Here is a 134702-nt window from a genome sequence, read left to right as displayed (position 1 = left end):
GCGGAGCGGGGCGCGGGGGCCGGCGGCGGGGCGCCCCGCCGCGGCGCTGCCGCCCAGTCCCGGGCGCCGCCGCGCCGTGCCGGGGAGGAGAGGAGAGGAGAGGCGGGGAAGGGCGGCTCGGCGGGGCTGGCCGCGGAAGTTCTCCGAGCCGCCGCGCTGTCACGGCCCCTGACACGAGTGTCCAACCCACGCGCGGCTCCCCCCGCCCTTCGCCCCGCAGCGCGTTCGGTGCCGTCTCGGTGTCAGTGTTGGATGCGGGGCGGTCCCGGGGCTTGGCTGTGGAGCCCTTCCCGGGCGGTACCGCGTGGGGCGGCGAGCTCGTCTTGGAGGAATGGGAATTTCTCCTTTCCCGCGGGAGAGGAGCGCGCGGCGGGCTGGGCGCTGCCGGGGCGATCCGATTTTCTGGCCAGTCAACATGCGGGGTGGTAGCGAACAAGAACTCGTAGCCAGGTGTTTAAATACCGGAGAGGTGATTTGCAAGTGAAATTAATCGGCAGTTAGCCACTTAATAAATGGATAATGCCTACTCATCCTTCTGCTGACTTTACAGAGCGGTTTTCACGTGTGCCGGTCACCTAGCCAAGCTTGACTGGTCAAGATGTAAACTTAGCGGGATTAGTGCCTTCATCCAGTCAAATCTGACCTGCACTTACTGTCCCTGTGCATCAGTGCTGGTTGTCATTCAGATGGTTACAAGTGAAGTTCATACATTTTTGCAGATTAGTATGATAGCAAAATAGATATGATGACCCACAGCTTAATTATTTATGGAAAGTATTGCAAAGTGCTTAACTGCATGATTAATGTTCTAATGTTCTAATTACTGGGGAGGAATTTTTATGCTTTTGACAGCTACAGTTTTATTGTAGGTATGGGAAGAGGAGAGAGTTAACTTGGCAAGTTGGCCTGGCATGCTGGGCTGTTTGTTAGGGCCACCCTGCTGCCTTTACCCATCCTGCTTGGGGCTCTGGCCCACAGAGACCCTCACTAGGGTTACAGTGCCATGATGAAGCGATCAATTCTTATAATGTTGGCATTTGGATCGATTGTTTCTGCATGCAATATATGCAGCTGTTTGCTGTTGTCCCTTATCTTCTTGGTGGTCTTGGATGCTAAGTTGGATCGGAATGGAGCCATTGCCTTAATAAGACTCATGTATCTAGAAATGAGCCACTTCAGTTTGTTGCGCAGTGAAGTGACGGGGCGTGATGTGCCCTGGTGTGTTACGTCTTTTAATAAGGCTTGTCCGAGTCACACATGTAACAACAGAAGTGCTGCTCCATGAGTGTTCTATGCATATACATGAGGCACAGAAGTTCAGTTATACATCTTTGCTTAAAACAAAGATATTTGTGCAGATAAGTGAATTTTCATATGAAGAAAATGTGTTGTATGCATTTTTCTTCCATAACTGATACTCTTATATACTTTGGAAAAATTTAAGGCTTAAATATAGTCTACTCAAAAGTTTTGGTGCGAATAAATGCTCTTATGATCTGTTCTGCTACCATTGATAAGCAGCTTGTGTTTCTGAAGTTGGGCGACTCAGTGAGGAACTGAGCAGCACTGCGGTGTGGTAGTCAAACCCAGTGTATCTTGAAAAGCCAAAAAATCTCAAATGTAAGTAATGTGCTTCACTGTGAAAGTTGGCCTGAGTGAGGAGTGAAGAATTGTCTTCTTGGTGAAATGATAAGGCCAGAGCTTAATCATGCTGTTATCAATGTACATCTTGCTGTTGGCATCCCTCCCTGGAGGAGAGGGATGAGGCCTCGAGTAGCTAGGCAGGCATCCTGCCTCCAGTATTTATATCAATCCTGCATAGGCCAACATAAGCATAAATAAACCACAGCATGACTAACCTCTCTACCTAATATTGACTCGTGTTTGGATAGACTGAAAAAGTCTCCATGCCTTAGCCATTTCATTTTCTCAGTCTGTATGTTGCTAATGATGACCTGCCTAGTGAGAACACTTCATTATGCATTTAAGACCATTAAGCAAGTCCTTGTTTCAGATTTGTTTTGGTTTTGGGTAGTACTCAACTAGCCTAGATAGGAAAAAGGAATTCCTAGATTTTAACCTCAAAACTATATCGCTTCTCTTCTTCTGGCCTTTTTAATTCTTCCGGTGATATACTGAGACTTGCCATTATAAACTGAGCTTGTAACTTGGCACCTGGCAAGGAGTGTGAGAAGAGTATAGGACGAGCAGTCCTGTAATGTACTGTAGGTTCCCTAAAGCATTAAGATAATATTTTGCTGTGAGTATTTTCATCTTATTTTTTTGTTTGTTCTAATCAAATAGGGAATATGTCACCTAAAAACTTACTCAGCAAAGTGTTGGAGAGGGCTCTTCTCTCCCTTTACCGATACTGTAATGGGACAGTAGTAAAGTAAAGAAGAAGGGCCCTCGGTTGTACCTCTTTATTATGTGTCATAACAACTTGTGAGATAAGGCAGTTTCATTTCAGCTTCCTTAGAAATATGTGTTCTGGTTTTGTTGTTTTTTTTTTTTAAAAGCAAGCAATGTTTGACAGATACGAAATAATGGTTGATGTGGAAACAGTTTGTTTCCTCTCCTTGCATTTTTTGGGGGGCTGCATATCTGCACAGTTCCAATGAAAAATTATCAGAATTACAGTTTTTTCTGTCCCTAAAAAACAGATTCTTTTGGCTCCCCTCCACCTGTAAGAAGTAGGCAAAAGCATCCTTAAGCACATGTATGAATTCTGCCTGGAGTGGCTGCCACACCCTTGGCTATTTATGTAAGGTGAGGAGCACAAGTGGTGGTCGCACTGACTTCTATGACACTGCTTACAAGAGTTGAGTTACCCTGTGTGTATTCGTAGGACGGGGAGTGAGGGGGTTGCATTTGACACTAAGGGAGCTAATTCCATACGTTTTGCTGCATATGAAGTTATAAAAGCTCTTCTTAACTTGTCCATCTCTGAGAAACCTATTATTGTAATCAGTTGCAGAGCTGTGAGGGGAAATCAAGCCTTCTAAGATAAAGATAAAAATAGCACATTCAAATATATTTTAAGAAAGGCGACTCTTCCTTCAAAGGGTAGATCTGAGTGTGGTTCAAAGAACCGTAGCAACAATTTTATCAGGTTTTTTTGTTTTTTTAACTCTTTGCTTGAAACCAAACATTTAAGAGATCCATTGAAGTTACTTCTGAGCAGCATGCATGTATGTGCCAAGTTATTTTATGGACCTTGTGGTAGTATTTCCCTTTAGATCTGGAGATGCCGAGAAAGGGCTCTTGCACCATCATCTCCTTGCTGCTGCTACTGTATGTCCAGCCTGGCCAGGAGGATGAAGTAGGTTACACAGTTGGTCAGCAAGTCATATCAGCGCTGGTTCTTGTTGGATATTGGTTTCTGTGGGCAAAAGGAATATTATTTTTGATGGTGGTTTCTCTTATCTCTTTCTGGTTTGGCCGTGTCACTCCATGTTGTTAGGGGTGTGGGCTCACCTGGACCTGCTCAAAACAGCAGCAGAAAGAAAAAAAAATCCATTGATTTTTGTGGGGGGAAACTAGAAAATGTGCTCAGGTTACAACCTGCTGCCACAGAAACTAGAAGGCAAGTACTTAATTTACATTACTTTCTTCTCAAGAGGATAATAGTTTGGGGAGCCCAGGGCATGCTTTGAAATGTATGCCCTATTACCCTATAATAGGGCTTTTTGTTTTTTTTAAAGTTTAAACTCTTTGTATGAGAGTGGGGATGTTGCAGGGGCTTGGGGTAGTTGTGTAGCATTGGGTATATTTTGAGGTTCTGAGTGAAATGAGTCTTGTGGTTTCAGCTTACTCTGTAATAAATGTAGTGTGTCGCACACAAACAGCCCACCTAAGTTTTCATAACTGACTGATGATTTGCTCTGGAAAGACCCAAAATCCTGATATGATGCAGATTCAAAAGGTAGTTGATTTTTTAAAAAAAATTCTTTTCAGTTTGTCATTCTCCAATTTACAGTTCAAATTTTGTTTGAATTTCAGGCAAATAGCTAATCTTCAGCTTCCCATGCACCACTCAGCTGGGCTGCTGGAGGTCACTTCCCAGGCAAATGGCCACAAGTGCTGAGTTTCCATACCCCACCAGTGTCTAAAGCAGCCATCCTGGCTCATCACAAATTTTCTCCTGTCTGTTTAGTTCAGCGAGAAAATGGTTGCTGTCTTTCCCCTCCCTCCCCTCATCAACTGCTCATGGTAAGATTTTTGATAGAGCCCGCATTGTGATATGTCCTTGAAGTACAGAGCTGCAAGGTTTTGCCATTTTTTCTCTTCATGTTTAGACTTCAGTGCAACTATAGCAAAGCAAGATTTTCGTGAATGATCTTTTTCAAGTTTTTTTTTTTTCTATTTGTCAAAAATCTCATATTCAGTAAGGAAAAGCTTATACTCTGGTACTGAAACCTCCAACTCACCCTGGAGTGTAAAGACTGCAGAAATGTGGACTGGGGAAGGATTGCCCCAGAAAAAACAGGTAGGTGTAAGTTAAATGTTAAATTATTGGCACCTCTTTTTATATAAGGTCCGTGATGGTGAGATGTTTTTGTTCACACCATCTGGCTAGAACAAGGCTTACCAGGGCTCTTAAAGGACAGGGTCCATTTGAGGTGCAAAATTTGTGTGAGGTACTTTTTTTTTAAGTGAATGTCAAATCCTAAATAACTTCAGCATCAAACTGTGCAAAAAAGTACCCAACTCTGCTCAGCAAGTGGCTATGAAGTTTAAAATTTGATAATGGCTGAAGTTCTCTGTCTTAAAAAAGAAAAAAAGCAGGTAATTTTTGTCTTTGTCTTTGTTCTCCAATCCCCCCCCCCCATTTTCATTGATGGGGAAGTTTCATTTCCTTTATTTATATATTTTTAGTGTAAGTGTGTTTGGGGGGGCTATGGGGGTGCATAGGAAGGAAGTCTGTGTTCTACTTTTTATATGTAAGAGAAAAGAATAGTTAATGCTGGTGTGTTTAGAAATGACCTTATATATGTTCTCCCCTTTAAACCAGCAATTCTGCTGGTAAAATCGTGAATATTACTAGGGGATTGAGGGGTTTTGCAACGTTTCTGTGTGCGTGCGTCCTGTCTGAGTTCCAGTTGTACTAGCAGAAAAACGTTTTTCCCAGTACTGTCATGTTTCACATGCCAGATCAGAACTAGAAGTGCCTTTTCCTGGAAGGATCTCTATTTACACTTGGAGGGTTATGCCAGTTATGGCTACATTAGTAAGCCCTTTTTTAAAATTTTTAATTTTACACTTGACCTACATAGTAACTTCTTTCATTTTCTTAACAGAATGCACACAACAATCCTGGAATGTCAGTAGGGTAAACGCTGCTGTCCTGTGGCTCTAATGCATACGGGCATTGTTGCAAGACCATGATCTTAAGTGTGTCTTAGTGAAATGGAAGCTCTTAGCACTTTGCATAACTCGAGATGGACATCTGCTCTGCATACAGAATTAAATACAGTTTATTGGGGAGCAGGCAATATGTTACCAAGTATGTTATTCATATGTAATAATATTTTTCCTCAAAAGAGATCCAATTTCGAATACAATTTTTAAACACTGCAGATTAGGAAATACTGCATTGCAGACTTGTGGAAGTTTTGAGGCATAAGATAAGGTGCTATTAATTTTTTTTATCAGAGACTTAAAATTGTTTACTCCTTTGGACAGTGTAGTGGTGCATGAAGGAGGAGGAGGTAAATGGGGCTTCTTTGACAAGTGTCTGTGGGTGTTGGGTGTTGGAGCAGGACTGTGGCTGTCAATGCTACCTCCCAAACTTGTACCATCAGTGCTTTGCCTCTGCTGCTGCTCCGCTGTCTCTTTCTCCTAGTGAACCAACCTTGACTAGTAACTAGTGCCATTGCTATTTTGTGAGCAGATTTGCTAGCTATTTGCTCTTTTTCTGATGTTAAAACTTGCACTGTATTAATACAAAAAAAAAAAGGATGCTGACCAGTCTTTACATGGTTCACATCTTCCACAAGTGTGAATACTTAGAAGACTTACTGAGCTTTCTTTTCCCAAAAAGGTAGGCTGCCAAAGCCCTCAAATATTTAGGATATTGATCTGAAGTTCTGTAAATGTCTTCCCAGTTGCTTCTTTTTGGTCTGCCTCTTTTATATTTTGTTTAATCCTGAGTGTTGAAGCTGGGCTTACCTTGCAGAGAGGTGGTGGCATTTGAGTTAGCCCCTCACTACCTTCAGCAGAGAGAAGGCTGCATGTTGCACTCTTTTTGGAAGCTGAAAGCATCATCAATGTCTCCTAGGCCACAATGGGCCTTGAAATAGCCCTGAGCTCTGTGGCCATTACCAAAGCTGAGCGCAGGAGGCTGGAGTCACCTGAACCGTGAGTTCACGCCACGTGTAGGTCAATGTTGAGCGCAGCAGTTTTGTGGCTGCTTGTGCCCCTAATATATTTGGGGGGAAGTATGTGGAAGCAGTTCTTGTGCTAACTTGTTGGCATGATTTTTGGGTTTTTTTGGTTACTTTTGAAAAGCTTATATTCAGTGTTGCAAAGGAACCCCTATGTATCATGATAATAGCAATAGTTAATGTTAATCCACATGGAATAGTGCAGCTTTGCAGGAGCATTGATACCCCATCTGTCTCTTTAGCCTGCCATGCAGTTCAAATTCAAGTGAAGGTCTCCCACGTGGTTACTTTGCAAGTGTCCTCCTATCTCTGTTTTGTATCTGCGATTTCAGTATATGCTTCCAAAATGATTTTTATTCATTTCCAATCATTCTTCAAAGATAACTGGCAAAAGCCAACAAGTTGGTTGTGATTTTACAGCAGTAGAAGGTAGACAACTTTGATCTTGTTAAAATTAATTTTCTTCATGTGTGGGCTGGGTGTGTAGTATGTTGATTTAGTTTTTATTGATCAGTGTAAAAACATGAATTCGGCATCACAGCAATGATAATAAACAAGTACATGCAGTGATATTCTAATCAGTTCCTGGCAAAAATAAGGCAGAAAAACCATCTCTGAGATTGATGTGCTTTAGCGGTGAGATGCTGAACCAGGATACTTTATATAAAAGGGTTGAGTAAAGCTGTTTGAAGTTCTAGCTTTTCTCTGGCAACACAATTTCTGCGAGCAGTAGCATGCCAAACTGGGCAAGATACAGTCTTTTCTGTAAGCATTTGAGTGTCAGAAATGGCATTCTTGCCTCTGTCTGGTAGGTCTTTCACCCTTCTGATCATGCCAAGGGAAGACAGGTTGGAGGAACCAAGTATCTGCTTTGTTAGAAGGTGTCTCCAAATGCAAGCAGTGGAGCACTAATTACCTTTCCGTCCTCATGCACAGGAATGCCCTGCAAACCATCCCCATGTGCTTCAATAAGCCTGCATGGGAAAGCATCAGGTACAGGGTGGGGGAGTGGAGAGAGGTTTCTAAATTATCAGACAATTTATGGCTAGAAAAGTGAGATTCGTATTCATAACTAAGTTAAACATATTTCTGAATATGATAGGGGCATATCTCCATTGAAGATGGCAGTAGTTCCTGTAAGCCAAAATATTTGCAGTAGTTTGGGCAGGCAAATTCTCCCTCATTATTCCCTCGATGCTGTGTTTCCAGTACTGGGAGAGGCTTCTCAGTCATGGTGGTGAACAGTGATTTTCTGTATTTTTTTGTGAGATAAGCTTGTTTTATGCTGTCAGAGTTCAGTAAATTGGTATCTGAGCAGCATGGATCACGATGAAAAAGTATTGCTGCTGCCTGCATGTGTTTGATAAAATTAGAAAATGAGAGGCAAATTTTTTCTAAAGTGAGGAAAAGGGTTTTTTTTAGGACTATGAAATTTTGAAAGAGATGGTTCATAATGAACTTTAATACTTTTCCAAAGTTGCTGCTATTATAATGAAAGAGCATGAATAAGAGAATATGCCTTGCAGGTAGAATGAAAAAAGGCTTCACCATTTATATACTTAAAAACCAAAGATACATTGCAGAGGATGAATTTTACTCCTCATGTATTGCTTGTAGTAAAAAGCTAGTCTTTGAAGTTAAAAACAGCTTTAGATTTAAAGAAAGAATACACCTGAACAGGGAGGTGCACAGAAGAAAGACATTGGGTTAAGTACTGTTTAGTTAATGAAAAGAACGTAAGTTAAGCCAAATGCGGCTGCCTGCATAGTAAGGTACTGCTTAACATGAGTGGGAATGATAAAATAAGGTCCTAGCAGACTTTCATTTCAATGATTTTCAACTTTCAGAAGCAGATTTAATCTGGATATTGAATGCTCATATATAAACCATAGACTAATACCACAGAATTACTATAATTTATGAAAGGAGCAGTACTTTGATGCTGGAAGTCTGTCAGCATATGATCCCTAGGCTAACTACTTGATTGTTAGTTAAAGTAGGGGTTCATTAAAATAACATGGGCTCCTCTGTTTTTAAAGACTAGCGCTTAGCCAGTAGGTGAGGGTCCAAAACTAAAAAGGTTGTAGCACAGACATTATATGGCAGTGGCACATAGATGACTACGTAAAGCTGGCTGTTGGAAAAGCTTCCGTTGGATTGCGTGTTCAGTACTGGACTAAATCTTTCAGTTTTTAGTGATCTGTAGCAACACCTGCTCATGCTGTAGTTGGTTGAACTACCTGTGTGACTGAAAGAAGGTGCACGGTTCAGTCTGTATATGACTGCAGCTCCTTGGTGTAATTATTTTACTGTGTAATAATTGTGTTCTTCTATTTGAAGAATCGTAATTACAAAGTGGATGATGGGCTTCAATTATGTAAAGAAAATCCTTACATTTAAGCACCATGCTATCCTTAGCACAAACAGCTCTTTTTTTCAGGTAGAACTTTTACTTTCAGGTTATTTCTGGAAAATCCGTACTGTTACTTATGTAAATTGCAAGAAATGAAAAAAGAGAACAAAAGAGCAGGGCATCTTATTTTAAGCTTCAGCAAACGCAAAGTCATATGTGGCGGTTCCAGAATATGTACCTGAATTGTTCTGCTACTGCTTCTGTTACTGGTAAACCAGATCAATTAAACTGGGCATTTCTTGCAGGCTTTGCACAATCAGATTGTCAAATGTGGGAGCTGGGAAGTTTTTCCAGTAGGAGGGTCAGCTTATGCCCCATAGAGAGTTCCTCCCTGCAGGGCTCCTTCCTTGCGTACACAGAAGTTCCTTGCCGAAGGAAAATGTAGGACTTTCTGTTTTTTTGGTCTGTTTGTTTTTGTGCTGTTGTGTAGCCAAGTGCATGTTTTTTAGGGCGATCCTGTACAACAGCAGTAAGTTTTTGTACCTGATCTTTTACCTATTAAGGCAGTAAGAAACTCTCCTTGAATAAAGGAAAGGCAGTTTTCAGATCTGCCTGCTGATTAGAGAGAGAGGAGAATGGAAGAAGTGGTGTTCGAGTGAATGAACAAACTTTCAAGCTGACTCAGTGATACATGTACAGTGTACGCTCTAAGGATTAGTCACCACTTACGGTAACTCTTTCTTTATAGTGCCTGGTGGGTATGTGCCTCTATCAAGCTACTGTTAGCAAGCTTTGTGGGCTGGGAATACAGGTAAATGTTATTTCCACAGTATTTTCCCATTGAACAACAACAACAACAACAAAACCCAATGAAACCCAAAGACTTTTAAATTACTGAGCTAAAGGCAAAAGAAATCTTTCAGTTATCTCATGGTGCTGCTATCTTGATCTGTGAAACTAGTAGGAAAGTGAATAAATTATGCAACAACTTTTTTTTTTTTTACTGTTTAGAAACCTGTGCTTACATGCTATTAGTGCTTTTCTACTTTATTCTGTGCGGGTTGGTTGATTTGATGTTGTTTTTCTTTCAGTAGGTAGGTTTCAAGCTGCATTTCTGTAAAACACCGATTTACGTGATGGTAACAGAATAACAATTACAGGGAAGGATATTTTCATTTGCCAAGCAGAAACTTCAGGAAAATTACCCTTCAGGTTGAATTTTCTCATAAATGCTCTCAAGTTCTAAAATTATTTACTGGCATAATAAGTAAGCATAGCACTTAAGGCAGAGTTTCTATTAAGAAGTTACTTTTTTGGGCGGAAAAAGTGGGAGGGTTTATTAAAAAAACCTAGTTAATATTTTTAAAAAATGATAAAATTATTCTGCAGCATTTTCTGAGTTACCACAATTCAGTAAGTTTATTGTTTGGTTTCTTTTACTTTCACATTTTTCTTTCAGCAGTTTCTTCTCTGTTTGGTTGAAATTTTTTTTGTAAAGTTAACTGGGCATCATTCATAATTCTTAGATGCCCTTTTTCTCTGATCTTCTGACCTGTTTTGCTTGGCTTGTTTAATCTGTCCTTAGAGAATAGTTAATTTCAGCCATAATCATAGCAAAAATCCTTAAGAGCTGTTAGAGCAAGATTTTTTTTTTTGATAGTTTGTTTAAAATTACTTCCTCCAAAATAAAGAAAAACCCCAAACATCTTGTTGAGGAGTGAGAACCAGACTCTGCTGGCACTGCTGGGTGGGACGGTGCTGAGGTTGCGTGCCTGTACAAGTGGTTTGGCTTGCTGCTCTCCCAGCAATCTGATCCTGTCATAGGCTTCAAGTCTTCTGAAGAGCAGGAGCGAAGGCTGAAAGCATTATTAAGTTTTGGGGTTATCGCACACTGTTTATTTGAAACGGAGGCCAAACAATTTACATATCTCTGTATCTTGGATCTGAAAAAAATTTTTTTTTCATTAGCCTTTTGTGTGGAAATGACATCACAGCTTACATCAGCCATGCTAAATTCAGAGGGTTTTTTTCTCCTCCCTTTTGGGTTATTAACTGAGCATTAGTTCTGTGCAGTGAGTCTTCCCTCGCTGACTGTGGCACATCAATAACTTCATCGTAAATGCTCTGAATTTTGTATGATGAAGAGAAACGAAGATGTGGTCTAAAGCCTTTTGAATGTAACTCATTTCATTGATGTGCCTGCAACCAGACTGGGTGACCCCCAATGCTGCATTATTCCCAGGATCACTGATGCAGCGGAAGCAAACCAGGGACGGCATTTTGCCTTTTGGCAGATCTGGGGACCAGCTCTGGATTTTGCTGCAGCACATCGTTGCATAGGTACGTCTCCTCAGCCCTGCAGGTCAAAATCTGCCCTTGTGAGACTGAGTAGGTTCTGAACTAGAGATCTTAGATTGTGCCTGGATGTCCCATGTGCAAAGCTGAGCTCTGTAGCAGAAATAGGGAGTACATCATCTCTATCAGAAATACCACATTTTTGGGGCTGCCCTTCTGGGGTCAGTGCTAGGGCTGCAGCTGTGGCAAAGTGTGGAGGCATGGGGGTTTCCTGTGAGAGCCTGAGGAGCTAGGAGGAGGGAAACAGAAATCAAAGCTGATATTTTGAAAAGTTGATTGCTACCTTTTTTTAATCATAAAGCAATTTTTAAAGTAAGTCACTTCCCAGAGGAAAAATAAATACATTAAGAAGAGAAATAGGAGAAATGTGATGCTGAATTTATGCATTTGAATGTAGCAGACTTGGTTGTGTGCTGGTGGTGACACCAGTGTTCACAGAGACAAAGCAAAAGGACAACCGTCATTCTGACTCTCTTGCTAAATTTCCAGCCATGATGTCGTATATGCAGAATATTTTAATTTATCTTTACTTTTTTGTGGAGATCTGAGATAGTGGGCAAGGGACTGATCCCAGTTACTTAAAAAAACCCTGAAAACTATGGTGAAACAAACCCACATGACACTGCAAGGGTTGTGGAGAGATTTCCCTTCGTGTCATCGTAGGCTGCACTTTGCTCTGTGAGGAGGCCTCCAGGCACCCTCAACAGGAAGGCTTGCAGGAAGAGCTTTGAATTGGGCTCTGGGATTTCGAAAGTTATGGACTCACACACTTTGTATTTCTCTTATATCTCTTCTGGCTCAGCTATTCTGCAGCAGTCAAGGAAGGGGGTGGAGAGCAAAGTGCTGAGGGATGCCCTGGCACTTGTTGGTGTTACCCATCTGAGTGTGTGAGTGGTCGGTGCTCACACACTGTGGAGGTGGCCCGTTGGAAAACCGGTGGAATTACTTGTCTCTTTTAGAGCTTGCAAGGAGCACTTCATCACTGTACTTACTTGTATAGCCATATGCTATTCTTTTTTCTTACATATGTTCTCTGATAATTGTCAGTAGCAGGTGCCTGCGAGCCAAGGCGGAGTGATATTTAAAAATCAGATGCTTATTGGGGATAAAGAATAATGTGAGCAAAAAGGACAGGTTGAAAACATTGGCCTCGGAAGGTCACGTTCCTCGCAGACCAGCAGCATGGTTGATAGTAGTGCTGGTCCTTCAGCTCTACTATTTACCTGCAGAGATGTGACCTTCAAGAAGTAGTCAGGAAGTCTGGTTTTAGGTTTGTAAATCTGGTTGGGCTGAATCAAGAAAAATGCCAAGTCCCTTCTGATGTAGGTACCAGCTCACAGGAACAATAATGGGCGTGCATTGCACCCCTGCTTGGTGACTGAGGTGATATGGGCTGGTTGGAGATGTGACATGAAATCTCTAGTTTGGTAGACTCACTTTTTGAACCCACCTTTCCCTCTATGTTTGTTGGGCATCCTGAGCTGTTCAGGTTGTGTAACTGGTTGCTATAGCATTGTGTGTGCATTGGTGCCCATGGATTACTGATAGTAATTGTTGATGCTGTCTCCTTCCATCATCTGAAAAACAACCACTGAGAGGATGATGTGGGGAGACTTGCGGTTGCTCTGGACTTGGAATGATGCAACTGTGTCCACTGAAAATCATTTTGGGGCATCACATGGCCAGAATCCCCCAGTATACATGATATTGCTGTCACATCTTTTTCATATCTCCACAAATAGCTCTCTGAACTACCATTCCTTCTGTGTATCAGTTGGGGGGAACTTAGAGCCTGGTGTAACAGATGTCTAGGTGACCAACAAATCAGTAGTATCTTGCATTTCAAAGTGTCAGGGACATTTAATGTCCCTAACATTCTTTTGGGGGGGGAGTTGTTGGTTATTAGTTTGGTTTTTTTTGTTCTTCATTTCTGTTAAAGAACTAGTAAAATATAGAGCACATATGGAAATGGCAGACGTTGTTGAGTTTTTGATTTTTTTTTTTTTTTGTTGTCCTTGTTTCTAAAATTAAGCACACAGGAGTTTGCAAGATCTTGCAAAGAATTTAAATGATATTGCACAGTCATGTGTTCAAGGAATCTTTTTAATCTAGTCACATATATTGTGAACAGATCCAAATTTTAAAAAATACATTGCAGTAAGGAGAAACAAACCAAACAGGATAAAGACAAAAGGCTGCTAAATATTTTTGATGGTACTTAGTTTAGTTTGCTGGCAGCATTCTGTTGTGTTTCATTTTTGTTCGGTTGTCCTTCATGTTCCTCCTATGTGAGAAAGTAACCTGTGGTATGAGCTGTTCTGCTTATCCCTTGCATAATGTTGGCAACTGAAAATTGGATCACGCGACCAAAGTAGGTCCCTCTCTGTGTCAGAAGACTTAACGATTTCTTCTTCATGTGGGTGGGTATCCATGCACATGGGTAGTAAGTTTTCATTCTGCCACTATATGTTTCTGAGCTGGATTGTAGGAGGAGTAGTGATCTTGCAGCTTGACCATAAATGCACTTGGCAGTGCTCACATGGGCCCAGCTGGTTCCAGAATTTGGGTCAGCAGGACAGTATTCTGGTGAGCTGTCTGGCACAGGACCCTGTAAGACTGACTTAACTGTATTAACTTACCCTAATTCTTGTTATATATACCATAAAAAACTTTCCTGAATGTTTTTACTTCTGTGTTTCCAGAACCGAGACCTTGAACTACTATAAAACTTCTGAGATACTTTTGATGGCATGTCCTACACCACTTCAGATCACGTGCTACTCAGGTCAGACACACTAAAGGCAAGTTTAGGCTTTGTAACTGTAAAAGATGTACAGCACATCGTACAGCTGTAATGACATTCCTTTAATTGTTTCTGATGGTAAATTTAATAAAGAAGACTTGAGAGATAGACACACACACACACACATATATATACACACACACATATGCACAGAGGGCGGATCTGAAAGCAGTGAACACAGGCATATATGCATTGTGTTGCAGTTGTTTTCCCTTGCAGGTTTTGTTATTGTTGTCCCTTTCACAAACCATGAACCTGTAATTTTTTCATGTGCTGTTCTCTGGCCCTCTCTGCCAGAGAGGCTCAATCTATCATGTTAAAAAAAATCAATAAAAAGTCTAGAGGTTTATTTATAAAGTAGAGCATGGAGAGAGGGTGCAAAAATTCCATTAAAATGGCAGTTTAACACTACCTACATCTCTTTGGGACTAAACTCCAATATTCTAAACTATTAAAATTGTTACAAGAGTGCTTTTAAAGTGCCACAAATCACAGTAAAGCTTTCTAGTTGAAACTTGCCTTTATATAGTGTGCGAGAATTCAGCTTATATATGTTTTTGGAGTGTCTGATGCTGCCCTCAAACACCATTTTAGGATCTATTTTAGAGCTTTATTATAGTTAATAATCTTACAGGTTTATCCTCAAGGGAAAATACGTGGATGTAAGAAGTCAGAATTTATTTTCCTTGAGAAGTGTGACTGCGTGTATGTCTTTGTGCAGATGCAACTCTGAGCAAATTAATTACTTCTGAGAAGTTTGTAGCCTTCTAATGTAATTCTTCAGGATTGCCTGGCTTGGCACAGGCTACTTGGTTATAAGAACTTATAAATTCAGGCATCTGTATGCTATTTTATAAGATAGCAGTTTTCACCAGTGATGTAGTGGTCATCTACTCCGTGTTTCTTATCCAAAGAAATAAATTTGTCCCTCTGCTCATAAATGTGATGCTGGAGAGTTTATGGGATAGTATCTGTGTTAGACATCTCAAATACCAGAAGCAGTGTATCTGAAGTGTAAGCTTCGCCTCCACCTAGCATCTTTTTGACTTGTTTCAATAGCTGAAGAAGATTGATCTTGAAACCGTTGAGTTTTAATGCAAATGGCATTGTATCGTTCTGTGTTGTATCATCTTTTATCCTGGGATAGAATTGTTTCTAGTGGAAATGCCCTTTATTAACTTCCAAAAATACCCAGGAAAAAAAATGGGGAACTGTTATTTGGGTCAAAAGCAGGCTTCTGTAGGAGACAGTGCAGATTGTCGGAGACCATGGCGCTTGGTAGGATTTGTGGGAGCAGGCTACATAAATGAACATGACAGAAGGCAAATGAGAAGCTCCAACTCACCAGACACTTCTGTGTGTTATAAATATGCACCCTGTCACACAGTCATATGCGTACATACAAGTCAGTAACCCAATTCATCATTCCTGCATTGTTCATCCATCAATCTTTTCTTTTCTTACTAACCCACAGCCTAGTTCTAGCTTACTTGTTGCTGTTGCTTGCATACATTTTCCTCTTTCCTGGATGCATGGAGTAAAGTAATGATCCCAGTAAAGTTAAAAAAAGCAAAGCTATTAACATGGCCCTTTCACTGTTAATTAACATCTAAAGTTTCAGAAAAAGGGATCTAACTTGTGTAATTATTGTGTGGTTAAAAAAATCTTGAAAATTCATACTAGGGCTTGGGAAGTGGAGATGCTAAAGAGAAACCATCAAAACTTTTTGAACAAAAGACAACTAAAATCTGTTCTATAAGGTGCCTCTCGATGTAAAAATGAAAAGACTCTAGTTGTGTTACACAGCTCTGAGGAGAAGTGATAGTTAGCTTCTCTGCTTTTGAAAAAAATAAGCAAGGGATGTTAATGACGATAAAGCAGAAGAGCATCATTCAGGAAAATGGAGTTTCCTGTGAAGTCTGGAGTCAGCAACCCACCAAAACCTGGGTTGCAGGTGGGTTAATTGGGTTTTGCCAGATTGTCTTTGCTGCCAGCCAAGGTTGGCTTTCCAGCTCAGCTCTTTGGCTGAGGGGGGCTACTCCTTGTTCCTCTTCCTCCTCCTCCTGGGCTTGCCCTGGCAGCGAAGGGAGAGTATTGGCTCCCTCACCTCTTGATGCTACGCAGTGCTGCTGTGCCCAGACCCACAGAAAACAACACAATGTAAGGAGGGGAGACTAATGGGAGGTTTGGGAAGAGACAAGTGAGAGAAGGTAGCGTAGCCCAAAACATGAGGCTGCAGCCATTGGCAGGCATTCGTGAGGTCAGGGTGCTGCAGTAGTGTGGAGGCTGCCTGAGATCACGTGGGTAGCGTGATGCTCATCTCACCATGCTGTACCCCTCAGAGCTGTTGTGGCAGTTACTCCCTGACTACGTCCTTGTTGGCAGAGCATCCAGTCACCAAGATTTGAATGCTCTCTGGTTCAGGCCACTGGTTTCCATTTCTCCCCCTTCCTCCCAGTGGTGGGCATGTCCTCAGTCTAGCGGGGTGTTTGTCTCCTTGCCTGCAGCATTGACCTATTGTGGGTAGCGGTAAAAAAAATCTTGGTTGAATGTTGACAGTTGTTGGTCCTGTCCTTGAGAATGGGCTGGCAAGGCGTGCGCTGGGCCGGCGCTGTGGACACGCTTTGTGAAACGGGTGAAATCTGTGGGATTGGAGCGGAACAGTTCTGACTTAGCTCTGGATTGTGTCCAAAGTTAAGGTGCTCAGGTTTGTGTAAGGAGTAGTTACTAATTGCTTCAGCTTTTAAAATTTCTTTGGGAAGAACGCTGCATTTTGCCAGCTGCATGCAGGATGAGTCTGATCATACACTTGCACCTTGCTCTTAGTCTTTGTCCTGAGGTTGGGGCATGGGACAGCTCCTAAAGGAAGCACCGAGTCTGTCTAGTGAGTTCTTCCTATCAGGGTAGTTTGTGGCATGATGATGCCCTCCTTTCTTCATGTGGAAGGGTTTTTTTTTTTTCCTTTTGTGTGGGTTTGCCACAGCAAGGAGATGGTGTGTTTTAGGATGTTGTAATGACCTTACTGAGCTAAACAGGTATCGTGTAGCTGCTGGTGACTGGAAAGGACTATCCTTTTGCAGGTGTGATCCCTTATAGGTTTGTGGTCTTACTTTCGTAAGAACTGCTCTCTGAGACATTTAAAAAGTCTCTAACAGAACTGGCAAAACTTTTGGCTTCAAGGAGTTTCCCTACAGGATGTGGTGGTCTTACCACCACATCCGGTTGTGTTTGAACACCAGCATTGGCCCTCTCCTGGCCTTGGGGTTGAGCCCACAGTAAGGAGGGACTCTTGCAGCTTGTGACAGAAGGGAGGAAATGGTAGATACCAGTCATCCCCTCTCACACGTCCTTCCACATGCATCTTGCTAGTGACCACCCAAATTGTCCCCTAGAGATGCTACTCTACCATGAATAATTTCCTGGCTTTTAATTTGAAAATGCAGTTATCAAAGTTGTGCAGATCAGCTGGGGCAAGTTCCAGCTTTTGTTGTATATGAAGACCTAGAAAGCATACTTCTGGGAAGAGATGATGGAGATGGATTGGGTTTTGGGTATTTTGAGTGATTTGAAGACAGGAAGTGGATTAGTCAATGTTGAGGATTTGAATAATTGATGCACCTTGATTTGAAAATCAAGATTAAGTGAATTGGAAGTAGTAGATGCAAACTCTGTCAGGTATGAAGACTAACCAAGGCTGTGATCATTAAAACTTTTTGCTGTTACTTGTAATGCCATAAAAGCTCTCAGTCTGATTGATAGATAATCCACCTGTGTAATAAACAAGTTATCTTTCCTCTGTTGTTTATACAAATATTTTTGTTGGTAGTATTTTATGGACAGCAGTTCTTAATTGACTGTGAATGTTAGACATAACTTCTGGTTAAACTTTTGTGGAAAGTATTTTAACTAATAGATGTACAAGCATGTGAATTTAGTAATTTCTTTATGCATTGCTTTCCTAGCTATAAAAATGTTCAAGTTAAGGGAAATAACTTTCTTAGCAAATAAATATTACTCTAAGGAGAAGATTTTGTGTTTTCTTGTATTGTGTGTTTTTTCTTTGGGTTGTGTGTGTGTTTTAAAGAAGAGTACCAAGTGAATAAAAATACTTACTTGAAGTATTTTGAAGTATTGGTGATTTGGTAATGTAAAGTCGATACTTACATATTACCTATATGGTGTGCCACTTGTTTAAAACCAAATTCTAGCACACATTTCATGTATATATGCAACTGCAAATACTGCAAATTACAAAGCACAGAGTAGAACAAAAAAGTAAACTTTAATTGTAGTAGATGCATTGAATTAATTGAGATGCCCAGGGAAGCAAATTTAGGAAAACAGGTGTTGAGATGGATCCTTCCTATATATAAGCAGTTCAAATGTGAGAAATTGTCTAGAAGGAAGTTGTACAGTTTCAGTATCTGAAAACCATTTTTACCAGATTTTGCATTTATTGGTGGAGCTATAAATAAATGCAGAATAATTTTACTGAGCTTCATTGAGTTTCTGCAGATCAGTATCAGCCCAACAGCTCCCGATGTCAGGCCTCACTTCCTCCTTGGCTGGAAAAGCCAACCCAGTTCTTAAAAACTGTGGGGAAAGTGGCTGGGCATTAATCTTAGATAAATGGGTTCTCATTAGGTTTTTTTTGTTTTGCTTTTAATTAAAATATATCTTTTTCAGATGGACTGTTTCCTGGAAATGCTGGGAAAAGTGGTTAACTGAGCAGTTTCCTATTACCAATCTTAGTCCCGGCATTTGACTCTAAAAGAGCGAAATACAATATACACCCCCATCCCAGCCTCTTAGAAGCCTACCCCCAGCCCTGCAGACAGCCTTTGCTCTCCTGGGGCCACCCCAGCCTGAACACCCTGAGGGAAGTTTGGAGCACAGAAAACCTTGTAAATGAAGTAAAGAGGAAAGTAAAATTCTCACTGTTTCAGTGTGGGAAGCAAGAGAGAAGTTACAGGGTTGGTTATATGTTAGCCTAAAAACAGTGTTCAGAAGTTCCTTGGATAGTATGAACTCATATTTTTGCAGGGAACTGCTTTTAGATTGCCTGGCTCTTTAGGACTTGGTTGATAAAATTTAATCTTAGTGAAAAGTGAGTCAGTTTCCTAAAATAACATTTCTGTTAAAGCCTTGTCCCAGTGTAAAATATTTGAAGTTTAAAAAACCCAACACTTTTTCTTTATTTCTTCTGTCTTTAAAATTGTCTCTATGATCTGACAGCAAGCTGTGAAATGGTTGTGACACTTACTATCTTGACTTAAGCCTGTATCAAGACTCCACTTCAGGGAGTGCAATCATGCGATAAGCAAACTAGTCAAACACGTCTTAATTGCTGCATACTCCATGTAGTTGCTTTCTGGGACCTTCTCCTCGTGGGGTTTTGCAGGATCAGGACCATGAATTAGCTTCTCCGTACACCGTTGGTGACCCTTGGCTGAACAGGGTAAAGAAAAAAAAAGATAGCACATGTACTCATAGAGACATAGCAAATAAGGGGGCTGTTCACCTTTTATTTTAGCTCCTAGCAGTGCAGGTTTTATTGAATTGCCATTAAAGGAGGCTTGATGAGGGGTAAAACAGACTTGTCTTGACTTTCTCTAGTGATCCCAGCACTGAAGTGCTGTGGTGCCTGTCCTGTGTTTCTTGGGTTAAGAAAAGTGAAGCAAGGCAGCAGGAAGCAGGGATGTAAACTTCTCAGAAGCAGCAGGAAAATAATGACATCACTGTTTTTTCAAACTTTGAGCCATCTTAAAGTTCTAGAGCTGTTTTGATCATATCTGTTTCATGAGGAAAAATGTGTATTTTTTTGTAGTGCTAAATGTGGTTATATGCTTAACTTTGTACAGTGCTGGCATATGCAGACATGGCAACTGCTTTGAAATGGTGTTTCTTTTATTACAGACCTGATTAGTTGGGAGGGAATGGGAATTGGATATTCTAATAACAAGTACTGGCAATATCTCCCACCCCCCCCTTAAAATAGCTTCCACTTTTATTTCTTTTTATGTGAGGTGCGTGTTATCCAATGAAATAGAATAATGAAGAGACAGTTGGAATTCAGATTTTTGTGAGGTAATCTTGTTTCAGCAAAAAAAAAAAAGGCTGTGAAACTTTTAATAAAAAGTAAAGAAAAAAAGTTTTAAAAGTTCTGGCTCTGGAAACCCACTTTTTTCTTCTGAACTTTTTACTTATTGGTGTGATTCTTTTGAAGAGGTTCTGCTGCTTTCAGAAAAAAATGATGCTGAATGAATATCATGGGATAATACAGTAGCCTTTATAGGATGTGCACTGACCTACCTAAGAAACCCAAGAGAGATAATTACAACCTTTGGTAGTCTACATGTAAATGCACTTTGCAAACGATTTTCCATGCAAAAAATGCGAACCAGTTACATTTTGGAATCTATATCTATATGGAAAATGGACTGTAAAAGAGATGCCTATTTCAGGCAATTTTTGACGAGTTCCAGATTTAAAAAAATAAAATTATGGCATATTAAATTATTAGGCATCTTTATTAGGGTGTAAGGAAGATTTATGGTGCAATGAAATATTGCTGCAACCTAATTTAGAACTTGACAAATCTGGTTTTATAGGGTTGAATTATAAGGGATACCTCATTATTTGTGAGGAAAACTTTTCTTTATTGTTATTCTTGGCACCCTGGTCTCCTTTTTGGTTGGGCTGTGCTCTGTAGGAGCTGCTTTGGGCAAGATGTCTCAGCTGATTCTTTTTCAAGGGAGCTGTGCAGGATGAAGTCATAATTAAGGTTCACATCCTGGCAAGCCTTTCTTACCACGTGTGGTCGCTGATTTCAAGTTAAATACTTGCAGTCCTCGTTGCTCCTTTCAGTCAGAAGTGTAGGTCTTCTTAAAAGCATAGAATATTACTTTATTGTCAGATATTCCTTACTGATAGTGTATATTAGATACTGTATATACAGTATCGGTAGTTACAGAAAATTCTGCTGCACCAAAATTACATTTATGCTGCTTTTTTTTGAGGCCTCTATTCCTTTCTTCTGCATGCAGGCCTCTTGATTGCACAAGGGCATTCTTTCAAGCGAGTTTCAAGCAAGAGGCAATGTATGACCTGGCATTATGGCTTGCAGCAGTAACTAGAGAACATCACAAAAAAATCCCATCATTTGCTCAGTTTAGGAAGTAGGAAATTTGGGGTAGCAAATACTTCTTTGGCCCTCTTTTGAGACTTCTTATAGTATTCTTATGTTGCTGTTTACAGGTTCTCCACTTAGAAACAAAACTTGAAACTTAAGTTTGTGCATTTGACTAAGCTGAAGAGCAAATTTTAGCTGGAAATAGTATTTCTTTGTAGGGGAATACAGTTTTTCTTGTGCATTGTTTCCTGTGCTGCACTGACGTGCGAAGTGATTGATCTTAAGCAAATTGCATACACTCGTAACTACAGCCATCTATGCGCACATAAAGGAGCATGTGACAAAGGAAAACAAAAACACAGACTTTGAGCTCAGACAGTAAATCTTTTGGGGACCTTTTCTCCTCATTCTTGTGGAAGAGAAATCTCAGTTTCTCCTGATGCTGGCTGTGTTACCTGACCCCGTGGCTCCACAAGTGTGCGTTCTGATGTGTTGTGCCTACCACACTGGAGGAGTAAGGCGTTGCTGGGTGGCTTATGTGATCAGGTATAAGTAGAAGAGGAAGTGTTTACATTTAGAAGGCTCTCATAATGAATACTTAAATGACTTACTGGTAAGCACAGCTTCACTAGAATTCCAGTTCAGTGTATGTTGAATGTGCACTGTGTTATACACTTAGCTTCAACTATAAACCATTTGCTGAGTTTTAGTGACTCTGATGTTTAGTCTTTGCCCCCCCTGTTTAGACATTAGTAGCCAAGTGTTCTGCCTCTGTATTTAGCCTTAAGTTGCACTTTTTTCTGATGTAGTCATCAGATCAAATTATTTATAAAATGAGGACATCCTTTTGGACTTCATGTGTAAACAGTCTTAAATATGTGCACAGGCAGAGAGATTCTTTTCTGTTTATCCACAATTGAAGGCCAGACATTAATAAATGCTAACATTAAATAGGGTTGGTTTTTTTTTCCTGCTTGATCTTCACTTACATTTTCCCTGTAAGGCTCAGATTTCTTCTCTAGGTTACCCGAAGAACTTTCACCTTGATCAAGGTACTGGTTGCAGTATGTGTCTGCTACAGTGATTTATCATCAGTTAGGGTAAGCAAGTGAATTCTTTTAGAGTGATTCCTACTGGGCAGATATTAATTGTAATCAAAACCATGGTAGCAATACTGGCATGTATGTTTGAGAGTAGGATCAGCCATCATGAGGCAATATGGTGACTCCAGGACTGTTAATTCTGGAATTAATGGTGAGAGCTGGAAACATGCCACCAGCTCACCTAGGTGCCATTTAAAATTTTCTTGGAGCCAAGTTGGTCTTGGTCTTGGTTTATTTTTAAGACATCTCAACAGGCAACAAAGTGCACCCCTTGTAGTAGGGATTTGGGGGTAGTAGGAAGGGATTCTTAATCAAGATCGGAGGTGACTGATGATGTCTCAAGCTGCTGCAGCAGGGAGACTTTTTTGGCTCTCTCTGCTGTGTCTTTTTGCATACAATGTACTGGAGACCTGGGAGGTGCCCATACGAGTGAGTGGCTGCCTTCAGCAAAATGGGGAGATGGGAAAGCAAGAAGCAGGATACTGTAAAACAGGGTTTGACAAAGATGCATCTTTCATAGGTTTTAAAGGTACTGACTGCTACCAGGGTAACTTCATTTCTGTGTTTGTTTCAGCTTTCTGGCTTTTCTTTTTGCTTTTTTTAACAAAACTTCAAGCACCCTCTTAGCCAATGACAGCAAGGTTTGCAAATCAAAACCAAATCCGAGCACAGCACTACACTTGAGTGAATTGTGCTAATCTAAGACAAGCTTCTGTTTCCTGCTTGGAGCTTCTCTCCTGTGCTCTCATTTGGCACATGTATGGTACTGTGTGCTGACAGACACCTTTGAGGCACAGATCAGTTAAAGAAGTGTGTGTGGTGCTACTGCTCTGGGCTTGGTATTTCATGTGCTTATTGGCTACCTACTCGTGGTTAGGAAGTAGGTGTTTGGAGTCATGTAGGCTGGAGAGGACTCCTACATTTGTGAATTAACATCCATAATGGAGTGGTGTTAGGTCCTTTTTGTGTGCTCCTATGATTAGACAAAAAGCTTAATCTGCCAATGGAAGTATTCCCCATAAGAAGTCACAGAGTGCAAGCAGTGTGTGTGAGCAGAACATTTTAGGTAGCGAATACGTTGAACTGATAGAATCCTGCGTAGCCCAGCGCTGCGGTTTGCATAAAAGCAGACCCTTAAAGACCGTGTGGTCTCATCTTCCATCAGCAACTCAATGACTGACTTTCACTTTCCTTACGGTAAGAGAATTGATAGAGAATTTGCCATCAGTTTTCTCTCTCTGCATTTTTCCAGACAGTTTGGCCTCAACGAATTGTACAGCCTCCCTCTATGCTGCGTGGGAGAGTACAGACTGCTGCTGGTGGCAAGGAGGAGAGATTAACATTCATCTGTTCTCTCCTCGCTCTCTTTTCCATCCTGTGGGCATGGGAGACTTATGAATGTGACGCTCCTTCGGGGAGCATTTCTACTCATTGCCCTGATGACAAGACCACAGAGACACTGATATGGCTGTGCAAGTTTCACATTGCTGATTAAATAGACATACGAAAACGTCAAGTGCAGTAGCTCTCTGGAAGAGGTCAGAGAAGAAGATGGAAGGACTGGCATAAGCCTTAGGTCACTTGTTTGCTGAGAGGTCTCATTTTCCAGAGTCCATGCGCATTGAGGGCTTAATGCAAAGTCTGCCTCCTCACTTGGGTCTTCCATGAAAACCATGTTTTGCAAGAGCTCTGTGCCAAGCAGAGATATTTACTTCTTTGATTTTTACTCTGTGTTTTAATGTTGCATGTATAGCCAGGAAATCTGATGAAGAATGTATGGGAACAAATGTTCTGGGGTTTTGTGGGACTTTTTGTTTGTTTTTTGGTTTTGTTTTTGGTTTGGGTTTTTGGTTTTGTTTGGGGTTTTTTGTTTGTTTTTTTGTTTGTTTGTTTTGGGTTTTGGGGTTTTTGTTTGTTTGGTTGGTTTTTTGTTTTGGTTTGGTTTTTTCTTTGCTTTTTTAAGAAAAGTATTTTCCAGTGTGGAAGTTAAAGTTGATGCTGTGTATGTGTGTACAATCATAGCAGTGGTGATAACACTCAAACGCAGGATTAGGAGATTTACTTTCACTTTGCGGCATTGGCAGGGACAGGAAAAATTTTGCAAACAAATGTTTCTGAACCATCCTGCCGCAAGGGGAGCTCTCAGCTGGCATCATCCTCCGGTATCCATTTACCATCCATAGGAGTCAGGTACCGGGGTTGGGTACACACCGTGAGGGGGTGATCCCTCTGCTCACTTCCTGCTGCATGAACAGCAGGCTCAGTCTGTCTGGGCAGAAACAGCAATTGTTGTCCTCGGTGTCTCATGCTGATACCAAATTAAAGGGTCTCTCTCAAGTAAGAGCCAGGCATTCTTTCCCCCACTGTAGCCTATCCTACATGGGGAGGGGTTGATAGTTAGCATTTACTAATTTAGGACTGTGGAAGGTTTGTTCTCAATGAAATGCAGTCAGGAGATCTTGCTCCTCCTTCGGTTAGTAGTCCCTGCAGGACAGAGGGCAATAGGTCTCTTCCCGTCCTTTCCCACTGCCTAATGGGATGTGATGAGGCAAGTGTTGGGAAGTCTCACAAGTGTGCAACCAGCATCCTGCATGAGGTGGTGGAAGAGTACAAATGCAATTTATTTTGAAAAATATAGTGAGGATTTTACCTGGGATAGCATATGTATTGCATACATTGGCAGGGAATTTCTAAGAGCTTGTTTGAACTTTTAGAAGGATGTTGCTAACAGGAATCAAGTGTGATGAGGTCAGTACAAGAGGAACAAAACCTTCCATTCAGATAAGAGCAGGGGAAGGGAAACACTGCCACGTGTGGGACTGGTTCAGGCTAAACTGGTCCGCACAGTAATTTCTACAGCTCTTCAGAAACATACTATGGGCTTGAGCTTCCCAGCTCAGACAGGTCTACGTTCACGTTCCAGGCTTTGGGAAAGCAGGAACGTCACCATCTGTGTCCTACTTCATTTGAAAAAGAAAATTAAAAAAAATCCTGAATGCCAGCCATCTGCTGATATCACATCCAGATTTTATCCTTGTATCTGGGGGCAGAGGAGGAAGATGGTTTCTGTGGAGAGAGGCACTGTGCAGAGAGAAAGACCTGCCTGCACCTGGGGGTGCTGCTGGATGCAGAAACCAGGAGAGGAGCAGGTTGCCTTGGCGTCTCAGTCCAGCTACCTTCTGTAGTACTAAAACAGTCCAGCCTTGAGAGAGTGCAGCTGAGTCCAATCCTGCCAACAGAGTCCACAACACTTAGTTTATGGATTATTAAGAGGAGATCTGTGAAAGTGGACGCAGAGTGATGGGTAGTTAAGAGCCACATATTGATGTCTGACACAAAAAGATAAATCAAGGCTTTTTCCTTGTAGCCTGGTCATTGGGCGTAATGTTGTTTTGGAAATAGATTAGGAAGTGTTTTTCTACAGACTGGCTGTTAAAATAGGCCCACTATCTCGATGGGAACTAACGCAGGCCCTCGGCTGGACACAGGAAATGAGCAGACTTGCTTTTTTTAAATCCTTTTTATCCCAGATATCCCCCAGTAAATGCCTAGTGAGTTTTGATTTGCTTATGAAAGTGCTTTTTCTGAAGTAAATGTGTCATTTTTCTCTGCTTTATTTCTCTTTTCCTTTGTATTATAGAAGTTGAGATCTGTTTCTGTCTCGATAGGTCTGTGTGAATGTGAACACAAGTAAGGCAGTAGAGAGTTAAAAAAAAATCCATTAATTAAAATATTTGCATTGGGAGCTGCAAAACATTTACTCTTTGAGTAAAACAAACTGCCCTATTGTTGTTGTATGATTGCTACAGTTGCTCTGAAAATAGCCAGGAAGAGGTTGTGCTCTGAGGAATTTTACTGGGTTGGCAGGGGAATAGAAGGGTAGGGATACTAAAGGGGGCTATTGGTCAGTGGCTCTGTTTTGTTCAAATCTTTCTGTAATGTAGACAAAATTTTGATCTCTTCTTTATAGGAGAAAAACAAAAAACCTCACAATGGTGGAACTATGTTGTCATATTATTCTGATAATGCCAAAAATTAATGATCATCAGTAGAATCTGAGAAAATGGTATTTACAGGATGAAAGATTTATTTTTTTAGCACTTAAAGTGTATACTAACATGCACTTGAAGAAAGGGGGAAAAGGAAGCATCCCAGAGTAGGCAGTTTGGACCCTGGCCCACAGGCAACACTCCTGGCTGGGGACCCATGTGGTGCCATCCCCGTTTTGCTGATGGGAAATGGCAGCACAGCGTGGTGGAGGCTGTCACCTTTCTGTGGCAGTGAACACCTGTGGGTTCCCTCTGGGGTCTATTGGCATCACAGCTGCTCCGTGTTCAAGGAAAGCCAAGTGAGTGTGCATCCAGTTTTGTACTTTAGGCACAGAGATACTCTTCAGTAGCATCACTATAGGAAAAGTAAGCAGACATGAAAACTGTTTGGTTCAAGTCCTTTAATTCCTGCCATATGTCCCCCAGATGACTGGACTGAAAAATTCAGCATTAGTTGTTTGCTTTTTTTAATGGTGTTCTCTGGTATGGTGTGCCATTTCACTGTTGCACATTCCTGACCTTTTCCAGCCTGGCAGTAGACTAACAGGCCTTATGGGCAGGACACTGAAAAGGCTAAAAGGGTGTGTGAAGGGGTTGGTTTGGCTTTTTAGGTCCTTGTTTCACATTTCTCACTCTAGGCAGACTCTTAGCGCTTTTCAGGGTTGCCAGATGGGAGGTCTCTCTTCTGCTCTAGTGACTCACGGACTGGCTGGATTGCAGGTCATGTCATATTTTCTTAATGGTACCATGGATAAGTGTTTGTTCAAGCCCAAATCTGTCATGACTGCAAATTTTATTGACAGTTCTAAGGTTGCAAATTTGCTGGTTATATGTGCGGTAGTCTTTCCTCTGATCCCAAGTATGCCAGGCTGCGTTATGTTTACCTATATTATAAAAACACCTTGATTGCTTTGAAAGGTTGGTTTGTAAAGGTGTTAAGAAATTAAATGTACTTGTTCAGGGTGGGTGTCATTTAAACTTGAGCGTGAGAGTTTTGTTCCATCAGTTTCTTGCATGCTTTACTGTGTTTAAGAAGGGCTGCTGCTGACAGTTTCTTGGCCTGGAGATAAAAGGTGCTGCTTACCCAGGTTTGATACTCTGATGGAAAATGGTCTCCACGATGTATAACACTGCTGGGATTATTTCTAGCCATTACCATTGGTCTCATTTTACAACCATTCACATTATGTAATTTGATGCTCATTTAATTTCATGAGAGGATGCTGCAGACTTACTTACGACTCGGCAGGGCAACCTGTACACTTTGACCACCTCTGTTATCCCTGCCAAAGGAGGAAGAGCATGTTTCTTACAGAACATGTTATAACATCTTTAATACCTTTATATCCAGGTTTCCCAGATTGCTGCAGACAGGAGGGCAACTTGCCCGGAGTGTAGATTATACTGGAATGGCAGGAGAAATTTAGGGGTTTTTTTCTTGAACTGCTTATTAGACTTTTGTTGTAAGGTTATCGAGAGGTATTAATGGGCTTTTTCTTTTGTTGCAGATGGAATTTTATGACTCTCTGTATTTTGAATAGGACAAGGAGATGTGTCTGATAAGGTAAGAGAGAGGGTAAGATAAACATGTTCGTATACAAAATCGTCTCACTGGTTTGATTTTGGTTTGAAGACAACCATTTCTTTCCCTGGCAGAACCCTGCAAATAATTGAGATGTTTATTTTTCAGTTACATCTGTCTCTGACTCTCCAAGCAGAGACTGCCTCTGTTCTATACAGCTTCTGACCCAGTCCTTTCTCCTAGTGAACTGATGTACAGATTTAGAAGACAAAAACATACACCCTTTCAGGCATAGGGCTTAGCAAGATAGATTGTACTTATGCTACTGTTTTAGAGCTTTTTTTTAAAGTAACAGATGAGATAGAAAAGTTTTTGTTCAGTTTTGAGATATTGCCTCCCCCACCCCCTATCCCAGATATTTGAAAGGTAAAAAGATTTCAAGCTGTTTTAGCTTCAACACTTTAAACCTTGTTTTTCTTGTTGTAGTATTTTCAAATTTGGACTGTTTTTATTAAGACAGAGTCTATATGAGTAGAAAACCTCCAGATTTGAGTATTTGTCGTCACTAGTGTGGTGAAGGAAGCTGAAAGTTTGCTGATTCTTTTTAAATTTATTTGTTTATTTGTTTTTATTAATAGCATTTTTTAAAGGCAGTGTTTATATACTTTCTTTCCTTTCAGTTTCTGCTTCAGAGGCTTCCACCGGTAGAGAGTAGATGTCTTCAGAACTCTTAGATGTTGGGATAACCATATTCAAACAACAAACAGCCAAACAAAGAAGTAGTATTACACAGGGATTGTCACTGTCTTTCAGAATAGGATCCACACTGTAACTATCCAGCTCTATCACTTGTGTGTTCCATTTTTGTCTCCCCTTTCTTCCCGAGCTCTGTGCCATTTACAGGCCTCAAAAATCCCTATTGTTCTTTTTGGCTCTTGGTTGGAAAATGTAGTGGAAACAGCTAAATGCATCATTGTATGAGGACCAGGACTAAAAGACTTTTTCCTTGGATTCAGAGATTTAGCTGTTGTAGATGCTCTTGAGGTTTTTTGGTTTATGGGTTTTGGTTTTGTTTGGGTTTTTTTCCATTTATGTTTTGTTTGCTAAGTAGAGTTAGCCTTTGGAGGGTAGCTGCCCAAGCAAGAACTCAAAACTTTGAATGACTCTTGGCTTTGTGTGCTGTATGCAAGAATCAAAGGCTTGCTTGCTTCTTAGGTTTTTTTGCAAGTATTAGGCATTTTGTCCATTTAAACTACCCCTCTTTCATGCCATTGTTGGATCTTGTTATGAATATTTTATATAAAGGCTCTACACTAAGGTGGTCTTGTATGCATATAGTTGGTAAAATACAGCTCTCCAGGTGAGAGGCCTTGCAGTCTGCAGCTCTGTTACACAAAGCACCTTCAATGCATACCTCATTTGTTATGTAAACGAGCTGCTTCACTTGCACGTGTTCCAACCGGTCCTCCTATGCTCCAAGAATGGGTAATTAAAGTTGCTTTCAGGACTTAGAGTATTTTCAGCCACCTAGAGTATTTTCAGCCCAACCTGTGCTGGCACCCCTCCACAGGCATGCAGGCTGTTCAGCTGCCATCCCATTGCATGCCTCCCACCGGCACTGATGCAGCTGGAGGCTGAGGGATGCCCACTGTGCCTTTGCCACTGGGGTACTTTCGTCAAAAAAGCAGCATGGCCAGAATGGGATAGGTAGAAGTGCTTATGTTCTGGCTGGTTTGTTCAGATACAGTTGACCAAGAGGTGTGTTTGTCCAGTGTCAGTGCAATGTGGGGAACTTTGGTGTGCATGTGGGATAACAATTTACTTATTCAGCTGCTAGTATTTTCTGGAGATGTTATCCTCCTGTATTATACATATATTATATAGTGTATGTTGTTCAGTACTGTTCTCTTCTGTGGAATGGATATTGATAAATCTTCATTATACTGTTATACTGTCTTTTCCCAGGGCAAGCTCACTCTTCCTTTTCGTGTAAAACAGGCACTAAGGAGGCTCTGTTTCTAGCAAGTTCTGCAGCTTGAGGCAGTGAGGCCTCTCACCACTGCTTTATTGCCTGCCCCAGGCACGTGCAAATTGTAAGCCAGATCCCAGCAATTGCAGAACTGGCTTTAAAATGAGATACTGTGAGGAAGAAGTAGCACTTCCCACTGGCTCTCGTCTTTCACCTATAGAAGAAAATATTCTGTCTGCATTTTGTATAATGCCTTCTCAGGATAAAATATAATCCTGAGCTGGGAATGGGTGTCTTGTTCGCCTTTCTCTGAGAGGGCTTTGTTTATGCTTTCCCCAGCAGCCTGGGCTAGGGGAATGCAGCTGTCCCATGCTTGTCCTCCTGTGTTATAAGAAGTGGCTGTCCTGGTCATGTTCCTTCTCAAGGCCACAGTTGTCAGGTGTCCCTCTTTCTTTCAGCTATCCCTAGCTACTGTGGATGGCATCAGTGTTACTTATTTATTTCATATTTTTTTTAACCTTCTGCTTCCTTTCTGCGTTCTCTCACCGCATTTACATTTAGGTTTTCATTCTTCCAGGCAGGCATCTGAATCCTGCCCCAATTGTGCCCTTGAATCCTGTCAGTATCTCCTGCCCATGTTTTTTGTTGGTTGCTTACATTTTTCATGGGTATTTCCTGACCCATTCCCTGCTGTTTTTTTCTTCTGGAGGAGTCCTTCTGAAGCATTCCTGTGTTTCTTGCTGCCATTCCAGTTAAAGGGGTTGCTATGTTTTGGTCCCATTTAAAGCAATGATAGATGGTCCAGTCTGTACAAAGAATAATCTTGGTTTAATCCTAGCCATGATGACTTCCTTGTAATGGTTGGCTTTTGGCATCTGTCCTATTGATTATGTGATGAGGTAGAATTAAAAAAAATGAATAATAGCTCTTTTAGTGTGCCTGAAGCCTAGTGATGAAATTATGAGACTTGGCAAGCTTGCAGCAATGTTGATAGGTGCCAGACCTCTCACCCAATATTTTCTTTTCTTTCCCCCATATTTCCCTATGCCTTTATCTTACTTCCTTCCAAGGAACTTGGAGCCCTTGTGAACTGCAAGTCAGGTTTCACGTGAGGTCTGCCTGATAGCTCGGATCATAAATATAAAATTGTTCTGTTAAGGCCTAATCTATTTTCAGAGGTATGTTTATAAGGTAAAAATTACTTTGATCGCTGAAACAGCATTGTGTCATTTTTGAAAGGAAATGACAAGGAAGTAACTTATCAGACCTATTTTCACCCGCCGTTAGCTTAGACCTGACAAATTGCAGCTCCAAAGTCTTGTGCCTTAGCAGTTCCAAATTAGGTTGCCAATTAATATTGATTATCTGAAAAGCAGTAGGTTGATATATATTCTATTATTAATAGCTGTTAATGCACTTTATAATACCAATCTGTTTTGCAGACATTTTCTGGTTGTTCTTTTTTAATGAGTCTTGGCAGTGAAAACCCTGTTTTTACACATGCAGAACCACAGTAACTTGTTGAAGTGTTTGTGTGTGTAGGGTTTTGTAGGGTTTGGGTTTTTTTTTCATTTTGGGTGTGTTTGTGTTCTTGTTTACTGTAACACTTAATTTTGATGAGACCAAATAGAGGCAAAGTCCAGTAATTATTTCTGTCTGAACTGGTACATTGTGGTTTCTTCTTGTGTTAGTGTGTACCAGTGCAAAACTCTTGCATCACTGCTAGATGACTTTTAATAACTTCCTTTGACATTGCCTATGAGTATTTTTGTCTCCACAGAAGCCATCTTAGGAAAACTTTCAAAATAAGAAAGACAATTTGAATAAAACAGTAAGAGGTAATTTGAGTTCCTTTTCTTGTGTTATTTAGCTGTTATGTCGCAATATGTGGAAAGTACCTGGAAAGCACAGGGAGAAGAATGGGAAATATCTCATGCATAAGGAAAAGCCTCTAACAGTGTGTGTGGGTAGACTATATACATAAACGTAGACATCAAGGTAAATGCTTTTTCCTCTTTTTTACTTCCAGAAAATTTGAATATTTGCACAATCTGATGTTACAAGTTGTAAATGCTTAGCACTTCTAAAAGAATAAATTACTTCAGTGCCTGAATGTGTAGATAACTGTCAGCTTCAAAGGATCAAGTGAGTTGGAAGGAATGTCTGGAGAACTTGGTATAGGCAGGTATCAGGAAGAATATAGAAAGCAGGGGAATATATTCAATTAATATAACAGAGTCCTAGATGTAAGTTTATGTATAAATTAAGACTAATTATGTTACAAAAAGCGAATTTCTGTGGTTCTGCTTTTAGCGTAAAAGTGAAATGTTCACTTCCCTCTCCCCATCTCTGTCATACTATGTTTCCCAATCTGCTTGTTGTAAGAATTGTTCTGCTTCTGTAAAAATTGAGTTGGAAAATTAACCTATTTAATACTTTTCAAACTACCCTTAGAAAAAAAGGCTACCTTTTGGCTTTCGAATATCCTTGTTGTGAGGTGGCTGGTTCTGTAAGGTATAAGTAACTCTGAACTCTTGACTAAGCAATTAAGAAAAACTGAAATCAGTACTGTAAAATGTGCCTTAAATCTATGGGGCTGAGATTGAAAGAGCCGTTGTTCTTGAGAAGTGAACTGATCTGAAGTTTCCCTTGAGTACGTAAAGCACAAAGATAAGGTGTAGTTTAGGTTCGCAGTCTCTGGGTTGCCTGCCTCCTGTCTTGCACTGCACCCAGTGAGGCAATGCAGGGTACTAAACCTAGCCAGAATTACTTGCTTAGACTTCTCCTTAGGGTTGTTTTTCTGACCCAAGTGTTCTGGGCTTCAGCAGGTACACAAGCACAAGGGGATTGTCAGGGCAGACCATGGGGGTTGCAACTGCCCCTGTGGGGTGAGTGCCCACCAGAGCAGGTCTGTGGGGTGATGTGAGCATCACTACTGCTGCTCGTCACTGAGCCCACCACCACACTCCCTTCATCCTTCCCTGATGTTGGTGGTGTGACTGGAGCTCCTAGACATGCTGTGGAGAGCAGGTGACCCTCTCCCTCGTGAGCACACGGTACCAGCTCTGTGGCTGTGGACCGGCTGCCAATTTCAGTGCTTGAAAATAGCGCTGGCAGCCAAGAAACTTCCAACTGCAGCTCTGCTAATGACTGGTGTTGTGGTTTTGGGCAACTCCCTTGGTTGTCTTTGACTCAGCTCCCCTTTCAGTAAAAAGGGGATGATACTTACTGTTGAGATGATTAATTATTGTGCTTCAGATGTCAAGGTCCCGACATGTATTTTTACCACTGTTATGGAGAACCTTCTCTGCTTTTATTAAGAAACTCTGGCTCCAAGAACAGGACAGATTGCAGGGACTTTTTTCTTTTGAGGTTCCCTCCCCCCCCGGTAATTTATGAAACAGATCACATTGACTTTCAGTACCAAAGTGCCAACCACCACTACCAGTCTTTTGAATCTTGGCTCCTTCTCCTCCCCTTTTCCTTCCTCTTAGAATCTCCCCCTTGACTGTCCACCCTTCATATTAAACCTTTCCTAAATTAAAGACAGGATGCTGGATAAAGTTAAAAAGAAAATTTTAGTTGAGGCTGATGTTGAAATCCTAGCAATAAGGCTAAGGGTTTGCTAACGATGTAGTGAGATATAGAAATGTTCTGCTTTTTTCTCAGAAACCCATTCTGTGTGGAGGTTGTACAGTTTCCAGGCTCAGACTTGGCTGCCAACTTGAGATGTGTCAGTAACTTGCTGGTTTTTAAAAAATAAAATTAAAAAGTCTAAAAATAATATTGGGGGGAGCCCCATGAGTGAAAGATTGCAAAATTCACATATGAGATTAAATTTAACTTAAAACCCCCTAGATATTTAAATTAAAGGAAAATATTAGTTAAGGTACCCGGACAGAGCTCTGAAAACAGCAGAAATTTGTTTGCTGTTAAATCTCCCACAAAAAATGTGCTCTCTAGGTTTATGAGTGACCTCCAGCTGCAGGTGGTAATTTCCTGCTCCAGGTGAAAGAGAGAGAAGATGTGTTTAAGGAGCAGAGAGCTCTCTGTAGTCCACCCATATGGGTGGGGGGGCTTTAAGGGCGGGCAGCTGTTGGTGCTCCTATTGGATGCCTCTCTGCAGCCCAAGGAGCAAAGCCAAAGGTGTCTCTCGTTTAGTCTCTGGTGACCCTCTTGATGCTCAGCCAGTAGCCAGGGCTTCTTGTGACTTGTGGACTCCATAAACCCCAAGTTTTAGAAAACATATTCTTTGAAATATATTCATAGGCTTCTGTCCCCAGAATGAGCCTCTGGTGTCTATTCCTTCTGTCTTTCTAGAGCAGATCATGAACTCTCACTCGGTAATTTCTGTAGCGAGTGCATAACTTCTCTTGTTACTTTTCAGAGTCTGCTCCTGACTATACGTGATGGAAGGAGACATGTCCCCTTTTTGTTTATCCATGGAGGGATGTAATAAATAGTGCATGGATGTAGTACGGTGCGTAGTGTTTTTGTTGAATACAAGTTACTGTGAGTTGATAAGTAGAGAGAAGATATGGATATCATAAACTTTGGTGCTCAGATCTGCCATTTCCATGCTTGGAAATCACTTCACGTTCCTTGTTTATCCACATAAAATTTTGAATCTCTAGCACCAATTAACGTTAGGTAGAGTAGCAGAATGGTAGATTGCAGTCTGTCCTTGAGTTCTGGGAAAAGCCTTGAATACCCAGAACTGAGGCCATGAAGCACTTTGAAGACAAATGAATTTTGATTTTAATATTCTGATGGTGCCTAGGGAGCAGCCTGTGCTTCTGAAGAGTTGTGCTCCAAGAGCCATACTAGTTGGTGTTATCCAAATGCAGAGGTCTGTATTTCTGAATGGATAGCACTGCTGCAAAGTGAGGAAGATGTAAATGCCAGAGGAACTGCACAAGATTTTAGTCAGCTGGATAAGACTGAAAGTGGATCTTGGGGAAATCGTATTTAGCAAGCTTGCTGTTGATGAGTTTCTGAGCATACCACACATCCACTGTAATTATGTACAGTCAGGCAGAGGAGTTGAATTCCTAACTCCTCAAAACTTTTTCATCTGACCAGAAGCAGCTTTTGTGGTACTAGTTTTGGCTAATGTATTCTTTATCTTCTGAGTAAATTTTGGTAGAGACGTTTAGCCACTTTGTTGGTAAGTCACTGATAACTGTTATCCTCTTTGATAAGCCAAATATGCAGACCATTTAAACTCTCCATGTAAGATGTATTCTCTGAATCTTTTCTGAAGGGAATAGACCAGAAATGCAAGTTGCCCTTGTTGTTACTGTTTTTTAGATAATACTCTACCTCCCTGCCTTGCCTTATACGAAATAACATTCTTATCCATCCAGTGGTTACGTTTCCTTCTTTAGTTGCAGATTTGTGCAGGAAATTTAGTGTCTAGATGGTGCCTGCTCTGACCCCCAGTCTTTTTTACGGGATTGTTGCCTTCCCAAATGCAGTTCCTCAAGGGTATCTCTCAGGGTTCTTCTTTTTCGTTTTTTATCCCCAGTAGTTTGTAACTTTATATTACTGCTGTAGTAAAACCAGCTGCTGTTCAGAGAAACTATACCTAGCAAAATATACACTTTACTAGAAAGTTACCTGATTGTTTTTTTGCTTACCATTGTTACCAGGTTTCATATTCTGTGCAGACGATGAGAATTGATTCCATATTTTCTTTCTGGTAATGGCAACGAACAGCATCCCATCAGGCCCCCAAAACACCAGTGAAAAAATATGAGAAGAAGTGGGGTACATGATGTCATTACAAATAACACTTACAGAATTTTGTATCATTGAACTTCTTGTACTCTGCAGTTTAGGTTTGTGTGAACATAATTACAGCTTTGAATTCTTTCTTTTAAATATTGCATGTATGTGGGGGAGTAGTTGTTTTGTTTTTGCTAAGTAGCATTTTTCCAGACAATTGCATTCATACCACTTGTGTTCTTTTTTGAAGGTTAAATTTAATGTTGATAGGGGTTTTTTTGGTCTGGTTTTTATGAGATTAAATACTAGACAGTTGCACGTTTACCATCAACTGATAGTCAAAAGGTGCAGTCTCATGAAACTAAATGAATAGGTCTTGATTTCCTGTGGGTGTGGGGGTTTGTGTGTGTGCACTGCTTACCAATAAGGAATACAGCAACTTGCTTCTGAGATAGCTATGTTGCCAACTTTTATACTGTTGAAGTAATTTTGTTAAACAGGAGAAAGAAAAAAAGTTCATAAATCATCAAATGGAATTTGTCTGCGAAGTGTGCCAACAGGGTTGGGTCTGTTTTTCCTCCTCTGTTTTATCAGGAGGAAAGCTCATTGCTTTTGTACTGTATCGGCCTTTTGCTTTCACATGGTGAGCCTTAACAGTATACTGCTTTCATGATTTATTCTAACAGTTGCCTATGAGTGTAGTGTTTGAACACACCTCTCGGAGATTAAAAAGGTCAAGACTTTTACTTCCATAGGGATGTCGTACACAGCCTCGTTTTAGGCATGTCACTCTGAAGTCACTCAAGTAATTTCCCTAGGGTGGTGTGGGTAGGCTGTGGGGATTTGGGCAATGGTACCCTCCCAACAAAGCCATCTTCTGCTGGTCAGGGAGTACTCTCTTTGGTTTGTCTGTTACAGGCTCAGATGAATTTTACCTCTAATATATCCTAGTGGTGTCCCTTTGATCCTGTGCATTGCTAGTTTGAAAACTTGTTATTTTAACAATGCCATGCTTTTTCTTTTACAAGGAAAAAGTGTACACTCTCTGGCCTTTATCCTAGTCTGTGCTATTAAAAACAGGCAAATGATTAGACCTGACTGTGTCCACTTAAACTTCTTTTGGATTTCTTGAGTAGACAACTTGAAAGAACAAATTATATCTTGTCCTTTTTCTCTCTAGTTTCTTCTGATGTGGAGCTTATAACACCATCTCCTTTTGTAGCCTTAAGAGAGGGAGATAGAATCATAAAATAGAATCATAGAATCAACCAGGTTGGAAAAGACCTCTGAGATCATCAAGTCCAGCCCTTGATCCAACACCACCATGGTTACTAGACCATGACACTAAGTGCCACATTCAGTCTCATCTTAAAAACCTCCAGGGACAGTGAATCCACCACTTGCCTGGGCAGCCCATTCCAATGTCTGATTACTCTCTCCATAAAAAATTTCTTCCTAATATCTGACCTAAACTTCTCCTGGCAGAAATGATGAAGTCTTTACTAGAAATATCCTCTGAAGCTGAACTAGTTACACCATCAATCCCACTAACAAAACTCAGCTGAAGAAGCACTTTTTTGATACCATGCTGGGAAGATCTCCAACGAGCTTTTAAAAAAGCTTGTTGAAAAAGATGGAAAATGTGCTTGGGGTGTACCTGTGCAGCTTGCTCTGTAACTTTTTCCTTTTATGATATTTTGGATGGACCATACTGCCTTGAAAACTTAGCATTTCTACCAAGAGGGGTTGCTGTAGAGCCCTTAAGGGGTGCCTGCTTTATCTCTCTTGCAATTGCTAAATGTGTGCTTCCTGTGTCACCAACTCAGAGACCAGCTGTTGTTCCTCAGTTCTGATTTGAGAGTCAGAGCCAGATGAGGGTGTGTTCTTGCTTCTTCAGTTTCTAGACATGGTGCAAGGGAAAGCAAGCAATGTCCTGACATGCTCTGATGAAGAGTGGAGTCTTGAGATGATTTGTGGCTCTGACAAAAAGAGGTGCAAACTACTGTTTAATCTAGACTTTACCAGGTACTTAAGGGTCATCTGTAGAATGATCTGAAGTTCTGACATTGTTTTCTGCTGGGATGTGTTATTGCATGAGGTTTGAGTGAAAGTAGCAATGGCCAATGTTCAGTAAAACCGTAGCTGACAGTGGTTTAGACAAGGTATTCTCTTACAGTATTAAAGTACTTTTATTAAAGCAAGAAAAATGGCTGTGTGTCCAGATGTCACCTTGAAGGATCCCAATACAAGACTCAGAGCAAGTAATGCTGTTTAGACTCTGGTGAGTCACATACACTTAGGAGATCGTGTGCTGTCTATCATGCAAGACAAGTTCACATTTGCTTAGGCTACCTTCTTGTCATACATGGGTTTGGCTTTCACTACTGATTAAATTTTAAATTATTCCCCTGTGTTTTCAGATGTTGATGTAATATTAAAGTGTCAGTCCTTTTTTAGTTGCTTGTCCTCTTCCATATATGTGTATATTTATTTCTTATTAAAGAAATACACTTTTATGTAATTGTATAATACTATCTGAAGAATAGTTGAAGGGGAGGGACTGGTCTTCTATGTTCTTTTTCTCCTGTTTAAAACAGAGACTGATGTGATATTTACTAGCAGTCTCTTGCTGATCCAGGGGCATTGTTTTTAAAGAACAGGCCCTGAGAGTATTCTTTTCATTTGGAAGGGGTTGACATCAGCTTTTCATGTTCAGCCGGTGTAGATGGGACATATGAAATACAGCCATACAGGTTGCTGTTGATGAGAATGTGGTTTGTATAAGTAGTTTCCTTAGAAGGTGATGAACTTGTTCCTTAATAATTTAATTACTTAATTTTGGGAAATCAAGCAGGACATGAGGATTTCTGGTGGTTAGCCCAACAGCAAATCACTTTAGCCTGAGTGTGCCTCAGAGTTTTGACCTGTGTGAGACAATTTATAATATGTGCCTCAGAAGTACTGTGAAGGTACCAAATTAATGCTTTCAGTGGAATCATAGGATGCTTTGAATAAAGCTTTATAGAAGTGCACCGTGTTCTTATACACAAACTATTTGGTATTAATAGTATCTCTTAAATGACAAGAAAAATGAAATGTGCCAGATTTGTGAAGCTGGAGAAACGTTTACTCATTATTTTGAAAGAGCTGGAAAGTGCAGATGGAGAAGGGAGGATGGAAATCTAGATTTGGATGAAAAAATCCCATGGATGTGGTTTTAAAATCCTTCATTTTGTTACCTTGTGTCTGTAAATTGTATTTGTAGGTGGCTGGGCATTTCTGAGCAGGGTGAGAGGGAAGAGAGAGTTCACAGTTCACCAATGCAGAGCAGAGGAAGCTACTGTGCAAACTCTCTATTTGAAGATGTGACAAACCAGGAACTGTTGTAGTCCTTTTATTAAATAGGAAATACATGCAACCACAAAAGACAAGTGCCTGGCTGGAACATGTATTAGAAATCTGAAATTGCAAAGGACAGTCTTTCAACCTACTTTACTGTTTGGATAATACTTCAAAAGCTGAAAAAAAAAGACCAGTGTGCAATGTGCCTGCAGAATAACAATTAGCAGCATTTTAACCTGCTTGTCCACAGTAGGGTTTTTTCATAAAATCATAGAATGGTTTGGGTTGGAAGGAATCTTAAAGATCATCTTGTCCCAACACCCCTGCCATGGATAGGGACATCTCCCACTAGACCAGATTGATAAAAGCCCCATCCAACCTGGCCTTGAACACTGCCAAGGTTAGGGCATCCACAGATTCGCTGGGCAACCTATTCCAGTGGCTCACCACCCTCACAGTAAAGAATTTCTTCCTAAAGTAAGGAATTTCTTCCTAAAGGACAGTGATGCCTTTATCTGTGCCACTGTAACTGCGATGCAGGTGCTCTTCATAGTGTGTGGGGATCTTTGCCATCCTGTCCAAGCTTCGGAGCGTCTCTGTCTGTCCTTCCTTCCTAGGCTCCAGTTCTCCTCTGCCACAGTCTCTAATGTGGCCTTACGAAAATGGTTTAGTTTGCTTGAAGCCGGCTCACAGAGAATGAGGAAGAGTCACTCATCTCAGGTGGCTGGAGCTTCTTGCTGTATTTTAGTTATTTCAGTTGGTAACAGTGAGGTGTGAACTTTCTGTGAGAGGTTAGAAGTGAAAGTCCTGCCTCTCCATTGCTTGGGATACTAGCATGCTCAAAATGAGGAAATAGCTACCCTTTAACTTTGTGATGGAGGCCAAAACACTAAAAAAACCCCCCAGATTTATTCAGGGAATGAGCTTGATTATTTGGGAACAGCTACATGATGATCAGGGTGTTTTTCCAATGGGCAAGTTGGCCATCCTTCGTTAGGTTGGGCCGATTAAACATTTAATTTTTAAATGAGCTGTGGTAGGTATGTTCTTAGCTACTCCATTCAATATTCTAGGGAAGGCTTTGTGGCTAGTAATTAATTCTGGTAATTAATTCTACTTTTGAGCTAGGTTCAACAAATGGCTGCACAGGTTTTATTTAGGCAGTGCTAACCTGAGGAGATGCGTTGAAACTTCTTTGACCTCTGTTAAAAAGTTAAAGCTCTATTAAACTTTAGCCTAGGAAATGAACACCTTTAGATCTACATTATGGTGTTCCTGTTCTGCAAATAAATCCATGTGGGCAAAAAGCACTGAGCCCTTGGGTCTGGTATCTAGACCCTTGCTTTTAAAGGGAATCTTCTCATACAGGCTGTAACATCTTGTGTGACACCTTCACATGTGCTACTTTTCCAGCACGCCCTTGCAATGCTTGTGCCATTTGTCTGAAAGATAAAGTTTCTTACTCTAAAAAAGCAAAAGTACTACAACTAAATTGGTGCTTTTGCCTATAAATATTACTGTTATTTAATAATGATAGGAATTCTCCTTTTTGAGCTGAAAGCAGAAGCAGCACTATGTTCTGACAAGTTGTTCTGACTCAACTTCAACCATAACTTTTTAATAGTCACTAAATGCCTTATTGTATTTAAAAAACAAAACAAATATTTTTGTTTTGTAAGAACCAATATCTGATATGACAGCATAAAGCAAAAGTTTATTATGCATATACAGTTGAAATAAGTTAACTTATTTAAACTGTATTGTAGACACAATGCTTCTGCATTTGAAAAAGTTTCATGACTCCATATAACCATATCAACATATTTCCATAGTTAATTTCCAGCCTACAATTGTATTATCCCTTGTCTAATGGAACATCATAATATTAAGTAAACTAATAACGCTAATGTTAATGTTGCTGATGCTTTATTAGATACTACATAAAGAAAAAAAAAAGCAAAACACTGAAAAAACAACAACACAACAAATCCTACACTCACTTAGCCAGGATATGTTTTAATTCGTGAAGTTTTTCTGGGGGAGGAAGTGAAGGGCAGATCTAAAATTATTGTATCCAGTGCTCAAAATGGACCAGTATGCAACTGCATGCTGAACTGTTGTGTACTGTTGCTTATGAGGACATCAAATATGCACCGAGTGCTCTTCAGCACTTTTCTGCAGAAATGGTCACATTTTATGCTGGGACTCCTGTCATGTTTATGTATGTCTACATATATGCAGCAAATAGAGTATTAATGTAGTGAGCATAAATGGGTGATGAGACAATGTGATTATTCGGAAAGGGAAGGGAGAAGTAACTAAAAGCCTTTAGTTGGTAGAACTGAGATAGTTTTTTTCAAGATCACTGGTAATTATACTGAACAAAGCTATTGCTTACTAAATTTGAAAATGCCACCAAAAATCAGGGTATGGCAAAGACATCCTTTGTCACACAGGGTTAATTTCCTTTTGGTGTGGGCTTATTTGATTAGTATGAATGTTAGCACAGACCAGTTCAACTCTATGCAGGGAAGGGCTCTCTACATTCTGGAGAGCAGTTTACGTTGGAAGGGAGCTGGGGTGATGGTAAAAAGCTAACAAAATACAGAGGCCTTGCAGCACTAATAAAATAATGGATATGGCCTTGGAATGCAAAAGGCAAGCATGTCCTCTAGGAGTGTATAGTGTTTTACCAGTCTATGATGGCACAGGATTATTACTGGAATAGAGTCCAATTCTTATGTGCCTGGAGAAAACTGCGAGATTGATTACAGTTGGAAAACCTGTTTTGATGTTAGATTTTTAATTATTTTTTTTTAATAAAAAGTTTTGCATGCTTACTTCAAGTGAAGTGGCTGAGTTGTATTTTGCAAATATCTATAGAGGAAAGAAAGTACAAAGCTCTTCAGTTTAGTAGGAGGAGATATAATGAGACTGAATAGCTGAAAGTTGAGACCAGATGAATCTGGGCTGCTTGTAACACACAAATTATTAAACAGAATAAATTGCTCGCTAAAACAACTCCCTTTGGATGTGATGTATTCTTGATCACTTGCTTATGAATTGGACTGCATGGTTTTATTGCTGCTGTATATATGTATATAGCAAGAAATGTATCTGCACGTGGGTCTCTGGCATGCCTTGAATGGAAGGTCAGACAGGTGATCTCAATGGTCCATTCTGCTTTCCAGGTCTGTGGGAGGCAGGTAGAGATCACCCAACCCTGTGAAATGTTGTACCAGCCAAGTCTGGTGTTTGTGCTCATATTTATTCTCAATACCATCTCTAGGAGGCCAGTGAGGTTTTCTGGTTTGTTGTTTCTTTTCTCTCTTTGGCATATCTGGGTTTTGTTTCCTGACTCAGAAGGGAGAAAATAGAATTTAAGTCCTGCCTACCCATTCATGTGGAGAGTGGCTTCTGTAGCTAAAGCAGGGGGTGTCCTGAGGGGCTTTGGGTTTTTTATTCAATAGTTGGGAGGTGGGGTTTTTCATTTTGGTTTGGTTTGGTTTTTTTTGAGGAAGATGAAAGGAGTCAGATAAATCAGATTTTGCATCTGTAAAGATATCTTCCTGAAGAAAAGAACGGTACAAGTAGAATAGAGAGGAAAATGAACATATGATCATGGGTTTTATTCAATTTTTGCTTGATCTTTTGGGAAATAGGTGAATTTGCACAGGTCATGGAAAATGAAAAGCTAACTCACTAGGGACCCTCCACTGTTACTTCAGTTCTCCAGATTCATTCCATATCAGTAATAACTGGACTTATTTTTCTTTTCCTGGTGACTGTTTAACCCATATAAAATGAAGTTTATCTTAATCCAATTTCAAATAGAGACATATTTCCATCACCGTGTCAAACTTCTGGCACACTTTTTGCAATGTGTTACCCTGTGTTCTACAGAGAGATGGAGATCACACTAGTCGAGTTTCTTGCCTGCCTCTGGATTTGCCTTTTCAGGTTGGAGCAGAAGTCACAAGGTAGATCTGTGCAACACTGCTGCACCTGAGCAGTGGACCAACTTGGCAATTCTGTATTATTTACAGGGGTCAAAATAAAATTCATATATGCAATTTAGCGTCTTAAAAAAAACACCCAGAATTGCACTTCTTGTCCCTACAGTAGCAATGCTTGTGTAGAAATCTTTGTCTGGACACTGCTGGTCAGAAAGCCTTTTGTGGGGAATGAAGTTTTGTGTTTTAATGAAAATCCAGTGTTTTCGTTGCATTTACGATGTTATGGCAGAGCTCTGTTTCACTGAGTATGAGAAGCTCCATGAGAATGGCAGAGAAAATGACACTGCCTTCACTTCTGACACGTATTACATGTGAATAATTTATGGTACTTCATTGCAAATGGAGTGTTCTGTAGTATATTTGTAAATAATGAATTCTTTATGACAGGACATCTGTATCTGTGGATCCTGTCTCACAGAACTGATTTTCTAAATACACTTCATGATAAGATGTCTATCCCTTTTCCCAGGCTGCCCTGTAATAAAGTACTTTTGTATTTCTGATGTATCTGTTGTCCATTTTGACTCTGACTCATAAATGATCTGTAGAATTTTGTGTTGTTTGTGAGTTGATATGTTAATTTCATTTCATAATTAGGTATATGTAAGCATTCTGATTTTTGTACTGTGCAAAATCAGTTTAATGGAAGACTTAGATGCCACTTAAGTTTGCTTCTTCTAACTTTCCTGAAGAGAACATATTTTGTAAGACAGTACTTAACTTTTTTAATTCATGAGAAGTAGTTTCTGGTTATGCCAGTAGTTTGTGGGGTGCAGTGTGCTAAGTGCAGTGCAGTGTGCAGTTCACAGTGGTGATGCAAGAAATGGGGAACTAATGCCTTTTTGGCCCAGAATGTGACTTTGGGGCTAACATCTTCCCTTGCTGATCTGTGCAGTTTGATAATACTCACTTGAAGGCTTACTTTGTCTAGGTCACTCCTACAGTTCGTTCCCTAACAGGACTCTAGCAAAACTTCTCCAGCTGTTAAGAATAGTCACTGGCAGTGCTAGCTATAAACTGTATTCTCTGCAAAATGTTTAAGCATTCAGCCTAGTTACTTCTTGCCACAGGTTTGTGGAAGAGGCTGCTTTACACCCTCCTGCCTGAAATCTTCCATGTGAGCATGGGGTAGAATTTTGGTGGTGTGGGAGAAGCGGACACCTTGGAGGGCTTCAGATTCTTGGCCCACCAGTGGGTGGTTGAAGGGGTTGATGTTGCCTGTGTTGACCTTCTGACTTGAGCAGCTGTCTGATGAACCAAGCCACTAAAAAGATCCAAGGTGGAAAAACAATTTTCCACAAGGAAAGGGCTAGTTTGTCACTAAGCCCATTTTGGTAACTTATTTTTCCATGTGGTCCACAGCAGGATTCACCTATCTCAGTGAGGGGGCAGCTGATTGAGCTCAAGGCTGGGAGCTCTGCAGGCAGATTGGCGGCAGATCCCTGGACCGGGTGGGAGGATGGCTGTGCAAGTTACTGGACAGCAAGAAATGGAAGCATGTTTGGAGGGGTGTGGGTGAAACACTACCATTACCATCTTACCCGTATTTGCTAAGGCAATGGGATACCTTAGTTATGGTGCCACATGGATGAGAAATGTGCCAAGAGGGAAAAATGCTTTAGTTTAGGTATGCTAAAAAAAACCCCTACTGTATTTTCGATTTTTAAAAAGGATGGGGAGTCATCTGTGAAATTATCTCGTGCATACCCTCCCTCATCAGTCCATGGTGCCCAGGCAGCAGTGAGCCTGGTCCCCTGCCATCCTCTCCTCTTCCCCCCATCACTTGTCTTCCCTTTTTCCTCCCTGTCCCATAATTACTCTCAAGAACCTAGTACCAGTGACCAATTTCAAAGCTAATGTACTAGTAATCCTTTAGAATTCCCTCAGAAAGGAAGAGAAGTTAATGCTGGGTGCCCACTTGCCCCTGTGTGGCTGCCGCAGTTGCTTAGCAGCCAGCGGAGGCACTGGAGAGGAGCAGCTCTCCCCTCCCTGAATCATCTCTGGAGAGAAATGAGAAGACAGTTATTACTGGTCAGCTTCATTAGCATCTTGTTTTCTCTCCATCTCTCCTGCACGCATATACACACCCTTACCTCACTCTGCTCAGCACTTTCTCACGAGCTGTGGAATGGCGTCTCCCGCATTCAAGCAACCCTCACTGCTCACAGGCTCAGAGAAATAAGGCAGCAGCCATCCCAGGCAACTGTGAGGCCTTAGTCTGCAGGATCACGAATGCGCTGTGTAGATGTTTTACTGTCTCTTTCAAGAGTGGGGTCGTTAGGCGCTTCACCTGACAAGGTTGTGGTTTTGCACATAGACCTCTTACTTAAGTTTTCAGTTTTCAGTTGTAGGGTGCTCATCGCTTTTCACCACTTTTCCTTGCAGGCTCTGACAGAGTAGTTCTCCTTAGTCTTCCTGCAATATCTTGAAGACATCTCCAGCTTTTGGCCAAAAGCTGTGGCCTATTCTGTTACCACAAGTGGTAGTAAAGGATGCCAGCCCCTGCCTTGATTGCCCTGGTGCAGGGTGGTTGAGATCTTGGATGGAGGGTGGGCTGTGACCAGGGAGGCTGAGGGGTGTTGGATTACTCTGAGGCTGCCCCACAGAGCAAAAACACCCTGAAAACACAGCAGATGGCCTAGAATGATGATGTCTGTTCAGCTGCCAGAGCAGCTTTGTTACACATGAGGGCTGAAGAAAAAGGTCTTTGAAAAAGGATGGGTACCAAGATGTCATTTATAGAAGTTCAGCTTTGTTTCAGAGGGGTTTCTGTAAACCTGACCTGAGAAGAAGGAATTAAGAGTCCCTCTAACCCCTGGTATATTCAGTTAACTACATATAATTCAGATCACTACATATCTAGCTGTGGTTGTACATGACACTGTAATACACTGTTTCGGAGCAGAAACTGTCTCAAAGTGATACAGCTGCAAAGTGTCCAGTCCAGTGGGATCATTCCTTGCTTATTTGTTCTTTAAGAACACTCCTTCTGATAGGCACCTCTGATTTCAGTAGAAGTGAGTGATGTGAACAGAGAATCAGCCAATTTGATGTGTCATTATACTTTTCATTTTAATGCAGATTCCTAGATAGCCACAAATTTAGAGTTGGAGGAACGAGCACATGATTGATATGAAGAAATATAGCGGGAAGTGCTTGGATTTTCTTTTTATAAGGCTAATTGTGTTAATTTGCTTGAGATACAATTATCTCAATGGGATTGATTTGTTTAATTAACTCGGGATGCCTGCAGGTGAAATAGTGAGTATAAATAGAAGGACAGTGGGGAATGCATCACTAATGTTTGTATTGCAGAAGGATTGACTCATATGTAAATGAAGTGCTGCAAGCCTGCCAGGCTAACCTAGTTCTGTGGTGGTTTCTAGATATATAAAAAAAAAATATCTCATGCTGTCATGCATAACACAGGGCTCGTGCACTCAGGAATAAGTTAGGGAAGAGTGTACACCGTAGTACTAAGGACAAATATACCTTTCTCCTGCTGTAAATACCGTGCATATGAGCACTTCTTTGAGCACTGCAAAAGGATAGTGTCCAAAGGATACAGTTTGTGCGAGACCACTGTGGTAGCACTGCCCTGATGCAACACAGCACGTCAGTCCTCTGGTGAGAAATCACTGCAGTTTCTTGTTCCAAACATTGCAAAGGCCACTTCTAAACAGAGAGCACGAGTAACCTGTATCTGCATTCCTGGACGGAAGTCCTGTAGCATTACATGTTCTCGTTCCCAGCTCCCTCTGCTTTACTGTGTGGACGTACTACGCTGCAGAGGATTAGATGTCTTAATAGACCAGTTCTGCAACCTGTGTTTGTGTCCTTTGCCTGCTGTTTGCAAGCGCCGTATCCGATACTATAACGTGTCCTTTGTCCTAAGGTGGATGATTACGTTCAAGGCCCAGAGAGGAAATTCTGAGCCTCTTCTGTCAGTTTGGTCCTGTGCCATACAAAATCTTATATCCTACATATATGGAGGACAGGTGGATATTTCTGATCTTTCTCCTACCTAAAGTAAATTACTTATTTTTAAGTAAAATGAAACTGTAGTCTTTCTCTGAATCTTTCGGAGATCTTCTTCATAGCTTGTGGCAAAATATTGTGCAAATTGAGCACTGATTATAAACAAAATAAAACTAGATCAGCAGAGCAGTGCCACAGAACCAAACCAACTAAACAAACACACATTTCATTTTAGCAGCTTCAGGTGTATTGCTGTTTCAAAAATGCCCTTGCTTCTGCACGATGAGAGTGTATAGGAGCCCTGTCATCTTTTCCACAATTCTTTTTTTTTTATATCCTTGATAGTTTATCCATCCCGCGTTAGTGTGGGTGCTTCAAGCTTCTCCATCTCTTTCTGTACAGAAATCCATCTTTGTCCTGAATTATTCTTGTCCCCATATTCTGAGGCTTTTACTACATCTGCTATCTCAAGAAGAGATCAGACGATAAGAACCAAACACAGCAGTCTGATGGAGAACACGCTTCTGATTTATACCATGGCTCTTGTAGGTCTTATCCTTTAGATAATGATGTGAATGCTTTCGTCTTGAAAACGGAAAGAAAGAATATTTCTAAGTTCTATCTTTGCATATCTAGCAGTATGTTTCATTTATTTGTTGAACACTTGATTCAAATATTGAGTTACTCCAGAACTGTTAAACCCAGCAATCAGTTTTGAGTGCTTCGCATTTTTCATTTAAATGCACTTTACTTTTTATTGATCTGCAGTGGATTTAATTTGCCCCTTGGCCTGGCCTTATGTGGTTCATCTGGAATTCTTTCCAGTCTTCTCTGGCTTTGACAAACTGTAAATGGTTTTGTCATCTGTGGGATTTTAGCTGTTTGGGTTTTTAATGGGGAGGGGAGAGGAGGTGTTGCCTTCATATGTTTCAGTTCATTCAAGTATATATGATACACTGCTATCCCAGTGTAGAGATGAGGGTATTCCTCCCTTTCTTTTCCTCAGTGAAAGCTGTTTGTTTTGTTCTCATGTGTTTTTGATGTCTCTGCTGCTTTCTAATCTGCATGGATGCTCTCCCTAATAAACTTCAATTTTCTTAGTAGCATAAAAAGATTTTGTCAAATATTGTTTTTAAGTGCAATTCCCAGCCTTTTTTAATCCATACTGGTGTTAACAAGCCAAAAGTATTCATTAACAGTAAAGAGAAAAATATGGAAGTGTGTATCTGTTGGAGAAACCAGGCTTGGAAAAATGTATCTTGTCAGAAATATTTGGATTATGCTTACCAAATGTACAGGTCTTCCACCTTCAGGAAGGACACTGTTGCTCCAGCCTTTGCTTGCTTTGCTTTTTGTTATATCCTAAACCTTCATGTAGGCTCAGTTCGTTTTGAATAGAGAGGACTCTTTCTGTCCTGCTGTCACTAGAAATAGTTTGAAATTGTCCTGCCTTACTGTTTGTCTGCCTGAAGGAAAACTGTGGTTTGGGTTTATTGGGTAACGGTGGGGGGTGGGTGTGTTTGGTTTTTGTAGCAGGTCCCTCAGCTTTTCCTCCTCTGCTTTGTGCTGAAAAGAATCCCTTTCCATACGTGTCACTTGAAGCCAGGACATTCATGTATGTTTTAGATGTCTTATGAAAATACTGGAACCCTCAAGAAACTGTCACACTTCTTCCATCTTGCCAACAGCCCACTGAGCGATGTTAACTCTACTGTCAAGGTAAAGGCCTTGATCCTTCTGGTGTTTGCCCTGACTCACAAATGTGTTTTCTGTCCTGCCTGTAAAGTGGGGTTTACCAGGCTTTTGACTAGAACTGAGTTTACCCAGTAATGCCAGTTTATCTTTTTCAAGTAAATACTACAAAGGCAAGTGGTAGGCAGCCTTTGTAACTTGCATCACTGATCTCCCAGTGTCTGTGGTTGTGAGGAGGTGTTTGATTCCCTTTTGCTTGTTCTCTTTGGGTTAGGGTAAAATGGCAATATCTGAGGAGGATTTGTGGTCTGTTGAAGGAAACATTATAAAGAAACATACTTAAAGTTTCTTTGAAGCTCAGGAGTTAAGGAATAATAACTCTTCTCCCCAGGACACAGTTTCTGACCCAGTTATGTAGATTTCAATTAGAGGGCTTCATTGACATAAAGAAGTTTTGGTTCTGCCTTAAAACCACTGCAGGAAAAGGTCTTTATGTAAGTTTTAGTTTACGTTTGTTTTTTTTAATCTGTTACACTATTGAAGTATTAAATAACTTCATACTGCAGGAGCTTATTCTTTCCAGTCCATGGCTTTCCCTGAGGAAAAAGTGAATACGCCTTCTCAGAGACACTTTGAAAATGATGCTACACAGACATGCAGGGATATGCACACACGTGTGTACAGCCTGGGGTGGTAAGGGGGTAAGATTGTGAAGGAGGCATAGTAAGCTGCTCTGATGGGAAACTAAGACTGTGAATTTCATTTCAGAAATCATGAAGTATCATGCTTTTACTATGTACTTATGTGTTCAAATGCATACTCAGAGATATTAAAAAAATATTTTTCCAGTGTGTGTTATTTCTAAATTGCAAATTACTTGCATGTAAAAGATGCAGTGTGCTTTCTACAAAATTACAAGAAATTTTCTTCCACATTCTGCAGAATAGTTAACTAAAGCAGCTCTAGGCATTTTGTTCCTGTCTATAACTTGAATTAGGAAAACACATCGCTGTGATTGGTGCATTTAATGGCCTCTCACGTTTCATAAAGGTAGGTTCAGAAATTTGTACCATAGATTATGGTAGATCACTGTAGGCCAGGTAAAGAAAATCGATTGCAAAAGACACATCGACACTTCAGAGGAAGTTAGATTAAAGTGGAAATCATTATTTCTCTCAGAGTGGACCCTTACAGGAATACAAACTGAGTAATGCAGCTGGATGGAGAGGGAAGATTGCATCTACTGCAGGAACTGCTTGGGACAAGGTAGTACTGATATGACAAACAGCAAAAGGGCCTGGACATGGACTAAGGAGTATGTTGATTCATATTCTGGGTTTATTTTTAAAAAATCCTCAAGGATGGTGCTGTGAAACTGTGAAGAGCCAGCAGGAATATGAATGAAAAACTAGAAAAGACATCAGGTAGGAAAAAAAGTCAGAGAACAAGGATGATTTGGAAACGGTTTGAGGTTTTTGATATAACAAAGGCTATATATTGCTGCTCTTGAAGTATGCCATGCAAAGCCCCAACTCTCCCTTTACTGCAGGAAGGTTTTTTTTCTCTGTGGTATTTTAGAAAGCCACATCTTCAAGTAAAATTGAATTTGACTTGTTTTTTTCTTGATAATTCTTGACACCTGCTTATTGGATATATACTTGTCGTGCAGGCCATCTGAGATGCCACTAAGGGTTGGTATTCCTGAAGGACATTTTCCATGTGGTTTTAAAAATAATACATTCTGAAATGAAAAATGCCTTTCTCCATACTATTTCATAAGATTTAAATATTTTTCCCCTGTTGCCCTCACTGGAGTGGAGAAAATAGGTTGACTGAAAAGCTGACTATCAAATTAAATTTGTGCATGTTTTAAATAACTTTTCACATTGAATCTCTGAGATTTTTTTTCTCTGTATCTGCAGAAATGTCATCTGAAATTTTTCTTAGTCCAAGATTTTACCAGGGCAAAATCTCAAATACGTATACATTCATTTCCTTTGCCCTCTTTTTTTCCACTTCTACACCAAGTTGTGCCTCTTTTCCCTTCCCTTGTGTGTCCTTTCCTAGTGTTTGCTCACCCAGATGAGTTTAGGCTTGGGATACATAAGCATACCTGCTTCCATGAGGCAGCTGTTACACTCCACTGCATGTGTATGGATTTCTGTTTGCCATAAACCAACTTGTTTATACATACCATGCAAAACATGGCTGGTTTGTCGGGACTGGAGAAGCTTTTTAGCGCTACATAATATTCTGTGTGAGGGGAGGTGGTTAGAGTTAGGAATAACTAGTTCATAAAGTAGGACGGAGCTGTTTTTACAGGAAAACTTGCTCTATTTTGCATCTTTTGAGTGGCAAGTTGGGAAAAAATCATGATTTTTGCTTTTAATTCTGTGAATTCCTGTAATGTTTAGAAAAAATGTGAATAGAATTTACAAGATTATTGAAGATTATGCAATGGTCCCATATCTGTGAGCAGTTCAGGGAAAAAAAGTCACTGCTACTTGTACTGTCACTTAAATATGATATGAGAGAGACACTTCCCTCCCCTGCTTCCTGCCTCCTTTTATGTTCTTTGCAATGTGAATATACCAACATCTATTTGAAAGTTATTTTCGTCACCTAGGCCTTCTCTTTCACATCTACCTCAGAAGCAACGCGTGCATCCTGGCGGCATGTGTTTGTTTAATCTAAGGAAGAGCAAAACTTGTTCAGATGACCGCAAAAGCAGAAACAATTGTTTGCCTGAAGATGATGGTGTGCATGTGTTTACCTCACCTTTAGTTTTGTAATCACTTTTTCCCAGGTCCAAAAGATAATTTCCTAGGTGATAATAGCTAATAGAATGCAAATACTGTGTGAATTATACTTGCACCTACGTGCATCACTCACGTTGTACCACAACAAAGGAAGAGAAAGAAAACAGATAGTGGTCCTTGTTCTGCAGTGTGTTGAGGGCCCTTGACTTGTCCTGAGGCAAACAAAAAAATGGATAGATACAATAGAGTAGAAGTTATTTTTTTCCCCTCTCAGCTCTTCACCACTTCTGGTTCTGCGTAGATGTGATGGAACTGTTGTTCGAGTGTTAAATAATATACATACTTACATAAGAACAAGTTCTATCCCTTTTTTTGTGGGAGTGGTACTGCGTGTAAGGATTTTTTTTTTCAAATTCACGACAGCAGCGTTAAGGGCTGCTGAGATTCTCATAATATTTCTTCCTTACAGTGCTGTCCAGTGGGAAAGGCTGGCTGCTTGGTGGCTTGTATGTGGCGCACCTCGGGCATTTGCTACGTGCCATTCAGCTTTTGCGCCACAGTGGTCTAATGGCACACGCAGCACTTTGGTATGTCTCGTGGTCATTTTGATTTAGGTGGTTGTTCTTGTGGTGGTTTGTAGTGGGTGGGCAGCTGTACGTGTTTGGAGGTGGTTTCAGCTGGGCGGGGGAGGTTTTGGTGTGTTTTAGTGTTAAACACAATTCCAGAGGTGACTCTCTTGTGGTTCTCTAACATAACAGTGGGAAAGTATTGGATCTTTGATGTTTGCCTTGCAGAAAGTTTTCCCTCCTCTCTGTTCTGTACCATTTGCACCTGCCCTCATCACAGCCTGCTTTCCTGCAACCTTGTCTTCATTAATAACGCACTGTAGCCCATCTACAGACCAAGTGACATCTTGTCCCTAATAAGCTGATACTGGTTAGCTGTAAAAAAGGTTTAACTGAACTTACTGCTGTTGTGGTTTATGTAAAAAGACAGAAGTATCAATAGTATCAATAACAGGATGTTCTAAGTTGTCCTAAGCTTAAGCTTCTGACTGGATCAGCTAATTTCCTTAGGCGCCTGACTTCTCCTACTTGTCCTTGCAGTCAGTAGAGATAAAGGGTCTTTTCTTTAGGGCAGCTCAGCAGGAACTGAATTTCAGTGCTCTGATCACATTATCTTCTAGAAACTTTTTATTTTCTCTTTTTCCCCCCTCCTTTTTTTATATAGCCTATATAGGAAACCTGTAGACATGAACCAACGACGTTGGTCGTGGTATCAGCTGCACAATTGTGCCCACAGTTAACAGGTTGGACATCGTCGAAGGGTAATGAAGGCATTGGTCAGAATCCTGTTTAAATAGTTTGCCCAGTGCAGAGTCCTTTTTACAGACTTGGAGGAATGCTTACATCTTAATGAAATATATATCTGCATTTCTTGCTCTTCTGAATGCAGTAGGCCTTTATGAATGATAGATACAAGATCAGCTCCAGAATCTTCTCACTGTTAAGAGCACAATACAGATTGAAACTACCCAGACTCAAATGGGCTGCAGTAAGTAACACGCATCACTTAGTCTTTTCAGTGAAGTGCTCACTAGCATATGAGCATCTGTGTATAGGCAGGTCCCTCTTGAGCCACTAACAGCTGTTGATAGGCATTTTCTGTGATATTAGGAGCTGCTTCAAAGCATTCTGCTGAATGGAAGCTCAAAATGTAGTTGTTTCTTTCCTAAGTGAACTGACAAGCCAGAGGGGGGAATAGCATTGAGAGAGCATGCAAGTGTTTGATGCAACCTCGTGAATTTGAAAAGATGGAAAATTCTGTATCTAGCACAATCTGGAAAAGTGCTGTTAAACCAGACAAAATTTATTTTGTTTCCATTTTAAAAGTGAAATGAAAAGTAGCTGTAGGAGTTTTTCTCTATGATGTTACATTTTTGAATAAAAGCATAACAACTTAGACAAGGTTGGTGGCAGCTTGGTCCGTGTGAGGCCATCCTCCTAGGGAAACTGTTAGAGAAATAGTGTGGTCTGAGCCTCTGTGAGCCCTTTGAACAAGCAGGTCTGCTGTTCATTACTGGAGTTGGTTGTTTATGGCTGGAAACTGTAAACTGGGCAGAGGAGGATGCAGGTGGTGTAACTCCAACCTGGGCTGTTGTGAGGAGTCAGCAGTGCCATCTGCAAGGGGCTGTGCCTCAGCCCTGTCACCAAACTGAATATGGTGGCAAAGTTGAGGGCATGAACTTGCAAGGTCAGTCCGTAGTGAACCTCCCCTGGTTTCAGGGAGACATCTCAGACATTTTGGGGGGACTTAAATTGCATGTTGCCTGCTTATGTGCACAAAATGCGTATGTGGGAGAAACCACTTGGTTTCTCCATACCTCCTTTCACCTCCTCTGCTACTGTATCTACAAGTAGTGGAAAAGAGCCCCTGGGCAGACCCCAGTGTTGCCTCTTACGGATTCTCCTCACTCTGATCAAAATGACTAAATGTGGACTTTCTGAGCAGAAAAGTCAGATATCTGTGTCTGGTGGTCACTTCTTGGTGTTGAGGGTGGAGAGAATGGATTTAACTTCATATTTTGATGGAACATAGATTTAAATTATTATTAAAATGAGATCTTAGGAAAAGTGTTTATGGGAAAAAAGAGCTATTTTAGATAGTTCTTTGAGGTAAATGTACTTGTCAAAGAATTTGTTATTTGAGTCCTGTGGTCTTTCTGAATGCATTTGACATGGTCATTATTCATTTGTACCTTTTGTTTCCTGTCTCATATAAGTTAGCAAACCACTCTGGGGTTACCTTTACTTTTATTTGCATTAGAAACTGCACCATGAAAAACGTTCTCATTGGGTTGCCTGCTGCTGGGCCAAGAGCTGTAAATAAAGTGGTTTCTAATTGAAATTCAGAGGAACCACAGAACCATTATAATTGATGTACCCTTCAGTTTTTTATTTCTTTTTTTTAATTATTACCGTGTATCTTTTTTATAAAGTGAAGCAAGTTTCTCTTCATCCAAGTTTCTCTTCATCCTAGTTACCCTCAGCTTGAAATAGTCATTTCTTCCTGTTAATGTTTCCTTACACTTTTCTGGATAAGTGAACAGTGCTGGGAAGAATACCTGAGGCTGGGTTTTTTCTCTTTTTTTCCCTTTTTTTATTTTTATTTTTAATTTTTTTTTTAGTTACAGAATTTACTTATTGATAAGAATGCTTTTAGACAGGAGTAAGAAAAAGGTGTTTTCTGGGAAAGTTCTGTGTGAGCATCTTGTGATCTGCAGGCAGATGTTACTGAGGAGTGGTTTGCTTCTTTTCATTGGGAGGGTGTGCACTTGTTGCCACTCATGCCACTCACTACAATGGAATACTCCATCTGCTGTTGAGCGGGTCTCTTTCTGAACATGTAAGTTTTGTGCCAAATGTGACATTAATCCAGATAAAAGTGGTGGGATGTTTTCTTTAGTACTCTGTAAATGTTAAAAGCCAACATGTCTGAGAGGGTGGGCAAATCCAGATCATCTTGTGAATCTGGTTCTTTGTTTATTTTAAAACGGCACATACTTGTAATTCTAGTTGGTTAGTTTGAAATGCATAGGCAAGTATTCTTTTGATCTGTAAATGGCTGTGTTGTTGGGGTTTTTTTAGTTAACTAATTTGGTATTATCTGCTTTATTCATAGAGTTCTCATCACAGATTACTTAATGTGTTGGATTCTTGTCTCTTATGATGCATGTTATTTTTACCCTTTTTGCAAAGGCTGGTGCTATGCCACCAAATAGATTTTTTTTTTTCCTCCCGATGTTAGGATGGAGCAAGTATGCCATCCATTCTTATGGTTCAGAATTTATAATACTCAAGAGCTTTTCTCTAATCTGCAGTATAATTTTTAATTTTTTTTATTCTGTGTATTGACATGGTAATTTTTTGTTCAGATATGACAGCAGTGAATCATTTGGCAAATTATTTGATTCACGTGGATAATTCTTCTTTTATTTTTTTAAGCACCTGGTAGGAAGGGCAAGAACTCTTTTCTTAGTACTTCTCCAGATTTAGGAGCGGGAGCTATGACAATCTTTCTTTACCTGTGCTTATTAGCAACAAAGCAGAAGCTAACAGCCCTGTGAGGCTAGAACTGGTCATCTGTGATGGTCCTTAGGTATCAAAATGGAGTCAAAAGCCTGAATTGTGTCAGGACTTCTCATCTTAGCGAAAGTCTTTCAGTTTAGGACTTTCCAGAAGACATGAACTCACTGGAAACTGTGACATTCTCAAAGTCCAGGGCAACTTCCTTCTGATAATAACCGATACTCAGAAGGCAGTTTATCCATTTGAGGATATGGCTAAAATTAAAATGTGGAAATGAGCCTACTGTCTTACTGAAGATTTTTTTTTAATTGAGCATGATCTTGTTGTTAAGATCCTATAAGAATTTGAAAAATAGAAGTGAGATCTGGAGGAAATAGGTGATAGTGATTTAAAGTATCTGAAATTGTTCAGGTAATATGAACCAGAAAATCCTTGGTGATTGATTCAGTGTTCTATTATTGTGGGTATATAAAATACACCAGTCTTTCGCTTGTGGGAAATATCCATATCTGGGACAACAGACCAGTAAAGTAATGTTTAGAGAGTTATGCTACCATTTTCCTTCCAGGTTAAATGGACTTTGTAGCCCCCTAAAGAAGTAAAAATAGTGGTCAACCCCAGATTGTAGAGTGAAACTACATGTCTGTTACCACTGGAGAGGTTGTGCAGACTGCACTTGCTGTTTGTGCTTTGAAAAGTATGGAGACCTATGAGGATTCCCAGATCTCTTCTTACTCAACAGACTTACCAGAAGCCTCAAATTAGAGAGGTCCAAGTCTGTTCATCTCAGGATTTCATGTCTTAAGTAGTCCTCTGTCACCCAGAGAAATTTTATAGTCACGTATGTTTTACTGTAAGAAATATTTTTCAGTTCAGGACTTCATAGCTCAAGCTAGTGAATAAATCATCAGAATCTCATCTTCAGGTTTTCCTGAAAGGAACAGACGTATCTATTGGAAATAAGGACATAATCATTTATCAAATGGATCTCCAGGACTATGCTCTGTAGTTGTACCCTGTTTTGCTGGTGAATGTAGACAGGCATCACCAGCTGCCTCAGCACTGCCTGTGCTCAAAGACTACCAGAGAGATGTTTTTCCTCTTGCACAAACACAGAAAAATTGTCTCCATTCATTGTCAGTTCCTGTTGTCTTTGTGGCTTCCAACAAGTCTCGTCTGGAATGAGAGCACTCTTGGGTTGTGGCTTTTGCTGCTACACCAAGGACAAAAAGAGAAGGCTGGAGCTGTCTGCAAGTAAGGCACACCAGACCAGTACTCCTCTGTTTTCAGCAGTTGTTTATGTTGTGCAAAACCATTGCAGTAGTTTTTGAGAAGAAAACATTATCGGTGTGTCATAGGGTCTTTGAGGAATGATGGCTTGGACTTGCCGGGCTTCAGAGAGTGTAAAAAAATTTGATAATTCAAGGTCTCCCTGTGAAGGAAGATGACTTTATACCATCTCTCTTTCTGAAACAAGCAGGAGATCTCGAAGGAACGGGGCATTGCAGTTAGTCCATTCAGAGCATCTCAGCCTCACAGAACTCAGTGTCTGGAGGTAATGAGATTGCAGCTGAAACTTTCAGTGTGCAAAGGAATTTCAGTCCACTGTTGAATCTAGACCTGGTGTCATGGCTTAACCCCAGCCAGCAACTAAGTACTATGCAGCTGCTCATTCACTCCCCACCCTCCAGTGGGATGGGGAGGAGAATCAGAAAAGAGTAAAACCCATAGGTTGAGATATGAACATTTTAATAATGGGGAAAGATAAAATAGTAACTGTGATGAAAAGGGAGATAACAAAAAGAGAGAGAAAGACAAGTGTTGTACTACGCAGTTGCTCACCACCCACTCTCCTATGCCCAACAAGTCCCTGAGCAGCGATTCTACACTCCCCCACCCCTCATACTGGGCATGATGTTCTGTGGTATGGAATATCCCTTTGGCCAGTTCAGGTCAACTGTCCTTGCAGTGCCTCCCCCTCCAGCTTCTTGTGCACCTCTTCACCAGCAAAGCAGGTAAAGCTGAAAAGTCCTTGACTGAGAGTAAGCACTACTTAGCAACAACTGAAACATCATGGTGTTATCAACATTATTCTCAGCCTAAATCCAAAAGATGGCACTCAACCAGCCACTAGGAAGAAAATTAACTCTCTCCCAGCTGAAACCAGGTCCTTGGGTAAAACTCATGAGAGAGATGCAGGATTTGACATAGCTAGGTATTGCTGGAAAATATATCAGTTGGGCATGAGACTGCATAGCCTTATCTGAGTCCTGCATTACCAGAGACATTAATGCAGGGGGAGATGATGTAAAGAATGCCTTATGATTTTTATGTGAAATGGACTTCCTACAAGCCAATACCCTGTAGGAAAACTAAAATGAAAATGAAATCTATACCAGGGGTCTCAGTATTTAAAAAATAAAAGTAAAAAAATTTAGGCTTTCTGAAACTCTTCACTTTTTAAAGATTTAGACATTCATGCTGTTACCTGCTACAGCATCTGATACACAGACATATTTTGTAGCTTGAATTTGCAGTCCAGAAATGCTAAGAACATAGAAAAAAGAGTACTCTTGATTATCTTTTGTCTCATGCAGTTACTACTTTTCCAGAAGGCTTGTCTCTGAATCTTCCCTAAGGACAATTTGATTAAAAAAAAATAAAAAATTAGGTAGGACCATTACCTATTAAAAAAAAAGAAAGCATTGTTTTGTACTAGCAAAAATCACATTACTGCTGTTCTGCCCTGATTCTTGGCATCTGAAGGAAAACAAATCTTTGTGCATTAGGTATTTGGAGGCAACTTTAAATCATATATGCAGTGCCTTCATTATATATTATCCATTCTTCTAATTGTCTTTTAACTGAAGCATAGTAATAAGAATTTACCATTGCAAGATAAGGGAACAAATGTAAGGTTGTTCATACATTGGGGAAGATCTTTTCATAATCTTATAGCCCTCCTCCTGAGGTCTCTGCTGGAAATCTTCATCAGATGAGGCTGCTAATTGAACACCTACCTTATGTTCATGCAGGTTGGTACTTTCCTCTTCGGATGTAGTCTCAGGGGAAGGGTGTTTTGGAATGCCCCAGTGCTATGAAAGTTTTGCAGCCTGCACCCAAGTTTAAGACCATGAGGTTTGGCCAAGAGGAATAATGGTGTTTCCTTAACATGAGTGCTGGTGTTGTGCCTCTGGAGCTGAGTGCAGGCAAACAAGAACAAGGCTTAGCATCTCTTCAAACACTTCAGGCCACACAGGGGTAGCACCAACCTTCCCTCTAGCAGTATGCCACCATGCTTTCAGAGTGGGAACGTATTCACTGGGGGTTCTTGGAGATCTGTACCCCTGCTAATACCATCCCTTCTGTCTGGCTATGTTGAAGCTTTGGGGAGACCCCAAAGCTGGTTACTTTGGGTGAGAGAGGTTGAAGCACTGCCTGCTGAGGTCTGGCTGGTGTTGCACAAGCTAACTTTTACTTCTGGCTTGCTCAGCACACTTGCAATGTCTCTCACCTTTCATTTCTGCTGAAGTTGTTTTTACCTGCTGTTCTAGTTGGTTTTTAAATCAACTCATAGTCCTTCCTCACTCCCATTATACGGCTCCGAGTTATGTTTGCTGATGTTTGCAGTGATGAGGGTTGTTAGAAATGGCATTTTTGATTACATTTTTCAGTCCACAGTCAGAACTAAAAATACCTGAGATTCATGGCATTACTTTGCAATCCTCTGGTCATATTGCTTGTAACCACCTTTCCTTGGGCAGTTCCCAAGGATGGTTCAGTGGGGAGCATCTGTACTGTTCAGAGTTACAAATTACTTTACCAGTCAGATGTCTTGAGTAGATAATCTAAAGGTTTGAATCTTCAGTAAATGAAGAGTGAACAGAAGGAAACCACGAGTGTGTCAGCACCACTTTCTTTCCAGAATCCTATGATAAATCTGATAACAGTGTTCTGAGAATTGCTTGCCTACTAATTATTGGAAAAGCATTACCTGTTCTTTTTGTCTGTAATTAGGATTTCAGCTTGAGTCTAGGGCTTGATGATAAATGAACCTTGTATGCCATAGGTTCAGTAAATGATGAAAAACTGAAGTCTGTGTTTGCTTACTCTCTTCCTTCATAAAACAAACAAAACTGAGCTATCTCTAAGTAGAAATGGTGTCAGAAATTATGTGGTCTAAAGGAGGCAGGTGTTTTTCTTTCTTCATTTCCTCATTGGGTGGCTTACAGTGCATGTAAACAACACAATAAATAAATACTCTAAATCCAATCTTAGCTAAGATAACCATGAAAAATCTCTTTGTACGTTCCTAAATCAGAGGACACAAATGCATCTCCAACAAATTGACAGGAGAATTACAGAGTATGTTTTTAAAAGCATGATCTGGAGCAGCCAAGATTTCCAGATAGCACACTCTGAAACTTAATATCCATACAAGACAATTGATTAAAAATGTCGATGTAAAAATATTGTGTGTTCATTTGAGATAAGTCTTGTAGGGACAGAGAATGAGCTGAAAAGCTAAGGCAAGGTCTATGAAGTGCTACTGAGGTTCTGTCTGCTGTGCTGGCTCGTGGAGTTTGAGACTCAGAACTTGATACGTGGGCATCTGAACAACACCGTGTCTGAATGCAAGACTTCTCTTAACAGAATTTGTGCTAAGGATGTTAGCTAGTTTGTATAAAGATACGAGCTTGCTCTGAAGGTGTTGGAGGTCTTTTACAGACTGTTTGGAGAGATAATTCATAGAGGCTTCTCTAGATGACAGCAGATGGGAAATCACAGAATTTATCTGAAATCTGATGTCTCAAGGAATAAAAAAACAGTTAGCAGACTTTGGAAGGTTATTCTGGAGGGAAACCTCAATGGTTCAAGTAAACAGGATTTTAGAATATGTCCACTGCTACCTCCTAGCAACCAAAACTTTTATGAGGTTCAGTTGGCACAGATCCACTTGCTCGGAGGGTGATTATGCATAATTCATGCTAGATTCAGGTCACTGTGACCTCAGAAAAAATTGGGACTTGAAATGAGAGATGATCCTCTGTCTCCTGTTGTAGAGCCCCCGGTTCCTTCACCTTCACCTTCGTGCCAGGATGCCAGTTAGATCATGGGGAAATGTGGGCAGAGCCGTTTGGCTCTTGAATTATCTGAGGTAATAACTCAAGCTCTACCTGCAACATGGCTGAAAAGGGTATGAAATGGTCAGGCATATGTTGCTTTCAATTGGATGTGTGATGCTTGGTAACATTCTAGTAATTCTGAAGGATTACTTGGTTAACTGGTACATAAGATAAAGCCACAGATGACCAGCAAGTTTATCATAATCTTCAAAGTGTTTCCTACTTATAATTCATTCCCAAGAGAAGATGCTATGGTGGTGTAGTGTGCCTGCTACAGAGAAGGTTTCTTCCCCTGGTGTTTTTTAGGCCCACTCTGGAAACTCCTTCCTGCTGTTCTGCTAAGGAACAAGATGGTAGTTTTGTCAGAAATAAAGCTTTAAAAGGCTGTTTTCTTATGGTGCTGTTTTGTTCTTCTCCCCGCACAGTCCACAAACCTCCCCCCCCCCCCGAGCCAACCAAACAACCAAACCGAAACAAATAACCCCCCTTACTAGCCAAATAATTATCTTTAGCGTACCCAGGAAGGGAGACATTAATCTCTTGGAGTTTTTTTATATTTCTCTCAAATAAGTGCTAAGCAGGATGAGCTTGCTTCTTGCAGAATATGTTTTTTACTTTGTCACTTCTGTATCAATAAAGCAACTTTTAAAGATGTTCTGTATGCTTTGTTGTAAGTTGGCAAACTGGAGGGAGTGTTGTGCTGCTGGATCTGCATTTGGTGTGGGCAATACCTTAAAAGTGAAGTTTGAGGGGCTGGGAACATGCTTGCTCCAAAACTGTGGTGGTCTTCTAAGAGAAATCATAGAAGCCAGTACTTGAAGCTTCAGAGGCTGTTTATCTGTACCTGTAGGGTAAATGGGCAAAACGTTCATAGCTTAAGCTAGGACACTTTTGAGGAACATTGCTGTTATTTTTGCAAGTATTAAATGCAAACTCTGAATTTGTAACAAAAATGTCTCCATAGGCTGTGCCTAGCCCTTCTTCCATGATTGCAAGATGAAGGCATTGACCTTTCACCTTTTCTGAGCTAATTCTGGTTACACGAAATAGTAGGAAAAGAAACTGAGGGTTGGCAAATACTATCTACCCTATAGGAAAGTCTGTATAAGGGAAAAGATTTCTACTGAGATGGCTAAGAGCTTTTAATGAAATGAACAAAAAAATAGTCAGTGAAGCTAACACTTGTGGGGAATAAATTCTTCACAGAAAGTTGAGAAATGTTCTTCTGAAAATGGTAAAAGTAATTGTAAAAGCTGAATAGCATGGCATTTAATTATGTAAGGAACCAAAGAGGCTAAAAAAAAATAATAACCTGGTATATCAGAAAGCAATTTAAAATATAAGCTAGGGAAAATGGAATATTTCTGTCAGAATAAGATGAATTCCACCACTGGCTGCATTGATTTCATGTCTCAAGTTTTGTTCCAAACAGATCTGTAACTATGTAGGGGAGAAAACTATGTACGGGGTGGGGGGAGGAAAGGCATACTTTTGTTCCCTTGGCCTCCCAAGCCAACCCATTCCCCTTCTGAGTAAGAATGGTGAGAAAAATCTGGATAAATATACAAACAGAACTTAAGAACTTAATTAGTTCTGTTGGTCATCCAGTTTCCAGTTTTCTGGTGTAATTGTCCCTTTCAAAGGGATCATTTGAAGCAGAGCTACATCTGCTTTGTGAATGTCAGTAGACTAAGCTTGTTAGTGTACAGTGTGAAGGCCAAAGCTGAATTCTTGTGGGTATTCACAGCCTTTAATAAATAGCGCGGCAGTGCTGAGGAGGAATCATTCCTTACACCCACTCGCCCTTAAGATGTTTCCCTTCAGTTCAGAAATGAATATTCAGTTGAAAAGTTATACATTTTGTGTCTTTCAGAATATTCTTAGCACTGCATAGGAGTCAGTCTGCAGAAGGGTGGGATGGGTTGGTTTTTTTTTCCGCCTACCTTCTGCGGGGAAGATCTGGAGCCAAGAAGTAGCTGTTAGACTTTGAGGTTTGTCTGCTTATTTGTTTTAAGTTGGGGGTTTTTTTTGGTCTGGTAGTGTTGTTTCCTGAGCTGTGGAGCTCCTGCTCCATTTTCTCAGGGCAAGGTTGGCATGTTAGTGTGACACGAGAGGTCCAAACATTAATTCATCAGGCTGTTGACAGAAGGTTTTGCTGTGACGTGGTCCCTACTCTGCCAAACTGGAACAACTAGGGCTACAGCTCATTATGGGGAGTGCCCACTTAAAGAAGTTTTTTTGAGTGATTGGGGAATTTCTTTTAGGAGAGTGGTTGTTTTGCAGTAATTTTGCAAAGGGAAAGAATAGTTTGAGGGTTTTTCAATGTTTATTGATGTCATTTTTGGCAATGATTTTGTTTGAATGGTTTTAGTCACCTCATAGTTTGAAGTAAGTAACTGAAATTTTGCAAGAGTGTGGGCTTGGGGCATTAAGAATAATGAAAAGAAGGGCTAGCTGAATGTGTTGCAGAACTCCTAGTGCTGAATGATTGGATGATAAAATGCTGGAGGAAATTGCTTGTAGATAAACGAAAGCAGTGTGTGCAGGAGGAGGAGGGAGGTCACAATGTGGTGTATGCCCTGATGAGTGCTGCACCAGATATCAACTGCTCTGGAAGGAGACTTTGTGGTCATCCTGTAAAAATGACAGCATAATGATTGATAAAACAAGTCAGTACTTGTTAGTGAAGGAACAGAAAACAAAACAGAAAGCATGAATGTGCTACTGTGTAAATACATAGTGCTCCCCTGTCTTCAATAACATATGTAGCTTTGGTCCTCCCTGTCTTCCATCTTGCCTCCCCCAGCCCAGAGAATGTTGTAAAGAAGAAATAAAATCCAAAGTATAGGGTGACAAAGAGCCACCAGGAGTTCTCGGTCTGGAAAGAGGCACACAAAAATGACTGATGTCATGAAGGAGATGCAGAATGAGTGTCCGCTGTTCTTCCCAGGACATGAGCATGAAACAAGTACCTGAAAGCTGTGAAGAGAAAGATGATGGCTTTTCAGGCAGCTCTAGGACTGTCAAGCTTGCACTGCCAGCCAGGTTGCTTTCTGAATTCAATAAGGAGAGGACAAGACATGGCTATATAGTAGGAGGTATGGGAGTATTTTCTCCTGAATGGGATAAGCCAAGCCCTGCCCAAGGGAACTGGGTTACATTCTGGCCAGTGCCAGAGAGCAGTCACTTGATGCAGTCACTCAAGGCAGGCAGGCATCTCCTGGACTGTGCCTGTGGTGTGATAGGTGGTCTCTGCTAGTGTGAGCACCCATTTGCTTTGTGTGACTGGGATGCGTCTGACCAGTAGCTCAAGTCTAAAACCACTTTAAACATAATGTCATGTTATACAGTATGTGTTGTCTGAAACCTTGAACCCTACACATGAAAAACTAATAGATTTTGGAATTCGTAATCTGTCTGCGCATTAGCATCTGATCTGTAAAATGCACCATTTGTCTAAGACATTTCCTCTGGAAATAAATGTCATGCAATATTCCTGAAGCATTCAAAGATGTAGAAATGAACTCGTGAAAATAATTATGCATGCATGAAGAATCCTGTCCTTAGAAGAGAATTTGAAGTCCTAGAGTTTTTCTAGGAAAGCGCAAGCAGGAAGCTGAACATGGACCAGGGAAGGGCAACAAATTTGTGAGGTTGATTATTAAGAGTGGACTTCCAACATGTGAAGAGAGAGACTGTGCTCTGATATAGTTGTGTTAAGTGTACCAAAGTAATGGTATGTGATTGATGATGATAATTTCTGGTGTTGTTAACTATTTTGTTGCTGATTTTACCAGTTGATATTAGTCTTTGTTGGTATTGCTTAATATATGTACTCTGTTGTTCTTAATGTTTCTTATCTTAAGGTGGTTTACTTTCCCCTCTCCTGCTCCAAAAATAGTTAAATGCTGTTTAATCATGACCAACCAATTTAGATAACAAGATGCTCTTGGTCACTCTTGTAATAGAAAAAATGACAAATACAGTAAAGAAAACTTGTATTTCAGTGATTTGAAGTGGCTGAGGTTTATTCATTTCGTGGCAAGTTTATGAGCTAGTGTTTGTGAATGGTTAGACACATGACCATTAGGAAGGAGAGGAGAAATCCCAAATTACTTTTTTTTCTTTTTTTTCTGGTGTTTTCCCAGAATTCCATTTTGGGTGCTCTGATGATCTACAGGAAGTCTGAGTTCCCAATTTAACACTTCAGTTAAGTTCTTAATGTCAAATGATACAAAAGTTCATACTGTGAAAGTAAATCATAGAATCACAGAATCACAGAATGGTTTGGGTTGGAAGGGACCTTAAAATCATCTAGTTCCAACCCCTACCATGGGAAGGGACATCTTTCACGAGACCAGGTTGCTCAGAGCTCCATCCACCCTGGCTTTGAACACTTTCAGGGGTAAGGCATCCACAGCTTCTCTGGGCAACCCATTCCCATGCCTCACTACCCTCACAGTAAAGAATTTCTTCCTAGTATCTAATCTAAACCTTTTCTCTTTCAGTTTGAAACCATTCCCCGTTGCCATATCACGAAATTTGCTTTGTTAAGGCTCATACAGGACTAATTCAGCCTTAATCTAGAAATCTTCTTGTGTGTTGCAGTAACATGCAAGTAGGTGGAAACTTCGATTTTTCTGAAGTGTAACATGACTGAAGAAAATCCCTGTCTTTGGTGTGTTGCCTAGTTCTGCTGCCATCCTCCATTTTATCCCTGGGAAAATACCTGGTTTAACTTTCAGTGTGAAGCTCTGCTGATCAATATGTTACAAGCGTAGTAAAGTTCAAGAAATTGCCTCCATTACTATCTTGAGATGAGAAATTGATTTAGCTGCATTCTCTCTCTGTTAATTCATCTGTATTTTACCTTCCCATAAAAGGTATTATGTGCTCCTTATTTTCCAGCAGTGTCATCAATCCTAATGAAGAGAGAGGACTGAAAATTTATATTGTGCGTATGGGATAGCCGATCTCTGACTTAGGTCTTAATTTGTAAATGTTGCTGTAGGCTTCACTTCTCAGCTTTTCCTTACTGTGCTTTGCTTGTATGCAAAATCTAGGGGCTGGGATGGAAGCAAAACTGAAGAATATGGCAAAGGAATATAAAATTAGATTGCTTTTTAATCTAAACTTCAAAAAATGAGATGCTGATTAAAATTTAATGAAAAGAATTAAAACCTCATTTGTGAGTTTTATGTACTTTTGTAGTGTTTGGTCCTGAACTAATTATGTTGGGACTGTTTTCAGTATTTATCAGCCATCAGTTCACTACCTCTGCCTCCAAAATGCCCGAAGTTTTATTTTTAACTGTGATATTATGTATGAGAGCTTTGCACATATTTGATAATTTATGTACACCTGCATATGGGTGTTATTGTAGCTCTAGTAATGAAGGTAGTATAGTGGGAAAAGCAGCAAAAACAAATGAGAAAGGCAGAAAAGGATTTTTCTGGGCATTCCTGTTGTTTTTCCTGGCATCCATCGGCCTGGCCTCTTGCAGGAAGCTACCAGGGATGGTTTGTCTGCAGAATATTTTGGCATTTTTAGGCTTAATACGAGCATTTGTTGTTCAGAGCAGATGGATAATTGAAAAAGAAAGCAAACCTATATACTATGACTTTGGTCATGGCTCATGATCACACAGAATAACACAGAATATTCTGAATTGGAAGGGACCCACAGGGATGATGGAGTCCAGCTCCTGACCCTGTGCAGGACTATCCCCAAGGATCACACCATGTGCCCAAGGGTATCATCCAAATGCTTATTGAACTCTGGCAGGCTTGGTGCTGTGACCACTTCCTGGGGAGCCTGTTCCAGGGAATATCTAATATCCAGTCTAAATATCCAGTCTAAACCCCCTGACGCAACTTCAGGACGTTGCCTCGGGTTCTATCACTGGTCACCACAAAGAAGAGATCAGTGTCTGCCCCTCCTCTTCCCCTCACAAGGAAGTTGTAAGTGAGGTCTCCTCTCAGTCTCCTTCAGGCTGAACAGACCAAGTGACCTCAGCTGCTCCTTGTAGGGCTTCCCCTCAAGGCCCTTCACCATTTTCGTTGCCCTCCTTTGGACACTCTCTAACAGCTTTATATCCTTCTTATACTGCAGTGCCCAGACCTCCACACAGTATTCAAGGTGAGGCTACCCCAGTGCAGAGCAGAGCAGGACAATCCCCTGCCTCGACCGGCTGCTGATGCTTTGCCTGATGCACCCCAGGACACGGTTGGCCCTCCTGGCTGCTAGGGCACTGCTGACTCACATTCAACTTGCCATCCACCAGGACCCCCGGGTCCCTTTCTGTGGCACTGCTTTCCAGCATCTCATTCCCCAGTCTGTACATACATCCTGGGTTGCCCCATCCCAGGATATAGCAGTTACTTTTTTAAGATTAAATTTAAAGATACTGGCTAGTTCTAAACAGTTATGTTTAACTGGGACAAAAAACCCCCAACATTTTGTCACTTGGCTCCACTGGTGTTAACCTCGGGTTTTCTGTGTGTGTCTGAGTATTTCCTGTTACAAACAGAAATGGTACACGTTTGTCTGTTGTCTAGAACATTTAACATGCCTGTTACAGACCTGAAGGTGTTAATTACCAGTATAAAAACCAAGTCAGGTATGGCACTGTGTACATGTGGATTTATTAAAACTTGTCTTATTTTGACAAAGAGGTAAATTCATGGATTTGCTTAGAAAAGTTGTAAGCAGGTGGGATGCAAGCAAGTTTGTGTTTGGGGACGTTTGTAGCATTTCAGCTCATGTTTGCAGCAGGATGTGGACGTGCACAGATTTTAGTTACTGGGGCTCAATGTGGTAATGTTTTAAGCAAAAACTTGCTTAGATCCAAGAAACTCCATATATCCCTGGGCGATGCTACCAGCATTTGCCATCAGCTCAGGCTTTCTGTTGAAGAAGTATGTTTCAGGCAGGTCAGGCTTTGTAAGGGACTTTGCTGTCTCTCACGGTGCATGTTTTGATGGGTTGGTGTCTGGATTGTGCGGTGGACCTGTCTGTTTTCTGTGAGATTGGGCCAAGGTGAAGGGGAAAGCAGAGGCTGGCATTGGGAGGACAGGGGAGCTGCTTGGATTTGTGTTGCTGGTTGACTAAGGGAGGGCACTTGTTCTGTGCTGGACTTGGGGGGCAGCTTCTTTCTGTATGTAGTAGTGTCACAATGCTTTGGACTTACTATCAGAGATTTTAAAAGAATAATTTAAGCAAGTGAATCTAGCATGAAGGTGAGAGGAAGTAAATGCTGAGGGACCTCACTGAGGTTATCTGTGATCATTCCTACATTTTTCTTCTTAAGCCTGGAATGATTTTCCAAAACCATCGGGGCTCAGTGTGAATGAAGAGTTTTCCATTGATATCATGGAGCTGTGAATTGCACCCTAAGCTTCCAGGCTTGTTTTACAGAATCACAGAATACCAGGTTGGAAGGAACCTCAAGGATCATCTGGTACAATCCACAAGACCTTGCATGTTTTTGCAGTACTCTGTAAGGTTCTTGTTAGCCCACTCTTCCAGCCTACCCAGGTCTTCCTGCAGGGTGGCTCTCCCTTCCAACGCGTGTGCTTCTCTGCTTAGCTTGGTACCATCAGAAAACTTTATCAGGGTACACTTATGCCATCTTCCAGATCACTTATGAAGGTATTAAACAGTGATGGGCTCAGTGTTGGTCCCTGGGGGACCTCACTTTTACCAGGTTGCCATTTGGAAAAGGAGCTGTTTACCACCATTCTCTGGGGCCACCTGTGAGCCAGTTTCCTACTGACCACATGGACCACTTGTCCAGACTGTAACACAGCAGTTTCTCTAGAAGAAGGCTGTGGGAAACTATATAAAAGTGTTGGAGAAATCCAGGTAGACAGCGTCTACTGCTTGCCCTACATCAACAGCTTTGTTTGTCAAGCACAATTTGCCCTTGGTGAATCCACGCTGGCTTTTCCTAGTCATGTGTTTCATTTGTTTTGTGATAACCCCCTGCAGGATTTGTTCTGTAACTTTCCCAGGGACTGAAGTATGGCTGATGGGCCTGTAATTTCTCGGATCCTCCTTTTAGCCCTCCTTGTAGATGGGAATGACATTAGCCACCTTCCAGCCTTCTGGGATGTCCCCCAATCTCTATGACTTCTCTAAGGTTATGTAGAGTGGCCTCACAGTGATGTCAGCCAGCCTTCTAAATGCCCTCAGGTGCTGAGGGCCTTTCCTAAAAGTGATCTAGGCAGCAGCATTTAGAAAAACAAATGTGTTGTTTTCATTTAAATAATTTAAGATGCCTTGTCTAGATATCTCTTCTGTGCTGGGTGACAGCCTGATTGTTATCTCCCACATCTTTGACTGTCATTAATCCCTCCCTTCCTGATTTCTATACCTTCTCTTGTTTGTGTGATACTCATCATGTAGGTTGCAAGCTCTGGGCCAGCAAATCTCCTCTCCATGAGAGAAGCCACTGGGTTCTGTCAAAGCAGCCTGGGATGCTGTGAAATCTTTATGGTCTCTGCAGTAGAGGCAAGATGTTTTATTTATTGCATCAACAAAGCCCATTCCTCATTTTGCAGTAGGTGCCAAGCTGAGTAAAAAGTAAAGATTCATTTACTTGTATTTCAGTCTTTAATTTGAAGGACTGTGGATGTATCAATGCCAGAGATTTGACAATGAAGCAGTCTCTCACTGTCAGTATGGGAAAGGGATTCTTGGTGGTTCTTTAAAGGAATTGCATGCTGCTGGATGTTGTCTGCAATAGTGGCTTAGAGAGTAACCTGGAGATACTCTTTTGAATAGAAGTTAGTGTTTTGTTGTGTTACAATTGGAAGCTCATGGCTACAGGTCTGCTCATGCTTTGGGCCAAGCTGGTGATAGAAGATAGTCACCTGTGGGGAAAAACTAATTTGCATTCTTTTGCTTTGTTTAGATACATCACTCTGAGATCACAGAATGACAGCAGCATGAAATGTTATGGCAAAGAGAGCACAAGAAGATACAAGAATCTCACAAATGCTCAAAAATCAGGTAATGTCGCAGCATATGTCCAGTTTCTCTAAGGCTGGCTTGTTTAATAGACTCAGTGCTTTTTGACTGTTTTCCAGAATTTGGGCTTCTGAGTCTCTGACTTTATTGATGGGCTTCTCAAATATGATTAGTTGTGCATTGGCTGTGTATCTTGTAAAATATTATTTCACAGTATGTATGACACAGGAGATACACACGCATTTATACCTTTCTTAAAGGACTACTTTGGCTGTGTTGTCTCATACAAGCAAAAGGACATTACCTTAATTTGAAAAAAAATAAAAGCAGCAGCCAATGTGGTCAGTTCTGCATAACCATTTCACCTGGTTCCGTTGCTAGATACCAGCATGCTGTAGTTTAGAGGGATGGACTTTTCAGAGGGTCCTGCAGCTGCATTTCTGAAAACTCTTTTAGGGGATACACCAGGCTCAAAATAGCTGTTCCCTCCCCACTGAGAGCTTAGACATATGCTATTTTCCACATACTACTATTTCTGCTTGTTTTTTTTAATTATTTATCTGTCTCAGGATGTTTCCTCCTTGCCTGTTTTTGTAAATCCTAGCATATGTTCTTTGACTGTTTCAAAGCGTTTACAGTTCCAGAAAAAAGAAATCACATTACACCCTACAGAGCGTAAACACTGCAGAGGTCAGGAAGAAACTGCTTAAGTGTGTTACAAGGATGCTCACCTTGAACTAAAATTGTATGTGCTTATCCTGGCTGTGGTAACAGCAGTAGCTGGTGGATTGATGTTTGAGTAAAAAGGCTTAAAAATCGCTCTCCCTCCCACATATCAACAGCAGGGACCAGAGATTGTAATGTAGCACATACCATAAGTGAATAAGATCTAACCTCTCTGTCCTAAGATCTTCATACCCATGGCTTCTCATGTCTGCAGAACTAGGATCTTGCTGGGGAGTAACAAGTCACTCAGTTCAGTAATAGAAGGAAACTAAAATATGAAGTTGAGGGCAATTTTGCTAATAGGACATGTCTATTTTCCAAGAAGCATTTGAGAGTATTGCCCTGAGCAGAAGGGACTATGATTTATGTCATCTAAGCAGTCAGTAAACCCAGGCTGGCTGAAGAAATTTCAAATAAAGTTTCACAGACAGCTTCAGCCTTGATCAAATATGCAGTAATGTATTGGTGAATATTAAAAAAAGTAAACTACTGTGTTTATCACTTTAATTAGTGCTGTCTTCGGTACACTTTTAGTCAGTTAGTCATGGAATATGCAATTCAAGTCCCCTTCTGGCCTTAGCCAAGGCTTGTCTTTTATTTTTATTTTTAATCAGTATTATGAGGAGATCACATAATTTTACATTTGCCATTTTTTATGAAGTAATGTGATACCTGCTTCAGTTGCAGTTCTCCAAAGCCTTCCGAGTACCTTGAAACTGTAACATGAATTCACTGACAGCAAAGATAATCAGATTTGTTGAAACAACCTTCTTCGTTTCTTTGGGACTCATGAAATTGTATCTCCCTTAAACTAAATTCGGTTAATGGCTTTATTTAGAAATCAGCCTCCTCTTCTTGAATAACCAGAATTCTGTTAGTTTGGAGGAAAAAAAGGTTTTCATTAAATTACCACTGCCTCAGAATGCATTTTCTACTTACAACTTAGATCAGAAAGAGAGAAAAATGTTTCTTCTTGTTTGTCTTCCTTTCTCCTCCCCTTTTTCTAGAGACTTTCCTGAGATGATCAACTGTTGGTTTTGCTGTTGTTTTTTTGTTGTTGTTGTTGCCTTTTTTTAAACTTCATTGAAGTAGAGAAATTGCTCGGTTCCTCTCCCAATGCCATCGTTGTTCTCCCCTCCCCCAAGTCCAATGTGTTCTTTATTAAACTGAATTAGGACATTCTAGTCACTCTTAAGAGTGGAAATGGGAACAGCTTAAATGAGCAGCCACATGAGACTCAGCAGCCTTTCCAACTGCACTGCAGAAGAAGCTCAGCTGCAAAGGGAATGATAATTTTTGAAGGATTTGTGCAACTGTTGAAGAATTACCAGCATTAATATTAAAAAGCAGCTAATCTGTTTTTCCCTTCCATTTTAAGCATGTATAGCTTTCTTAGTATGCTTCCTATAAAAATCAGTCTGCTAAATATTTTACTTCTTTTCAATCGTGTTCACTTTTGTAATACCTTTATTTGCGTACTTTCTTGTATACTGAAGTGAGGTTTTTTTGTTGGTGCTGGTTTTGCCTAAAAGTGCTAACCTTGGGGTTTGTGGACAGATATGGACATGGGTTCGAGATCTCTGCCATCCAAAACCAGCTGAAATTGAAATGCAGTAGAAACCATAGAAGAGTTGTATCCAGGATTTGGATGAAAGGTTTTCATCCTTGTAAGCATTTGTCCTTGAGACAGCTGTAGAAAATTATTGGTCCTTGAAATCCATATTGCTACTAGTTTATTCTAACTAAAATAGCCATGGTCCTGATACCTTTTGACCCTTATTTTCAGTCTCTGCTTCTCTTTATTGCTATATCAGATGTCTTTGGGGTTTCTGTAGATACTTTAAAAAAAAAAAGTAGATCTTTGAGTTATCGTCTCACCTCTTCTTCCCTTTTCCTCTCTGCTGGTTCACGCAACCAACTTCCTTGGCATTCAGAATCATTCATTCTGTTTGAGCACTGTGCTGCTTTTTTTCACAGGCTTATTTTCTATGCCAGAAAAAAAAAAAAAGAAATAGAGCTGAGGCTTGAACTCTGGCTACGTGAAAAGTTATAAGGACAAACCTGGTAACTAAACAGCCTGCAAGAGCATGGAGGTCTTTGAAATATGCCACCCTTCCTCTCCCAGTTCTGTGCTTCTCAGCCTTCCAGCACTACTCTCGTCTGAAGATACAGGGGTAGTGCCAACCTCACAACTGAGAGTTGGTTTTAAGCAATGCAGGTGTGTCCGTTCTTAGGTGTTCTTAGATGGTGCTCTCTTGGTTTTTAAAGCTGCTCTTCAGTGTAGGTTCATAGTGGTGTAGTGCCCAGCTGAAAACCATGACTGACTGTGCTGTCCCTTAAAAGGCTGGGTTATGGTCAGTCTGTGTGACAGGGGCTGCTGGTAGCGCTGGCATTTAGCAGAATGGAGAGGAGAAGGAACTGCTTTTTATTCCTGCGTCTATCCTAAAGGAAATCGGAGAGCAAGATGATGTGAATGATGGCTGTCTTCATTTAGGAATAGCTTGGCAGGAGATCTGACAGTTCTGAATAACAAAACAGGTCAATAAAGACATTCTCATAAAAAAGGCTAAAAATTGAATAAGATAAACCTTGGTTTGTTTCTGTTGAAGCTAATGGGAGGGGAACATTGAAGCAAAAGAAGGGAAGGGACAACTTGATTTTGGATTTATCTTATCTGCAGTTAAGAATGAAGCATATATTCTGATAGCAGAAAGATAGCAACTTGAGAAAGCCCTGTCTCTGCTTATGTGACTGAGAGGTGGTAAGGCACGATTGAAATATGTCTGCAGTGTTGGGAGAACACACAGCAATGACACATTTCTGGAGCAAGCATGCCTTAAGTGTTACAAAACACAGTTTAGGCTGCTAAGGGTGGTGGTTAAGCTTGCTTTAGCTGAAGTGTTACCATCCCAGAGGGCAGGAGGGACGCAAGAGGGGATGGTACCCGAGCACATGAGCATCTGCTTGATGCTGTTGCTTGTCAGTATGTGCTGGTGCTCTGTCCTGAAGAAGCTAATTGAACATGGAGGGGTGTTTTCTTTTGGATTTTTTTTGCATCTGCCAGCTTATCCAGTCTTCTTTTTTTCAGGCTAACTGGTAATTAATCTGTAAAAGCATGTAGATGTTTTGCTTAAAGGAACAGCTGAAAAACTTGAAATAAGTTGGACAAACCATAGGATGCAATTCCTTTTTGAAACACAGCCATGCAGCCTACCGAGATTGGTTAGATCAGTGCAGTGCTATAATAACTTTACAGCCTTTTAATGAGTCTGCTTCCTTCAGCATCTGCTCTTGTACAGTCTTTTGTCATCCCTCACCATTAGCTCAGTTCTGAAACTGGCTCTGGCTGGTTTTGCAGCCCACACCCACCCCAACTTTCATGCAGCGACTTATTTGGAGTGGATGCCTTGTTCTGAAATTCATGTGAATTTAGGCACTTCGATTGCGTGACTGTGGTTTGATCTGTTATTTACTCAATTTGAAAAATTCTACAGGTTTTGGCTTCTGTGGTGTGTGATGGAGCTGGGAGTGTTTTCTTTTATAACTACCATCTTATTGATGTTTCGCTGCCTCTTCTCTAAGTTCATAGAATGGCCTGGGTTGGAAGGCACTTTAAGATCATCTAGTTCCAACTACTCTGCTGTGGATAAAACACCCTTCACTAAACCAGGTTGCTCAAAGCTCCATCCAACAGGGCCTTAAACGCTTCCGGGAATAGGGCATCCACAGCTTCTCTGGTCAGCCTGTTCCGGTGTCTCACCACCCTCACAGCAAAGAATTTTTTCTTAATATCTAATGTAAACCTGCTCTCCCTCAGTTTAAAACCATTCCCCCTTGTCCTTTCACTACAAGGTCTTGTAAATAGTCTCTCTCCATAGGCTCTCTTCAAGTACTGGAAGGCCATAATTATGTCACCCCAAAGCCTTCTCTTTTCTAGACTGAACAATCCTACTTCTCTTAGCCTTTCCTCACAGGAGAGGTGCTCCATCTCTCTGTCATCACCTTCTCTGGACTCACTCCAATAGTTAGTGTCCATCCTGTACTGGGAACTCCACAGCTTCTTCTGGCTCTCCAGTGAATAGTTTACAAAGGAGAAAAATAGAATCACCTTTATTGAAGACTGATAATGTTGGAATTTTCTTCCATTTCATGTTTACCAGAATGAAGTTATTACATACTTCCAGGAGTAATTGTATTGCCTTTTAGATGCTTGTGTTTGACGCTGGAGTGTGTAAAGACATTTCAGCCATCTTGGTGTATCCGTGGTTTTTAGTTTGGAGACTGGAGTTGTACAAGTTGCAGGGGACCTTGCTGAAATGATGAGAAAAGAGTTGGAGCAAAACCTTATCTCTGTTGAAATCAATTGAATTCCCATTAGCTTGAGTCCAGATTTCATCCATAAACTTAAGTAGGGTATTTCTCTTTCTGGGCAGTCTACAGAAATGTTTCTGTCAGTTTGCATTTGTTTTCGTGTTTCTTTGTAATGATTGCATAATTGGGATGTATCTGTAATGTCAGAAATGTAGTAGGTTAAGTAGCCTAAATGACTGTTAGGAAGAGAAGAAATATAGAACTGCAGAACCATTGTTTCTGTAAACTTCCTGCTGCTTGTAGTTGTTTGATTTAACTATTTAGTAGACAGACTTGTGATAAATGGCAGTGATGGGTGTTTAGGCACCAGTGCTAAACAAAAAGGAGAAAAAGCACCCTTTTCTTCCTGTCACTGAAAGAAATGGAAGTCACTCAGAGTGCTGCCATTGGCTTCTCAGTTGGCCAGAGACTTTGGTGGCCCTAAAGCCTTAAATATATTGTATGCAGCACTCATATACTCTCATGGGTATCCAAGAAGAAATGTATATTGTTACCATTCTGTTAAAACCGATAGCAAATTCTCACTGTATACAGCATCAAGCCTGTTTGAGAACTAAAAAAATATTTGGTATCTAAGGGACTGGTTTATTACTGATTATGCTTCTATTAACATGCTGTATGTTTTTTTTCCTGTTACCTGAATGTAGAATAACAATGCTTTTTAAACCTTTGCATTTTCTCCTTCTAGATCAGTGATGCATTTGAAAGGAATATTTTCATCTTTCTTTTTTCTTCTTTTTTTTTTCTTTTTTTTTTTTAGGAGGGGGAGAATGGGTGTTTGAAAACAATGCAAATTTTTTCAAATGTGGTTCTCATAGCGACTAAACTTCCCAGTCTTTTTGTGATTTGATTGGTATTTTAATATAATATTCCATATTATTTTTCAAATTTTTACAAATGTTTCTGTATAACTGTGATGTATAGTTGTAATCCACCTAACACACAGCACTATATCCCAACTCCCAAACCAGAGCTGAGTTGAGGATGCTAGAGCTGCTGGAGAGGAAATTTCTTTGAGCATTTTTTTTTTCTTTTTTGATTCTGAGAGAGGGGAAGAGAGGTGGTGTTTGTGCTAATGAATCGGTTATAAAACTTCTTGACTGCTTTCCAGTATCCTAAGAACTATGACAGGTAACCCCCAGGTGAAAGGGTGCAGTAAGTGGCATTTGGTGGGTGCCCAAGGGACAGCATTTTCTGTGGTGAATACAACACTGCCTATGGCTGCTGGTACAGTTGGTGGCATCTGCCATCATGATGCTCCTACCTGTGGGAAGAGAATGGGCCAGGGGTCTGGTTGGCCACTTGATTAATGTTTGTAACAAAATCTTGTTGTTTGCTCCCTTAAGAATAAGTCTCTTACTGTCCTTACTCTTGGAATTCTTGTGGTCTTTTAATTGTCTCCTAGAGACATTTATTCCCCCTCACTGGTTTGTATCACTGTTATTTCTTGTCCTTTGACTAATATTTGTAACTTCAAACTTCAAGAAGAAGGGTCAAAACCAAGGAACTTGGTGTAAATTACAGATCTGTTAAGAGGTAATATGGGACATAGCTCCTATACAAAAGGTCTACTACCTAGAGATCCAGTATTTATGAGAAGATGTGTTCAGACCATCTCAATTGAGCTTTCTTAACTTGGCAGGCATAAAACGAGTTGCATGTTCCCCCTCTTCCTCTAAACATTGATGGCCTTTCAGTATGAAATATTACACAGTGTTTATTTTTATGCCTTTTTAATGTTTTGTGGAAGGTTTGTTTAGTTGCCCTTCATAATTTTTAATAGGAAGTCTTTGAAGTTGTGTTGTGGATGAAAAATCCTGTTGGCAGCCTGACTATTCATTGTTGACTCCTATCTTCTTTAATTGTTCCTCTATAAAAATCTGGAAGGGAGTGTGTTCAGAGAAACTGTGAGGCAATGTATATTTCTGGAAAGGGGAAATAAATGTGCAGTTAATCTCAGCTATTATTTGTCTCATGAAAATGTTACATACTAATGGTTGTAGATGGTTTACACAAACTGTACACATTGCAAGCCCTCTTCATTGGAAGCTATGGTTTTCTGTCATACATTATGCTAGAACGGAAAAGGTTTTTCTCTGCCTACAGCTATGCATTACCCTTATTTGCTGTTGCTAGCACAGACTCTCCTTAATATGCATCTGGCAATGGTTAAAATTTTCTCCATCAGTGACTTCACATTTATCCATCTAAATCGTGGATTCTCCTAAGTTTAAAAAGGTAAGGACGTCAGTATGCAGGAGTCTTTGGTGGAGAGCATTACATTTAGAAAATCAGATGTGAGGGAGGCAGAGTTAAGGTTTTGGTCTAATATTTTTATGCTCTTGTTAAACTTCAGAATCAGCTTTTATGTTAAAATGTATTTATGAGTGCATAAGCATATTGTACTTCTGTGCATAAGTACAATTGTAGACACAGTGATTGCATCATATTGTGGAATAGTCAAACAACCCTATAATGTGCTTATGTATTTTTTATTTATTGAAAACAGACATCTGTTAAATGTTACTTTGAGTTACAGTTTATACAGTAAAAATTATAAAAGGTTGCATGTGAAAGGGTAAAATAAAAGCTGGGAGTTCAGCACTCTCAGTGTAAGAGGAGTGAAAAGATTTCCATTGACTGGTTTGGTCTTAGCATATATACTACAGGCCAGTCAGCCTCACCTCTATCTATCCCTGGACAGATGATGAAACAGCTTATCCTGGATGTCATTATTATTACTATTAATTTAAGATTTACTATTAAATTAAGATTTTCATTATTATTACTATTAATTATATTATTACTATTATTATTAATAGTCAACATGGATTCACCAAGGGGAAATACCACTTGACCAGTCTGATAGCCTCCTATGATGGAATGTCTGGCTGTGGATGGATGAGGGGAGAGCAGTGGATGTTGCCTACCCAGACTTCAGCAAGGCTTTTAACACTATCTCTCATAACATCCTCATAGGCAAGCTCAGGAAGTGTGCGTTAGATGAGTGGACAGTGAGGTAGAAAGAGGACTGGCTGAATGGCTGATCCCAGAGCTGTGGTCAGTGATGCAGTCTGGTTGGAGGCCTATTGCTAGTGCTGTTCCCTGGGGGTCAGTACCAGGTCCAGTCTTGTTCAGCTTGCTCATCAGTGACCTGGATGAAGGGACAGAATGTACATGATGATACAAAAATGGGAGGAGTGTCTGATATGCCAGAAGCCTGTGCTGCCATTCAGCAAGACTTGGACAGGCTAGAGAGTTGGGTGGAGAGGATCTTAATGAAGTTCAGTGAAGGCAAGTGTAGGGTCCTGCACCTGGGGAGGAATAACTCTACGTACTGGTACCAACTGGGGGCCAGCCTGATGGAAAGCAGCTCTGTAGAGAAGGACCTGGGGGTCCTGGTGGACAACAAGCTGTCCCTAAGGCAGCAGTGTGCCCCTGTGGACAAGAAGGCCAGTGGTATCCTGGGGGGTGTTAGGAAGAGCATTGACAGCAGATCAAGGAAGGTGATTCTGCCCCTCTACTCAGCCCTAGTGAGGTCTCAAATGAAGTGCTGTGTGCAGATCTGGGCTCTTCAGTTCAAAAAAGATGACTGCTGGAGAGGGTTCAGAGGACAATGAAGATGATTAGGGGATTGGAGCATCTCTTATGAGGAGAGACTGTTTAGCTCCAGTCTGTTTAGCCTGGAGAAGAGAAAACAGAGAGGGGATCTTATCAATGCATACAAATTTCTTAAGGGCAGGTGTCAAGAGGATGGAACCAGACTCTTTTCAGTGGTGGCCAGCAACAAGGGACAGCAGGCACAAACGGAAACATGGGAAATTCCATCTTAGTTATGATACGTCCATCTTTACTTGGACAGTGTCAGAGCACTGTAAAAGGCTGCACAGAGAGGTTGTGAAGTCTCCTCCTCTGGAGATACACACAGGTGAACCTGCTTTAGCAGGGCATTGAACCAGTGATCTACAGAGGTCCATTCCAACCCCAGCCATTCTGTGAGCCTGTGACTTGGCTTGATAGTCAACTGTCTAACTAAAATTAGTCATGAGGGTGCAGGATGTGGCAAGCTTACAATGCTTGAATGTTCATATAATTTAGGGGAAAAGACAGTTTTGAAGAATAAGCTTTTATTGGTTTGGCAGAATGATTTTATCGGAGCACTAGATAAGAGGCCGGATAACGGGATGAGATGAAGTAGTCTAACTGCTCTGAAATAGCCCAGCTGTTACAATTTTGCATCTGATTATGGATTTCAAACTAGAAGATTTTAGAGTTTCCTCTGAGGCAATAATAATAACAGTTTATGCAGAGAGTCAACATTTACCTTGTCTTTCACTTACTCCACAGGTGCTTGGCACACTGAACTTACTGATCTGTGCAGGATTTGTGCTGTGGTCCACTTATTGAAGATGTGAAGCAACGTCGAGTCTGAGGTTGGAATTACTGACAGACTGGAGGAGATTTTAGTCCTTGTGATGCACATGGACATGCTGAATTATAAGTAATTCTAGCTTCTTCTCCCCTCCCTCCCTTCCCCTCACTCAGCTATCTCAGGGTTCATAGAGATTTCAATGGTTTGCGTGCCTGTAAGTTTGGAACAGAAGTGACCAAAAATGGGGGACCAGCAATTGTATAAAACTAACCATACTGCCAACAACAATGAGAACTTGTACTACGAACAACACCAAATGAACTCCCTTCCATCTCTAAATCATAGCTATGGGACGTCTGTTATGGATGCTCCCCAGGCATCCCCCCTTTCCCCTCAGTTTCCCCAAGATTCACGGGACAGTATAGCTTTGCCTGTAGGTTCAAAAAGCCTTGGTTCAATGCATACGTCTAGACAAACCAGCTGGACACATTCTGGCTCAGGAAACCATGTCCCAACAAGGAACAATTTGAATAATCAAAGCGCAGTCTGGAGCCCCCTTGGGCAGGGGGACTCCCATGATGGATACCAATATTCTTACTCTCAACCCAGTGAAAATCGATCGCAAAAAATTACCAGTGGGGTCCTGCATAAATTGGACTCCTTTACGCAAGTATTTGCTAACCAAAATCTTAGAATTCAAGTCAACAACATGGCTCAGGTTTTGCACACCGAGTCTTCGATGGTGGATAATTCTGGTGACAGTGCACTCAGGCAGCTGCTGTCCCAGAAGCCAGCGGTTGAGCAGCAGCCTGTAACTTCCACTGTACAAAGATATCAACCAGTGCCACAGCAAACACAACAGAATTTTGCAAGCACACAGCAAAAGCAACAAATGCAAGTCATGCAGCACCAACAGTTGTACTACGACTACCAGCAGCACTTATCACAAATGCAGATGCATTCTGCATTTCAGCAGGGACAGACGCACATTCCACAAATGCAGTCCCAGCAGCTCTTACCACAGCAGATGCAGCACTTGCAGCAGCCTCAGTACTACGCTCAGCCACAGCAGGGACACCAGCGGCTCTCGATCCAGGAGATCCAGCAGCAGCAGCCAGCTCGGCAGCAGCGGCAGTGTCCAGTGCAAATCGCTCAGTATTACCAAACACAGCCTGTCATGCAGCAGTTACAGCAACAGCAGCAGCAGCTGCAATTGCCACTTCCGTATCACAGAGAACCTGATCCAAAGACTATGCATGAACCACACCAGTACTCTCAGGATCCCAGTCATCCTGTGCAGCTTATCCAGTTGGGAGCAGTGCCTCAGTATTGCTTCCAAGATCCCCATGAACAGTACAGGCACTTGTACCCTCAGAGTTTACTGCAGCAGCAGCAGCAGCAAGATCAGCAGAAGCAATTCCAGAGCAAGAGCAGAGTGCCACCTCTGAACTCCCATGTTGGCCTCACTCCACCAGAGACCACGGAGGATCCTGCACGGCAGGAGGTAAATTCTGTAGGTAATGCCATCCCTCATCGAACACTTTTGCCACCCTTGGGAGTTCATCTGAACAACAAAAGCTCTCAACAAGACTCTCCCAGCACCACATGGCCTCAGGTAAGTAGTTATTTCAGATCCATGCTCAGCCAAACGTGTTTGCAGAAGAGTAGCAAGGTGTGGAAACCATATGGCTTCAGGAGAGTTAGAAGGTTAGGATGTGAGTGGTGGGCATCTCTGGGATGTTTTGGGAAACTGCATTAACAGGCTTCTGTCTACACCTCTGGGCTGGCTCTGGGCCAGGCTGGCAGCAGCACAGAACTACTGCTGTGGCACTGCTGCTTTCCTTCTGAGAGGCTTTGGGAAGGTCTGCCTCGGTTTCTGGGGAGGAGGGACCCAGTGACAACAAAGTGTTCTTGCTGATTTTTTCAACACCTGCAGGCTCAGTTGTTCAGGAGCAGTTAGTAAACTCCCTGTTTCCAAAAGTAGTGCTTCTGGGTCAGAACAAAGGCTTCAAACAACAGGTGAATGGAAGAAAACTTGCAGTAGCTATGCTCACAGGGGCACTGATTTGATGTCAGCCTCTCAGAGGCTTTTAATATCTGTAAAATCATACACAAAATGCAAACTTAGTGCTGTAAGGATCTTCATTTACACATTAATATTTCCTGAAAAATTATTTTCTCCTTTTTCCCTTATTTTCCTTTCTCCTCCTTTGATAGCAGGTGCAACTGTCAGAAGGCAGACTGCAGCAGCTGTCCCCAGAACAAAGGTATTTTTAAAATTTTTTTTTTGGTCTTTTTAAATATGAGAAATGCAAAGTTCTGCAGTTTAGAGGGAAAAGAATGCAGTCTGGGTAGGTAATAATTGTTGCTCTCCTAGAAATGTCTTTAGTTTTGTGGTTTGTGATTTTAAGTTTGTGTGATTTCCAGCATCCCCCTTCCACAATAAAATCAAATAAATAAAAAAAAAAAAGGGGGAGGTATGGGAAGGAAACTAAAAAAACCCCAAAAGCAGGGGAGCAGTTTGCTCTGTGTTGCATTTATAAGTGAAGGAATGGTGTGTGGTTTGGATTTGTAACTTTGGCAGCAGAGATCTTCTATTTTTTTCTTAAGGTCTCACCTCTGAAGGTTGAGGTTGACAATGAACATGGTTGTCTACCATAAGTTAGAGGCATTGTGTCATGAGGGGGGAAAACGTAGGTCTGTCATGATAGATCTCATGGGTTCTCAGACTTTTCTATATTGAGACCCACATTTTGATGAGCACATCCTACTCAAAACTTCCCTTCTCCCCATCTTGGGAGCAGCTCATCTAGGTAATTGGCCATGTATTCCACAGCAGTCACCACATGCTTAACTATGACTTCTTAGCCATCTAGCTGTAAAATTTCATTTAGTTCCTTGACTAAAAAAGCTTCCTCTGCAACAAAGGAAACATGCCAAATTAATGTTTTTTCTTCTGCTCCATGCTTAAAAAAATGAAAACAAATGTAGTGGCCAGAACAGAGAAACACTTCCTGAGAGAGCTGATGTGAAGAACAAGCTAATGTGTTCAATATGCTTGAAGGAGTTTAAGAGTTTGCCTGCTCTAAATGGTCACATGAGGTCACACGGAGGAGTAAGAGCATCTCCTAACTTCAAACAGGTATCAGTCCATTTTACTTCAGTACTTGGCACTCTCCTTTTGTGTTTGCTTGCTTTGCCATGCTTTGCTTTGCTGTCAAAACTTGTTCTTCTCAGCACTGTTTTGTTATGTCATACCCTGTGTAAGTAGAAATGCACATAATTCTGTTAGGTTATAGGCCAGAAGTCTTGTTTTAAAGTCAGAGGCAGTGGTGGAGGATAAATCAGTGTTTGTCCTTCTCTTTTCTCTGCACATTACAGAAACACCCTACAAAGTCATGTCAGGAGTGTCTAATTTTTTTCCCCTGCATGTTTGTTTATTATATTAGAAATACCAGGAACATCAAGTCTTCCTTATTTTTATTTGAACTACTTGGATGACTAAGGGATATTTATTGGAAGCCTTCCCAGGCTTTAACTGAAAGAGCAGAATTTTTGAATCTTTGACAGCTTTCTTCCGAAGTGTTTTAGTTCTATAGGTATCAACAAATGCCAAACCAAAAACTTTGTGTTTGAGTTGTTCTGCATAACAGTCAGTTGGTCCTTCTCTATCCTGATATTTTAGAAATTCTGTCCTAACAAGGAACACCATAGGAAGGTAAAAAGCTACCAAAGTTACAGTTTGTGTCTTTGTTTTTAGGTGAGTAATGGAGAATTCTGTGTTTGTAGTGATATAAAGAGATATGTTTATCTGCCCTCCTGCAAGTTATCTTGTAAGGATGTTTCAGATGATTATTTGTCACCAAGGCTGAATCCTGTGCAGGAATCATAAGTAATCTGCCAACGTCATTGAAGGCAAATAAAGAGTCCCAGGAAGGAATACTGGTGTGTGTTTTGTAACCCTGGCCACTTCTTTCCAGCCACGGTGCATACATTGTGTAGTGTATCGATCCAGAAGCAGCGCTCCCTCACTCGGGCTGAAAGCCTTTAATTGTCTGTACAGGATGAAGGAGAGAAACCACCACAGCAGCCGCTGCCTAAAGAGGTGGATAGCCTCGCGCCCATCGTCATGCCAGTGTCTGTCCCTGTAAAGCTTCTGTCACCTGAGCCCAGCACGCAGCCCTCTGCCAGCGCTGCCACAGTCACAGACAAGCCTGCCAACTCTGTGTCAGATGACGAGATGCCCGTTCTCGTGAAGATGACTTACTCTCCACCATGCAGTCCAAAAGTGGCCAACCCCTGCTCATCCTCTGTGAGTGCTGTGTTTCTTGCCACTAACTGTCCTGTGCTTGTTAAATCCCTTTGCTTATAGTGCCGCTATTTTCTAAAACATCTGTGTTTTAAAATATTTTCTGGACTCTTTATGATTCCTAATAAACAAAAAAAAGTCTTGTAGCATCACAGCATGTCTTCCTCCATGATTTGGAAATACTTATTTTCCCTTTGCTGAGGAATCAAGATCTCAGTTGAAAATAAGTAATTTGAAATCAAAATGTGATATTATTTTATCCCACTAGAACAAAGGGATTTACTATCTTTTTACTGGTTTTGTTTTTTCCTTTTCAGGCTGCTTCATTGTCATGTTATTGCTTAAATTCAGCAGTTTTATTTCTTCCTGTTCTTTAAAGTCAGATATGTGTGCTGCTCATTTCAGCTGAAGATAGTGCAGTGCTTAGAGTGGGTGCTCCAAGCCAATATGAAGCTTGTCGACTTGGAGTTTTTCAGTGAAGTAATTTTTCCCTTTCCCTCTGCATGCATCAGCTCGAAGGGTTAATCACTGAGAGCTCTGTTACAGAAAAATAGCTATGCTTAGTGCTTTCATTTCGCTCGTAAAACTGAAATTGTCAGGCAGCACAAGGAATTGATGAGTACTTGAATGAGATGTGAAAATGCTCTTTATTGTTTTCCTGAAAGAGTCCTGGAGCAAGCAGTATTTATTTCATGTTCCAGTGTAGGAACAGATTCTGCTTGTTCCTTCAAATCCATGTTGGCAGACATGATAAGGGATTACTGGGGAGTATAAGTACTGTATGGTATTATCTGTACAATGCAGAGAAATACTCTTGTGATATTTTTTCTTTTCCTGCTCCATGCGAGGCTGATGGCCAAACAAGGGGACAGCATATACCATCATAGGTGACTCCTTAAAATATTCCATGTATTTATCAGCCCCCCAACCTTTCACTCAGACATTCACACTAATTTTAAATGTATATAAAATCTTTTCTCTCGTCCTTTCAAGCAGAGGTTTTACACACAAACTTCCACTTTACTGGGAAAGCCAGCATTTCACAATACTTAGTAACCCAGCAGTACAGTTTTTCATTTCTATTTCTAGTTCCTCTAAAGAATAGGGACAGTCTTTTCTGAATCCTCGAGCTCTGAGTGGGAGATCTTCTCTAGAGACATCAGAGTAGGTGGCTTGGGCTTGTGTATTTCTGCAGTGTATGTAAAGTGACTGATTAAATCTGCCAGTGTTTGGCTAAATGCGCATTCGTTCCCTCAAAATGATGCTTGTGGTCTTTGTTATTGCCCAAGCAAACGAAATTCATGCAGTTTCCTCTCTGGACCCTATCTTTTATTTAAGCAGTAGCATTGGAAACACTGAATGATCAAAAGATCTACAGTTTCCCTCTTCTTCTTTAAAAAGATTTTGTACCATTGGAGAGGGTTTTTTTCCTAATACCAAAGAACTGAAACTGTGTTGCATTTATTTATACCGTGCTTTGAGCTGTCCAGAAAAGCTCCCACAAAGCTGATGGAATCAAACAGCAGAAAGTACCTAAATATTCAGCAAGGCTGTAGGATGATGAGCTGAAGCTAGCAGTTAAAGGAGGTCCATGAGGATCTACCCAGAGTGGATCTGTCAAGGTGTGGCAGCAGGGCCCACAAGGATGCATTCTGTCTTGGATAATAGGAATCAGTTCCTCAAGCTTCAGAAAAGTATCAGGGTGATTCTTAATCAAGAGCCCATGGATGCCACTGTCTCCTTTACTATTAAGTGTGATCTTTTTTGAAAGCAGTGTTGGCGTAGCCCCACTGCAGTTAAGGTGTACTGTAGGTGAAGCCATGGAGGTGGTGGAGGTATTTAGGACTTCTAAGATGTTGTCTTGGTTGGCTGGTTTGCTTTACACTAGTGAGAAAGGAGTACCAAATGAGCCCTTAATCAAAGACTTGGATCTGTCCCTCTGGGTATCTTTTTTAGGTTTTGGGTTTTTTGGATTTTTTCTTCTTTCTCCTTTTTGAACACTAAATGTTCACCATCCTGATGGACTGTATCTATCCTTTCGGGTAATTTTCACTGTTCATTATCAAAAAAATCCTCTGTAAGGTTGCATTTTCTTCCATGCAAAAGCAAAACTCTTCCAAAAGTTAATTTTTTTTCACAGAGAAAAAATGTCAACAGCTGTTGGAGAGGATACAGCCATGATCTAACAGAGAGGACAGGACCTCTGTAATCAAAAACATTTCCTCAAGCTGGAACTTATTAACATTAGGGATAAAGGGTGACAGTGCTAATGCTTGTTTAACATGATTTTTATTGGGTGAATGTGATTCACAAGAACCACCCATGGTGTAAAGATGTATGTTGTTTAAACATACACTGCAGTAATTTGCTTCATGTAGTAGTAGAATTTACCAGATGATGCAGACATTACGGAGTAACCCCATCAGTCAAAAATTTTATTCTACTTCCCAGATTTATCCTAAAGATGACTTACAATCTAAACACCTAAGAGCAATACATTTAATTCTGTGTTCATATACCATGTTCTTAAAGCACAAGTTGAGAACCTCTTTCTTCCTACCTCATCCCCACCCCACAGAAATCCAGATTCCAGGTTTGCACAGATTCTGTGCCTTCTGCTTCTGTGTACTCTAAATGTTATTAAATGATTTTTAACATTCAAATTCTAGAAGTCCGTGCATGTTACAGTGTGTGAATTTCCCAAATGGTCATCTACTACCCCTTTTTTCTCCAAGGAAAAAAGGAGAGAGTTAAGTTCAAGATTTGTTGCAGCTGGACTGTAATCAAGCCGATGGGAATGTAGTGATAAGAGGCAAAGAATTTGAATTTATTACATTTTTCTTCCTTTCCTGCTGCTGAGTACTGCAGTAATTTCACTGAGCTCACATGTCCTTCCTGGTCAAACTAAATGCATGCATTGAAAAAGCTCTCATATAAAGTTTCTAATAAACAGTGACTCACATGAAGTATCTCCCAACAGCCTGTGTGTGTGCTCAGTGCAAATAGAAGTGCCCAGGGTGCTGGGTAGAGTTGAAGAAGGGCGTGGGTGACTCGTGGTCTGGGAGAGCTGTTCCCAGCACTTTCAAAAGCTGGCAGCAGCCTTTCTATGTCTGTCCCTGTGGCTCAGCCCTGCCTTGACCCAGAGGGCTGGCTGACAGAGGTGGAGGTTAATTTATCCTGGTTTTTCTCACTCCCTTGAGGTTTCTGTGTAGCACCAGATACTGTATTGGCCAGGGTTATTATGGTGATACCTGAATAACTGCATGCTGGTTACAGCTTTTCTGTGGCCATTGCCCAAATCTGTAGGGGATTGTGTGCAAACTACATTTAAGCATGCCTGAATACTAAGGTTTTACATGTTTTCATTTAGGAAACTAGCAAAAAACCTCATCCAAGTGCTGTAAAATTGGAAGAAAACTTCAAACCATTACAGGATAAGAAGAAGTATCGGCACAGACCGGAACCTCTCTTCATACCTCCTCCTTCTTTCAACCTCAGCATGTCCCACTCCGGTGCCACTCTGTACCAGAGTCAGCTTCGCTCTCCCCGTGTTCTGGGAGATCATCTGCTAGACCGGACACATGAGCTCCCCCCCTACACTCCGCCACCGATGCTTAGTCCAGTTCGGCAAGGGTCTGGTCTCTTCAGCAGTGTTATCACTTCAACTCATAGCACCTCACATACTCAGCTGCCACTTACTCCCCTGACACCTACTCCACGGGTGCTCCTGTGTCGGTCTAGTAAGTATTACTTTTGCAGAGCAGCAGTACAAGGGAAATGCCACTGTCCTGTCTTCCTGTGTTATCACATCGATGATTTTTATGTGTGCTCACATGCATGGCCACTTCTGCTAAATCACAGGAAAAGCCCAGTTTTGCCTTGGATTTTGCAGCGGAAGTGTTGAGGCATAAAATGTATAGAGGAACCTAATCAGCGAGTAAGGCTGTGATCTTTCCATGTGGTCTGCCTCGAGAAAGGACCATCATGCCTCTCATTACATCTGGGCCTTCTGAAGTGGAGGAAAAAGACTTGGTTTGAGACAGGGGGTTCACTTTAAGTATTTATTCAGTGCTTCACAAGAAAAGGTGTCTAATCACCCATGATCAGAGCAGTAGAAACCTCTGCAAGTTTGGACATTTCTGTTACCTATAAAAATTTAGACTGTTTCTGTCTAAATATCAATAAAGGGTCATTTTTCCATCATAGACTGGAGTAATGTTGATGTTAATAGGGAGGTGTCAGTGCAGCCCTGGAGGTGGTTCATCAACAGCAACACAGCAATACTCAAACTCCAATCTCTGTTTCAGATAGTATTGATGGAAGTGTCATTCCAGTGACGCCTGGGCCTGGAGAACAGACTGTTGAACCGTAAGAAAAACAATTTTTTTTGTCACTGCTTTTATAGACTACTTCCAGCCTAGAGCATGTGGCCTGAAGTGTTTTGAACTGGGCAGGTAGTGTTCAACTGCCTGAAATCATGTTGAGCTGGGTTCATTGAAGTTTTTTGTGGATGGCAGCTGAGGACGTTTGGAGCAAAGTGGCTACAGGAGGTTTAGGTGTCATGGCTCAAAAATGCTTGGAGAGGCTTGGTGGCAGCCACTGAAAGTGAAACACCAGTGATGGCTGGGAAGAGGGCCGTGAGGAAAATGTGCTGATTCAGTACTTTAGGTTTTTAACATATATTTTTATATCTACAGTGGAGCTTTAGAAAGGTATTACCTGGTAGGTTCCCCAGGCAAATGCAAACAGGATTGTCCCTCAGCAGTAATGGCTCTTTCTGCTCTCTGCTGAAGAGTACCATTCTCTATGGAACAGAAAGTTGCTGTTTCTGACATCTAGCCTCTTTGCTAGTCATGCATATAAGATAGCTTGGGTTGTCCCTAAGGTGTGATGTCTCAGTATAGTTTAAATTGCATATTGAAATTTTTGTTTTCCCCCAAGAGATCAGTTCTCTCTAGTATTCAAAATACTTACCCCACTGGGAGTAAAGCATTGCGTAAAGCAATCTGACACAATTTCCTGCCACTTGAGTGCAATAAAAGTTTTGTTGGAAATGAAGTGAACACTAAAGTGAATTCTGTTTTTTCTGCACCTCATGTAGTTGAATACTTACGTATTTATTCATCTTTACAGGCGAATCAATATCGGGTCCAGGTTCCAGGCTGATATTCCTGAGCTGCAGGACAGATTGCTTATGGAGAAAGACGTGCACAAGGCTACTTTGGTTTGGAAACCATGGCCAGAACTGGAGAACAAAGTCTTCCAACAAAGAGGTACGATGATTTGCTGTTTTAGAAATTCCTGTGTCAGCCTGTGCCTGTTGAAGAAATACACATTGATTTCTCATGTGTGTACTGTACAAAACATTCAGGAGAATATTAATTGCTGAGAATGCAGAGGAAGACCAGAACTACATGTTACAGGTTCAGAGTAATAGCATTATATAATGGCATTTAAAGTGAAGTCTGAATGAACTGCTTTTTGGCAGCCAAGGGGGAAGGATTGTTCTGGGAAGTTGGGTACTGAACTGCCTTGTATGGGCAGAGGTCACAGATCAGAGGCAGCTGATGGCCCCTGGGCCTGTCCTGTGACCATAGCTGAGAGGAAATGTGACAAGATTGGTGGATTCTACCTGTCCTGAACAGAGTTCTTTCCTGCTTCCAGCACAGTTCATTTCAGTTTCTCTACCCTGGCTGTTCTTGGCACAACAAGCCCGTTCTTGGCACGGGCATGTGCAAGTCACTGCCTCACAGGTAGATCTCTGGATCTGTAGTAGCTTGTCCTGTCCCAAGGATGCACTCTGCAAATCCCATTACATCCTCTCCTCAGTGAGTTATCCTAAAACAAGGAGATGAGATGCTGGGGAGAGAGAGTATGGAAGAAGCTGCTGCCCTGAACTATGTGGTCTTTGAGTAGCGTTACAGAATCTTTGGCTCTGGATGTTTGACTGACAGGCTACTGTATCAGCAGTAAAATGTTGACTTATTTCTGACAGTGGAAGACCTTTTAAATATGAGCTGTTCCAGTGTGTTACCTGGTGGAGGAACTAACTCAGAATACGCTTTGCACTCTCTCTTTGAAGCGAAAGGAGATATTATGGTAAGATAAGAAGCTGAAAGGGGAGATATGATCCTCTTCTGCAGATAAATTAGCATGCTTTATTAAATGGATTTAGATATGGTTGTATAAAGAAGATTTCTGATTGATTTGCAGTGATGCTTTAAACATCCTGTAACATTTTTGGGGAATGACTTTTCACTTTATTCTCTAATAAATTTAAATTTCAAAGCAGTGCCTCTCTGAAGGTTTACTGTATATTTCATATAGATAAGATTACTTAGTTTATAGCCTTGGAGCTTTGAATGTCTCCCAGTGCTTGCTCCAGCCCTGATATTTCACAGGCTTTATACTTGGTCACAGAGAGCTTAGTCCTCCTCTAGCCCTTAAAGAAACATTTTTTTGTAGCAGCAGTCACATCTACTTATTTGTTCAGAACTGTGAAGTAATTGCACACAGTTCTTATATAAATAATGCATTTCAAATATTTGCATTAGTTTAGCAATGGGAATGTTATTAACTAGGGCAAAACATCCATTTTGCCCAATGTTGAGAAAGACAAGGCCCTTGCACCAGTTCCTGGAAAACCAGTTTAAAACAAAATGCAACAGAACACAGGGCTGGAATGATCTCACAGTATTGTCTAATACAGTGGGGTTTAGCTTGTGTCCCAGTTTCCTTAGGCTCTGTTAGCTGTATCTGAGTGATCTGAGTCAGGTGACTGAACTTACTGTCAGGATGTGGAATTTGCTTTACAGGGAGTCTGAATTGTCAGGGGAAAAATTTTAGGGATCCACAAATCATCTATTTCTCTGCTCTGAAGGAGGATTAGCTATACTGGCTGTCATTCCTGACAGATGTTGACCTAAACGGGTATTCTAAAAGACTTCATGCTATATTAATGCTGTCGAACCAACCATTAAATGTTAGTGTCAATTAACACTATCAAGTCAAACACAATAAAATATTTGTATGTCGCAAGCAGAAGGGAGGGAAGAGCTGGAAGTTGCTAAGTAATAGCCAGTTTTCTGCTAATTAAGGCAAGGCAGGTGCACATTAGATGCTCTTTTGTGAGGTACAGTGTTAATGGGCTGTGAGTAATTTGATGTGATTTTGTATGACAGAAAAGAGAAAAGAGAGAAAATTAATTCGCATCCTTGTACAAAATAGTCTTCTAAATGCAGTTTTATGCAGCAGCCGATTGCATTTGCTAATTCTGTTTTTCCCTGCTTTTTCATTTAGGTTGCTCTTGAAAAGCTGCTGTTGCGAAAGCCAGTGAGATTGAAGTGTCATCCTTTGGCAAATTACCACTACGCCGGTAGGTTTCCTTGTGATCTCTCTGTCTGCTGGTGTACAGAGTCCAAGCCTGGCATGCCAGGCTGGAGCATGGGATCACACTGCACTCTCTGCTGTCTGCTGCAGGGATGGCAGCATGTAATGGAGAGGTGATGTGGACAGTGTCGAGGGGTATTTCCAGAGCCTTTTGTCACAAGTTTAGCAGTTTTTTACATGACTGAAAATATTTGGAAAATTTGCATCCATGTTGCTGTGTAAAATTCTATGGATTTAAAACTGCCTCAAGTGATTCTTTTTCTCTTAAACTGAAATGTGATCTCCTTTTAAAACTGCTGCTATTTGTAATTTATAATTTACTATCAGTAAGGTCTTAATTGTCTGGTATATAAACATCTTCCATCATCTGCCTGCCTTCTCTGAGGTGATGGTGCACAGTCAATGAATACGATGATCATGAGCATCCTTCCGAAGAAGCAGTGGTGTAACTCCTACTACTGTCTAAGTGCTGCTTACAGAACCTCTCTTTGTGTGGGTCTAACCAAAATAAGTCCGGGTTGGTGACTTCTTTCACAGACCTAGCAAGAACTATATTGGAATGATGAAGCAGAAGTGCCCTCCGTGAAATACACGATGTGATGTTAAGCCGTGGGGCTTAAGTCATGTCACCTGAACATAGATGGCAAATGTCTCTCCTCTGTAGCCCTCTCTTTTAGTCCTTAATGCTTTGTAGTGGCTAACAACTGCTTAGACACTGAATAGGGTTTTACATAATACAGTTAAGACTTCATCTCCAGTTTAGGCTCAATGGGAAACGAACCTTCTGGTTTGTCTTCTGGTGGTCAGTCAATCACAGTGTCCAAGCTCATGTACTGATTTCCAGTTACAGTCATTGTGCGACATAATTATAGAACCAAGCTACTTCCTGGCTCTAGCAGCCCACTGGAAAGGCTCACAAGTAACAGAAGATCTTTTGTAAAGCAAATCCTTAACCTCTTGGCCTGAGAACAAGAACAGAAACACATTTGATAGCAGCTCATAATGATAATGAATAAATATGAACATCAGGTTTAGAGTTTCGTCTGAGGGAGATGCCCAGTGCCTTTGATAACAACTCTGTTGCAGTCAAAAGGGTGGGCATGTGGGTGGATGGAGGAGAACATCAGCCAGGAACTTTGACCAGGGTCTCTTGTCTGAAGAGATGATGCTAAATCATACATGTGAGACAGTTCAAGGCATGAGAGCAGGAAGATGAGGAGATATCCCAGCAACCTCCTCCTCAGTGAACAATCTAATTAGCAAAGCAGACAAGAAATTTCTGCCTGTGTGGCAGAGGACCAACAGTGTTTACTGAAACAACTTCAGAGTAGTTTCAGAAAGTGTTTTATTGCGATTCAGGGAGGAGCCAGGAGAGACTGTTTTTTTAATCTTTAACATAAGACGACGCTAATGCTTGTTAACTCGCACTGAGACCTGTGGACACCAGCATATCACCATTTCTTAAGCAGGAAAGAAAGTTTGATTGTACTTACCACAGCATGAAACAAAATATCACCACTCTGGATTTAAGAACCATAAAATAACAAGTCAAAGCATTACTTTCTAATGCTCTTGTGTGTGATTGCAACTTATATTATATGACAGCATCACTCAAGCACCATGCAGCAGCTCTTGAATAACAGTTTATTTGGGGTTTGTAATCAGCCACTCGAGGCATTTGGGAATTTCTGACAATCTAGTGCATGAATAGCTTTAATATAACTTCAAGTGGTATGTGTTTGGGTTGACTTGTGGAAATCACAGCTCTTGGGCCTCCCACATTTAAAGTTGGAATATACTGAAACAGAGCATGGCACTAACTCATGAGAATTACTGATACCACAAACAATAAATATCCGAACTCATCCTTAGCATTGCCCTCAAATGAGGGTACAAACAAATAGCTCACCTTGGAAACCTGTTGGCTTGTGAGGGAAGCAAGCTATAAAACTTGAGGATTTTCTGTTGTGTGCCTAGAGAGCTGGTTATGCTGACCCAGGGCTGCTTGGACGAACACCCTAATCTCTCTGTTCTAACACTTGGCCATCTGTCAGGATGGTGTTTTAGGGAAGACACAGGGAAGTGTATCTAATCACTGCTGCAAACACTTGCATTGTTCTCATCTGAGCAGTAGAATTTCTCAGGTCTGAAGTTCTGCAGTGAGAACTGCAGGAGAGATGGTCTCTGAAATAAGGCACTTCGAGCAGTCTGGAAGCTTTTTGTAGGTACTGCAGTAGGGTGTGGATCAGACCCAGTGTAGGCTGGATGTAGTGGATTTGAGCCACCTCTCAGTGGGGCTGCCTAGGTGTATGTGTAGCCCCCTTGAAACCCACAAGTTGGGCCCAAAGTGCACGGATTAGCAGAAGATATTTATTACAGATTAATCAGTGCAAAAACAATATGGCAGGTAAAAGAAAATACAGAATAAATGTCTAAACATAAAGATCAGCTTTAAAATTTTATCTGTATTCCGAAGCCCAAAATTCTTTTTTGCTGCATTGCAGATCTCTCTCTATGCATGTTCTCTATATCTCCCTCAAGCTAACAAGAGCAAAAGTGGTTTCCCGGCAACCAGAGTTAAAAACAGCTTTTCTTCTGTTTCTTTTCCTACACAGGATTTATTCTATTAATTAGGTTACTTCCAATTAACCCGCATAATCTTATAAGGGTCTCTGGTAATACCACAGCTATTGGGGAAAGTCTGTAAGGCCCAAATCCTCCATAAGGTGTCCAATAAAATTAGTTCATGGAAATGATTCTATGTTATTATTTTTATTGTGTTGTTTTTTTAGGAGGGTGGGGTAGAGACAGAAGAGCAGCATGACTAGAAAAATCATGGTGTTGTTATCCTTTTTAAAATTATGTTTTGGCATAATAGAGTAGCCCCCTGCATTTAATCAGTGAATTTACCCCTGTTCAAAGTGAGGGTAAATGCAAACGACTGACAAGTTGTGTAAGAAGGGAATGGCACTGGTTCAGGGTGGGAAAGATGGAAAGGCAGTGTGTCAGCAGAAAGATCTTCGGATGATAATAGAATAAGTTAAACTTGTGGCTTGAAGCCAGTGCCTTTCTCTGATGCTTAAGAGAGCTTTAAGTGTAAATCTCTGTGGAAATAACTAATGCATGCTTATATCCAGTGCTGGAAAAGCCTACATAAAACAGGCTGCAGAAAAGTTAATTTTGTAGTTTTCAGCATATAAAGGAGCAGTGAGATACCTGCTCTGAACTTGTAAGCTTGGGAGCTGATGCTGAAAAGTAAAACATTTGTAGTTGATAAAATCTATATATTTTTTTATAGACATAAGTAACCTGTAGAGTTCAATACCATGTGTGGTGTCAAGTCCAAGTTAATGGAAATCAGTGCAGAGGCAAGCATTTCTGTGGAAAATGGTAACATTGACAGAAATATTAGAGATTTCTTTTCATAAAAGTTATAGATATTTCAGAAACTCTCAGGCTAAAGTAGAATCTTCTCATAGTGTAAGTCATTTCAGAGGCGTCCACATTATGGCTTCTTGCATATCCTTCCTTTAATATATGTAATGCTGCCCACTCTTAACAAACAGAACACTGCTTTGATGCAGTAGAGCAATCCTGTGTTCCTTCTGTTTCATACTGAGGAAGCATAAATTCATTTCAATTTAAATGTTGATTTCACATTTTCATGGGCAGTTCGGCTGGTGGAGCAAACGCAGAATAACAGTATTTAGAAATTTTATATACAGCTTCCATTAAATGATCAGAAAATACTTTTTGCATATTGCACATTGCTACAGTCTCTACATACTTGTGACCCCTGTCACAGAGGTTTTAAGTGTCTTACCTCAAGCCATGCAAGTGAAGAGCTGCAAAAGGATCTTGTAAGAGTTATTGTCTGGAGAACAAAATGATAGATGAACTTCTGTGTAGTCAAATGTAAAGTGGAATATATGGGAATAAACAATACAAGCTTTACACAGGAAATTATGAGTTCTGTGGTGATACTTCTCAAGTAGAATGACAGTTTGGGATTATAATGCTAGGTCTAAGAAAGCATCAGCTCTGTATTTTACAAAAGCTAAGGTCAAACATTAAGAGAATAGAGAACATGGTGCCACTGTGAAAGTCTGAAGGTTGCTCATATGTGGACTTCTGTGTGCCTTTCTGGTACTGTCATCTCTATAAGGAATGTTTTAGTACTGTAAAGGTTCAAAGAGGAACACCAGTAATGATCAAAGGTTTGGGAGTGACAGAAAGGGCATGGAATCTTGAATAGCATGGAGATGATGGTCAGGTTTGGATTCATTTTATCCTTCTCCTGAAGAACAAAGGGTCATCCAATGAAGCTACTGGGAGCCAAGAAACAAAGAAAAAGGAGATGGCTCTTCATGCAGATGATCTACATATCTGTGAAACTCTTCAGCAAAGGATGTTTTGAGTGCAAGAATTTCAATCAGTTGAAAGGAAGAGTGGCTCAGCACTTACAAGGGTAGTTACTAAATAAGCACATTGCACCAGACTCAGGAAATCCCCTGCACCAAAAGTGGTCAGAGGTTAAGAAAAATTAGGGGGAGGCATTGTGTTTGCTTGCCCTGATCTTACTGTTTCCTAGGCAACCATCTGTGATTACTGCTGGAGACCGAATACTGGTTAGATGGACTGGAGGTCTGAGTCAGTACACCCATACTTGTATTTGGGTAGCAGTTATCAGTAGCATGTGCTTGAGGCTTCCCAGTTTTTGTTTCAAATGCTACATCAGCATAAAGGTGGTGAGTTTTTATAATTTATAATGAATTAACTTTTTTTTTAAGGTTCTGACAAATGGACGCATCAAGAAAGGAGGCTGTTCAAAGAGGCATTGTCCACCTACAGCAAAGATTTCATATATGTACAGAAAATGGTAAGGTTATTTCTGTTCTGTCAATTGTTTTTTTTTTCCTTTTGCTGTGTTCTGTTCCTCTTTGTTTTCCCTCCAGTGTCAGACCAGCTTATTGCAGGCGTAGAGCCAGCAGTGGTTACAAGAGTGGTTTATTCATTGGACATACCTACGCAATAAGTACCAGTAAAAAACAGTTACAAATAAATAAAAACTATTCCTTTTGTTATTACATGTAAAAGTTTCCACACCTGAAGTCCAAATCATGGCATTCTACGTGTGGGATAAGTATGGTTCTCCATTAACATCGTGGTGTTCTCTGGCAGTTTGTTACAAGGTACCCGAGTCCCTGGCATGGAGCCTTGTGCCAGAAAGGGTTGAAACCTGTTAATAAAGAGAGAACATGTTTGGGCTTAATTTTCATGTTCTGCCACGAAGCAGAAAAGGCAAGGTGTATACATCTCAGGGCACAATATCCTACTTCTTAGCTCCAGTGTTGAAAAACATGTGGGTTTATGCAAATCAAATCTTAATTCCTAGATTTCTCAGTTGTGTTGTACACTTGAGCTACAAAAGTATATTCTGAGTCATTTTCTGGCTGGAGTCTAGAGAATCCCAGAGAAATCTGCTGAAGCTGAAAAAGTCAACACAAATTTGACTGAAAAAAAACCCTGAAAAAAACCTATTCTACAAGAGCATTCATGTTGTAGCCAAACTGCCTTTTTTTTTTTTGCTCCATTTGAATGTTTGAGTAATAAAGCCAACCTCTTGGAATATATTCAAATAGTGTTGAATGAAAGGAAAAAATTGAGATTGGACTGTTTCTGTATTACTCAACTACAGGTTAAGTCTAAGACAGTTGCACAATGTGTGGAATACTACTATACCTGGAAGAAAATCTTGCGTTTGGGACGGAAACACAGAACACGTTTAGAGAAAAAAAGAGATGAATGCCTGGTAAGTCTAAAAGAATATGAGAAAGTTTAACACTTGATAATTTTTGTTTGTGCTGTGTTGAGGAGGAGGTTGAACTAGGTGACAGAGGTGTCTTCCAAGCAAAATTATTACATAATGCTAAATTATATTCTGTATGAACATTTTGTGACCTCAGCTGCACCAAGATCTGTGTTCCTGGACTGTAACAAGATAAAAGTCCATTATCTAAGTGTAGTCCAGCAGGTAAACCTCTTTAAATTATGCCTGTGCCCATGTCTGCTCCTAAAAGCTGCTCTAACATTCTGGTACAAACGCCACTTGAGATGTGTTGGTTTGTGAGTTAGATTTTTTTTTTTTGGTTTATTAAGTAACTTGGCTACAAATGCAGTGTACATTGCCTTTCTAATGGCAGGAGAGTACTGCAGCCTGGCATCTGTAGATCGTTGGAGCTACAGCTCCATAATACAGATGGAGGGTGTTTTGAGCACTGCAGATAAGCTTCATGTGCTATAGCTTATCCGTTAAGTGGCGGTAGTTCCAGCAAGACCAGAAGTTCATTCAGGATGGGAGGAAATACTGAAACTGGGAAGCAGACTTGATTAAAAAGCCTGCTGTTCAGAACTATATATGTCCTACTATCCAGTGCTGTCTTTGACCATATTTCTAGTATTTGTTAAGTGCACTGTCTTTTTCAGACAAGTGGAGAAGAGGAAGTGTTAGAGGAAGATGAGGAGATGGAAGAAGACAGAAAGGAAGAAAGGGAAATGCAAAAGTCTCCTGACCCACCCGCAATCCCTCTTGTTGGACCCATAGATCTGCCTGCTCTTCAGGGTCTTCCACTTTCTTCGTCCTCCTTCATCTGTAAAATGCCAAACTGTGGCGCTGTGAGTCTGTTTGGTATATTTAAGGAGGGGGGAGGGGTGGTGCGTGTAAACTAGTGAATTGTGATTTTTGAGATCGTGGATTTAGACTACTCCTGGGCAGTGATATCTCCTGAATATCTCTGTATTACAAAGATATTACAAATATTTTGACTGCTTTTAATTCTTGACTTTTAATTCCCACCTCACCAAATATAAGCAGTTTGATCTGTACAGAAAATTGAATCCTGAGATGATGCAACAGTTAGAATTACTATATGGTAACAGCTCCAATTACATTACACAACTGAAACCAAGAGGATAGCTCACTGCTTTGTTTTATTATGACTACGTTTCTTTAGTGAGATCGTGCATATTAGATGTGTACAGTTGTTGTGATATGCATTCAGCATCCTACTTTCTGCAGTTTCTGTTCCAGTATTGTCTTGTGATTTCTTGGGGTTTTTTTTTTTTTTTTTTTTTTTTTTTCTTCCCTCCACCCAACAACCCCCCATCAGGTGTTCAGTTCCCGACAAGCCCTAAATGGCCACGCTCGCATTCATGGAGGTACGAATCAGGTGACAAAAACACAATGCACCATTCCAGGCACTAAGCAGAAATCTGGTACGCAGAGCGGATACTGCTCCATCAAGAGTTCACCTGCCCACAGCACAACAAGTGGTGAGACCGACCCAACAACAATTTTTCCTTGCAAGGAGTGTGGCAAGTAAGTGTATATGAGTGTCTGCAGTATTGCATCGCATTTGCCTGTTTAGATTCCAGGTCAATAGTGCTGTGAACAAACCCTTTATTTCACTCTGATGGTCTCAAAAGAAGTTCTCCCCCTAGATGATGAAGTCCTCTTACCAAAACTATCAGAGATGGGTTTGCATGACATTTTGGATGTGATATCCCTGCAGTATTTACTCCTATTTTCCTGAATCCATTTATCTGCTAGAATTTGTATATCTGACAGTCCAGCTTTCTGCTTCATCACAGGCTTGGATGTGACAGTGCGCAGCTTTCTTTTGTGTTGCTGTGCATTGTCCATCCTAATGTATTCCTTCACTTTTTCCATCCTGTGCAAGATTGTTGTAAAACCAATACAGAGAGGATTAGGCTGTGCATGGATACTGAAGTGTGGGAGTTACAAACTACCTCTGGCAGAGTCAGAGCAGGCCATTTTGATACCATCAGGATGTATAAATCTGGTAGTCTGTCCCTGAAATTCGCACCATGGCATTGCAGACTTCACTGACTTCTATTTCAGGACAAGGAAGCAAATGTACTGATAGGTTGTTGAGTCTTTTTTGGCTCACTTCATCAAAAGCAATGCGTTTTTATCTGATTTCTTTTTTTCTTTTAAAATTTAGGGTATTTTTCAAAATCAAAAGCCGCAATGCTCATATGAAGACTCACAGACAACAAGAAGAACAGCAAAGGCAGAAGGCTCAGAAAGCTGCTGTGGCAGCAGAAATGGCAGCCACTATTGCAAGAACTACTGGGCCAGCTGGGCATAGTTTGATCCCCCTGGATCACATGGGTTTGGTTAAACATGTTGAAAATGTTGGTGACATTGATGACGATGTTGTTCCGGATCTGGGTGATGTCATGGAAGAGAACGAAGTCATGGATGCTGACCTTTTATTGGATGATGAAGATCCAGATCTACTGCAGGATGATGCTGAGTTGTAAATAAAGTTGTTTGATAGACAGCTACTGAGCACACCCTGAATGGATCAATCAGGAAACCTGGACTGCTTGTTTATTCCCCACTGATTGTAAACTACCTGTTGAAAATGATAATTGTTTTATCCAGGTCTAGAAAAAAAAAAAAAATCTGCTTTTTTCCCTTTTTTTTTAATAAATTGTGTTTTGGGGGAAGAAATAAATAATTGGTACAAATATTCTTATAAGGTGTTTTTATCTGAGCTCTTCTTGCTGGTAACTTCCAAGGCCACTAATTACAGAAGTTTGTGGTTCTGCTGTCAGTTCCCTCCAGATGGTCCCAGTAGAATCTTTAGTCTTTAACTCTTCCAAGTTTCATTTTACCCCAATTGCAAGAATAAACTTCACACACTTCTGATGAAACATTTTTTTTTTGCCTATATTGGATCATTTCCAGCATCTTCTAGAGACTAAATGTCATCTCTCTTAAAGATATGATTACATTCTTTGTACTGTCATTTTAAGGGAGATGGAGGGGGAAAAAATCTGATTTAACTGTGAAATAGTTACAGGAGTGACTGCATCATCTGTAATTGCAGTACATTTTCAGTTCTGTCTTGTTTACAGAGGACATTTCAGACCTTCCATTTTAGCAAGGTTTTGATCTTCTGATTTTAAAATGACCTAATTCAAGGACTGAAGAAAGAAAATGATTGTACTGTGGTTCACATCATCTGATGGGAACACTGAATCAGGAACACTGCCTTGGTAATCAGATTGCACTGAAAATACTGTGCTGTGACAATAAATCACACTGTGGAATAGCCATCTCGGTGGTTTTAGGGGAGTCTGTGCTTGAGCAGTGCAGGATTCTTGCCCATGGAACAGAGACTGATGGAGTATATGCCTTCAGCACGTATTTAGTTATTACTTCCAGGTATAACATGTTAATCTTGTGCCATTTTCAATCCTCATTACAACAAATTCAAATATTGTTTATTCAGTAAAACATACTGCAAAGGTGAGTTGATGTTGCTGTTTAATTACCATTTCTCCTCCCTTAGGTTCAGATCTACCTGGTGGATGCCTTGACAACGTTTATATAAATTTAAATTTAGTTCTCTGAGTAAACAGGATATCAAAAGAATCGTACCTTGCAGAATAAAAGAATTGAGGAAGAATTGGAGTTAGGTTGAGTGGACCTTTAATAACAGAGTATGAATGCTGGTTGTAGAGCTTTCACAGGTAGCAGCACTGATTTTCTTGTGAATTTTGCACAGTAGAGGAGTATTGCTAACTTTATAAAATATTTTATAAGACTGATTTCAGATCTTCCAGGTTTTAGCATTGTTTGGGGTTTTTTTATGGGTTGGGTTTTGTTTTATTGGGTTTTTTTTGCCACATTCCTAATACCTTTAGCAGAATCTGAGAGATGGTAGGTCTTATTTTCTACTGTCTTTCTTCCTTGTTTAACTATGCAAAATGAGAGCAAATTATGGCACTTTTATAGGAGTACTGGATCACACAAGTTCAAGAACAGTGGGACCCACTGACAGAGAGAGGTACCTTGTCTGTCAGAGCCAAATATGTGAAGCCAAACGACCTCAAGTTTCTGCTTAAGGTCAAATGCTCTGATGCTAAAGAACAACTCTTTAGGAGAATGATAATAACTTCTCAGTTTCTCGTTAATGAAGTTCCTATGTAAATGGGTTTTTTAGTGTTTTGGGGGTTGTTCCAGAGGTTCTTTGAGTTGGTTTTGACCAGTGGGTGAAATATCACTCCCTCTACCACATAAGGGATGACATTCTCAGTTACCGTATCCTTGAGTTTCAGGAAATCAGGCAGCTTTTCTTTCTTCCTTGAACTGTCAGTCAGACACTCCCCAGCAGTTCTGTGCTGTGACGTGTTACTTTTACAGGGGCCATATGCAACCCAGGCTCAGTGCACTGGGTGCTCAGCTCTGTACCACCAGCTAGATCCACTGACAAGAAATCTCATAGGTTGTAAAGTCTTCATGGTTTGCAAAGTGGAGAGTTTTGTGAGCAGTAGTAACGTGTTGGCTCTTAGGAGCCTGTGTTAGAAACAGCCCAGCAGAATCTCTTCTCCCTCTCCCAAAATTGTATCATTTTGAAGTTCTAAGGATCTTTCTGAGAAAGGCTGCTACACTGGAAAATGGATGTGTTTTCAGATTCTCTTGTTAATGGTGGGGAAAAAACTGCGTGTTTAAGCAAAATTATATTTGAAGTCAGAATTCTGATTGAAGAACAGCGTGAAATACAGTAGAAACTTATGGGCTTGATTCTGAAGAACAGCTCTTTATTGAAGTATCTACAGTGGAACAATTGGACAGGATCTGTGCTAAACTTATCTATAAATATATATATACACACACATATATATGCCTGGTTCTGTAACATTAATCAGATGCTGTACAGCCAAAAAGATATCAGAACAATGATAACCAAAGAAGTTATTCATAAAGGGAAAAAAAAAGAAATGTACATTTCCTAAGCAGTACATGGTTTAGGCCTCAAACATTGACTTCATCATTATTAAGTGTTGCATTGGCTGTTGTTAAACAGATGCTGTTCTGCCTATTTGTACAAGTTGGACATAGTTTTATTTCAGAAAACTTGTTTTCTTGCTGATGGTTGATGATGGAAGACTGTTCAATATTGGACCTAGTCCTCTTTGATAAAACCTGTACATACAGAAAGCATATTTTATGAGAAAAATCTTATTTTCAATATTTAACTGTTATTTTATTAGAAGATGGTTGTGTAAATATTTTAGGTGCTTTAGTGTAAAAAGCCAACTGTAATTTTAGGTGGCAGAGGAAGTAACAAAATAAAAAAAATATACATTTGATATAACTTGTGATCTATGCTGGTTTCAGGTTCCTGCTCCTGGCATTTGACTTGCACAAAGCTAAATTGGCATTTGACTTGCACAAAGCTAAATTTCAGGTTAATGCCTATCTGATTGTGTGTATTTAAGGATGGTTTAGTGGAGTGAATTAGTACTTGTTTATTCCCCACTCCCTTTAAATATTTCGTTCCTATCAGAACCTGTGTTATATTATTAACAGAAATGGGTTTCTGTGCTATTTCCAGTAATTTTAATACTTCGGTAAAATATAGTTAGCTGGGTTTTGCTCTAACGGGCTTGTATACCTTTTTTAACTATTTTTAAGAGGGAGGGGGAAAGGTTGAAAACTAAGGTTCATGTAATCGTTTTTTCAAACGATTCCTGGAGAACAAGACGGGGAGTGTCTGCGAGGGGACCGGGGCCAGCGTTGTCGGGAAGCGGCTGAGGGGAAGCTGCTGCACCGCCGGTCGTGCCCTGAGGCAGCGCCTGGGGGAGGCGGGGACGGGGGCGGGGAGACGAATTAGAAGCTCGCACGGCGCCAAACGAGCTCCCAACTCGTCTCCTCGCCCTCGAGCGCTGTCCTGTCGCCAGAGCCTTTCCCTTGAGGGAAGGGGGTGGTGCATGAGGCCGGGCTTCTCCTTCCGGGCGATGGGGGGCGGGTCGGGGCGGAGACAAGATGGCGGCCGGGTGGCTGTGGCGGCGGCTCTGTCAGGTGCGGCGTGTGGCGGGAGAGGGGACGGGAGAGCCCCGTTCTCCTCCTCCTCGTCCCTTGGCGTCTTCATTCCTGAGGGGAGTGGGAAAAGGGGACATGGCAAATGTTATCCTTTGGGCTGTGGGAGGATTGGGGTGGTACAGCGTGGGGCCGTGTCTCTGCACGCCATCATCGCCTAATGGATTCTCAGAACTCTTCCCTGCAGTTCTGTTGTTTGTTTGTTTGTTTGTTTTTTCCCAGCACTTACTCTGGGTGTAAGGGATGGTGAGGAATAGATCTCTTGGGTTTGGAGGTCATGTGCCAAGCCAATTTCTAGTCTTAAAAGTTTCAAATCTTGGAAGTTAAAACGTTAAAAAATAGGGAGGTGTTTTGCACTGCCGATGTTTCGTGCTGGTTTTGACTTCTAAAGAGTGATTGCTTTCAAATTGAGAAAATTCGATGTTGGGTGTTTACTATTCATTTTCTGAAGCTTAAATTCACTTCTGTGTGTGCACTGTATTCTGGACTTGCTTAGCTTGCAGGCTTCTGTCTTCCTCTGAGTATTTCAGCAAAGTTAAGGCTATTTTGCGCTAGGAGAGGTTTAATTATGTTTTGTACAAGGTCTTGGTTCACACAGGAAATTGAATTCTGCAGACTTTGAGTGTCTTTTCCACCTGCTCTGATGGCCATTAGCGAGAGCACATCAAGTGTATTTAAATCAGAGAATGAAGCTGTTAAAGTGCACTTTCCTGCCTGCTGAACACCATCTTTACTACTTGAGATATTCAGTGTATCATTTTGTCAAAATTTGCACAGAGCACCTTTAATTTTAGACGTGACGCATACCTGCGTAATTAGTAACAAAGGGAGATGGCACGTGGTGGGAATAACATGCATAATCATAGAATATTGGATAGGCTGGAGAGCTTAACTGGTGGGATAGGACTCTACTGCTTCATCATGTTTTGTTTGATTCATCTTTATTACATGAAGATGGAAATTTTTGTATCCAAAACCATATAGCACAATATGCTTTGAGCGCACGTATCTTTGTATGCAAATAATTAATCCATTATTACAAGGTTAAGCAGTTAGAAGTAAAAGAATACATAACAGAGACTGCATACACAGAAAAACCAAAACAGATAAAAAACTTAGTTATGATTACAGTCAGTAGTCTTACATTTGTCATCTGAGGTCAGGTTCTGTGCCATGTACTTGCTCACACACTTTAAGCTCTGCACTGAATACAATCTTCTATGCTCATAGGCCTGTCTGCTTCCTGAAGTGATGTCAGGTGATGGTTATTGTATTTCCTATTGCTGTTGAATGGAAGGGAGGCACTATTAGGACTTCAGAGAGAGAGAATTGACATGCAAGTATCAACATAATTTTATCATAGAATGATCTGGGTTGAAAGGGACCTTAAAGACTATCTAGTTCCAAACCCCTGCCATGGGCAGGGACACCTTCCATTAGACCAGGTTGCTCAAAGCCACATCCACCGTAGCCTTCAACACTTCCAGGGATGGGGCAGCCACAGCTTCTCTGGGCAACCTGTTCCAGTGTCTCACCACCCTCACAGAAAAGATATTTTCTCTAATATCTAATTGACACCTACCCTCTTTCAGTTTGAACCCATTCTCCCTTGTCCTGTCACTACACGCTCTTGTAAAGAGTCCCTCTATTTTATTAGGTGTCATTAGAGAATTATCAGATGTATTTCAGTAGTTTCAGGTATTAAGGCTCAAGTAGTTCCCAATGGAAAAACTTTGAAATGTTATGAATGATTATCAACTATAGTGGCAAATATTCAGTGCTTCTGAAGTTGCTTATTGTGACATGCATTTAAAGGATGTAACACCAGTGGCTCTCTGTGAACATCTGGATTTGAAAGGGTTGCCTGAGGGGAGGCATTTGTACAACAGTCACCTTTGTAAACAGGAATCTGTCCTACCTCTTCCTGCAGTCATCTTTCTTATTGGAAGCAGCATTTGTAGGATAAGTAGCAATTGAGGCAGAATTACTTCGGAAAACAGCTTCATTCACTGCTGATGTCTAATGAGTGTATAATGCATGCTGGAAAAGGTTAGGGACCTATTAGCATCATGTAGTCAGTTATGCATATCCATGAGCAACTACAGTAAGATTACCTAGAAAAGTGTAAATTCTGGCTGTTTTCTGATGTTTTGATTAGACAGTTGCCTCTATAACTCGTGGGTAGGGTATCTGTCTTCTCTCTTAAAGCTATGGCTTCAGCACCTCTTAAAAAGAATATCAAGGGGCAGGATAAGAAAATAATTTGGCTTTAGCATTCTGCTGCAGCCCTGAGGCTCTGTTAGGCAAGTGAAAGTTCCTTCCCACCCCCTTCCCTCCCCAGTAGTTTGTAACTTTGTCAAATGAAGAATCAGTGGAAGGAAGGTAGAAGCCACATAATGTTCAGAAGGGAACAGTTATTCTAGTATGAAAGATAATAATGTTACATCTTGATTAACAACTGTATTACCTTTTTAACACAGAAAAATCATGTTATCTTTTAAATATGACTCATTAACTTGTAAGAAGGATTTCTGTTTAAATGTTCTCTTCAGAAGAGCAAGTGTTCAAAATCACAAGGAGCTTTTTTTCTGAAAAAACAGAAAATTTCCAGTTAAATTCAGAAGTTGAGTTTTTGCATTTTAGAATACTGTTTTCAATTGCTTTTACAAGTCCTACTTAGGCTTGTCACTTGACAAAACTAATATATATTCTACTATGAAAGTAAAACATACACAGAAATGACATCTGACGCCACAAAAAAATACATTCTTCTGTTGAAAATATGCTTTGTGGTTGCTATTCAGGTGCCTCATTAGTAAGCGCATACTATTATTGTGCCTTTAATGTGTTCCTTTTTTAGGTGCTATTGTATACTGAAATTTATTTCCATGGTCCTGTTTTCCTCTGTTTTCCTGTGTTTTCCAACGGAGCAGATGTCATACTTTGCCAGATCGGTGCTTAGGAATGTGCTGTGCTTTGGTGTACAAAAAAAGTAATTTTTAATAAACCTGTATTAACTGACTACTTTCTGGTTTGGGGGGAAAAACCCACAGGATAACTTATTTGTTTTATACAGGGATCAACTTTTCCTGTCAGTTATGCAAGCAGAATTATGCAAAAGCAGTATTTTCTTCCGTAAGTATAAAGGACCCTCCTTCTTTCACTGCTCCTCAGTAGTCCCTAAAAAAAAAAAACAAAACTCCATCTTTAACAACTTATTTTATGCTTTTCCCCTTGTATTTCTAGAAGCTCCAACTCGATGGGAGCACGGCTGGCTGGATCCCATGTTGATACACAGGAGCCTAAGACCAATCCTTTGGTAAGTGTTTTGTAGCACAGTATTTTGTATATTGTCTTAGTTATAAAGAGAACATACAGAAAAACTTGAATTCCTTTCTTACGGGTTTTTAAAGTTCTGTCTTAGTGATGTTAAATTTGTCATAGAGAAAGAAATAATTTAGATTACTGGCATTTGAGATCTTTTGAGGGTTTTTTGGGCAAGATTCTTTAGCTCACAGTTCCCACTTAGTCACTTTCTGCTTTCTGTGTGCAGCCATAACTCTATGAAATACCAGCTTTTTGGCCACATTCAGTTCAGCACCTGTGGCAGCTTAGTAGCTCTTTGTCCAGGGCTTCAGAAACATCTGACAGGCAGCATTAGATGTACAGTGCTGACCCCAGCCTTCCTGCCATGTCTGGCACGTGGCTGGATTTACTGTGCTAAACTGCCTAGGAGTAAACCTGTGGGAAAATCAGTGCTTCTAGATACATCAAGGCTCTTCCGATGATCAGTGAGCCCAGGCCATCAGAAACTGAAGCTCTAACTGAAAATCATAAACTTGTATTTGCACAAACATAAAGGATAATACACCTTGGGAAGCCTGCTATGTTTAAAGTAGTCCTATAACTAACTTAGGTAAGTGAGAATTCTGGCGGTTGACCATAATGTTCTGGTTACTTTTCATACCCAAGCAAACTTCTGAGTATTTGGGGTATTCTCTCACTGCTATTTAAAATACAAATACTGCTGCTCCAGACTTGCTTTAACAATGAATTTCATTCTTGGCTTTGCTAGCGTTGTCCTCCTTATATTTGTCTGGCATTCCTTTTTGGATGAAGAAATTTTACCTAAATGTTCAGAAGTTAGCTATCTCTTCATACTTTGCTTTCCCTGATAAGAGTGAGACCTGTCAATCAAGGTAATAGAGTCAGCCTCTGTTAGATAAATAAGCAGCTGAACAGGTTGCAGGGTGTTTTTCCTCTTTTACTAACGTGGCACACAGGTTAAGGAAACAGGCAGTGTGAGCATTAATTAAGGAGAACATACAGTGGTAACTCTTGTCCTTTTTTAAAAATGCAGGTATCTATTTCAGATGAGCCAGAAACACTGTACAAGAGATTGTCCATTTTAGTTAAAGGTCACGATAAAGCTGTGTTGGACAGCTATGAATATTTTGCAGTGCTCGCAGCTAAAGAACTTGGCATCTCTATTGAAAAAGTGTAAGTAACTGATCTGTAGAGTGATGTGGTGTCAGATGCTTCTTATGTCATCTACTGTAATTAAGGTTCTGTGCTTAGAAGTATTATTTTCTCTTTTTTTTTTAAGAAATGGATGTAATCTGACAGTTTTTTCTCAGATTATAAATCTGACACTTCTTAGATGGCAGTACAGTGGTAAGAAAGCAGCAGCAGATCTGCACTCAGCACTGCTGTAGTGGATTACATGAAGGATATTGACAGTACTCTAAATACAGCTGTCAGTGCTGTAGCTTCCCTGAGCTAATGCTGGCTAATACCTGAGTGTTAATCATGCCCATGTGAGTTATAATAACAAACTATACCACAGTGTTTCATATTCCCTTGAAGATCTTGTAAGTGTCAAATAAGAACAGGGATTCCAGCGTAATCTTTGAGATAAACTTGTATTATCATCCTTTATATAACATGAAATTGTCTTTTTCTTTGTTCAGAGATAAACCTCCAAAGACGATAGAACGATTTACACTTCTCAAATCTGTACATATTTACAAGAAGCATCGAGTTCAGTATGAAATGAGAACACATTACATGTGTTTGGAGGTAAGAAAGAAGGAAAAAAAAGGTTTCTGGGTGCACGAATCAAAGATGTTACTAGATGTTAGTTCAAAAGTGAAAACAAATTTCCTGTTTACTTGGGTTGGGGAGGAGAGTGTAGGGGAACATGAGAAAGCAGCTGACTTAGGTACATCAAATGTAACACAAGTTATTCTGAATGCACAGCCTATGTAATTTTTGGACTAAAAGGCTGGTTTTGACTATCATCTTAAGAGCTGAAAGGATGACTAAAAGAATGAGGTAGAATTGAGGGTTATCTTCATGTGTGTTATGAAAAGTCAGTGGGATGGAAGCCTTCTCAGGAAGGGAAGAAGATGCATCTAAATCATTGTTGTTGCCAATCACTAAGGGTTCTGTTCTCTGTGAGTCTGATGTTTTTGAACAGACATACTTTTGCCCTATGCAGCATCATGTGCCAAACTAAAACTACATGGAGGAAATGCAAGAAAGGAAGCATAGACAAACCACAAGTTCTGTGGCCAATGACACAGACATTTGTATGGTTTAGAATGCAGCTGTGGTTGACTTTCTTAGAAGAAAGGTTTACTGCCAGCATTTTGTGGCTCCTGGGTGTCTTACTGTACATTTGCACAGTGCTTAGCAAAATGAGACTTGAAGTCCCCAGACATTAGTGTAGCACAAATGGCTGCCCACAGACCATAAGCTCAGTGTTTGCCTTCCAGGAAAAACTAAAACGTCAGTAATTCAGTGGAACCAGGAGACACTAAAAAATCAGTGGAACTCTGGAGTTGCAGGATTTACAATAGGCTTGAAATTTGAGGGTAATTCTTGCATAACCTGTAATTAATTTCACCTGATACCTGCCGTGTTAAGATGACCAATTCCATCATAACCAGTGCCTATGATCCCAGGCAGCATGTGCAGTTCTGTGGAGGGAAGTAAGAGAGTTGAGTACAGATCAACAACCAGCTCTGTTCAGTATCATGGGAACTGCCTTTCTTATGTTTGGCCCCATAACAGAAGCTAAAAAGAAGCTTGAGCGAACTTTTGGGTTTGGTTTTTTTTCTGTTTGAAGTATTAGTAGTAGTAGTTAATTAGCAAACATTACTTCTGTTTTAGTTAAAATACCTGACAAGCAGTACTGCTGCAGTTTACTTGGAGTATGTGCAACGAAACTTACCTGAAGGGGTTGCCATGGAAGTAAAAAAGGTAAGTTTCCACACCACATTATTAATTTAATGATTTATGAGACTTTAGTCCTTATGCAAATACCAATAACTACTGAAGTCTTTAGAAGGTCAGCCGAGGAAATGGGTGTAATTTGGAAGGAACGTTTTTCAAAAGTATTACACAGTAAAAAGGCTGTATTGCTTGGAAGTGCCACTAGATGGCATTTTTAATCTGAGTCATATCTCAAACGAGTAAATAAAGTGGTTAGATGTTAGCTAGTTGGTGTAACAAATGGTTGTTTTGCTTTCCTTTTAGACTAAGATAGAGAGAATACCTGAGCACATTAAGAAACCAGTTTGGGATACACTACCTCAAGTGGAAGAAGCTGAAGTCAAGTCATGAACACACCAGGTACTTGGCTCTGTTAGTACTGGAATTCATTGCTCCTATCAGCCTAATTTACTGTTAAATAAAAGTTCTCTTATAAAGAAATTTTATAAACTCTTGTTTCATCAAGTTATTCTCGCTTATAACTCCAGTACGTGGAGACTGAACAGATATAAAGTGAGGAAGTTTGACTGTACTCTATGATCAATAACTATGGTCTTTTATAATAAGTTTGTAGAAAGTGTGTATATATAAATATATATAAATTCACTGTATCCTTTTGATGCTAGATGGTTTCTTAATTCTGAAATACTTGAAAATCCACTTCCCATTTGTGCAATTGTTAATATTATGGATGCCAGATTGTTGTTGAGTTACCAACTGGATAAACTCGTTCGATGGATAAACTGTTTCCATTCTTCTTTTACCACATGTTTCTCCACTTCTGGTTTCTGCCACCTTTCTTAGCAAGTGCCAACAGCAACACTCCAGCCATTGCTTTAGGTCTTGTCTCGAGCCATCTTCCTACCTACTGACCATCTCCTCTCATTTTCAATCAGAAAATTTTTAATTGCATTTTAGAGGAAGTTAATAAAAACACCATGCTTCATACCATTTATAAACATCAGTATCTGAGCATGCTGTATTATGTTCTTATGAGTCAGACATTCAAAGCTTAAATGATTCCCGTCTCAAGTGCCCACTTTTGCATCCATACAGCAAAACTGCCAGAATCGCCTGTTTCATGCCCTTAAACAAAGGCAACATCTGCCACATAGGATGTTCTGTGCATCACAGCAAAGCATTCCTACCTTCCTAGAACTCCAGTTTGAATATGAAAGTGTCAAACCACTGTCAGTATCTCTGTGTGTGTAAAGCAGCACTTCTGTCTTTGGGAGAGATGGAGTGGGTTTTTTTGAACTGAACTAAATCCTTAGGATCAGTTCAACATCAATTCGATACCACTGCCTTTTTTATGAAGCCAAGATGGATGAAAAGACTTGGCAGCATGCAGGAGCAAAATTTGACTTCCAGTATCTGGTAGCCTGCAGTCTCACCTTATAATCAGGACACAGACTCTTAATACTGCCGCTCTCACCCCTGGCTGATACTGCATTGGCCTCATCTAGCTAACAAGTTTAACCCAAGTCAGTCATTCAGAGGAGATTTTTAGATGTTTGGTTAAGCTAATGCCCTGTCTTTCTAGATGGAGTTTTACTGCGTATGAACTTAGGCAATAATAAACCTTCAACCTAATTACCTTTGCTTTGTCTCCCTCTGTAATCTGTGTATGGCTTTCAGACACCTCTAGTCTGAAATCCAGTCAGGATTCTTCTAGCCTTTTGCACACAGCTGTGTCCACCCTGCTGGGATACTCTCACTGAGCACTTTGGAACATCATTAGTAGAAAAGAACTGAAAATACTCAACACAGACCAATAAGCAAATATTTGATTCAGTTTTCCCTAATTTAAAGGCTAAGTCAGACAACCATTAATAAGAGGAAAATGGTGTGTTTCTGAGTACAGTTCCTCACTGTTAGAAGACTGCTTTATGACCATCCTCAAGCCTGTATGGGTAGATGTCTAACGTTATCTGCCAGTATGAGAAAATGTTTTCCCAAGGGTAGTAGAAAATAGATGCCATGTAAAGCTGTTACAGAAACCCACAGACCAGCAGCAAATACTTAGAAAAGTATCATGGAAGTGGTTGTTAGATATGACAGTGAAATTTCTTCATTCCATCCATGGTTAGACTGTCTCGGTCTGAGTAGGAGCTGTGCTGATTATTGGCACTGAAGATAGATAAGTTTTCAAGTCCATTCAATCTTTAAAATCCTTGGTCACTGCCAGTAAACTGGAGGTGGATTTCCTTCCACAAATACTTAGTGACTAACAGCTGCCAGCCTACTTTAGGTATCAAAAATATACAGACCAATATATTATGTAAATCAGAGCATTCACTTATGTTACTTTTCTTTGAGCCATTTAACCGTTGAAAAATGATCGGGAAAGCTCTGCTCAAAGGCAGTTGTGGCAGAATCCTATTACTTATAGATTAAGACATTTTAAAAACTGTCTAAATTAGCCTGCATTTCCAGGATACCCGGGGTTCATTTGCCATATCTTTCAGCACAAAAGCAATTTGTGAACAGTAGCTTCTGTATCATTTAGTGTGATGTTTAAAGAAACAGTCTCAGTTTATTGTTGGCATTTCATCGAAGTGCTCCAGAGCATGTATTTCTCTTCCTTATACGTGCCAGTAGTCATCAGTCATGTCTGGAATGTTACTTCAATTTTGGTTTCTACAGTTAGTCTTAATCATACCACTACCACAACTTAATTGTCACGTTAGCATTAATCTGTCTATACAGCAAGCTTCTTTCTTTAAAAGTCTTTCCTGCCAGTTCTGCACTTCACGTGCCAGCAAATTAATTACTATCTATCTGTTATTCCAGGGAGCACTGGAAATACAGCAAATCCAAGGGAAAGTCATTTACCCAGGAAATTGTGACATAAGAATGTTTTACTGTTTGTGTAATATAAATCCGTACTTAAAACTCCTTCAAGGCTGCTATTCTCTTAGCTCAAACTAAAACAGGTGCAGTCTATTATTTGTCCCTTCAAATTAGAAATTTGGGAATAGAACCTCACATGCTGTTCATGGCTTTTCCTAGCAAGTGCCATTAGAAAATGCCACTCTTCCTCTCGTTTCCACATTTCTGCAGCCACAAAAATAACACAACTGGCTTTCAGAAATGTCTTTGTTATCATAAAAGTTGGTGTGACTTCTTGCTCCTATTCAAACATTTCATCCTCAGGTTTCCCTCTGACTGTTGTGGTCTTCTAAAGTTCAGGGTTTTCTTTCCACAAAACCACAGTATTCATCTTCGTCCATTCGTGTGATGAAAAATGGAAGTTACGTTTCTGACAGTCATTCATATAAGCCAAGCATGATAAATCACTGAGGTCCTCAGGGGATCTGTGTGTGTGACATGATATCAGTGAACCCCTACACGACCCAGTTCCTGTAGGATACAGAAATCTGAGAGGTATTTCATTTACAGAATGAATATGAAAAACCCCAGCCTTTAATACAAACAAATTATTTGTTCAGGTAGGTGCACACAGCTCACGTAACGATTTCCTTCTGCAACACTTATGTATGGTAAGAGGACATCATTATAGAATTTGGGGGTTTGTGTACCTGTCTCACTTATTAAAATTTCTAGTTCTCTTAACAAAACATGTCTTTCTTTTGAAATGCTGTTTATTGAATTACGAAAAACATCAGTAATAAAAAGTGCAAATTTTCTTCTTTCTACTTAAATGCCAGTTGATATTATCAGAGAGCACTCAATCAATGTATCACATCTCTGAAGCAAGGTCTTCTGTACATCAGCACATTATTATCACTCATCTTTCATTCCCTCCTGCTATGTAAATATTAACTCCTCTTTGCCTCAGAATATGTTTCCAGTTAAAAATAAGGGGCGCTTTTTATGTTAGCTGCTGAAAATATTCATAGGGTTTTTTCCCTAAGCCATGAAGTGTACAAAAGTTTCACCTTCTGTTAAGAGAAAGTTACATTATGGAGACACAGTGGCATCATAAGTGAGTAACACCAACAAGACTTCAAACATTTACAGCAACTTCAGATACCTACAACTGATTAGAACTACATTAGCCTGCAGTGGCCACGCTCTAAGGAAGAGCAGGAGGCTTAGTTTGCCATCAGAAATCAAATGTAGTGATGAAACTTTCAGACCAAAACAATAATTCTGCATTATCCAAGAGGGAACCTAAAAAATTATAATATAGATTAGTTCAGTAACTACTGGGAGAAAAAGAAATTCTAGTGTTTTAAACAGGATCAATTTTAAAAGGTCCAGTTCTTCCCTTATGTTGGCACCCACCCAGAAGCAGAGAAAGTCATAATACAGATTTCTTTCCACTTTCTCTAGTACCTCATTAAAATCTATACCTTTACTTAACCTGTCCCAGTGCAGGGTATTAAGAGTTTGGAAAATCTGGCCTTCTATTCTCTCTGAGTTTTCTACGATCCCGGTGTCAATGTACTGCAGAACTAGTCTGAAAACGAAAAGAACGTATTCATTTTACTGGGTGCTCACAGACAGTTGAGGGCTGTGTCTCCATCCCCTTCTTTCACATTCAGTTTTCCACTTCTGGCATACAAGCTGGCAGTTAAACTCTCCTCTGCATTATACATTCTTCCTCAAATGGTTGTGGGTTTGGGGTTTTTTTAAGCTAACGTTGCTATAGACAACACATGGATTCAAGGCAGCTTTTGTGGTTCTTTCTAAAATGCTGGGCTCCCCTCACCCTCAACAGACTAAAATGTTAAGATGTATTATATATAATATATATATATTTTCCATATTCCATATTTTTTCAGTGTGTAAGCTTCGTAGTTCTTTAAAGAACACTAAATTAATTGTAGTGGTTTTTACATGGACAGTATGTTATAGTAACCACAGTTTAAGGAATTATAGCATCAGTAAATGTATCAGCCATTTGTCAAAAGAGTTGCAGCTTGATTTTCAACATCATTTGAAATACAGCTCACACCGGAAAAAAAAAAAAAAGCTAAACTTAGTTTCTATCAGCAAAATAAGAGCATTAGGCTAAATGTGGCTGTTTGAGAACAGATGCTTAATACAAAAGACCGCAGCAGTTTTGTTCTTAGCTAAATTCATGTTGCTTAAGAATAAACAAACAAGTAACTTGAATATGTAAGTTTAAAAAATATTTAATACTACAGAAAGGAGGGTAAAGAAGTTACAAAAATCTGTCGCCTTAAGTATGGCCGTGCTTCAAAGGGTGGCTGTGTTACCCTTCAGAAGATAATAGAACCATTCTTTCACCAAAAAGTCGTGCCACTTCCTGAAAGTCCTGCAGCTGAACTGGCCTGTGGAAATGGCCCACACCAGCGGTGCTCACGCTCCTGTGCAGAGCTTTCAGTAGCCTGTAAGTAAGCAGAAAATTTGTGGGGGTTTGTGTGATAACGATTTCATTTTATATTTGAAGTCAGCAGCTGCTGAACGCTGTTTGGTCACGGCTCTGCTTTTTTATTTTCACTGGTATTCACTTGCTTGTTACTCTCTACATTTATGCAAGCAGCACATCAAGGACACATCAAGATACTTGCCTTTGCACAGGTGCCAGCTGTTACTAGGAAAGGAGTGATGGATGGAAAGAGGTGACAAAGAAGATTAAGCAAGGATAGTCTGAGATCAGGGAAGACATGATGCCATCACTTACTTTTCCCATTGTAACCAGACAGTATCTTGTCACACATCTTTCTTTTTATTACAAGCCACAGAAGTGCATTTAGTAAATAAAACAGCATTCAAGTTTATAAGCTATATGCTAAAGTCCCTGGTGTAACTTCCACTGCGTAAGTAACTTAGGGCAAATTATTTAAATTTAGCTCTCTGTTTTGCATTTGGATAGGAAGAGAGTATATGATCAACATACTTATTCCAATTAAAAACATACACTAAAATGAAAAAAATGTCATTTCGCAAGGGAATGGGCAAAAGCAAAAGTAGAAAAGCAGGAATGAAGGAAAGCATGTAAGTGAGGTGCTGCACATGAAACGAAACAAAAGAATGAAGGCAATAAACTAGCAAGGAGGAATCCATTATGTTCAGATAAGCAGAGTTCTCTAAAATAAAGGAAGCAGCTTTTATAACCCATCTGTCTCTGGAACATGTCATGCAAATAAAAGTGCTGGAGATACACAGGTAGCAGCAAGAGACTTCTGCTGACAGGGTTTAATTGTGGCTGCTGACAGAATTGGGTCAGCAGAACAGATTACAAATAACGCAAGCTTTTTACCTTCCTTTTCTTTCCTGCATTATTGCTGGAATCAGAGACACTGGAGGTATGTTATCATGTTAGCAACTAGGAGCTCCAGTGTAACTTACATGTGACTTCACTTCTTCAGAAATACAAGTTAAGTTAGCGATTTGGTTTAAAATTTTCAAGTGGAGAGATCTAATTTAAGAAAAGGATTATCGTGCAACACGAGGTGGTTACACGCTCTCCAGTCCATGGGATACCAGTGTCAGTGCAGCTTTGCTGCCAGTGCCTCACCACAGGGAAGCTGAGGTGTTAATCTTCTGGGGAGCACGTCTCTTAAGACACTTGTAAATGGCACCACTGTGTTTTAAATAGTTTAATCCTAAACACCAAATGCTGCCCAAGCAGGATCCTTCTCACACAAGGTGTGGGGAGGAGGGAGGGAGGAGTTGAGCAGAAAGAAGGAAGCAATCCCTGGAGTCTCTTTGGTTTCAGGGGTTAAATGGAAGTCAAGATGAAGGAAAAGGGGGTGACAGTAGACATTAAGCTACAGGCCCAAATCTTGTAAACTGCTAGAAAAACCATCTGTTATTGTCAAAACAGTTGTGACTAAATGGTCACAGCAGCAAGTGCTGGCATTCAGAGCATCACAAAAGACTGAGATTAATGCATTTTTAATTCCTGAAAAAAAAGGCAGAGCAAAACTCCACAGAATATTGTGAAATATCATCAGAGCCAGAATTTTGGAAAGAGTGTACAAAAAATGCTGAAGTCCAAGCTATAACCTTACTGCCACCAAGGTCCTGTTATTTCCCCTTTTTGTTTAAACACACAGGAATGTGGAGGTTTCCAACTGCTCACTGCCTTAGCAGCTGCACCCAGATTCATTCCCCAAAGAGCTGCTGAGCTCTCACAGTTCAGCTCCGAGCAGACTCCTGCTCTTCCTACTGTCTCCCGATGCCAAATTGCAGAAGCCGATAAAAAACAATTTTGCAACATACAAATAAACCTCCTCCTGACAGAGGTAGGATTGACTGGCAAAATCTTTCCTCTTAGCATGGCTGCCAACTCCACATAAAAATCCTGGTAGTTGGAAATTGTTTATTTTAGTCAGTGTTGTTACATAACATGTTGGCTTTGACAGAGCCTGCTAAGGGAATTTCTGCTGCTGGGCACAGCCAAGTGCCACTGACTCTCTTTGCTATGGGGAACTGGGTAAAGAGGGTCAATAAAATGGATTGGATTAAGACAATTTCCTCCACACCGCAGGGGTTTATTGAAGGGGCAGACAGCAGGATTAACAACTCCTTGAGGCTTCTGTGTAACTGAAGTGCAGTTAACTGTGCTTCCTTGCTTCAGTCACATCCATGGATGCCCTCAAGTCAAGATAGACAAGAAGTCAAGATAGTCAAGAAGCTACAATCAGCAGCTGCTAAACCATTTTCCCCTAAAATACTCTCTGCCTCCATCCTATTTGGAATTCCCTTGCTCTCACTTAGTTTTCGTACTCACAGAGACAAACTGAAACCTACTGTGTGTGCTTTGCACAAAGCAACACCATTTATAGCCTCTCCTTACTAAAGACCAGAGGAGTTTCTGCTAGATCATGCAGAAACACGGAGATGTAAGGAATATAAAGAACTTTAAAGTCAAGAATTTATTTGACACGATGTAAAGTGGTTTTCTATAGAAGTGTTTTATCTCTGTGCACACAAAAGTATTTTACTTCACCCTTAAGCAGTGTTCAGTAAGATTCAGCAGTAAGATATTTGAAGATCCAGAATTTAGTGTGGTTTCATTTGGAGCTTTTGATTTTACCTTTCAGAATAAAGCAGTCTGAACTTTAAGTACTTCTGTTGGGTCTCTTCCTCTAGGTTTATTGTAGAGGTTTTCCCAGAACATTCATAGTTTTTAGCAAAGCACTGCAGATCATGGGTCAGCTGGGGAAGATGCTGGACCTCAAGTAGTGTCTACCTGAATAGGCCATTTGCAGTGTTCCTCAAGGTATGGAGAGGGTGGATCAGACTGTATTTAGATCATCACTGCTTCTGTAGCTAGAGATTGGAAGTGACATTGCATTCATCTGTCATGCTGTGAGAATTAAAAAATTTCATCATTGCAGTAAAGCTCAGAGCATCCTCTCTGTGATTTATTGACTCATCCTCATTAATGTGTATGAATATCTAAAGGAGGGGTGCCAAGAGAATGTATCCAGGCTCTTCTTGGTGATGCCAAGCAATAGGACAAGAGGCAACTGGCAGAAACTGATGCTCACAAAGTTCCACCGGAACATAAGAACTTTGCTGTTCTGGTGACTGAGCACTGGAACAGATTGCCCAGAAAGATTGTGGAGTCTCCCTCCCTGGAGATATTCAAAAACAATCTGGATGTAACCCTGTGCAAATGTGTTGTAGGACGACCCCGCTTAAGCAGGCAGGTTGGACCTGTGGTCTCTTCCAACCTGGACCGTTTCTGTGTCCATTTCCAGGACAAACGCCCAAGCTTATCCAATCATATCCCCAATGTACGCGGGAAAAAATATACTTTATTATATAATAATATACATATAATAAAATATATGTTATGGTAATTATACACAAAAGCTTGCAGTGCAAAGAGAAACGGAGAAGGTCTTCAACATCCCTCCGCCCACTCTCATTACAGCCTGGGCTTCATCAGCACCCGTCCCTCCGTGCGGGGCAGCCATCGCCGCTCCTTCGGCTGGAGGGAGCGTGGCCCGGGGGGAAGCAGCCCCGGGCACGGCGGAGCTGAGCGGGGCTGGCGGAGTGCGGGGCTGCGGTACCGGCTGCGCTCCGCACACGCTGCTCGGCGGCCTCAGCCCCGCTACGGCAGCGGAAACTCGTCACGGCCCGTACCAAGCTTGGGGTCACGGGGAGCATCTTCGGGACTGGGTCTGGGTTTGGGACACAGTCTGGGACCAGTGTTCCCTGCCGGCATTTTGCCTTCCCCAGCGGGGCTCGCAGGCACAACCACCCACCCCGCTCCCCATACGGCTCGCTGGCGGGCGGGGCGAGGCGCGGCCCGTGGGGCTCACCCCCGGCCTCCGCCGCTCCTTCCAGCCGCCCCCGGCCCCGCCTTCCCCGGGCATGAGACACCCGCCCCCGGCAGCACCGGGGCGGTGCCGGGCTGCGGGGACCGCCCCGCTGTGCGACAGAGGCGTGCCCGGGCCGCCGTACAGCGCGGGGCATCCCACGTGGAGGGAGCCGGGCCGGGATGGGGAAGCGGCGGAGCGGGCGGGAGCTGCTGCGCAGCCTGAGCAAGAAACAGAAGAAGCACCTACGGGAGTTCGGGGAGGAGCACCCGTTCTACGACAAGTGAGTGCCGGGGTGGGGCGAACCCGTGGGAGCGAGGGAGGGAGGGGAATTGCGGCTGCATGGTGCGCTGCCGCTCGTAAGCCTGGAATCTCGAGAGGAGAACGGAAGGCGGGAAGTCTGGGCTCGGATTTTCTTGTCACAAATGTCGTAGGTTCTTGTGGTGCAGCTCGGAGGCTGCCAAGAGGAATGAGGGAGCGGAGGAGTGCGAAGTTGGGTTCCCGTTTGACTCCAGGCCCGTCCCTTGGCTTGTCAGGGCTCCAGCTTTCCCACTGTTTGTTCCATGCCCCTTTCCGATGCCGCACAGGCTGTGAAAATTTAGCACCGAAGACCTGTGTGATAAAAGCCATGACCTCGGCAGGATGCCCGTCTGTCAGAGAGGGCACCGTCCTTTGGTGCCCCCGTGTAAACTTGTGAAGAGCGAGCTGCTCAGTCCAGATGCTGTGTGACCTGGTGCTGCTGTAAAGCCTTGGAAGCCTGCGAGGAAAACATTGCTGTGTCACCAGGTTAAGGTATGCCTTTAGGAGAAGGCACATAGCGTTAAGGTCCATTCTTTGTGTGTCCCCTGGGACCCTCCTGGTCTGTGTCGCTTGGGATGGAAGGCAGAGCCCTGTCCTGCTGGGAAGAGTGTCCTGCTGTGCAGTGACGCTCAGTCCCACTCAAGGCTCTGCATCTTTTTGAAGTAGTTGAGGTTAGTTTAAGCCTAGCTTGTGTACGGTGTCTTGTTTACAGAACTGCAGTCCCAGCACTGGTTGATTAAGGCTGTTTTTCCTGTAGTTTGTCTTTTTCCCACTTCATAGGTCAATATTTAGTGCTAAAGATAGGCTCTTGCTCTGGTTAACTTTGTTAAAACTACCCTTGTAGCTAGCTTCTTTTAAATTCCTTTTATCACCTTCTTCTGATTAAAGCTGGCTTTTACTTCAGAACTTTTATTGATCTGTTGTAATGCTTGAGCACTTAGGCTTCGTGTACAGGGTGTAGTATCATCTTAGAGGGTGACCCTTCAAGGTTAGTTGCAGTGTTTTCTTAGGGACAAATATGTGATGCTTTGGTTTTAAACTTTCTTTTAACTTCTTTAAAGTTGTAAAACTCATCCGTTCACTCTTCCCCTCACCTCTTTCATCCTGTATAGAACTTCACTGACAGAGTAAGATATTTCGGTGCTTTCTTTTCAGGGTTTCTGGAAGACCAGAAGCTACTCAAATATGTGAACTGGTAATGTATTTTTTTTTCCTTACTTTTATCTTTGTGTAGTTCAGTGAAGTGAAAAACTTTGCATTTTGTGTTACCAAGTTATTCTGACTGATTAAGGTGTTCCATTTAGAAAACAAGTATTTAGGAGAAAAAAATTAATGTGATTTTTGTGTAGCTCTGAATTGTTCTCTACCATGTCTAACTCAAAACTGTAATACCATAAGAGGGCAGAAGCAGCAGGAAATAACAGCAGTTCCTGGGTTTTTTGCATATTACTTAGTTACAGTGAAAATTGTGTCATGCTTTAAGTTGTTTTAATATTGTTAGTAAACTTAGTGTTGCATGAGTTAGGAGATGTTTCATTCTCTGTTGAACAAAGAAATATGTTAATGCTCATTCCTCTTCTTCAGATTGCCAGTGCTTTACCTTTCAGTCAGCATTTGGTAACCTTCTTTATCATCAAATTAATAAAACACTTCAGAGTCTTAGTGTGGAAAAATTTATTACTGTTTCATTTTTTTCCTTCAGCAATTTTGAGCATTAATACAGTATGTACTGATTTTTTCCTTTTGGAGCTGAGAGGAATTAAGAAAGGAGTAAATGATGTTGCGCCTATATTCATGTTTCACTATAATTTTGTCTATAATCTGGACACTGGCTCGTGCATGCTCAGGACAGAACTGGCTCTGACTCTGGCTTGTTTGAAGTGTAGGTCTGTACAACTGGGTCGAACCTGACCAATGCCCTGGGGAACCATTGTCAACTGACAGATATTTCACTTACCTTCTTGAAAGCCAGAAGCATTTCCAGTGTGCTTGTCTCTTGTAGGGGTGCCCTTCTACGATTTGCAATCTCTGAGTGGTTTTCTTAGTAGTGCTAGTTCGGTAAATACCTTGTCTGTGGAGATCAAATGCCCTCACTTTTTTGAGACTGAAAGAACCGGATTTTGTAATGCTCCAAGTCAAATCCGTGCAGAACAAGGCACTTCAGGCTGTCTCCCAAGATGCTTTCAAGATCTAAATGGAGGTGTCCAGCATAACTGATGGCATAAAATGGTGGCTTTTGAAAAATTCCTTTGCATCTGCATAAGGGTTGCATGGGAGAGGGGAAACATAACGATGGAAGTAGAAGTAAGGGTAATTGCCTGCTGCCTAATTGTTACTGTTGTTGCTGTTACACTCTTGTTTTCCTTTCAAGTCTGAGAATTCTGATAAATCAAGTGCAGAAAGCGATTCAGAGACTGAAGTAGAACAGGTGTCTGTATATCATAAGCTGCTGGCTACCCTGAAGACCTCTCCTGAGTCTGAGAGTGAGGAAGAGGAAGATGAAAGTGAATCAGAAGAAGCTGGGGAAAGTGAGGCAGAAATGGACAGTGAAGGATCCCAGGAGACTGGAGAAGCAGATGGAGGTGAAGAAGATAAGAATGATGTACCAGAGGAAGAAGCAGGTAGTTTGTCTTTTCCCATGCTTTGGTAAATGTTTGAGTAACGTATGGTTTTAGCCAGGATCCTGGTGTAGACTGGCTTGTTGGCTGGGTGCTCTTCTGCCTTGGAGACTCTGTTGCTGCATTGCCTCTGTGTGGGTGGGAGCAGCAACTGCTGAAGGATTTAGCAGGGGAAAGGGTAGCTGTGCTCATTTTCTGTCAGACAGCCCACTGCTGCTTCCTCAGATGTTGTTTGTGCGGCAGCACAGGGGAAAACCACATGGAGCAGCATACCAGGGGTTCTCACCCACTCATGGGAGACACAAGCTGTTCTCTTGAGCAGCATCTGGCTTGGCTGCTGCCACTGAGAGGAGGGAAAGGTTTGCCTCATAACAGAGGAAAGAGTATGTAAACTTGGAGAAAACCTCTACCTTTATGATGAGGTATCCTCATTTATGAAGTCTGCAAAAAAATGCAGGGAGAGAGGAGTCAAGTTTTAATTATTTCCAGTTACTTGGGGTCTTTGGAAACTAAAAGTTTTATTCATCAAAGAGATTACTTTTTTAATTTTCTCTGGGGAAGCACATTTTGTATTATGTAACATTTGGCATGCTAGCCAAAAGCCATCTTTATTGTAGAATACAAAGCCTGCTTTTATCTTTTTTGATAGAGTATTGGGAGAAAAAGATCAGTAACTCAGAGTGAACAACATCTACAGACAGTAACTTTTCCAGGAGAAAATAACCCATTTCTCCCTTGACAACTACAGGCACAGCAGAGCAGACACTCGGCCAGGAGCAGGATGGTGGCGCAGATACCTCTTGTGACCCACGTCATGGACTAATTGAGGAGTTTACTGATGTGAAACACGAATCTGAATTTAGCTTGGAAACCAATTTCATGGAAGAGGAGAGTGGAGATTGCAATGCAGATACAAGAGACAGAAGTTCTTCGCAAGCTTTTTCAGAAGGTAGTGTGTTTGTGTTTAGGGATCTGCATTTAGAAGAGTATCTGTAAACATGTTTAAATTATCAAACGCCTTAAGGATACTCTGTATAGTTTCCAAGTTCTTGCACTGCATTATTCATTGCATTGCCCATGTGTGAGCTGGTTCCATAAGGAATGCAGTTGTGTAGCTGAACCGTTTGATTTCTGGAGCCCCTGTGGACTGGGATTCACACATGGTTTCTGCTGTGACCGATAAAGCTTGAAGTATGAAGATCCAGAAATGTGTGTGGAGGGTGTTATATCTTGTTCTGTTGCTTTAACAGTAGTTTTAAAAGCCAGTGTAATACGAAGGGCTCTGCAAGCCTGCACTTGTCTATGGAAGATATTTTTGGCACAAACAGCACAGGAGATAATCACAAAGCTGACCTGTGAGGGCATCCTTCACAACTCAGTGGAGTTAGAGGTGAGATTCTGAGAAGCTTGGTGCAACCACAGTCATTTAGACAAATGCTCTGGGCTCTCAGAATTTTGAAGGTTATGCAGAGGAGTCTGACTGCACCAGGATCAGGAAGGTATGAGCCATCAGTGGAGCATGCGTGGTGTCTTTTAAGGTGTAGCCCAGAATCTGGGTGCATCTGAGCTCCAGTGTTGGAGTCATCCCAGCATATGTAATACAAATAAGTTGCACAGGTGTGTGATCGCTCAGCGATATCCCATACACTGGCACTTGCCGAGCTTCTGCTCATATTTTATGCTCTGTGGCTTTAATATAAGATGGCATAGTTTGAGAGAGAGAAATATGTTTGTAGCATCCCTAGTGATGCTGGCTTGTCATCTTGGAGCAGCAGCTGACATTAGATCTGGGAGGCAGCCTGGTTGATACATGAAATGTGTGGAAGCATCAAAGGGCCATGTGATAGAAAAAACAGCTCGTTCTTGTTACCATAAGAATATGACTTACTTAGGCTGTTGGCATTGCATTTTAATGAGAATTGTAGTTCTCCAGCTGCATGCTAAGTATCCTAAGAGCTTTGTTCCACCTATAAATGATGCACTACTTCTCAGTGGGTTCTTGTAGCTTGGAAGTGTCTTTATAATCTACTACAGAAAACGAGTCACCTAAGATAACAGAAAGGGGATGAATTTCTACTCTGGCCTTGAGGTCACTAGGAGTCCTGAAAATGCATCCCATTCTTCCCTCTACTTTGTCTGAAAAATGCTGGAATCAGTAAAACTCAACCGAGAAGCGAGCCTGTAGTACTGATACTCTGTTCATTTGTGTTGCTGGGAAGATTTTCTCAACAATGTCATGATTAGCAAATGTCTTGACTTTTGCCTGGATAACTTGTATGTGGGCTGGATATTTGTTGGCAAGCACTAGTGTTCCTAATTAGTTTTCTTTATGCAGCGAGTGCTGCTGTGCTGCAAGCAGGGCTTGGCTTTCAAAATAAGCTTTGCATGTGACTTTGTGTGTGCCAGTGTCTTTGAATGTAATATGACTTAACAGTTATTTGCCTCTCCTTTCCTTTTCAAAAAGAAATGCTGATTAGATAAATCAGACTTCTGCTCACTTCAGGCAATTTTTTCCTCCCTTCTCCATAACCCCCCTAATATTTTCATACTTTATTACAAACTGTGTTCATATCACTGGCCAAAGCCCTGGGCAGAACTGTTTATAAATTAGGAAGGGCAGTAAGTTCACTTGGGACTTTACTATTGACAGCCTTTTTCACCTGCAAGCGATGGATGTGTTCAAGCTAAAGGCAAAAAATTGTCACAGTGTTTTCTACTACATACTGGTTTCCTGTCCAACATTTGTTTTGTGCTTGAAAATTCTAGTACTTCCCTAACTGCTTCTTTTTCTTTTTTAAAAGCAATCTGTCAAATCTGTTCCCTCTGTTCCTGTAGAGAGAATTTGACATCCTTTCTCTCATCTCCAAATGCTTTGAAATAACTAGTTTTAATTGTGGTATTTCAGCATGGAAAATGTTCGTCTCATTTGCAAATCCATTCTGAAACTTGATTCCACTATTAGCTGCAATAGTTCTCAGGCTATTTTTTTGTTTTTATTATAAATAGATCCATTTAAACAGCATAAGGACAAAGAACTTGAAGAAAAAGAAATAGAGAAAATGTCTACCCTTCCCAAAACTTCAAGTCAAAGCCAGGTAATAGTGTTCTGTACCCTTACAGAGTTCCTAAAGATGCCTGGATTAAAATAATCCTTTTTTATATAAAAATTAAGTAGATTCTAATTGTTATTAGTAGCTGTTGGCACTGGAAATATCAAGATTTTGTCACTGTTGTTGTTGAACTGTTTTCTTATGCACTTAGTGCTGTGCAAGAGTTGAAATCTGAAGTCCCTTGTTCTGTAGGCACATGGTGACACATCTGAAACATATAGCTGTAGAGTTTGATCTGTAGTCCCAAAACCTTGACATAGAGTAGAAACAGGGCTTGTTTCTGAGTGTTGACAGCATGATGCCAGGGATGCGCTCTGCAGCTTAACCTGTGAGGTGACCATGTGCTATTTTATAAGTACTTGTGATGCATTTTCACATTCTTGCTTCAGGGTGGCATTGACAAGCCGGTGAAGGGGAAATTAATACTTATATTGTTAATTCTGGCAATAATATGTGAATAATATGTGAATTACGGTACCAGAAAGCCACCTCATTGCTTAACAGAGAATATTGGTTTTCAAAATACTCATTTTTAGACAAATCCTTGCTTCCTAACTTTTTCACATCTGATTTTGTTTTGGAGAGTTGCCTTACATTCTGGTCAGCCATATGCTGGGTGACATTCATTGGAAGATATCCAATGGTTAGTTAGTCAGAGAGAAAGCTGTGATTTTTTTAAAAAAGTTTAATTTACTTTTTTCTTTTTTAGAATATGGTGGGCAAAATTACCAGTGCCACCTGAAGAAGTGCATGATATATCTTTGCTTAAAGTGGTGTAGCTACTTTATGGGGAGGGGATAGTTGGGAACAGCTTGCATGGCAGAAGGCTTAGAATTTTTCCCTCTTACACTGATAGCTGTTACCCTCAAAATCAGAGAGACACCCAGCAAGATTTCATTTAGCAATTGAATCACAACTTCTGGGATTAGCCCCTAATGGTTTGTTTTCATCTTTAAATAATGTAGGTACCTCAGTGTGGCCAATTGGTAAACGTAGTTGGAGTCCAGGATTTTCATCTTTTCCTGGGTTGAGCTACTGATTTGCTGGGTGGGTTAGGCAGAAAATTGCATCCTTCCTCAGTGTTCTGTAAAATGAGAACAGTTATAGACACATCACTGTAAGATCCATCCAGATCCACTGAGCTCAAGTTTATTGTTATTTGCCCTGGCAGACTCTAAAAGAGATTGTATATTGAAAAAAAGGGTTCAACTTATATTATGAAAAGGTAATTTCTGAAATTTCATGAACTTGATTAAACTGTCAGCTCTGGTGACATGCCTTTAAGTATATGAAGTTGGGTACATATGACTCCTCTTCGTTGTTGGCTTTTTCTTTTCAGTGGCCAAGACTGGGCCAACTAACTTTTTCTTCCACTTTGGAGAAACATAAAACTTTGAAAGCAGACAAAGAAGTTGATGTGAAACAGCTTTATCTCCACAAGCCTTTAGAGTCCACTTGGCCAAAAGTGAATAAACAATTTCTCTCCTCGGTGAACAAACCAAGCGATTCCCCTTTTACCCCGTTGCAAAGAGACCTCTTCTGTATCATGAATACATACCGGGACTTGTTCTATCCAGAAAGAAATGCTTTAACAAATGGAGAAGAAATCCGGCATGCTTACTGCCTGCATGCCTTGAACCATGTTCTGAAGGCAAATGCCCAGGTGCTCAGCAACAATGCCAAGCGAAGAGACCGAAAGCCAGGGTCCGACACAGATGACTACAGGGATCAGGGGCTCACTAGGCCTAAGGTAAGAGAGCTCCATTAACATGATTCCCCAGTCCCCATCCTGGCTGCCTGTACAAACATCCTGGTAGTTTATACAGAAGTATTTCTGTTGCTGCTCCCTCACGTGACATGTTTCTGGGCATGTGGCTTTCCACATCCCTTTATCGTGCCCAAAAGTTGTCCTCTATGGCCAGGGCAAGTGCCCTGCAAGAACCAGTGGTCATGGGGTTGTTAACCAGCCTGTCTCTGTGCCGAGCCATGAGTTTGACTTACCTCTTTGTTTGTCCCCATATCGCTACAGGCTGTTACCTTCTCCTGCTTCCATATCTAAATCTACTAGCACAGACAGGTGCTTCCACATCAATCTTCACCATTAGTGCAGGTAGTGTAGGCTGTCACCCAGTGTGGTTTGTGCCAGAATTTTTTTTGTCTTTATGCACTTGTAAGGACTTGCCTGCATGGAAGGATCTTTCTGTACCTGGGAGACCTCAGGGAATCCCATTGTCAAGGCCACCTGTCATAACTGGGGGAGTGGACCCCAAACCAGTCCTCCCTGGATTCACAGCATCCTCTAGTTGATAACCAGGAGGATTCAACTATGGCCAGCCTGTCACTCGTGTGCCAGCTGCCTGTTGAACAATTCCAGAGTCGGGTTTTAGTGTTTGCTGCACACCTGGCCAATGGCTTTGGTTTCTGTGTTGACTCTCCTGTTAGACATCTATATTTCTGTGCAGAGACTGTTGCCACTCACCCAGAAGCCAGCCATTGACCCCATCTCTGTATCGTGAGAGCTCTTGCTTGCCTGGGGGCAAGGGGGAACAGGAGAACATGCTTAGTTTTCAGTTCCCCTGTATGGTATCCTGGGTGTGAGATGAGGAACCAAGATGAGCTGCTGGCCAGTACCAGTTCATGAGCACACTGCATCCCATTGTATCCTCCTTCCCCACTGCATGTCAGATTTGTTTTGATTGTTGGGATGCCCCCTGGTGGCATATCCAAGTAAAAAAAATAATTTAACGTACAGTTAACTGCAAGTCTTCATATTTTATGGGTTATTCTGTTGTAACTATTGATCTGTGCAGGTGCTGATTATAGTGCCCTTCAGGGAATGTGCTCTGCGAATTGTGCATATTTTCATCAATCTTCTTGAAGTGAATGACAAAAAAAAAATAGATGTAAGTAATAAAAAACGCTTCAAAGGGGAGTTTGGCTCTGACCCGGAAGAGAAGCCCCCCAACCTGAAAAGACCTGAAGATTATGAAGCCGTCTTTGCTGGCAACATTGATGACCACTTCAGAATTGGTAATGACCTACTGAACAGAGAGGTTTTAGCTTGGAAAGAACTGTGAAGTAACAAGATCTTCCCAAATGTCTAGGAACTATCAGGGCTGAAGTTCTGGCGAGATTCTAGGCTCTTTGGTATTCCTGCTGTTTTTGCACTGGCAAGTTGGATTTTTCTGAAAATCTTTCTTGCCTTGCCAGAACTTAAAAAGGAGGAGAAATTAGAAAAGTAATTATTTTTGCATCAAGTTCAGAATCATTTAAAATGCAATGACTGCTTTATTCTAGAAGGACTGCCCACACCTCATTTTGAAGATAGCCTTGATTATGCAGCAAAGTCTTTCATGTTATAAAAAAAAATCTTTGGGGTTTAATCAGCCTGTTCACAATGTCTCTTGTAATTGGTAATGGTTGGAACAAACTTAAAGCTCAATACTGAGCAAAGCAGTTTTCTGCTTTTTTTCCCGTGGTTTTCATGAAAAGCAAGGGAGGCAGCAAGTAGGAGTGTTGGACCAGCAGCAAATTTGAGACTGTTTCATAATATTGTAATCTTATGCTGTTTAGTAACTCAGTATGCAGAGAATTAGCTAGTGGCTTGGTTCCTGGAGCTGCCAAGATGAGAAGGCAGTTTTTTTAACTTAACTTGACAGATCAGAGGCTTTTGAAATATTGCGCCTCAGAAGATAAATTGGCACCCCAAGAAATGTAATGAAGATTACAAGCAGGTCACACTCAGTCTTTCTTTCTTCCTTCCCCAGTGAATATCTCTCAGGCTGAGAGCATCTTACTTTCAGTAGCATAATAATTTTCCTTTCAGTCTTCTCCCATAACGCAGTCTGCTTGTTCCACTTACTAGGTGTTAAGAAATGCTTGAACAAACTTTCAGTGCTGTTGCTTGAGAAGCAAATCATAGAAGCAGAAAAATTTCTCTTTCTTACTGTGCCTCACACCCTGTTACTTCTGCACAAAGATCTAATTTAAACCAAATTTGTTATGCCTTACTGAAACCACTCTTTCACATTTTTAAACAGAAAAAAGACTTGATGTTGCTAAGCTGTGTATATGTTCTGACAAGTGATATCTTCTTCCTGGAAATTCAACCAATTGTACCTTTCTTTTTTTCTTTTTTTTTTTCTTTTTTGCCATTGGGTTAAAATAGCAGTAGGGACCCCCACCACTGTCTGTCTGTGTGAAATTCTTCAGTTGTACTTGTGATAGTTGGCTTCACAGAGACAGAGAAAGAAGTTGGAGAGACTCCTTTGTTGGGCAGACTGTAGGGGTCGTTTGAATGTGGTCTGGACTAGCTGGATTTTTAAGATCAGAAAACTGGGTTCTAGCAATATTGCCAGGTAGTTATGACACAAACTCCTTTGATTCCTTCCCTTTCCTGTCTATAACATGAGAGGTGATGCATAAGCTGCATCAGCATGTACCCTGCAGCATATGGTGTGAGAAGCAGTGGCAGGCAACGTACAAAACTGGTCATACATTGGTCATTGTAATATGAAGAACCTTTACCTTTGTGGTTTAGTAGCAAATCTTGCAGCTCTCTCAATAAAGGGAGTTATATAGTCAAGAGGTCCGCACGAAATCTTTCATGACAGATTAAAATAACAGTAACTAAAGGCAGAGACCAAAGTTTAGGATTTAGGGTGAAAGGAGTAGTTAATAATTTCTGGCTTTTTTTTTTTCCTGAAGTACTTCAGCCCTCTCATCCCCCTGTTTAGCAGAAAAAATATCACAAAAAAAATATGTTTCAGTCAAAAAATTTTGTCCAGGTTTTGAGAAATCTGGAAAAAAGTACTACTAAAAGACTTTGCTGAATTTCGTGAAAATTTTCCAAATGCTGGACAAATGGGGGTAGAGTGGGTAAGTACTTTTTGAGGACAGAAGAGTTACCGACAGATTAGTTGTGTCCAAGCTATTATCATCAGTATGTGTCAAGGGAGAGGAGGTGTAGGGAGTTACTGTTACAGAGCCTGCTAGAAGAATACGGTTGATAATTGATCTTAACTAACAATTTGCCATTGGTTGTTGTTGGACAGGGGTTGCAATTCTCCAGAAGAGTATGAGGCTGTATGCACCATTTTACTCATCAGACATCATCATTGCCTCTCCCCTGGGGATGAGGACTGTTATTGGCACAGAGGGGGAGAAGAAGAGAGATTTTGATTTCCTGTCATCAATAGAAATTCTCATAATTGATCAAGCAGATATTTACCTGATGCAGAACTGGGAACACGTTCTGGTGCGTCTTCCGTATGTATTCATTTTTGTGTTGTACTGTGTCTTGTTAGTCTGGTGTAACTCAGTTTTGGCAGTGAGCAGTATTACTGTTTTTTATTGACTTGATTCCAGACATGTATGTTTGTTCCTTTTTCTCCCACCACTCTGATACTTTCCTTATACTAAGAATATTCTTTCTACAGATTTTGGTAGTATTCAGCACCCGTTCTTTATAAATCTTAGTGGTATATTTCATCAGAGATATTTTTTGGACAGTTTTAATTATCTTGCAGGATGAGATAGTGATGATTCTTTTAATCACATCTAGGAGAAAATATGCCAGCTGTCTGACTGCCCAATGTCTCAGTCAGATTGCAACCATGTGAGGAGTCTTTACAACCTAATTCAGGTTCCCCCAGAAAGCAATAAGAGCTGCTGCATGTCTCCATTGACTGCCAAGATACTAAACCTTAGTCAAGTCCATAGTTAAACAGTATGAACGTTTTTGTGTACATTTAATGAAAACAGAGCTTTTGGATTGTGGCTAATATGTGGTAGTACCTGTGCTTTTTGGCTTTTGGTTAATCAAAGTTTTCAGGACAGAAAGGATGGGGATTTTCTTCCCACACAGAAACACCTTTGAAGTCCCTGGACCAGGCATTTTGACTGTATGATGTTACTGTGCATTTTAAATGAGTCCAGAAGGTGTCTTCTTTCCTCATGAGTCCCAGAAAGGGCATATGAATCTACGTGATGTGCAAAGAATGAGTACTGGAGCCTGTTTCCTGTTTTTCCCTTTAGGTGCAACTGCCTGCCATGTGGTGGTAGGGATGCCAGTCCTAGGCATCATTCCCTGAGGGAAAAATGAGCTGAATTTCTTCACACGCACCCAAATTCTCCCTGAATGTGATGGGAGCTGAACTGCACTTGGGCTTCTTTTAGCTCAGAAACCTTGGGCCCATTGACTTTAATACAAACAAATCCATTATACTTGCCCCAAGGAGAAAATTGGAAGCAAAGGTTACTGTTACTGGTGACTAAAGAGATGGTAGCTTTCAGTTCTGTGGCAGAAAATCAAGTAAATTACTCTTGCTGTGGTCAATAAATTCCAGACAGTCTTGTCTTGGGAGTTGCTGGTGTTTTATATGCTCTGCTGTCTTGCTGGTCCCTGCCCTCTTTCTCGATGCAGTTCAGGCTTTTGCAAGCAGGGTGCAGGGATGTCAGTAGTGATGTGTTTCCATCTGTCTGTGTAGCACCTGATGAAGCACATTAACCTGCTGCCTCTGGATTCCCACGGGGTAGACTTTTCCCGAGTGCGAATGCTGAACCTCAACAACTGGTCCAAATACTACCGGCAGACGCTGCTGTTCAGTGCCCTTCAGGACCCCCAGATCAACTCTGTCTTCAACAAACACTGCTTCAATTACGTTGGGCAGGTGAGCTCACAGATGAGCTGAAAGATTTCTCCTAATGCTGACAGAAGGGAGGGGGAGAGGAACAGAAAACCCAACACGCAGAAAAATTCCATAACTCAGTTGCTTAAAGACTGTGCCAATAATTTCACTTACCCAAGTAATGCAGTCTGATTCTCCATGACGCTACATGCTGTGCCAGAGGCATGAAGAACTACTCTTTATGCAGCCATGCTTATTTGATCCTTTTCTTTCATGGATAACTGCTGTTTTATGTCAGAAATCAGACTTGGTTTTTTTCTTAATTTGACACACAGAAGTTATCTTGTTTTATTTATTTTGTTAAATGAAGGGTTTACCTGCTTCCTTTTTTTTTTTTTTTAATCTCCTACTGTATAAGAAGCATGAATTATTAGTACTTTGAAAGAAAAAGGAAGAGTAAAAACCTTAGTAGATCATCTCAAATATATCGAAGTCAGGGCATTAGTAGTCATTGTGTATTTAGCAGATCCAGTATGTGTATACATGACAGTACTTTTGTATTGGAGCTTTCCTAAAAACAGCCCTGTGCACCTCTGGCAGATGTGAGTTCCAAGCAGAAAGCTGGCTGCCTTTGGCATGCTGCTTCCCTTAACATCCTACTTTCTTCTCGCAGGTGGCCGTCCGCAACGTGCCGCTCGTTGGCTCCATTAGCCACGTTGTGGTCCAACTTCCTCATGTTTTTCGGAGATTAGAAGCTGAAAGTGCAACTTCTGTAATAGATGCAAGGTACTGTGTGTTTCAGACTGTTTTGCTGTGCTCTAATGACTGCAGTTTTGGGTTTAGCGGAGCATACTGTTCCCTGCAGAGCACACTGTGTTTTCACCACAAGTAGGATGCCTTTATTAGTCCTCAGGTGCAGGCTGGGCTCTGCACACATGGAGGGGAATACTGGCCTTCTCCTTCCCAAAGGCACATGAGAATAAAGTCTGGGAAAGGAATATCAGTGTCTGCCATGATTGCATAGTACTGATGAAGCTTTTTATCCTCTATGCATGTAGAAATCCTATGAAGTTAAAAAAAGGAAAAATGTGTAGAAAACCTTCTGTAGTCTGTTGTAGGATGGTATTTATGTTTGAGGTCATGTCAGTATCAGAAAGCTAAATGTTAACTCTGGCTACAACATACTTATTTTCTTAACTGAGGTTTCAGTTTTTCATCGACAAAGTCTTGCCCGAGTACCGCGATGCCATCATGTCACACACGCTCATTTACGTCCCATCATACTTTGACTACGTGCGTCTTCGAAATTACTTCAAGAAAGAGGACCTGAATTTTACTCACATTTGTGAATACACTAAAAAGGCTGCTGTCTGCAGAGCAAGGCGGTTCTTTCTCAAGGGAGAGAAGCAGTTTTTATTGTTCACTGAGCGCTTCCACTTTTACAAAAGGTAAATTGTGGACTGAGTTTTCCCTCTTGAGTTGGATGTGTGCTGTTTTGAAGGCTGATTCTGACCTTGATCATAGATGGACTATACTGATTTTTTAATCTGTTGGATCTCTCAGAGGACATCTTTGACTGAAGAAAGATCTGTTGAGTTTACTTTTAAGTTTTTGCATGTTGTCAGCAGTCCCTTTGCAGAGACTTTAATACTTGGGTATGTGCAAGCTTTATTCAGGAAGGTAAGTGCTGCCAAGTTCCACTGATGTCAGGACAGGATGATATAGCCCGCAAATGGGATTCATTGGGCCTTTTATTTGTGTTCATCTGTGCCACAGTAGTTGCATAAAATTTTGGAAAAGGGTGTGTAATTGATTCAATAATGCAGTACGGCAAACTGAGGCCACGTGGAAAATTTGCTACATCCTGACTGGAGCTGTTTACAAGTTCCTAATGGAAGAGGATTTTTTCTATTAGCAGAAGATGTTTTGGCAAGTACAAAAAGTTTCATGAGTCTTAGTCTGATCAGGCTTCACTGTCTTAAAATCCAGGCTAAAGAGGCTGACTACTACATAAGTTGGTGGTGATCAGCACTTTAGAGGAAGTCATTGTGCCTGACAGTGTTAGATTTACCCGGTAAATTTTGCTTCTCTATTTAGTCTTCAGTCCATGACAGAGGGTTTGTAGAGTTGAGTTACAACTGATGAGCACTGAAGTTGATGGAAATTGGAAGAACTGAACAAGACTGGTGGTTTAACATTCACATTTTGTAAAAATTGGCAACAAATTTACTTCTTTGCTTTTTCCTAATACAGGTATACAATAAAAGGCATTAGGAACCTCATTTTCTATGAGCTACCAACATACTCCCACTTCTACAGTGAGATTTGTAACATGATGAAGGCCACAGACAATGGAGTGGATGCTACTTGGACTTGTACTGTGCTCTACTCCAAGTATGATGCTCAGAAATTGGCTGCAGTGGTTGGCATAGATCGCACAGCTCAAATGCTGCAGTCTAAGAAAAACGTGCACCTCTTTGTTACAGGAGAAAATGAATAACTCATACTACACACTGGACAATTGGATGGGCCTGCATTGTACTCCTAATGCAGTTTTTTATATTGCTTTTTTTTAAAAGTGTTAAACTTTTTACTCCCTTTTTATTAAATATTCTGTCGAAATTGTTCACATAGTATTAAATTTTGTATTTCAGTACTCTGTAACAACAGAAAACGAAGGATGGCATTCAAAAAAGCAGGGGCTAGGAAGTACTCTCTGTATAGAAACAAAATCAGTCCAGAACTATTCTTCTTGTATATTAAAAAACTCACTGGTCAATAAAGAATCATGCTGTGATAAATAAGCTTTTGACTGTTTCACTTCATTTTCAGGTGTAGCAAACTCACCTTCTTTTATCAAAGGAAACATTTTCCTCTAATCTAGGGTAAGAAATATGCCCAAGTGTTTAATGAGTCACTATTCTGTAAGCCTACACAAGGGAGGTGCAGGCAAAGCCTCTTCAACACAAGTGTGTTGCTGAATGAGAGGTGGACTTGCTTCAAGTTGACACTTTTGAGAATTCATGAATGTGTGCTTGGGTAGGAGCTCTGGTTTTGCATTTTTCTGGAGTGACCTAAATATTTCTGCCTCCTATAACAGACCTTCTGGCCTGTCAGTTTTACCAGGGGTAAGTACAAAACCAGGTGGTGCAGTTGCAAATACCCATGGTCTCATATCTCACACCATGGGTGAAGGTGGTTTGTCTGTGTTTTTTCTCTTAATAGTTGCTTATGGACAGCATGGAAGTGTCATGGTGCTGCCTGTATTTTCTTCTTCCAAGAAGCTAAGCCTAGTTTAAAAGGAGCTAAAAGTAGAGAGATTAGTTCTTGTAAGCACATGCTAGGACAGTGGGAAAATTGTTCTCTGGAGGGGCAGGTGAGCCCTGCATTAGCCCACATGCTGGAAGGAAACAACCATCCTGTAATAAGCTTGAGGGAGTTTTTGTCTAGGAGGCTTAAAGTAAATATAACAAAGTGAAATAAACTCCTTGAGTAAACGAGGCACATGATTTTTGCCAATTTTTGTCATATGCTTGAGTCCTGTATTTCTCAGAGGCTAGTAATCATTTAGTAGACATGAAAATCAATGCAGTTTCTTTCTTTGTATTGTAAGTAATGATGTTTATTAATTTTACATACCTCTGCTGGAGCACACAAGACTTAAGAGCCAGCCCAAGTGAAGTTTTTCTTGTGAACATCTGTACAGTACAGACGGCAGTAGCAGCAGACAAGGATTTTTCTTGTATGGCTCAGGCTGGATGTGGGAGAATTGCGGCTGTGCATATGAAAACAAGCACATGAAATAGGATTAAGGAATTTTCTTTCTACACCGGATGTACTTAGCAGAGATGAATGGCTGACCTCTGAGGAGGCTAAAGTGGGATAGCCGCTTAGGGAGATAATGTGGTGCAGTGCAGCTACTGTTTAAAGAAGCAGCAAGAGTTTTGTGCCAAAGCCTTAACTGCAAGGATTTTTCTGCCTCCGCTGAGGTTAATAGCAAAGTGCTTTGTTAGGAGTATGGCCAAACTGAAGTCAGAGGCCCTCATGATTTTTATATCAACTACCTGGGTTTGTTCCTAAGACAAGTATACTTGGAAATGTGA

General features: G+C 40.8%; 3 protein-coding genes across 9 annotated transcripts; all 3 read left to right on the top strand.

Annotated features, from left to right (window-relative positions):
- Nucleotides 1–27689: 27689 nt before the first annotated feature.
- On the top strand, nucleotides 27690–101729 carry TRERF1 (transcriptional regulating factor 1). 7 transcript variants are annotated; one of them, XM_027641376.1, is made up of 17 exons: nucleotides 27690–27745; nucleotides 69315–69412; nucleotides 78815–80454; nucleotides 81057–81106; nucleotides 81831–81981; nucleotides 82903–83151; nucleotides 86519–86888; nucleotides 87456–87516; nucleotides 88282–88421; nucleotides 89144–89247; nucleotides 90448–90523; nucleotides 95328–95416; nucleotides 96236–96349; nucleotides 97024–97212; nucleotides 97707–97915; nucleotides 98562–98746; nucleotides 100783–101729. In XM_027641376.1, exons 3-17 carry the CDS (start codon nucleotides 79081–79083, stop codon nucleotides 100830–100832), a joined length of 3411 nt encoding a protein of 1136 aa, XP_027497177.1. In that variant the 5' UTR covers nucleotides 27690–27745; nucleotides 69315–69412; nucleotides 78815–79080; the 3' UTR covers nucleotides 100833–101729. The 7 variants fall into 7 exon arrangements, with proteins under 7 accessions (XP_027497177.1, XP_027497176.1, XP_027497173.1 ...); XM_027641375.1 differs by having other exon boundaries at nucleotides 81060–81106; nucleotides 98562–101729; XM_027641372.1 differs by having other exon boundaries at nucleotides 98562–101729.
- Nucleotides 101730–102301: 572 nt separating this feature from the next.
- Nucleotides 102302–109171, top strand: MRPS10 (mitochondrial ribosomal protein S10). The gene is made up of 7 exons (XM_027641379.1): nucleotides 102302–102436; nucleotides 105531–105589; nucleotides 105701–105773; nucleotides 106815–106954; nucleotides 107425–107533; nucleotides 108629–108718; nucleotides 108995–109171. Exons 1-7 carry the CDS (start codon nucleotides 102401–102403, stop codon nucleotides 109079–109081), a joined length of 594 nt encoding a protein of 197 aa, XP_027497180.1. The 5' UTR covers nucleotides 102302–102400; the 3' UTR covers nucleotides 109082–109171.
- An 8891-nt stretch (nucleotides 109172–118062) lies between these two features.
- Nucleotides 118063–133404, top strand: UTP25 (UTP25, small subunit processor component). The gene is made up of 12 exons (XM_027641633.1): nucleotides 118063–118225; nucleotides 119398–119437; nucleotides 120614–120863; nucleotides 121603–121809; nucleotides 123867–123955; nucleotides 125310–125720; nucleotides 126781–127000; nucleotides 129025–129227; nucleotides 130459–130641; nucleotides 131273–131385; nucleotides 131802–132047; nucleotides 132853–133404. Exons 1-12 carry the CDS (start codon nucleotides 118125–118127, stop codon nucleotides 133097–133099), a joined length of 2310 nt encoding a protein of 769 aa, XP_027497434.1. The 5' UTR covers nucleotides 118063–118124; the 3' UTR covers nucleotides 133100–133404.
- The last annotated feature ends 1298 nt before the right edge of the window (nucleotides 133405–134702 follow it).

This window comes from Corapipo altera, unplaced genomic scaffold (assembly GCF_003945725.1).
Source record: "Corapipo altera isolate COAL_440 unplaced genomic scaffold, ASM394572v1 48b, whole genome shotgun sequence".
NCBI classification, from domain to species: Eukaryota; Metazoa; Chordata; class Aves; order Passeriformes; family Pipridae; genus Corapipo; species Corapipo altera.
Note: the sequence above shows the minus strand (reverse complement) of the source record. Positions and strands in the feature narration are given on the sequence as shown.

Bases quoted from the DNA above. Each gene is read 5' to 3' on its own strand.
- MRPS10 (XM_027641379.1), top strand. From the start codon at position 102,401: ATGGCGGCCGGGTGGCTGTGGCGGCGGCTCTGTCAG. The intron at 106,955-107,424 runs GTAAGTAACTGA...TTCTTTGTTCAG, and splicing joins GGCATCTCTATTGAAAAAGT to AGATAAACCTCCAAAGACGA. The intron at 107,534-108,628 runs GTAAGAAAGAAG...CTTCTGTTTTAG, and splicing joins CACATTACATGTGTTTGGAG to TTAAAATACCTGACAAGCAG.
- TRERF1 (XM_027641372.1), top strand. From the start codon at position 79,081: ATGGGGGACCAGCAATTGTATAAAACTAACCATACTGCCAACAACAAT. The intron at 87,517-88,281 runs GTAAGAAAAACA...TCATCTTTACAG, and splicing joins GGAGAACAGACTGTTGAACC to GCGAATCAATATCGGGTCCA. The intron at 89,248-90,447 runs GTAAGATAAGAA...TTTTTCATTTAG, and splicing joins AAGCGAAAGGAGATATTATG to GTTGCTCTTGAAAAGCTGCT.
- UTP25 (XM_027641633.1), top strand. From the start codon at position 118,125: ATGGGGAAGCGGCGGAGCGGGCGGGAGCTGCTGCGCAGCCTGAGCAAG. The intron at 123,956-125,309 runs GTAATAGTGTTC...TTTTCTTTTCAG, and splicing joins AAACTTCAAGTCAAAGCCAG to TGGCCAAGACTGGGCCAACT. The intron at 131,386-131,801 runs GTACTGTGTGTT...TTCTTAACTGAG, and splicing joins ACTTCTGTAATAGATGCAAG to GTTTCAGTTTTTCATCGACA.